This window comes from Choloepus didactylus, chromosome Y, assembly GCF_015220235.1.
Source record: "Choloepus didactylus isolate mChoDid1 chromosome Y, mChoDid1.pri, whole genome shotgun sequence".
Classification (NCBI taxonomy): domain Eukaryota; kingdom Metazoa; phylum Chordata; class Mammalia; order Pilosa; family Megalonychidae; genus Choloepus; species Choloepus didactylus.
Window position 1 is genome coordinate 46739298 of NC_051335.1, and position 108440 is coordinate 46847737.

General features: G+C 41.4%; 1 pseudogene; it reads right to left on the bottom strand.

The window, feature by feature from the left end:
- Positions 1-21908: 21908 nt before the first annotated feature.
- On the bottom strand, positions 21909-65175 carry LOC119524127 (annotated as a pseudogene).
- Between the last annotated feature and the right edge of the window lie 43265 nt (positions 65176-108440).

Here is a 108440-nt window from a genome sequence, read left to right on the forward strand (position 1 = left end):
CTGTCCCGGCCCGCGGGACGATCAACGGAGGCTCTGATACCTGCGAGGAAGAATGGTATGGGACAAGAGACACGAAGAATGACAGCAAGACAGGTTTCTGATCAAGCTGCAAAATTTTATTGAGGAGGCTGAGCATATATGCTCTAGGGTAGGATGGGGGTGGCTAGTAAGGACGGGTGGCGATCTAGGATTGGCTGCTGCTGTTGCTAGGGTGGAAGGCAAACGTGGGGGGATTGGCGGTTGCTGTTGCTGGGGGTCTGGGATTGGTTTCTGCTGTTGCTGGGGTGGATGGCCAATGGGCAGCTACTGTTTAGGCGTGAACTAGCTACTGCTTAGGTGGGAACTACTGTTACTTCCTTGAAGAAGGCTGATTATAGCTTAGGCTGTTCTTGCATCAGCCCTGGCGGCCATGTTGCATGTTACCGGTATCGCTGAAGGTGAATATTATATAGTTACCTTAATTGTCCCCAACAGCAGTGAGTACACTTTCTCTAACTAACCAGCAGGTGGCGTCCACGAGCCACCTGTTCTCCACAAGCCAGTTCTCCCCTGCTTAGCCTTTTTGATGAGTGGGGGAGTGAGTCTTGTGGGGTCCAATTGGTGTACCAAGCTTGCGTGTGTAGTTGGTGTTGCCTGCCCTGTATATGGGGTGTGTTTCTGGGCAGTCAGGGAGGGGGGGTGGCTCTAACAATCAAATCTCCCTGGTGATCCTAGAGTTTTAAAGCTGCTGCAATAGTCGAATCCTTCAGTTCAGTCCTGCCACAGTTTGTCTCTGCCACTGACCCACAAGTCCTTGGTATTGGCGTATGGCTCCTGAGACTTGCAAGTGGGCCCCTCTTCCAGGCTGTACACCCCCTGGTCCTCTGTTGAGGGATGACTGTGCTATGTCACAGGTGAGTGCCGTCCCCCCAGGGCAGTTCTGGGCTGCTGGGCTGTGTAGGGAGGCTCCCAGTCTGCTGAAATGATGGCTCATTGGGGCTTTGTTAATTCACACTGCTCTACCTTCCCAACTCTGGGACAATCAGCTGAGGTTGCAGGGAAGGCTAATGTCCACGCCCAGTTTTGTGGTGTGTGCCTGTTATTTGAAGCACTTCCGTCACACTGGGTTGTCTGGGGCAGCTCTGGGCTATGGGGCTGGCAATGGGCAGGAGTGTTTCCTGTCCACCAGGATGATGGCTGTGAGCGGACACCCCCCTTTTCTTGGGAAGTTGTGGTGTTTAGTGAATTTTCTGAGCCACTGGATTATTGCGTTTTGTCTCAGAGCTCTCTTAGTTCTGCTCTTGACTTGACCTGCCCAAATTGCCAGTCTTTGAAGCTTTCTGTATTGGGCTTCTTAGAGTAATTGTTTTAGAAAAAGAAAAAAGGATTAAAAAAAAAAAAAAAAGGGCCCTCCTCAGAGATCTAATGGGTTATTGAAATGCTAAGAGACAAAGCAACCAGGGCCATTAAGGAAAGGTCCACAGGGCAGAGAGATCAGCTTTTCTTTGGGATTTGCATATGCGCCTCAGGGCCTGAGCTCGGGCCTGAGCTCTGCCCTTCCCCCTTCTATGTTCACCAGAACTCCAAAAATCCTCCACTTTTATTTTGGAGTTTTTCGTGTTGTTTTTTTTTCTATGCCTGTCTCCTCTCTGCTGGGCTGGCTGCTCTCAGATTCTCTGGTGTCTGGTCTCCGTCTATCTATGGTTGGAGTTTGGATCAGTAGAATGAGTTTCCGATAAGGGCTGCCACTGCAGTTCTCCCTTCTCCTTCCCAGAGCTGACAGCCCCTCCTCCCACGGGACTGAGCCTGGCAGGGAGGGGCGCGGGTCCCCTGGCCACAAAAACTTACAGATTTCGCTGATCTCAGCAGTTCCACGTTTTCATGAGTGTTGTATGAAGTATGCCCAAAGTCAGATTGCTCTGTGGTGTCCAGTCCATGCAGTTCCTGGCTTTCTACCTACTTTCCTGGAGGAGTAACTAAAACATACAGCTCACCAGTCTGCCATCTTGTCCCGCCTCCAGATGCTACTGTTTTATTGTTGTTTATTTGCAGTTGAGTTTTATGAGTTGACTGTTGGGGACAATTAAGGTAGCATATATAATATTCACCTTCGGTGATACCTGGTAACATGCAACATGGCCGCCAGGGCTGATGCAAGAACAGCCTAAGCTATAATCAGCCTTCTTCAAGGAAGTAACAGTAGTTCCCACCTAAGCAGTAGCTAGTTCGCACCTAAACAGTAGCTGCCCATTGGCCATCCACCCCAGCAACAGCAGCAACCAATCCTAGATCGCCACCCGTCCTTACTAGCCACCCCCATCCTACTCTAGAGCATATATGGCTCAGCCCTCTCAATAAAATTTGCAGCTTGATCAGAAACCTGTCTGCTGTCATTCTTACGTGTCTCTTGTCCCGTACCATTCTTCCTTCGGCAGGGCTGGAGCCTCGGTTGATCGTGTAAAAGACCTATACAAAGAAAACTACATAACTCTACTAAAAGAAATAGAAGGGGGACCTTAAAAGATGGAAAAATATTCCATGTTCATGGATAGGAAGACTAAATGTCATTAAGATGTCAATTCTACCCAAACTCATCTACAGATTCAATGCATTCCAATCAAAATTCCAACAACCTACTTTGCAGACTTGGAAAAAGCTAGTTATCAAATTTATTTGGAAAGGGAAGATGCCTCGAATTGCTAAAGACACTCTAAAAAAGAAAACGAAGTGGGAGGACTTACACTCCCTGACTTTGAAGCTTATTATAAAGCCACAGTTGCCAAAACAGCATGGTACTGGCACAAAGACAGACATATAGATCAATGGAATCGAATTGAGAATTCGAGATAGACCCTCAGATCTATGGCCGACTGATCTTTGATAAGGCCCCCAAAGTCACTGAACTGAGTCATAATGGTCTTTTCAACAAATGGGGCTGGGAGAGTTGGATATCCATATCCAAAAGAATGAAAGAGGACCCCTACCTCACCCCCCTACACAAAAATTAACTCACAATGGACCAAAGATCTCAATATAAAAGAAAGTACCATAAAACTCCTAGAAGATAATGTAGGAAAACATCTTCAAGACCTTGTATTAGGCGGCCACTTCCTAGACTTTACACCCAAAGCACAAGCAACAAAAGAGAAAATAGATAAATGGGAACTCCTCAAGCTTAGAAGTTTCTGCACCTCAAAGGAATTTCTCAAAAAGGTAAAGAGGCAGCCAACTCAATGGGAAAAAATTTTTGGAAACCATGTATCTGACAAAAGACTGATATCTTGCATATATAAAGAAATCCTACAACTCAATGACAATAGTACAGTCGGCCCAATTATAAAATGGGCAAAAGATATGCAAAGACAGTTCTCTGAAGAGGATATACAAATGGCCAAGAAACACATGAAAAAATGTTCAGCTTCACTAGCTATTAGAGAGATGCAAATTAAGACCACAATGAGATACCATCTAACACCGATTAGAATGGCTGCCATTAAACAAACAGGAAACTACAAATGCTGGAGGGGATGTGGAGAAATTGGAACTCTTATTCACTGTTGGTGGGACTGTATAATGGTTCAGCCACTCTGGAAGTCAGTCTGGCAGTTCCTTAGAAAACTAGATATAGAGTTACCATTCGATCCAGCGATTGCACTTCTCGGTATATACCCGGAAGATCGGAAAGCAGTGACACGAACAGATATCAGCACGCCAATGTTCATAGCAGCATTATTCACAATTGCCACAAGATGGAAACCACCCAAATGTCCTTCAGCAGATGAGTGGATAAATAAAATTTGGTATCTACACACGATGGAATACTACGCGGCAGTAAGAAGGAACGATCTTGTGAAACATATGACAACATGGATGAACCTTGAAGACATAATGCTAAGCGAAATAACAAAAAGAGAAATATTATATGCTACCACTAATGTGAACTTTGAAAAATGTAAAACAAATGGCTTATAATGTAGAATGTAGGGGAACTAGCAATAGAGAGCAATTAGGGAAGGGGGAACAATAATCCAAGAAGAACAGATAAGCTATTTAACGTTCTGGGGATGCCCAGAAATGACTATGGTCTGTTAATTTCTGATGGATATAGTAGGAGCAAGTTCACAGAAATGTTGCTATATTAGGTAACTTCTTGGGGTAAAGTAGGAACATGTTGGAAGTTAAGCAGTTATCTTAGGTTAGTTGTCTTTTTCTTACTCCCTTGTTATGGTCTCTTTGAAATGTTCTTTTATTGTATGTTTGTTTCTTCTTAACTTTTTTTTTTTCATACAGTTGATTAAAAAAAGAAGGGAAAGTTAAAAAAAAAAAAAAAACAAGGAAAAAAAAAGATGCAGTGCCCCCTTGAGGAGCCTGTGGAGAATGCAGGGGTATTCGCCTACCCCACCTCCATGGTTGCTAACATGACCACAGACATAGGGGACTGGTGGTTTGATGGGTTGAGCCCTCTACCACAGGTTTTACCCTTGGGAAGACGGTTGCTGCAAAGGAGAGGCTTGGCCTCCCTATGGTTGTGCCTAAGAGCCTCCTCCCGAATGCCTCTTGTTGCTCAGATGTGGCCTTGTCTCTCTAGCTAAGCCAACTTGAAAGGTGAAATCACTGCCCTCCCCCCTACGTGGGATCAGACACCCAGGGGAGTGAATATCCCTGGCAACGTGGAATATGACTCCCGGGGAGGAATGTAGACCTGGCATCGTGGGACGGAGAACATCTTCTTGACCAAAAGGGGGATGTGAAAGGAAATGAAATAAGCTTCAGTGGCAGAGAGAATCCAAAAGGAGCCGAGAGGTCACTCTGGTGGCACTCTTACACACACTTTAGACAACCCTTTTTAGGTTCTAAAGAATTGGGGTAGCTGGTGGTGGATACCTGAAACTATCAAACTACAACCCAGAACCCATGAATCTCGAAGACAGTTCTATAAAAATGTAGCTTATGAGGGGTGAGAATGGGATTGGGAAAGCCATAAGGACCACACTCCACTTTGTCTAGTTTATGGATGGATGAGTAGAAAAATAGGGGAAGGAAACAAACAGACAAAGGTACCCAGTGTTCTTTTTTACTTCATTTGCTCTTTTTCACTCTAATTATTATTCTTGTTATTCTTGTGTGTGTGCTAATGAAGGTGTCAGGGATTGATTTGGGTGATGAATGTACAACTATGTAATGGTACTGTGAACAATCGAAAGTACGATTTGTTTTGTGTGACTGCGTGGTATATGAATATATCTCAATAAAATGAAGATTAAAAAAAAGTAATTTGAATAGCAAGGGTTATATGTAGGCATGTTTGCAAATGTACAAAGGAGGAAGAAGGGGATGTATTGATCTGTATTCGGATTTATTCTGCAACCTAGGTATGTTGAGAATAGTGCAACAGTATCCTCATCTGTAAAATTTATAATACGGCCACTATTTTGTGATATCAAATAAGATGATTATAAATATCTGAAAATTAAATACTATTCTGAAATTTAAAAAAAAATAATAGAGGGGCATATAGGGAAAGAATGTACCTATTGCAAACTAATTACAGTTAGTAGTATTTTAACGTTTTTTCATCAACAGTAACAAATGTACTATACCAATACTATGAGTCAACAATGGAGGGGGGTAGTTAGGGGTATGGGAGGTTTTGAGTTTCCTTTTTTTCTCTGTATGTCTTTTCTGGAGTAATGAAAATGTTCCAAAATTTGAAAAAGAATTGATTGTGGTGATGGATGCACAGCTGTGTGGTGGGACCAGGGGCAAATGATTGTTTGATTGTACACTTTGGATCTTTGGATAATTGTATGGTATGTGAACAGTATCAATAAATAAAAAATTTTAAAATTAAAAAAAAGCTTATGGAATGAATATATGAATGAATATCCAGCCTTTACCATACCTATAACATGGTTGATGTTTTCTTATGTTTCTCAAGCTGCATCTGTGCAGTAGGTTAAATATATATATATATATTGCTGAGAAGGTCATTTTGGAGCTGGAAGTCTTCTGGCATGTTTATAGAATCTGATGACCTAAGATTCTTTTGCTTTAACTTTACAGTTTGTGGCATTTCTTTCTTGAGTACAAGTCCCACTGAATCTAGGAGCCTTGATGTATAAGTGTCTTTGTTCATCCCTATCAGAATGTTTATTTTTAAAAAGCTATTTTTTTCATTAACTTGAATTTTTACGTAATAACGTGTAGAGATGTAGTTAGTCACTGCAAAGCATATTATTAAAGTAAAGCATCAGCAAAAATGGCTGAGTAATAATGTCTAAAAATTCTCTACTCCATAAAAGCAATGAGGAAAACTGGCAAAAATTGTCAGAATAAATTTTTTCAGAACTAGAAATTAAGCAAAGACTTGCAGCAATCTAGGAAACATTCATTCAAGAAAAATAGCTGAATCCCCATACAAGCAGTGAACTTTGGGACATTTTATCTTGCCATATTCCCATCTCTTGTTCTCCAGCTCCTCAGCAGCTTTGGAAATAAATGGCCTGTAATCAGAGTGAAAACCAGCAGCCTGGAAGCCACTGGAGGAGGCAGAACAGGCTTGGAGCTCCTTCACACCTCATTCCCAGAGAATTGTTGTGCTCTCAGCTGTCTAGTGGTTCACCAGAAGATCCTACTTGCAAGGCTGTATTTATCTGACCTGTTTCAGAACTCTCCTGAGTGCAAAAAGCCTTTCTTCAGGGGCTTTTATCGAAAATAGTCAGACACAATTGATTAACTTTATCACTGTCTGAGATGGTAGATAACCATTGGGGCTAATAATTTGCTGACCAAAAATTGTAAAAGGAAAAGCCGGGGAAAGAGATGTCTATAGGGGCTTTGAAAAGCTTGGGCATATTCCTGAGAATTTAGAAGGATGCATACAGCATGCTTAGGAAGGAGCTGAGCTCTTACTTCTGGCTGACTTTGTGCTCTGTACAAGCAGAAACTGCAAGCTAAGGCAGTGTTTTCAAGTGCCTGGCTGAGTGTTGAAGGCTTTCTCTGACATACACACAAAGCCCCTTTACAAAGACTGGGAGACATTTTCATTCCAGGCATTTAGGAAAATCTTTGTCCAATTATTAGCTGACAACTAAGCCAAACAAGCAGAGATTTCAGTTGCTACACACAACAAAGAAGACAGACTTTACATAATTAGTTCACTATGCAAACAGAAAATTCACTAAGCAAACAAACAATAACAACTACAACAAATAGGAACAACAACCCTGGGGAGAATGAAGAACCCAATTTCTAGAGTTTTCACATTATATTATTTAAAATGGGTAGTTTTTAATAAAAAATATAGACATGCAAAGAAACAGGAAGGTATGGCCCATACACAGGTAAAAGAGGAATTAAGAGAAACATTTCATGATGTAGCTTAGACATTGTACATACTAGACAAAAACTTTAAATCTTTAATATATTCAAAGACCTAAAGGAAACCATTTCTAAAGAACTACAGGAAAGTATGAGAATAATGTCTCACCAAATAGAGAATGTCAATAAAGAGAAAAAAATCATAAAAAAGAATCAAATAGAAATTCTAGAGGTGAAAAGAACAATACCGGAAATGAAAAACTCATAGAGGGGCTCAACAGCAGATTTGAGTGGACAACAAAGAATTATTGAACTTGAAGATAGGCCAATTGAAATAATCTAGTCTGAGGAACAGAAAAAAAAAATGAAGGAAAATGAGCCGAGCCTTGGAGAACTTGATAAAACTTGATGGAACACCATCAAGTGTACCAACATACACATAATGGGAGTCCCAGAAGAAGAGTAGAGACAGAATGGGCAGAAAGAATATTTGAAGAAGTAATGGCAGGAAATTTCCCAGATATGGTGGAAAACATTCATCTACACATCCAGGAAGCTCAGTGAACTCCAGGTAGGATAAATCCAAGGAGATCCACACTTAGATACATCATAATTGAACTGTCGAAAGCCAAAACAAAGAGAGAATCTTGAAAGCAGCAAGAGAGAAGCAACTTATCACATGCATGGGATCCTCAATAAGATTATCAGCTTATTTTCATCAGAAGCCATGGAGATCAGAAGACAATGAGATGGTATATTTCAAGTGCTGAAACAAAAAGACTGCCAACCAAAAGTTCTATATTCAGCAAAACTACTCTTCACAAATGGAGAAATTAAGACATTCTGAAATAATCAAAAACTGAGAGAATTCGTTGCTACTAGACCTGTCCTACAAAAGATACTAAAGGGAATCCTTCAGGCTGAAATGAAAGAACACTAGACAGTACCTCAAATTCACATGAAAAAATAACAAGCGCAGGTAAAAGTAACTACATACATAAATATAAAATACACTATACATGTATGTTTGTTTGTAACTCTTTTTTCCTCCTATCTCATTTAAAAGACAACTGCACAATGTGATAATTATTATTAAAGTAAAATGGAACAGGGTGAAGCCTGTTGTCCATCAGAACTTGTAGGAGCTAATTCTTAGTTCACCAAACTGCAGTATTTATAGCTCTTTGAACAGGCTGCAAAAGGGCAGGGAGCTCATATTAGGCTGATGTCTGTTTAAAAAATTTTTTAATTCAGTTTTATTGAGATATATTCGTATACCATACAATCATCCATGGAGTACAATCAGCTGTTCACAATGCCATCATATAGTTGTGCTTCATCACTCCAATCAATTTTTGAACATTTTCCTTATACAAAAAGAATAAAAATAAGAATAAAAAATAAAAGTGAAAAAGAACACCCAATCATTCCACCCCCCATCCCACCCTATTTTTCATTTAGTTTTTGTCCCCATCCATACACTGCATAAAGGGAGTGTGAGCCACAAGGTTTTCACAATCACACTGTTACACCATGTAAGCTACGTAGTTATGCAATCGTTCTCAAGAATCAAGGCTACTGGGTTGCAGTTGACAGTTTCAGGTGTTTCCTTGTAGCTATTCCAATACACTAAACCTAAAAAGGGATATCTATATAGTGCATGAGAATGCCCTCCAGAGTGACCTCTTGACTCCATTTGAAATCTCTCAGCCACTGTGTTTCAAATTAAGGAAAGACAAATGATAGTTTATGTAAAATAGAAAAAAGATGCTATTGACATCCCAGTCTTGTACCTCTCTCTCCATTCATCGTTTTTTTCAGCTTGCCCACCCCCCCTTCCCCCTTCTTTTGTTCTTGGTTTAACAATCCGAGTACCCATGGAAAGAGCTTTGCTCAATGCAGAGAGAGTGAGGCTGGTCTAGATGTTGGAACACCTTACTAAAAGCACATCAAACAGCAGACCACCCCATACTGCTAATGGGAACATGAGAGCAATGGGTTCAGCCACATAATAAAATGAAGGAAAAAAAAGATTGCTGCTAGTCAGAACAGATTGTGTTGGAAATGACATTTCTCTTCTGTGCCTCAGCCACTTCCCAGATTGCTTCTTTGCGTCTCTAGCTCTCCTTGTGTAGGACCTATTCCTCTTTTATCCCAGGCTCTCTTGTATATAATCTCTCCATGTTGCTGCTCTTTTGATTCTGTTAATCCCATATTCTATTCTGGTTTTCATTTAATTCATACGTGCAGCTTCGACTCGGGGCTGGCTGTGCCCCAGCACACTGAATTCTGGGAGTTTACCTCCTAAGAGGAGATAAGGAAGAATAGAGACTGTAATTACCTTCTTGCTGAGCTAGCAAGTCCTAACAAGGAGGTGAAGAGCAAGACTAAAATTCTTTGACTACTGTTTTTGTCAGAGCCATTCTAAATGAAGCAGGGCAGCTATCACAGGCTTTAAGGGGCTGTCCTAATTCGACCTGATAGCTGGTCAGTGACTCACCGAGACAGGGTTGGCAATAGAGAAATGTTTTTTGGTCAAGTACTAAAAATAGACATGAGGCTTATATGCATACATAATGTACATTCAGCCAATTCCACCACCCTTGCTTACCCCACCAGGGCAGTACCAGAGAGATTCCCTCTCTTCCGCATTCTTCTCAAGCTACTTTTTCTTCACTTGATGTCATTTTCACCTTATTTCTTCCTCCTGTGAGGGGTAGAGGGTAGGGGTAGGGAGGTACACAGTGTGATGTACTCTGCCTGGGTCCACCACCTCCTGGGATGGCCTGACCTGGTTGATCATTTTTAGCCTGGTATTTCCTGGGCATGGGCCAGGGGACTGAGGCCAGCAGCCAAGAGACAAAGACAGCACAGACTCCCCAGCAGATTCAGCAGTGATGAGTTTTCACTGGGGAATGAAGTGGCTGTCTCATTTGTAACTCTTGAGGGTTGCAATACTGCAGAGACTGTAACTTTAATAATTAAAATGTATTGAGCAGTAAGGCTACTTAAATCCCTGAAAGATTGGAATTCTGTAATATGTTTCAAGAAAGGCAGTATACTCGGGTAGCTGTGTTTTAAAAAGTGCTTCTGCAAATTATAGCTTCAGCTTCCAGCAAAATATTTTGAGCAGGTGGACCTATTTTCATGATCAGATAAGACTCATTTATATTTAGGGACGTTTATTCTTTGAAAACAGTATGCTCCTGCCTTGGAAGACAAATCAAACAAAACAATTTGTCCTTTCAAGTGAGTTAAACACATCCCATGATGCCATTTGCACAGGAAACTATTCCCATAAGGTTCTTAGGGACTTCTTTAGGAGAGTCTGTGGCAGCTACTTAGCCACAAAGGGCCCCTATTCTCTCTCAGCTCCCCTCCCCATAGGCACTGGGGGAGCCTGCAGAGCTGAGAGGAGAAGGCGTATTCTGGGTGGCTTAGCTTAGAACTTTTTCTCATAAAATAGCACCATAAACTGAAACATACTATCAGTTTTATTTTTCTGATTACAGGTTAATATAGGCTTTTGTGAACTGGCTTGGAAGTCATTTACAATCTAGAATATTCTTTCTCTCAGAAAATTATTCGCAAAGAACTTTTGAAATATAACACCTTCATAAGTCAGTATTGACTCTTTCAGCAGATCCTCTCTCCATTGGTAGGTGCAAAAGGGAATTTAACTCATCCCACGTTACATGATCATAACTTCTGAAAGTGTGGCCTGTGAACTAATGAGGTGTAATTTTATTAGGTTACCTGATTTTGAGAGGTAACTGTAGTCATTTGTGAATCCCAAGAACAGGTTTATTTATTCTTAGTCTTAAGATCCTTCTTATTGAAAGCTATTTGGAAATAAAATGCAAGTAAAAGCAATGTGAAAACATGTTATTCCAGCTAAAATATTACCATTTTCACAGTTGTATTCTTTCAGACTTGTCAGAGCCACTTCCAAGCCACTGGCTACCAGAAAGCTCAGAATACCATCTTCACAATATCCCTCTGACATGGGCAGGAGGCAGGTGTGCAGGTATTATTGTATCACCTTGATATGCTCACGCTAGGAAAAGCTAGATAAGTGGCTGTTTACAGAGAAGGCCACATGCAAAGCATGGTTCTGAAGTAACGTGGCCAAATAATTATTCAGAGTTGGGTGCCAAATGTGACCATGAGAAAAGGAAAGTCAAAAGAGATGGTCAAGAAGAAACCCTTCTACTAAGGATTTTAAGGCCTTGTGAGTGTCTTTTGTTCCTCAAGGAAAGGATCACTTCCATTACTATTCAAGCAGATGACCTTTCCCCCTCAGAGCAAAGGTAATAGCCAGTAAACCAAAGAAGCAACCCCTCCCCACCCCCATTACATTTCGCTTAAGTTTCTTTCCTTGTCTTTCATTTTTATACAAGTATGAAAACCAGATTACTATTTTCACTGTACCTAGAAGAATTTCCAGATACAGATGAGCTGGTATGGATATTAGGGAAGCAACATCTCCTAAAAACAGGTGAGTTTGGGTAGTGTTTGTCCTTGAGAATCCAAATAAGGTGGGTGCCTGAAGTTACTGACCTATACTCTTTTTCCTCCCTGTGGTTATCAGAGCGTTGTTGTCTTGATCAGTGTTAGGCTATCAGAGTTAGATTTACCTTACAGCCTGTGGAATTTATGCCTCAAGCCCCTTTTGGCAAGGGCTCCTTCTGAGTTTTTGAGGGTTCTTAGCAGTGTATTCACATGGATATAACTTTTTGTACAATTTGCAAAAGGAAGATTTTTTTAATTCTTTTTCTTTAAGAGGAACCCCCAAACTCTGTAAGCCTCAGGTTTCAAAACATGTGAACCGACTCTTGGTGTCACTAACCAATATCTAGTCTTTGGTGTCTGGACTACATGTCTCTGATCCTCTCACATCCTTTTTTGTCTAGATAAAAAGACTACCACCCAGGGAACTTTTAAATAGCCCATGGCTGTTGGAAACAATATTGGACACTGAGAAGTCTTGTGTTTTATACTTTTTACTGACTGTGGCACTGTCTGAGTTTATTCTGGCTGTGTATAGAGCTTTTACCTCGATGGAAAGGAGGCTTGAAACTTTTTCCTTACCCTCACCTACTTATAGATGGGGAAAGACCTTTTAACCTAAAACTGCTAATTAGCCAGCGCCGAGATAAAGCCTGAGCTCAGATCAAGAGGCCTCTCTGAAGTATCAGTCTACAGAGAAATCCTCTTCAGAGGCCCTAGCACCGCTTAAGGAACAGGAAGAAGCTGATCAAAGGGGCAAGAGAGGAAGTTGAGCATTTTCTAGCCCCTCCCATGTTTGGCTTCATTATTTTGATGTAGAATTGTGAACAGTAGAGAGAGCCCAGGACTGGCAATTAGGAGACCTTTTGTATTTGCTCTTCTCCTACCTCAGAAAAGTCACTTTATTTTGCTGGATCTTAACTTTCTACACCAGTAAGTAAAATGAAGGGATTGGAGATTCTCTCTTCTAGTTTTGCATTCCACGATAAAATGAATCCCCAGGTTTCCAAATATGCCTACATTTAAATGTTTAGTTGGGAAGTGCCTTCCAAAGTGAAATTATTATTAAAATGTGTACCCAACTCCCCCCAGCCTTTTTAGCATATAGGCAAGCTTGAAGGGGTAAAGAATGTCAGAGGGAGTGAATGGTGTGAACATTTGAGAGGAAGGGTATATAATAACAGCTCACGTTTATCACAGGCTTACTGCATGCCAGACACCATCAACACATTACATACATCACTTACTGAATACTTACAACAACTCTATGAAATAGGTACTATTATTTTCCCCATTTTACAGATGAAGAAACTGAAACCCAGGGAGGTTAAGTGATAAAGTCACGCAGATGGTTAGTAGTAGAGCCAGGGTTCAAACCCAAGCAGAGTATAACTCTAGAACTCTAACTGTTCACCGTTATATATCTGCTTCCCAATGTGGGATGGGCACTAAGCATATGAAGAGGAGGGAAAATTCAAACAGCTTGACTTTCTGGTTTGTTCAGAGGAAAGACAGGAGAGAAAATAGAAACTATTGGCTATAATTTAAAATTGCCCTTTCTTCTTTTGTTGTGTAATAACTATAAGTTCAAAACAGAGTACAAATATGGTGTGTTGTTGAGAAGGGGGAGAGAGAAGACTAAGAAAGAACCACATTAAAGTACAGATGGAAGTGTTTTAGTGATATTGTGACTATCACATTAAATTTATGTCATAAAATATAAGAAAGCTTGCTTTGAAAAAGACACAAAAATATTTGTGATGTTATACATCCATTTAGATTATAGATACTGGTTACACAAGACAATATAGATAAATTTCTTATGCATGTAATTTGCTTAGAAAGAGGATTTACTTTTAAGTTAATCTAATTCTCTCTCTCTCTCACATACACACACAAACACATAGACATGCACACAACTGCACACACTGTACTTTTAGATAACTGACAATGGGTACTGATAAGAGATCAATCAAACATCATTATTCAGGGATTGGGATTGCCTTGTTAGTGGTTTATCCATGAGCCTTGCTTTTCCTGTTTTCTTTTGTCTGTAGCCCTGTATTAATATTAGTACCTGCATTGGAACTCAGTGAGCAGGAGACAGGAACCATCCAGCATCATTGTACCAGTAGGTAGCTCAAGTCAAAACATAGGTAGGGGGAAATATCAAAATTATTTGGCTAAAATGAGATTGGGTTTCCTTTGAATTTCCAGATCCCTACAACCATGGAATTGACTGGGTATTTTAGAATGAGTTGATTTGCTGCTGGCCTCAAAATCAAAGGCAGATATTTTTAGATGGGATCTGGTCATTTAATTTTAATTTCACATTTAATTACAGAAAAATCTAAGCTGTTGTCTGATATCAGTGCTCGTCTGTGGTTTACATACCGAAGGAAATTTTCACCTATTGTTAGGTATATCATTTATTGTACTGTTCTTCCTTTCTTGTAGATGGCTTATTTGGGGTATCAGTGATTTTTCAGTAACCTCAAATTTAATAGCTCATATTGGCAAAGAATTCAATCTAGGGGAGTAGGTGAGCTTTATACTTTATCCAAAAAGTTTTATTGCTGAAGTACCTCCTTATGTATGATTTCATGTTGTTATCTTGCAATGCCAGGCTATTTTTGAGCCCCTATCTGAGTGTTTAGGCACTGATGGTATTACTTTTGTTATTTTTAAAAGCAAGGAAAAAAAACAGATAAACTTTTCTTTTTATTAGAGAAGTTATAGGTTTACAGAAAATAGAGTTCCCATATACCACCCAACACACATGCAGTTTTCCCTATTTTTAACACTTTGCATTAAAGTAGTACCTTTGTTATAATTGATGAAACAATATTATGATACTTGTACTATTAATTATAGCCCATAGTGTATATTAGGGTTCACTGTGTGGTACAATCCTATGGTTTGTCATTATGATTTTATTCTAGCAACATATATACAACCTAAAATTTCCCTTTTTAACCACATTCAAATATATAATTCCATGCTATTAATTACATTCACAGTGTTGTGCTACCATTACCACCATCTACTACCTAATGTTTCTGTTACCCCATTAGGCATTAATGCCCCATTCCTTACCCCTATTTCAGCCCCAGATAAGCTGTACTTTAGCATCTGACTCTATGACTTTGCTTATTCTAATTATTTCATATAGTGAGATCATACAGTATTTGTCTTTTTGTATATGGCTTATTTCACTCAACATGATGTCTTCAAGGTTTATCCATGTTGTTGCATGTTTCAGAACTTTATTCCTTTTTACAGCTGAATAATATTCTATTGTATTATATACCACATTTTGTTTATCCATTCATCTGCTGATGGACACTTGGGTTGCGTCCATCTTTTGGTAAATGTGAATAATGCCGTTATGAATGTTGGTGTGCAAATATCTGCTTGAGTCTCTGCTGTCAATTCTTTTGGGTTTATACCTAGAAGTGGAATTTCTGGGCCATTTGGTAATACTATACTTAACTTTCTGAGGCACCGCCAAACTTTTTTCCTACCAACAGTAAATGAGTGTTCCTATTTCTCCGAATCCTCTCCAGTACTTGTAATTATTCATTTTTGTAATAGTAGTCATTTAGTGGGTGTGAAAAGGTATATCTCATTGTGGTTTTGATTTGCATTTTCCAAACAGCTAATGATGTTGAACATCTCTTCTTTGTGCTTTTTGGCCATTTGTATATCTTTGGAGAAATGTTTATTCAAGCCTTCTTCCCATGTTTTAATTGGATTCTTTGTCTTTATGTTGTCAAGTTATAGAATTTCTTTATATATTCTGGATAGTAAACCCTTATCGGACATGTGGTTTCCAAATATTTTCTCCCATTCTGTAGCTTGTCTTTTTTTTTTTTTAATTCAGTTTTATTGAAATATATTCACAAACCATACAGTCATCCATGGTATACAATCAACTGTTCACAGTATGATCATATAGTTATGCGTTCATCACCTCAATCTATTTCTGAACATTTTCCTTACATCAGAAATAATCAGAATAAGAATAAAAAATAAAAGTGAAAAGAGAATACCCAAACCATCCCCCCATCCCACCCTATTTGTCATTTAGTTTTTACTCCCATTTTTCTACTGATTTTTTTTCAATTTTTTAACTTTGTTTATCAAAAAATTAAAAACAAACAGGCAAACAACAACCAAAAAAAAACCCACAACATTTCAAACAAAGCAATGGATTAAGGAAAACAAATAACCTAAAATAACTACTTTGCTTCCAATATGTTCCTACCATACCCCAAGAAAATTAATAACCATGTCCAAACAGAGGAGTAGAAAAACAAATAATCTAAAATAACTACATTGCTTCCAACATGTTCCTACCATACCCCAAGAAAATTAACAACCCCTAAGAAAACAAAGGAATAAGAGAAAAAAAAAACTAAAATAACTCTATTGCTTCCAACATGATCTTACTACATCCAAGAAAGTTTACAAACCATAATCATTCCTGAGCATTCCCATAACATTGAGATTACCCTCCATAGTTTATCTGTTCTTATTAGATTATCATTCCCCCTCCACTAATTGGTATCTCTAGGTCCCCTACATTCTACAGTATAAAACATTGTACATTTTCCACAGAATTCACATTAGTGGTAACATACAATATGTCCTTTTTGTGCCTGGCTTATTTTGCTCAGCATTATGTCTTTTTTTTTTCTTTTAAATCTTCATTTCATTGAGATATATTCATATACCACGCAGTCATACAAAACAAATCGTACTTTCGATTGTTCACAGTACCATTACATAGTTGTACGTTCATCACCCAAATCAATCCCTGACACCTTCATTAGCACACACACAAGAATAACAAGAATAATAATTAGAGTGAAAAAGAGCAATTGAAGTAAAAAAGAACACTGGGTGCCTTTGTCTGTTTGTTTCCTTCCCCTATTTTTCTACTCATCCATCCATAAACTAGACAAAGTGGAGTGTGGTCCTTATGGCTTTCCCAATCCCCTTGTCACCCCTCATAAGCTACATTTTTATACAACTGTCTTCGAGATTCATGGGTTCTGGGTTGTAGTTTGATAGTTTCAGGTATCCACCACCAGCTACCCCCAATTCTTTAGAACCTAAAAAGGGTTGTCTAAAGTGTGCGTAAGAGTGCCCACCAGAGTGACCTCTCGGCTCCTTTTGGATTCTCTCTGCCACTGAAGCTTATTCATTTCCTTTCACATCCCCCTTTGGTCAAGAAGATGTTCTCCGTCCCACGATGCCAGGTTTACATTCCTCCCCGGGAGTCATATTCCACGTTGCCAGGGAGATTCACTCCCCTGGGTGTCTGATCCCACGTAGGGGGGAGGGCAGTGATTTCACCTTTCAAGTTGGCTTAGCTAGAGAGACAGGGCCACATCTGAGCAACAAAGAGGCATTCGGGAGGAGGCTCTTAGGCACAACCATAGGGAGGCCTAGCCTCTCCTTTGCAGCAACCGTCTTCTCAAGGGTAAAACCTGTGGTAGAGGGCTCAACCCATCAAACCACCAGTCCCCTATGTCTGTGGTCATGTTAGCAACCATGGAGGTGGGGTAGGCGAATACCCCTGCATTCTGCACAGGCTCCTCAAAGGGGCACTGCATCTTTTTTTTTTCCTTTTTTTTTTTTTTTTAACTTTCCCTTCTTTTTTTTTTTTATCATTTTATTGAGATATATTCACATACCACGCAGTCATACAAAACAAATCGTACTTTTGATTGTTTACAGTACCATTACATAGTTGTACATTCATCACCTAAATCAATCCCTGACACCTTCATTAGCACACACACAAAAATAACAAGAATAATAATTAGAGTGAAAAAGAGCAATTGAAGTAAAAAAGAACACTGGGTACCTTTGTCTGTTTGTTTCCTTCCCCTATTTTTCTACTCATCCATCCATAAAATAGACAAAGTGCAGTGTGGTCCTTATGGCTTTCCCAATCCCATTGTCACCCCTCATAAGCTACATTTTTATACAACTGTCTTCGAGATTCATGGGTTCTGGGTTGTAGTTTGATAGTTTCAGGTATCCACCACCAGCTACCCCCAATTCTTTAGAACCTAAAAAGGGTTGTCTAAAGTGTGCATAGAGTGCCCACCAGAGTGATCTCTCGGCTCGTTTTGGAATCTCTCTGCCACTGAAGCTTATTTCATTTCCTTTCACATCCCCCTTTTGGTCAAGAAGATGTTCTCCGTCCCACGATGCCGGGTCTACATTCCTCCCCGGGAGTCATATTCCACGTTGCCAGGGAGATTCACTCCCCTGGGTGTCTGATCCCACGTAGGGGGAAGGGCAGTGATTTCACCTTTCAATTTGGCTTAGCCAGAGAGAGAGGGCCACATCTGAGCAAAAAGGGGCATTCAGGAGGAGACTCTTAGGCACAAATATAGGGAGGCCTAGCCTCTCCTTTACAGCAACCGTCTTCTGAAGGGTAAAACTTATGGTAGAGGGCTCAACCCATCAATCCACCAGTCCCCTATGTCTCTGGTGATGTTAGCAACCATGGAGGTGGGGTAGGTGAATACCCCTGCATTCTCCACAGGCTCCTCAAGGGGGCACTACATCTTTTTTTTTTTTTCCTTGTTTTTCTTTTTCTTTTTTTTTTTTTTAACTTTCCCTTCTTTTTTAAATCAACTGTATGAAAAAACAAGTTAAAAAGAAAACAAACATACAATAAAAGAACATTTCAAAGAGACCATAACAAGGGGGTAAGAAAAAGACAACTAACCTAAGATAACTGCTTAACTTCCAACATGTTCCTACTTTACCCCAAAAAAGTTACATAATATAGCAACATTTCTGTGAACTTGTTCCTACTATATCCATCAGAAATTAACAGACCATAGTCATTTCTGGGCATCACCAGAACGTTAAATAGCTTATCTGTTCTTCTTGGATTATTGTTCCCCCTTCCTTAATTGCTCTCTACTGCTAGTTCCCCTACATTCTACATTATAAACCATTTGTTTTACATTTTTCAAAGTTCACATTAGTGGTAGCATATAATATTTCTCTTTTTGTGCCTGGCTTATTTCGCTTAGCATTATGTCCTCAAGGTTCATCCATGGTGTCATATGTTTCACGAGATCGTTCCTTCTTACTGCCGCGTAGTATTCCATCGTGTGTATATACCACATTTTATTTATCCACTCATCTGTTGAAGGACGTTTGGGTTGTTTCCATCTTTTGGCAATTGTGAATAATGCTGCTATGAACATTGGCGTGAAGATATCTGTTCGTGTTACTGCTTTCTGATATTCCGGGTATATACCGAGAAGTGCAATCGCTGGATCGAATGGTAACTCTATATCTAGTTTTCTAAGGAACTGCCAGACTGACTTCCAGAGTGGCTGAACCATTATACAGTCCCACCAACAGTGAATAAGAGTTCCAATTTCTCCACATCCCCTCCAGCATTTGTAGTTTCCTGTTTGTTTAATGGCAGCCATTCTAATCGGTGTTAGATGGTATCTCATTGTGGTCTTAATTTGCATCTCTCTAATAGCTAGTGAAGCTGAACATTTTTTCATGTGTTTCTTGGCCATTTGTATATCCTCTTCAGAGAACTGTCTTTGCATATCTTTTGCCCATTTTATAATTGGGCCGACTGTACTATTGTCATTGAGTTGTAGGATTTCTTTATATATGCAAGATATCAGTCTTTTGTCAGATACATGGTTTCCAAAAATTTTTTCCCATTGAGTTGGCTGCCTCTTTACCTTTTTGAGAAATTCCTTTGAGGTGCAGAAACTTCTAAGCTTGAGGAGTTCCCATTTATCTATTTTCTCTTTTGTTGCTTGTGCTTTGGGTGTAAAGTCTAGGAAGTGGCCACCTAATACAAGGTCTTGAAGATGTTTTCCTACATTATCTTCTAGGAGTTTTATGGTACTTTCTTTTATATTGAGATCTTTGGTCCATTTTGAGTTGATTTTTGTGTAGGGGGTGAGGTAGGGGTCTTCTTTCATTCTTTTGGATATGGATATCTAACTCTCCCAGCCCCATTTGTTGAAAAGACCATTATGACTCAGTTCAGTGACTTTGGGGGGCCTTATCAAAGATCAGTCGGCCATAGATCTGAGGGTCTATCTCCGAATTCTCAATTCGATTCCATTGATCTATATGTCTATCTTTGTGTCAGTACCATGCTGTTTTGGCAACTGTGGCTTTATAATATGTAGCTTGTCTTTTTGCTTTCAGGATGAAATCCTTTGATGCACAAAAGTTTTTAATTTTGGTGAAGTCCCATTTATCCAATTTTTCTTTCAGTGCTTTTGGTGTGCAGTCTAAGAAACCATCGCCTGACACAAAGTCCCTGTGCTTTTTTCTAGATGTTTTTTAGTTTTGCTTCTTATATTTAGGTCTTTGATCTATTTTGTGTTAATTTTGTATATGGTGTGAGGGAGGGGTCCACCTTCATCCTTTCACATGTGGATATCCAGTTTTCCCAGCACCATTTGATGAGGACACTATTCTTTCCCCACTGAATGGACTTGGCTTGGTGCCATTGTCAAAAATTAATTGGTCAAAGGGAAGAGATGTCTATTTGGTGCAGGGTCTATATTTTCTAAACAGTATAACCCTACAGTCGGTTTGTTCAGACACCACAATTACGTGGAACTTTGAATAGGAAGTGAGATATGGTGGGTTAGTATAGGTTAGAGTGAAATAGTGACACATCCCAAAGTAATTTGGGCAGAGAATAAAAAATATATTTACAGCCTCCCCTCCCCCGCCCCGAGGATCTTGGGGAAGGTGCAGAAATGTTGGACTTCCTCACCTGGACTGGTGTTGATGTTGTCACAAACATTAGAACTGGTGGTTTGATGTGTAAGCCCTCGAACATGGGACTTGCCCTTATGAAGCTCGTTACTGCAAAGGAGAGGCTAAACTTGCATATAATTGTGCCTAAGAGTCTTCCCCTGTGTACCTCTTTGTTGCTCAGATGTGGCCCTCTCTCTCTCTCTAACTGAGCCAACTCAGCAGGTGAACTCACTGCCCTCCCCGCTACATGGGACCCGACTACCAGGGGTGTAAATCTCCCTGGCAATGCAGGATATGACTCCCAGGGATGAATCTGGACCCGGCATCGTGAGATTGAAAATATCTTCTTGACCAAAAGAGGGATGCAAAATGAGACAAAATACTTTCAGTGGCTGAGAGATTTCAAATGGAGTCAAGAGGTCACTCTGGTGGACTATATATATAACACCTCTTAGGTTTTAATGTATTGAAATAGCTAGAAGTGAATACCTGAAACTACCAAACTCCAACCCAGTAGTCTGGACTCCTGGAGACAATTATATGATAATGTAGATTACAAGGGGTGACAGTGTGATTGTGAAAACCTTGTGGATCACACTCCCTTTATCTAGTGTATGGATGGGTGAGTTGAAAAATGGGAATAAAAACTAGGTAACAAATAGGGTGAGATGAGGGGGGATGGTTTGGGTGTTCTTTTTTTACTTTTATTTTTTATTCTTATTCTGATTCTTTCTGATGTAAGGAAAATGTTCAGAAATAGATTGTGGTGATGAATGCATAACTATATGATCGTACTGTGAGCAGTTGATTGTATACCATGGATGATTGTATGGTATGTGACTATGTTTCAATAAAACTGAATTAAAAAAAAATAATAATTGGTCATAGAGGTGAGGGTTTATTTCTAAACTCTCAATTTGATTCCACAGGTCTGTATGTCTGTCCTTGTACCAGTACTATACTGTTTTGATTACTGTAGCTTTGTAATAAGTTTTAAAATCAGGAAGTGTGAGTCCTCAGATTTCATTCTTCTTTTTCACGATAGTTGGACTATTTGGGGCCCCTTACCCTTCCATATACATTTTTTTTTTTTTTTACAAATTTTCAGTCAAGGTTTATTACAGGTCTTTTTCTATTGAACACGTGGTTTTTGTAAGTATGAGAAGCTCTAGCTTCTGCTAAGATTTCATTTCTTCTTCCCAGAGGTTTTTTTGTGTTCATATACTTCTGTTTTGCTAGTTATGCTCTTTTTCTGTGATGAGGTATTAGAAACAATTGCACTAGAATGTCTACTGGTAGACAGTTTGCTGCTTGCTTTAGTAATCTTTAAGGTAGTTGATGGTGTTGGGAGGATCTTTGCAGGTATATATGTATTTAAAGATATTTTTCTTCTCACTATCGGACTGGAAATCAAAGTGGTAGAGGAAATTTCAGGGGTCTTCCATGGAACTTCACTTGATGGAGAAGCAATGGAAGCAAGAAATTCATCCACCTGCTTTAAAAGCAGATCATTTTGAAGAGTTTCTAGAGGGCAAATAGATGGCATCATGGAATACAATTCAAAGTCTACAGGATTCTGTTTCTATTCCACAGTAGTTCTTGGTGTTCTCAGGTAATTAGCATTTTCAGATACAACTTCATTTGTAGCCGTCTTCCTAGATCTTGGGAGTGGAGACTTCCTGTGTGTATGAATTGGCTCTGATACCCTAGGTTTGAACAAAATCACAGCTTGAACAACCTCATCTTTTTTTAGATATACATTTGATGATTGGTTTTTCCTTTTCTGCAAAGAAAGCTGTTGGAATTTTGTTTGGGATTGCCATGAATCTGTAAATTTCTTTGGGTAGAATTAACATCTTAAAAATATCTATCATGTTGAGGAAGTTTGCTTCCATACTTATTTTTCTAAGTGTTTTTATCAAGAAGGGGTGCTGGATTTTGTCAAATACCTTTTCTGCCTCAATTGAGATGATCATGTGTTTTTCCCCTTTGGTGTATTATATTATTTGATTTTCTTATGTTGAACCACCCTTACATACCTGGGATAAATCCTCTTTTACCATGGTGTATAATTCTTTTAATGTGCTGTTGGATTCCGTTTGCTATTATTTTGTTGAGGATTTTTGCATTATCTTCATAAGGGATATTGGTCTGTAATTTTTTTTTTCTTGTGGTATTTTTATCTGGCTTTGGTATTAGGGTGATGTTGGCTTCATAGGGTGACTTAGGGAGTGTTCTCTCCTCTTCAGTTTTTTGGAAGAGTCTGAACAGTATTGTTTTTAATTCTTTTAGGAATGTTTGGTAAAATTCACCAGTGAAGACTTCTGGTCTCGGGCTGTTCGTTGTTGGGAGGTTTTTGTTACTGATTCAATCTCTTGTTATTGGACTGTTGAGATCTTCCATTCTTCTTCAGTCAGTGTAGGTAGTTTGCATGTTGCTATGAGCTTGTCCATTTCATCTAATATATTGTTGGCATGCAGCTGTTGATAGTATCTTCTTAAAATCTTTTTTATTTCTTTGGAGTTGGTAGTAATGTCCCCACCCATTCATTTCTGATTTTAGTTATTTACATCCTCTCTCTTTTTTTCTTTGTCAGTCTAGCCATAGGTTTGTTGACTTTATTGTTATTTTCAAAGAATCGACTTTGGTTTCATTGATTCTCTCTACTGTTTTTTATTTTCTCTTTCATTTATCTCTGCTTTAATCTTTATTTTCTTCCTTTTTCTCACTTTGAGTTTAGTTTGCTCTTCTTTTCCTAGGTCCTCCAGTTGTGAGTTTCCATATCTCTGATTTGAGATTTCTTCTTTTTTAATGTAAGCATTTAGAAGTATAAATTTCCCCCTCAGCACTGCCTTTGCTGCATCCCATAAGTTTTGTATGTTGTGTTTTCATTTGCCTCAAGATATTTTATAATTTCATTTGCATTTTCTACTTTGACCCATTGTTTGCTTAAGAGGGTATTGTTCAAATGTATGACACTTGTACAAAGAGTTAATAACAGTGGTATATGGAAAAAAATTACCTGTTGTAAGCTATGGACTCTAGTTAACAGTAATACCTTAATATTCTTTCTTCAGCAGTAACAGGTGTACCACACCAATACTAGAGGTCAATAATAGGGGGCAATAAGGGATATGGGGTGCTTTCGGTTTTCTTTTTGTGTGTCTATTTGTTATTTTTCTCTTTGGAGCTATGAAAATGGTCTAAAATTGGGTGTGATGATGACTGCACAACTTAGTGATGATACTATGAGACATTGATTGTATGTATACTTTGGATGGAATACATGGTATGTGAATATACCTCAATGGGATCTGCAGATTAAAAAAAGAGTGGATTGTTTAATTTCCACACATTTGTGGATTTTCCAGTTCTCTATCTGTTACTGATTTCTGGCTTCATTCTGTTGTGGTCAAAGAAGAAACATTGTATGATTTCAGTAGTTTTGAATTTATTGAGACTAGTTTTGAGACCCAACATATGGTGTATGCTGGAGGATGCTCCGTAAGCACTAGAGAAGAATGTGTTTTCTGCTGCCATTGAGTGAATTGTTCTATATGTGTCTGTTAGGTCTAGTTGGTTTAAAGTATCATTCAAGTTCTATTTCCTTGTTGATCGTCTGTCTAAATGTTCTATCCGTTGCTTAAAGTGATGCATTGAAGTCTCCTACTATTAATGTAGAACCATATATTTCACCCTTCAAATCTGTCAATATTTGCTTTGTATATTTTGTGGCTCTGCTATTAAGGGCATCTATGTTTATCAGTGTTATAATTGCTGATCTGGGAATGTCTTAATTTCTTCCTCACTTTTGAAAGACAGTCTTTCCAGATATAAAATTCTTCGTTGGTGTGCCAATTTGGATGTATTATGTCCCCCAAAACACCATGTTCTTTGATGCAATCTTGTAGGGGCATATGTATTTAGTCTTGATTGGGTTGGAACCCTTTGATTATTTCCATGGAGATGTGACTAGTAACACCTTTGATTAGTGTGTGACCTGTTGATGAGATTGTTTCCATGGAGATGTGGCCCTGCCCATTCAGCTTGGGTCTTGATTTAATTACTGGAGCCCTATAAAAGCTCAGAAACAGAAGGACTTCAGAGAAGCTGCAGCTTAGAGAAACATTTTGAAGACAGTCATTGAAAGCTGACGCTGACATTTTGGAGAACAGCATTTTGGAACGCAACCTTGGAGCAACCAGATGCCAGCCACATGTCTTCCCAGCTAACAGAGGTTTTCTGGATGCCAATGGCCTTTCTCCAGTGAGGGTACCCTATTGTTGATGCCTTACCTTGGACACTTTATGGCCTTAAGACTATAACTTTGTAACCAAATAAACCCTCTTTATAAAAGCCAATCCATTGCTGATGTTTTTGCAAAAGAGCAGCATTAGCAAACTGGAACAGTTGGCAATTGTTTTCTTTCAGTATTTTAAATATTTCATCCCATTGCCTTCTTGCCTCCATGGTTTCTGATGAGTAATCTATACCTAATCTTTTTGGGACTCCCTTGTAGATAACATGCTACTTTTCCCTTGCAGGTTTCAGAACTCTCTCTTTATCCTTGGCTTTAGGCAGTCTGACTGCTATGTCTCTGAGCATTGTCCTCTTTAAGTTCATCCTGTTTGGAGTTCACTGGGCTGCTTGAATGTGCATATTCATGTCTTTGGTTAAATTTGGAAAGTTTTCTGCTATTTCTTTGAATATTCCTTCTTCTTTCTGTGTTTCCTCTCCTTCTGGGACTCCCATATGCATACATTGGTATGCTTGGTGTTTTCCCACAGGTCTCTTAGGCTCTGTTCACTTTTTAAAATTCTTTTCTCTTTCTGCTCTTCAGCTTGAATCATTTCAATTGTCTTGTCTTTGAGTTCATTGATTCTTTCTTCTGCTTGCTCCAAGCTCCTGTTAAAAGCCTCTGGGGGAAAAAAAGCCTCTGTGGGATTTTTTATTTCAGTTGCTGTGATCTTCAACTCCAGTATTTCTGTCTGGTTCCTTTATAAAATTTATTTCTTTTTATTGCAATTTTCATGTTGTTCATTCATTGTTTTCCTGATATCGTTTAGTTCTTTCTCTGTATTTTTCTTTATCTCCTTGAACATATTGAGGATCATTTTTTAAAATCTTTGTCTGGTATGCGTTCTCCAAAATGTCAGTGTCAGCTATCAACGACCATCTTCAAAATGTTTCTCTTCAATGATTGTTTCTGCTTTTTTATCTTGTCCTTTTGATTGAACCATCATTTTCTCTTTATCTTGTAATCTTTTGTTACATACTGTGCATTTTAGTATTTGAAAGTATTAACTTAGGGAATTAGGATCTGAGTTGTCTGTTCCTTAAGTTTGTATCTAGCTAATGATATGCCAGAGATTTCCTTGAGTGCTGGGAGCTAACAAATACAAACAAACCAATGCAAAAAACTCCATTCACAGTCTTTGCAAATCAAGAGTATCAGTTCTAGGTGAATGTGAAGTGCAGGATCCTCTCCATCTTTACTGAGCCTGTGCCTTGTCCTGGGCTTATGCTTGCTTGTGGCCTTAGAAATTCTCCCATTTACAGTAATTGGAATGCCCTCTCTACTTGTTCTGGTTTGATAATGCTGCTGTTATGCAAAATACCAGAAATGGAGTGGCTGTTATAAAGGGAATTTATTTGGTTACGAACTTACAGTTCTGAGGCCATAACAGTATCCAAACTGAGGCATCAACAAGAGGATATCTTTACTGAAGGAAGGCTGATGGCATCCAGAACATCTCTGTCAGCTGGGAAGGCACATGGGTGGCATCTGCTGTTCCTTTGCTCCTAGGTTGTGTTTCATAATGACTTTCTCCTAAATATCTCTGGGTCTCTCTTAGCTTCTCCAGGGCAAATTCTGGGTTTCATCTCTTAGCTTAGCATCTCCAAATGTCCTTCTGTCCACATTTCCAACCATCTCTAAGTGTCAGCAAGCATCTGGGTCTTTGTTGACTCTTAGCTTCTCTCTTAAAGATTCCAGTGAACTAATCGAGACCCACCCTGAATGGGCAGGGCCACACTTCCATGGAAATAATCCAATCAAGAGTACTTCCATGGAAATAATCCAATCAAGAGTGTCACCCAAAGTTGGGTGAGTAGCATCTGTATCGAAACACTCAATCAAAAGTTTCCACCCAATTCAAAAGACTAATAAATCATCCCCCCCCAAGATTGCATTAAAGAACATGGCTTTTGGGGGGACATAATACCCAAACCGCCACACTACTCCTTATGAAATAGGCTTTCTCCCCATCCAGGGTGCTCTATTGTATGACATAAGTCTGGTAATCTTTTGCCACAGGAGGCTTTAACTTATTGTTTCTTACACTGCTTTAGGTGTCCACAAGGTGCTTCTGCCCTCAGGGCAAGTTCTGACAGGCTGAACTCAGGATGAATTTCCTTGTTTGGTCTTTCAGGCTGCCACCTGATAGACTGGCACTGACATACAGTGACCCCAGTATGCACATAGGGATTACTCTGCACCCTCTGGAACAGAGCTGGGGACTTATAATGGGAGTGTGGGCTGGCTCCACACCATGGATGGGGTGGGGGAATGGCCAACAAGGATGCCATATAGCATTTCCCACCATTTTTTTTACATTTTAAAATGCAATTTTATTGAGATATTCACCTTACATACAGTCCTTCAAAGTGTACAATCAGCTGTTCACAGTATCATCATGTATTTGTGCATTCATCACCACAACCAATCTTTGAACATTTTCACTACACCATAAGATAAAATAAAAATTAAAATAAAAAAGAACATCCAAAACATTCCATTCCCCTCCTACCCCCATTGTTGATTTACTTTTTTTAATTAAATTCAGTTTTATTGAGATATATTCACATACCATACACTCATCTATAGTGTACAATCAACTTCAACAGTACCATCATATAGTTACGCCTTCATCACCCCAATATATTTTTTACCGCTTTCCTTACACCAGAAAGAATCAGAATAAGAATAAGAAATAAAAGTAAAAAAAGAACACTCAAATCATTCCCCCCATCCCACCCTATTTTTCATTCAGTCTTTGTCCCCATTCTTCTACTCATCCATCCATACACTGGATAAAGGGAGTGCAATCCACAAGGTTTTCACTATCACACTGTCACCCCTTGTAAGCTACACTGTTTTACAATCATCTTCAAGAGTCAAGGCTACTGGACTTGAGTTTGATAATTTCAAGTATTCACTTCTAGCTATTCCAGTACAGTGCAGTCTAAAAAGTGTCATCTATATAGTGCATAAGAATGTCCACCAGAGTGACCTCTTGACACCATTTGGAATCTCTCAGCCACTGAAGCTTTATTTCGTTTCATTTCACATCCCCCTTTTGGTCAAGAAGATGTTCTCAATCCCACGATGCTGGGTCTGGATTCATCCCTGGGAGTCATATCCCACTTTGCCAGGGAGATTTACACCCCTTGGAGTCAGGTCCCATGTAGCGGGGAGGGCAGCAAGATCACCCGCCAAGGTCCTATCATTGTTTTTTAATTCAGTTTTATTGAGGTATATTCACATACCATACAGTCATCCATGGTGTACAATCAACTATTCACACTACCATACTATAGTTGTGCATTCATCACCCCAGTCTATTTTTGAACATTTTCCTTACACCAGAAAAAATCAGAATAATAATAACAAATAAAAATAAAAATAAAAAAAGAACACCAGAATCACCCTCCCCATCTAACCTCCCCATCCAACCCTATTTTTCGTTTAGGTTTTATCCCCATTTTTCTACTCATTCATCCATACACTGGATAAAGGGAGTGCAATCCACAGGGTTTTCACAATCACTCTGTCACTCTTGTAAGCTACATTGTTATACAATCATCTTCAAGAGTCAAGGCTACTGGGTTGGAGTCTGATAGTTTCAGGTATTTACTTCTAGCTATTTCAATATATTAAAACCTAAAAAGTGTTATCTATATAGTGCGTAAGAATGCCCACCAGAGTGACCTCTCGACTCCATTTGGAATCTCTCAGCCACTGAAGCTTTATTTCATTTCATTTCACATCCCCATTTCAGTCAAGAAGATGTTCTCAATCCCACAAAGCTGAGTTGAGATTCATCCTTGGGAGCCATATCCTGCATTGCCAGGGAGATTTACATCCCTGGGAGTCGGGTCCCACGTAGTGGGGAAGGCAGCGAGGTCACCTGCTGAGGTCCCACCATTTTTAAAGCTGCATTTTTTTTTATTCAACACTTGCCCAAATACTGAAATCACTTAACTGTTTTCTGGAGTTTTGAAGAAAATGACTCTGCCAGTTTTTGCTATCTGTGTAAAGATTCTGGGGGGGGGAGGGGAATGGCACCCTGGAGTGTCTTATGCTGCCATCTTCATCCACAATCCAAATAAAGTTTTAATTTGGGTGATATCTATTATATGCAGTCCACTACTTTGTGGAGTTACTTTATTAAAAACCATTGTGCTTTAAAGAGAAGAGATTAAATCTTTGATTCTTTTTGCTACGATGTGAATGGACTTTACCACTGGGAGATGAATTATAGTAGATTTCCTTGGGACTAATTATAAGCTGTTAGAATACCAACTGCTATCTAGAAACATTATAGTTCAATAAGTTAAGTGATTGCTTAATGGGGATCCATCTAAGAGAGAACATATAAAACTGCTGCTGGTTATGCCACTCACTGAGAAGTATAGACATAAAGATCTTAGCCTTTCCACTCAGGTCCAGGCTACTCTGTTTCGCTAATGTCTAACACATCATTTTTTTCTTCATTTTTTTTCCTTTGTTGGAGAAGTTGTGGGTTTACAGACAATCATGCATAAAATACAGGATTCCCATATACCACCCTACCACCAACACCTTGCATTGATATGGAACATTTATTGCAATTGATTTTTTTATTGAAATTGTTCATATACCATAGAATTATCCAAAGATCCAAAGTGCTCAATCAGTTGCCCACGGTATCAACATACAGCTGTGCATCTGTCACCACAATTTTTTTTTGAATTTTTGGAACGTTTCATTACTCCAGAAAAGAAAGAAAGACAAAAAAAGGAAACTCAAATCCTCCCATACCCCTAACCACTACCCTCCATTATTGACTCATATTATTGGTATGGTAATTTGTTACTGCTGATGAAATAACATTAAAATGCTACTAGGGGAGGCGGGGCAAGATGGCAGACTGGTGAGCTGTATGTTTTAGTTACTCCTCCAGGAAAGTAGGTAAAAAGCCAGGAACTGCGTGGACTGGACACCACAGAGCAATCTGTCTTTGGGCATACTTCATACAACACTCATGAAAACGTGGAACTGCTGAGATCAGCGAAATCTGTAAGTTTTTGCGGCCAGGGGACCCGCGCCCCTCCCTGCCAGGCTCAGTCCCGGGGGAGGAGGGGCTGTCAGCTCCAGGAAGGAGAAGGGAGAATTGCAGTGGCTGCTCTTATCGGAAACTCATTCTACTGATTCAAACTCCAACCATAGATAGACTGAGGCCAGACACCAGAGACTCTGAGAGCAGCCAGCCCAGCAGAGAGGAGACGGGCATAGAAGGAAAACAACACGAGAAGCTCCAAAGTAAAAGCAGAGGATTTTTGGAGTTCTGGTGAACACAGAAAGGGGAAGGGCGGAGATCAGGCCTTGAGGCGCATATGCAAATCCCGAAGCAAGGCTGATCTCTCTGCCCTGTGCACCTTTCCTTAATGGCTCTGGTTGCTTTGTCTATTAGCATTTCAATAACCCATTAGATCTCTGAGGAGGGCCGGTTTTTTTTTTTTTTTTTTTTTAAATCCTTTTTGCTTTTTCTAAAACAATTACTCTAAGAAGCTCAATACAGAAAGCTTCAAAGAATTGAAATTTGGGCACGTCAAGTCAAGAGCAGAACTAAGAGAGCTCTGAGACAAAAGGCAATAATCCAGTGGCTGAGAAAATTCACTAAACAACACAACTTCCCAAGAAAAGGGGGGTGTCCGCTCACAGCCACCATCCTGGTGGACAGGAAACACTCCTGCCCATCGCCAGCCCCATAGCCCAGAGCTGCCCCAGACAACCCAGTGTGACGGAAGTGCTTCAAATAACAGGCACACACCGCAAAACTGGGCGTGGACGTTAGCCTTCCCTGCAACCTCAGCTGAATGTCCCAGAGCTGGGAAGGGGGAGCAGTGTGAATTAACAGAGCCCCATTCAGCCATCATTTGAGCAGACTGGGAGCCTCCCAACACAGCCCAGCAGCCCAGAACTGCCCTGGGGGGACGGCACTCACCTGTGACATAGCACAGTCATCCCTCAACAGAGGACCCGGGGTGCACAGCCTGGAAGAGGGGCCCACTTGCAAGTCTCAGGAGCCATACGCCAATACCAAAGACTTGTGGGTCAGTGGCAGAGACAAACTGTGGCAGGACTGAACTGAAGGATTAGACTATTGCAGTAGCTTTAAAACTCTAGGATCATCAGGGAGATTTGATTGTTAGGGCCACCCCCCCTCCCCGACTGCCCAGAAACACGCCCCACATACAGGGCAGGCAACACCAACTACACACGCAAGCTTGGGACACCAATTGGGCCCCACAAGACTCACTCTCCCACTCACCAAAAAGGCTAAGCAGGGGAGATCTGGCTTGTGGAGAACAGGTGGCTCGTGGACGCCACCTGCTGGTTAGTTAGAGAAAGTGTACTCCACGAAGCTGTAGATCTGATAAATTAGAGATAAGGACTTCAACTGGTCTACAAACCCTAAAAGAACCCTATCAAGGTCAGCAAATGCCACGAGGCCAAAAACAACAGAAAATTATAAAGCATATGGAAAAACCAGACGATATGGATAACCCAAGCCCAAGCACCCAAATCAAAAGACCAGAAGAGACACAGCACCTAGAGCAGCTACTCAAAGAACTAAAGATGAACAATGAGACCATAGTATGGGAGACAAAGGAAATCAAGAAGACCCTAGAAGAGCATAAAGAAGACATTGCAAGACTAAATAAAAAAACGGATGATCTTATAGAAATTAAAGAAACTGTTGACCAAATTAAAAAGATTCTGGACAATCATAGTACAAGACTAGAGGAAGTTGAACAACGAATCAGTGACCTCGAAGATGACAGAATGGAAAATGAAAGCATAAAAGAAGGAATGGGGAAAATGATTGAAAAAATGGAAACGGACCTCAGGGATATGATAGATAATATGAAACATCTGAATATAAGACTCATTGGTGCCCTAGAAGGGGAAGAAAAGGGTAAAGGTCTAGGAAGAGTATTCAAAGAAATTGTTGGGGAAAACTTCCCAAATCCTCTAAACAACATAAATACACAAATCATAAATGCTCAACGAACCCAAAATAGAATAAATCCAAATAAACCCACTCCAAGACATATACTGATCACACTGTCAAACACAGAAGAGAAGGAGTAAGTTCTGAAAGCAGCAAGAGAAAAGCAATTCACCACATACAAAGGAAACAGCATAAGACTAAGTAGTGACTACTCAGCAGCCACCATGGAGGTGAGAAGGCAGTGGCACGATATATTTAAAATTCTGAGTGAGAAAAATTTCCAGCCAAGAATACTTTATCCAGCTAAGCTCTCCTTCAAATTTGAGGGAGAGCTTAAATTTTTCACAGACAAACAAATGCTGAGAGAATTTGCTAACAAGAGACCTGCCCTACTGGAGATACTAAAGGGAGCCCTACAGACCGAGAAACAAAGAAAGGACAGAGAGACTTGGAGAAAGGTTCAGTACTAAAGAGATTCGGTATGGGTACGATAAAGGATATTAATAGACAGAGGGGAAAAATATGACAAACATAAACCAAAGGATAAGATGGCTGATTCAAGAAATACCTTCATGGTTATAACGTTGAATGTAAATGGATTAAACTCCCCAATTAAAAGATATAGATTCGCAGAATGGATCAAAAAAAATGAACCATCAAAATGTTGCATACAAGAGACACATCTTAGACACAGGGACACAAAGAAACTGAAAGTGAAAGGATGGAAAAAAATATTTCATGCAAGCTACAGCCAAAAGAATGCAGGTGTAGCAATATTAATCTCAGATAAAATAGACTTCAAATGCAGGAATGTTTTGAGAGACAAAGAAGACCACTACATACTAATAAAAGGGGCAATTCAGCAAGAAGAAATAACAATTGTAAATGTCTATGCACCCAATCAAGGTGCCACAAAATACATGAGAGAAACACTGGCAAAACTAAAGGAAGCAATTGATGTTTCCACAATAATTGTGGGAGCCTTCAACACATCACTCTCTCCTATAGATAGATCAACCAGACAGAAGACCAATAAGGAAATTGAAAACCTAAACAATCTGATAAATGAATTAGATTTAACAGACATCTACAGGACATTACATCCCAAATCACCAGGATACACATACTTTTCTAGTGCTCACGGAACTTTCTCCAGAATAGATCATATGCTGGGACATAAAACAAGCCTCAATAAATTTAAAAAGTTGAAATTATTCAAAGCAAATTCTCTGACCACAATGGAATACAATTAGAAGTCAATTACCATCAGAGACTTAGAAAATTCACAAATACCTGGAGGTTAAACAACACACTCCTAAACAATCAGTGGGTTAAAGAAGAAATAGCAAGAGAAATTGCTAAATATATAGAGATGAATGAAAATCAGAACATAACATACCAAAACCTATGGGATGCAGCAAAAGCAGTGCTGAGGGGGAAATTTATAGCACTAAATGCATATATTAAAAAGGAAGAAGGAGCCAAAATCAAAGAACTAATGGATCAACTGAAGAAGCTAGAAAATGAACAGCAAACCAATCCTAAACCAAGTAGAAGAAAAGAAATAACAAGGATTAAAGCAGAAATAAATGACATAGAGAACAAAAAAAAAATAGGATAAATATCACCAAAAGTTGGTTCTTTGAGAAGATCAACAAGATTGACAAGCCCCTAGCTAGACTGACAAAATAAAAAAGAGAGAAGACCCATATAAACAAAATAATGAATGAAAAAGGTGACATAACTGCAGATCCTGAAGAAATTAAAAAAATTATAAGAGGATACTCTGAACAACTGTATGGCAACAAACTGGATAATGTAGAGGAAATGGACAATTTCCTGGAAACATATGAACAACCTAGACGGACCAGAGAAGAAATAGAAGACCTCAACCAACCCATCACAAACAAAGAGATCCAATCAGTCATCAAAAATCTTCCCACAAATAAATGCTCAGGGCCAGATGGCTTCACGGGGAATTCTACCAAACTTTCCAGAAAGAACTGACACCAATCTTATTCAAACTCTTTTAAAACATTGAAGGAAATGGAACACTACCTAACTCATTTTATGAAGCTAACATCAATCTAATACCAAAACCAGGCAAAGATGCTACAAAAAAGGAAAACTGCCAGCCAATCTCCCTAATGAATATAGATGCAAAAATCCTCAACAAAATACTTGCAAATCGAATCCAAAGACACATTAAAAAAATCATACACCATGACCAAGTGGGGTTCATTCCAGGCATGGAAGGATGGTTCAACATAAGAAAATCAATCAATGTATTACAACACATTAACAAGTCAAAAGGGAAAAATCTAATGATCATCTCAATAGATGCTGAAAAAGCATTTGATAAAATCCAACATCCCTTTTTGATAAAAACACTTCAAAAGGCAGGAATTGAAGGAAACTTCCTCAACATGATAAAGAGCATATATGAAAAACCCACAGCCAGCATAGTACTCAATGGTGAGAGACTAAAAGCCTTCCCTCTAAAATCAGGAAAAAGACAAGGATGCCCGCTGTCACCACTGTTATTCAACATTGTGCTGGAAGTGCTAGCTAGGGCAATCCGGCAAGACAAAGAAATAAAAGGCATCGAAATTGGAAAAGAAGAAGTAAAACTGTCATTGTTTGCAGATGATATGATCTTATATCTAGAAAACCCTGAGAAATCGACGATACAGCTACTAGAGCTAATAAACAAATTTAGCAAAGTAGCGGGATACAAGATTAATGCACGTAAGTCAGTAATGTTTCTATATGCTAGAAATGAACAAACTGAAGAGACACTCAAGAAAAAGATACCATTTTCAATAGCAACTAAAAAAATCAAGTACCTAGGAATAAACTTAACCAAAGATGTAAAAGATCTATACAAAGAAAACTACATAACTCTACTAAAAGAAATAGAAGGGGACCTTAAAAGATGGAAAAATATTCCATGTTCATGTATAGGAAGACTAAATGTCATTAAGATGTCAATTCTACCCAAACTCATCTACAGATTCAATGCAATCCCAATCAAAATTCCAACAAACTACTTTGTAGACTTGGAAAAGCTACTTATCAAATTTATTTGGAAAGGGAAGATGCCTCGAATTGCTAAAGACACTCTAAAAAAGAAAAACGAAGTGGGAGGACTTACACTCCCTGACTTGGAAGCTTATTATAAAGCCACAGTTGCCAAAACAGCATGGTACTGGCACAAAGATAGACATATAGATCAATGGAATCAAATTGAGAATTCAGAGATAGACCCTCAGATCTGTGGCCGACTGATCTTTGATAAGGCCCCCAAAGTCACTGAACTGAGTCATAATGGTCGTTTCAACAAATGGGGCTGGGAGAGTTGGATATCCATATCCAAAAGAATGAAAGAGGACCCCTACCTCACCCCCTACACAAAAATTAACTCAAAATGGACCAAAGATCTCAATATAAAAGAAAGTACCATAAAACTCCTAGAAGATAATGTAGGAAAACATCTTCAAGACCTTGTATTAGGTGGCCACTTCCTAGACTTTACACCCAAAGCACAAGCAACAAAAGAGAAAATAGATAAATGGGAACTCCTCAAGCTTAGAAGTTTCTGCACCTCAAAGGAATTTCTCAAAAAGGTAAAGAGGCAGCCAACTCAATGGGAAAAAATTTTTGGAAACCATGTATCTGACAAAAGACTGATATCTTGCATATACAAAGAAATCTTACAACTCAATGACAATAGTACAGACAGCCCAATTATAAAATGGGCAAAAGATATGAAAAGATAGTTCTCTGAAGAGGAAATACAAATGGCCAAGAAACACATGAAAAAATGTTTAGCTTCACTAGCTATTAGAGAGATGCAAATTAAGACCACAATGAGATACCATCTAACACCGGTTAGAGTGGCTGCCATTAAACAAACAGGAAACTACAAATGCTGGAGGGGATGTGGAGAAATTGGAACTCTTATTCACTGTTGGTGGGACTGTATAATGGTTCAGCCACTCTGGAAGTCAGTCTGGCAGTTCCTTAGAAAACTAGATATAGAGCTACCATTCGATCCAGCGATTGCACTTCTCGGTATATACCCGGAAGATCGGAAAGCAGTGACACGAACAGATATCTGCATGCCAATGTTCATAGCAGCATTATTCACAATTACCAAGAGATGGAAACAACCCAAATGTCCTTCAACAGATGAGTAGATAAATAAAATGTGGTATATACACACGATGGAATACTACGCGGCAGTAAGAAGGAACGATCTCGTGAAACATATGACAACATGGATGAACCATGAAGACATAATGCTGAGCGAAATAAGCCAGGCACAGAAAGAGAAATATTATATGCTACCACTAATGTGAACTTTGAAAAATGTAAAACAAAAGGTTTATAATGTAGAATGTAGGGGAACTAGCAATAGAGAACAATTAAGGAAGGGGGAACAATAATCCAAGAAGAACAGATAAGCTATTTAACGTTCTGGGGATGCCCAGGAATGACTATGGTCTGTTAATTTCTGATGGATATAGTAGGAACAAGTTCACAGAAATGTTGCTATATTAGGTAACTTTCTGGGGGTAAAGTAGGAACATGTTGGAAGTTAAGCAGTTATCTTAGGTTAGTTGTCTTTTTCTTACTCCCTTGTTATGGTTTCTTTGAAATGTTCTTTTATTGTATGTTTATTTTCTTTTTAATTTTTTTTTCATAGTTGATTTAAAAAAGAAGGGAAAGTTAAAAAAAAAAAGAAAAAGAAAAACAAGGGGAAAAAAAGATGTAGTGCCCCCTTGAGGAGCCTGTGGAGAATGCAGGGGTATTCGCCTACCCCAACTTCATGGTTGCTAACATGACCACAGACATAGGGGACTGGTGGTTTGATGGGTTGAGCCCTCTACCATAAGTTTTACCCTTGGGAAGACGGTTGCTGCAAAGGAGAGGCTAGGCCTCCCTATGGTTGTGCCTAAGAGCCTCCTCCTGAATGCCTCTTTGTTGCTCAGATGTGGCCCTCTCTCTCTGGCTAAGCCAACTTGAAAGGTGAAATCACTGCCCTCCCCCCTACATGGGATCAGACACCCAGGGGAGTGAATCTCCCTTGCAACGTGGAATATGACTCCCGGGGAGGAATGTAGACCCGGCATCATGGGACGGAGAACATCTTCTTGACCAAAAGGGGGATGTGAAAGGAAATGAAATAAGCTTCAGTGGCAGAGAGATTCCAAAACGAGCCGAGCGATCACTCTGGTGGGCACTCTTACGCACACTTTAGACAACCCTTTTTAGGTTCTAAAGAATTGGGGTAGCTGGTGGTGGATACCTGAAACTATCAAACTACAACCCAGAACCCATGAATCTCGAAGACAGTTGTATAAAAATGTAGCTTATGAGGGGTGACAATGGGATTGGGAAAGCCATAAGGACCAAACTCCACTTTGTCTAGTTTATGGATGGATGTGTAGAAAAGTAGGGGAAGGAAACAAACAGTCAAAGGTACCCAGTGTTCTTTTTTACTTCAATTGCTCTTTTTCACTCTAATTATTATTCTTGTTATTTTTGTGTGTGTGCTAATGAAGGTGTCAGGGATTGATTTAGGTGATGAATGTACAACTATGTAATGGTACTGTAAACAATCGAAAGTACAATTTGTTTTGTATGACTGCGTGGTATGTGAATATATCTCAATAAAAAGATGATTAAAAAAAAAAACAAACATCGCAGCTGTTGTCATTGTCCGAACTGCAAGATGGATCAGAATGTCTCTTTTCCCGACAATCATGAGTCACTTCAGTCTGACATAAGGGAAAATAAAAGTTAGAGTAGCATGGATGTTGGTATAGCTCTTCTTCCAGGAAATCTAGAATTAAGTTTTTCTAGGTCTTAACTCTGTAGAAAACCAGAGAAATAACACTAGGGTTATTTTTCTTGGAACTAACTTTCATAGGCACTAATAAAAAAATGATTTTAGTTGCCTAAAGGGACAGATAGAAGATACCAATTATAATTTCTTTCTTACTTTAGCTTCATTGATTTGGCACTTCTGGGAAATGAGGAATTTCATAAAAAGTTGATTTTCCAGATAACAAAAATTTATTCATCAAGGTACCAAAGCAGTTTCTGTGTGTGTGCATGTATGGTACATTTTTTTTTTATTAGAGAAGTTGTGGGTTTACAAAACAATCATGCATAAAATACAGGATTCCCAAGACAGCTTTTTAACCATAGTGATTTTTGATGGAACAATTTATAGAAAGCATTACCTGCATCCTTGCATTCTTCAACCAAGGATACAGAACATCACTGACCTTTTTTTCCTAATGTCTCGGTGGCATCATCATAAACATGAATGATAAGATGAAATCTAGTGATACATTCCAGGTCTATGAAGATGTGCAGAACTGGCTGTTCTTGCTCCCAGTGGCCGTAATCCATTCATCTCTGCTTCTACCCTCTGTCACATGTTGGCTTTTGATACAAGTGCACAACTGAACCCAATGCTGCTGCCTCATTTTACAGACTCTAAAGAACTCGGCCTGGCCTACTGTGTTAACTGCTGAGATTCATGATAGTTCTTTGCTCTTCAAAAGCGTTTAAAGGCTATTTCTGGGATCTCAGCTGTATTGGATAGCTGAGCTTCCCAAAAGCTTGCCTTCCAAGTAAATGTAACATTACTTTGTAATGATTTGAATCCAAAACGAAGTGCAAGATCTATCAGCTAAATAACATTTTCACAAAATGTGACCTACTTATTAAAAAGACTTGGGGCAAAAAACAAGCATTTATTGACAACTTTCCATAGATTGTGCAGGCACAGTACCAGGTGCTTAGCACACATCATTATTTCTAACCCTCACAGCAATTTGGCATTCTTATGACCATTTTACAGATGGGTAAACTGAGGCTCAGAAAGGTTTAGTGACATGGCCAAGGTCCCATACATAGCAAGTGATGAGACAGCATCAAGCCCAAGTGTCAAAGCCCATGGTATGCCACCTTTAGCATGTCCCCTCAAGGCTGTGCTTTGTTTTGTTCTGTCTGGTGAATGTATCCACTGTCATCAAAAATTTAATACTATAATTAATACTGAAGATACTGCATGCTCCCCTGTCAGCTAGCCGTGCACCATTTACTCCTAACACGTTTCTTAAATGTAGGTTTGGAAAGTTTTGAAATATAAATGTCTACTTTTAAGTGCCTAATAATCTGGCAAATTGACTTGGATTGGAAGAGTGTGTGCAGTTTGGAACTGTGTTTGCCAGCTGGAAACCTCGCCAAGAAAATGTATAGAGCCGCGGCCCCCTGTTTCTTTTCCTGTGGCTATACAACTGAATAAATCTGCATAGAGAAATGCTAGGGTGTCATGAGTTGAAACTAGCACTGAAAGACATATAAGATGACGGAATTTGGCATTTAGCTTGCTTCCTTCTTGAAACCAGAAGTCCTGGCTGCACAACACAACAACCAGGCATTGTATATCATTGTAGGCCATTTGCTTGCTAATAATTATATAAAGCAGCACATTACTATATGCCCTGCCCCATTATTTGAAGTGCTCCCAAAACATTGGATCATTTTACCTTTACACTAAATGGATGATGACAGTGTTTGATTATTATCCCCATTACTATCCCATTTTCCTCAGGTAAGGCATTTGAGCTCTGGAGAACTTGCCCAAGGTCATACAACCAGTAAGTAATGGAGCTGGAATTGAACACCAGGCAGCTCTAAAATCTTTACCACTAGGCTGTACTGTCTCTTGGAGACATGTGCTTGTCCTTATTTACCATCAAGAACACAGAAAGAAAATGTAGGGTCTTGCAGCTATGAAGAGGCAACTCTGCAGAGTCCAGATTATCAGGCATAATTGAGATGGAGGGCATCATGTGTCTATCAAAAATGAATGGATGCCTTTCTGAGCTGAGAGTTTGCCTCTGATTGGCCCATCGGAACCTGGCCTCTGTCTGTGCTTTGTACTTGCCAGAAAGAGATGACTTATGAAAGAACGTTCCTTCTGTAGAACAGGGCAACCACTATGTAGGTGTATGGGGGTGGGGGGCAGGAAGATAGAAAGAGAAGCTGGAACTTATATGAGCTGTTCTACAGAAATGATGCTGAACTAGATCCAACACTTGAGAAACTTCTTGTACATTTGGGGATCTGCCAATACTGCAAGCAGACACAGTACAGCAGCAGGTTTTTCTTTAGATTAAACAGGCTTTCAAATGCACGATATTGGTTTCATGAATAAAAAATACGGTTTAAGCACCCACACAACTTCTGCAATTACAGTAAATAAAGATTATTTTAAATAATTTAATGATATTTACTTTTATGTTGCTCTGATTTTGTCTCCTCATCTTCTTCCCTGGTAGAGAAATGTGAAAGAATTTCAAATCAGAATTAAGGTCAGCACTTTCAATGAAAATTCATTCATGTTTACGTTCATTAGAGAGATACCAATATTCTAACTTGTTTATATTAGTATTTTAAATCACATTATAAAGAACAGTGATTGGTTAGACTTATCTATACAATCTCAACTTCTTGTTGAACATGACTTTGCTATGCATTCACCCATCTGCTCACTCATCCAACATTTACTTACTTGCTGTGCACTGAAGTAGGTGTTAGTTTTCATAATTATTTGCAGATTTACTGTTCATTCTGACATAGAAGCTTTTAATCAGATAGGCTTAATCAGTTCTAACTCATTGATTAACTGGATCAAAGAGTTTTGAAGAAAAAAATCTAAATTTAACCTAGTAATTATGACATCTAACATCTATTGGGCACTGTTCTGAGCCCTACCCATGCGTTTTCTTGTTTAATCCTCAAAAACAACCCTTCAAGGTAGGAATTGCTTCTATCCCCATTTTATAGCTAAGGAACTAAGGTTAATATCTTGTCCAAGAAGCAGAGGCAGTATTTGAATCTGTCTAGCCTACTATAATCTGTCAGAATATGGGTCTCTAGCCACTACATAAAAGATCATTTCCAAAGCAGGATAAAATGCTACAAATCAAATAATCATCATCCAAATTCAAAGTTTTACTCATCATATTTTAAAAGGTTTTGTTTACAAAGGGTGAGCTTCCGAATTATTAAGCAAGGAGCCTAGATGTTTCTCCAAAGCCAGGGGTAGGGTCTAGCCAAAAGTTGGGTTGTCGAAGTTCCTAACTCTCAGGGCTACACCAGTCTCCTTGCTCCATGGAAGGAACATACGTTTTGTCTTTCTCTCTTAGCAAAGGCCAGTCGCAGGTACACTCAGGGCAAGCCGTGACTCTAGACCACACTTTCAATTTTTAAAAATATATCTATATAGGAGTCAGCTGCAACAACCATATGAAATCAATTTCTCAAGGAGTACTAACGTGCCCCACTTTAAGGAAACCTGATGTACAGAGATCCAAACTTATTTAAAAGTTAACTAAGGGAACAATTATTAACTTTACTCAGTAGGTCTTTGCAAATACATTGAGCTGCAAAAAAAGATGTATACGCAACTTACGAGGAACACATCTTTGCCTGAAAAGCAAGGTATCTTTATTCATTCCTTCGACAATATATATATATATATATATATATATATATAATCGTTGTGTGCCTATACTATACACAGAAACGAATAGACAGAAAAACAGACAATTGCCCTAAAGTGGAGAAGAAATGCAGGGGGCTTGTTATCAAATAGTATGACCACCTAAACCCAACTGGGGTGTGAGAGAGGAAAGGAGGAAGGGTGGAAAGTGTCCTGAAGGACCTCACCAGAAGCTAGGATATTGGATGGAGAAGTAGGAGCTAGCAAGGCCAGAAGGGCAGAGGAAGGGAATAGTATTTCAGAGAGAAAAGAGTATATGTCAAGTCCAAAAGATAAGAGAATGAGGGGCATTTAAGGAGGGCAGTTTGGAGGACAGGAGTTGCAGTTGTCAAGGCAACAGATGATAACTTGGACTGAGAAAATGACGGGGTGGGGTGGCAATGGGATGAAAGGAAGTGGGTGGGGGTTGAGAGATACTTAGAGGGTAAAAAACCCACAGGACTTTTTTGACTGATTAGAGGAGGGGCATGAGGGAGAAAGAGGAGTCAAGGTCCCAGGCTTGGGAAACTGAGAAGAGACACATTGGGAAAGGAGGTTTGCAGGGGAGATGAGTTCAGTTTGGGATATGCTGAGTCTGAGTTGCCAATGGGAAATTCAAGGAGGCAAATTGTAAGCAGGGTTCTAGAGCTCAGAAGAAAGAGCTAGACTAAAGATACATATTTGGCTGTTCAGACCACATTTTACATTTTATCCCTCACTACCAATGTCCTTCCCTAACTCCCCTCTATATTCTATGGTCATTCAATATTTATTACGTCTTGCTAGGTGCCAGGCACTGAGCTACGTGTAGAATTCTACTGATGCAAAGAAAGTAAGACAAAACAAATAATGGAACAATGGGGGAAAAAAACCATAAAACTAGTTCAGCTCGTTTTTATAATAAATTAATATTTTAGGTTTTGATTTGTTTGGGACTGATTGTTATAATCCCTGATTGCTCACAGTGCAATGAGGCAAAATGAACAAGGTTTGGAACATAAATAATGCTTTGATTTAATTCAGAAACTATGACAGATAAAATCATTTATCCATCCACATTATTTATTCAGTGAGCTGCCTTCTTCCTCATAAATACATTAGGCAGTCTCAGACTGAAGCAAATCCAAGCTACCGCCAACAGATAGTTTTATTGCAGGTGACAAAAAAGTCTCTAAGCTGAGAAAGAGAGCCTGATTCATTTCAGCCTTGCGAATTTTTCTCTTTTTTTGAGTGACCATTTTTTGAAAGATATTGAGTTTATATATATAATCGACTTTTTATAGTCATTTTCCAAGGTAAGTATAATACTAAGGGGGAATAAAAGATGGTTATTGTGGAAAACAAAGAAAAAGTTTCTTGCAGACAGACAGAATGCAAGAATGAGCTCCTGCTGGTTTTAGATGCCAAGCTGGTTTTCCCCGCGACGCAAACTCTGAAAATGTATTAGCTAAAAAAAACAATATAATAAAGATATGTACTTTTCGAAAAAAGTTTACATGCTTTAAAGAAAGAGTATTCAACTCCCACTACAGAAAGAAAGCATGAAGCCATTAAATAAGGATATCAAAAAGAAAAAAATGAAATGAAACAAAATAAAATGTACTTTCAGTGACTAGTGACTTGAGTGGGCCTTGGGCAGTCCCCTTGGAATCCCACTCCTCAACCCGAAGTCCCAAACACTGAAGGAATCCCCCTCGGAGGGGCTGAGCTTTCAAGTCCTTGTTGATTAAACAAGAAGCCTTAACCCAGAGGGAAGGGATAATCCCATTTTCTGAATACCTCTTATGTTCTACAATTTTTTTTCATGTAATCTTCACAATCAACCCTTCGAAATAAGTAGGTATCATCACCCCCATTTTACAGACAAGGAAACTGAGGCTCAGAGTGGTTAAGGTCACACAGTCAGTAAATGGAACCTGAAATCTGAGGACTGTCTTACCATAAAACCCTTGCTCTTCACCTGCTTTAAAACATCAACTAGTCTATTTTTATTCTTATAGCTGTTGGTTTTTATCTCCTTATTGTTTTGTGCTTTATACTCATTTTTTTCAGCATCATCTTAGTTGATATTGTTCATTTAAGGCAATGTTTCTAGTTTTATTGATGAGTGTCCTTTTACATTTAATAGCTATTAACTATATAACTTCCATCGGCCTGGCCTAGTTAGTTACTTGCTAGACTTTTTAATCTTGCAACCACTTTGAACTTGCTACCTCCGATCCATGCCGGGGATGAGATGTGTTTTTATGCTTGTTAGCTCCAGCTCAAGCCTTCTCTGAATTTCAAAGCCGTTTCTCTATATAAAGAAGTCCCTGGATCTACTCAAAGTCAGATCAGAGAGACTGAATTTGGTGCCATGTTAACCCATTCAACTAACTTAGGGCCCCAAAGGCCAAATAACCCTCACATGAGATGCCCCAAATGCAGCTCAAGGGAACTGAAGCAGAGTAGGTTAACAACATTAGGAGAATAATTATTTTTCCCATAGACCTAGAAATGAAATGGATGTTTCACAGTTAAAAATAATCCACAAGACTGAGTAGTAAAATAAAGACAAAAATACATAAATAATAAAGGGGATAAGGGGTATGGGATGTTATGGGTGCTCTTTTTATTTTTATTTTTTTCTTTACTTTAGCATAATGAAAATGTTCTAAAATCGATTGTGGCAATGAATGCAAAACTATATAATGATACTGTGAGCCACTGACTGTACACTTTGGATAGATTATGTGGTGTGTGAATATATCTCAATAAAATTGCATTTAAAAGATAATCTACAAGATTAAAGCTAGAAAGGAGAGGCTAGGCCTCCCTATACTTGTGCCTAAGAGCCTCCTCCTGAATGCCTTTTTGTTGCTCAGATGTGGCCCTGTCTCTCTAGCTAAGCCAACTTGAAAGGTGAAATCACTGCCCTCCCCCCTATGTGGGATCAGACACCGAAGGAGTGAATCTCCCTGGCAATGTGGAATATGACTCCCAGGGAGGAATATAGACCTGGCATCGTGGGATGGAGAACATCTTCTTGACCAAAAGGGGGAAATGAAAAGAAATGAAATAAGCTTCAGTGGCAGAGAGATTCCAAAAGGAGCCGAGAGGTCACTCTGGTGGGCACTCTTAAGCACAATTTAGACAACCTCTTTTAGGTTCTAATGAATTGGGGTAGCTGGCGGTAGATACCTGAAACTATCAAACTACAACCCAGAACCCATGTATCTTGAAGACAATTGTATAAAAATGTAGCTTATGAGGGGTGACAATGGGATTGGGAAAGCCATAAGGACCACACTCCCCTTTGTCTAGTTTATGGGTGGATGAGTAGAAAAATAGGGGAAGGAAACAAACAGACAAAGGTACCCAGTGTTCTTTTTTACTTCAATTGCTCTTTTTCACTCTAATTATTATTCTTGTTATTTTTGTGTGTGTGCTAATGAAGGTGTCAGAGATTGATTTAGGTGATGAATGTACAACTATGTAATGGTACTGTGAACAATCGAATGTATGATTGTTTTGTATGACTGCGTGGTATGTGAATATATCTCAATAAAATGAAGATTTAAAAAAAAGATTAAAGCTAGAAAATGGAGTCTGTAACAGTTAATTATCAACAAAATTATTCTGTTTACCTGCACCTATTTAGAAAAGGCAATTTATTCTATTTGCTAAGCCATTCACTTACAAGGAGCTTATAAGAATCACGCAATAGTTTTCCCAGATAAGTAGTAAAATATATGTGCGTGTGTATATATACCAGTTTCAAATGTTTTCCTTAACCTGCTGAAAAAAAAAAGATGAGTTTGATGCTTAATATCTCAAGGCTGGTAAAATTTCCAGACTTATTTGCAAAGCTGAACTTCAGTCCCGAGATTTCTGTCATCCTGTACTACAGCTATTACTACTACTTATAATCTCAGCCATGAATCTTGCCTTGTGCAGTATAATTTAAACACGATCAAATATGCCTAAATAAAATGTCAATTTATCAGAATTGAAGAGAAAATCCAGTATGTACATCATAGAAACAATGTAAAAAAATAGCAAGAAAAGAAGAGATAGAAAAGGTGAATGTAAGATATTTTACCATGTTTGGGGGTAAACAGCAGTGTTGTAGCTCTCATCAAATTTTCTGATCCAGGCACCACAAACTGCACTGGCCTCACATGTTTATCTGTCTGGTTCCTGAAACCAGCCTGCTGGCTCTCGAATATACTGTGAATGTTTTCAAGCTTCAGTTGTACAGACTGCATTTGGACCTGGAGGTTGCAGAAAAATTCTATGAAACATTTTCTGAGATGAGGCCATTACAAATCCTCTTATACTTCTCAGACTCATGCCGTCAAAAAAAATTAGAGTTGAAAAGATAATGGAGAAATTCAGGAAAGTAAGGTAAAAACAGATGAATGTATGATCTCCACACCATTTTAAAACCACTGGAAATAAAGATCTCAACCACAACAACATGAAAAAGAATTTCTCAGGCAGTCAAGAAATTGGACCCCACCTAAAGTGATTAACCCATCATGTGCTGGAAGGGAGAATGGCCAGAAGAGAAGGCATTTTACTCTTTCCTGCTTGGTCTGATAAGGTCAACAAATCATAAAAACAATCCAATGAATGGCACTGTCATTGTAGTTGAAGTTTAAGCCTGCAGGACATTCTCTTTATACTCCTCCTTGGTGTAACAGGATAACAGATCCTTCTGCCCCAGTAGATGTTGGGAGGCAGCTAGGGTTAAGCTTGGTTGCTTCCAGAGAATCATTTGGTCACTACGACAGCCATGTTTCTGATTTGCTGTGGCATCCTCTATGATCTGCAGCTAAGCATGGGTTGAGAGACCATTCCATCCTCAGACTCACGTTTTCTCCGCAAATAGCATAACAAAGACTCTTCTGTACAATGTGGAGGGAGTCCTACGTGTCATCTACAAGAAGGCAGTACTGAACTAACCATCAATCTTCACCCTGCTTTAGCCTGCTCCCCTTTCCCCAAGAAGACTCCGATTCTTTCTCTATCCCTTCATTCCCAAACTGCATGGGAAAGCCAGATCTGTGTCCACAGAGCATCTGTTGGTGCTCACTGCAGCACAAAAAAAAAATGTTTGGGGTGGAGCACTCTTGACCTGCTCCCAGCTTTGGGCCTTTCTCCAAGGATGCGCAAGAAAACATGTGTGAGAGCTCCCCAAAAGTGAAAGGAGTTTAAAGATGATGGAGCCAGAGCTCAGAGAGGAAATTGCTCTTCTTTATATAACAAGCATAGGCCTTTGGAGTTTTTGATGCTTAACAGTATCTCCACAATTATCACTGACCCTTTAGTGGACTGTGTAACTACACATTAGTTAGCTGGGAGGTAGTATAACTCTTACCCACAACGATTGCAAAGTCTGATTAATTTGTTTATTTGTGGGGTGGGATTGGGGGGCCTCCTACCCTGAGTTCAGGAGACAAAATTACATCAAATTCATATTGCAGGGTTTCGGGATCGTAATTTATAAAGGGCAGAGCCATTTCAAGAAAATTTTTGATGTCCTGGAGGGCTTTGTGAGCATCTTCTTTAGACTGAAACTTGTTTATTTCCTGATGAGCTAGAAGACATTCCCCTTCATCACAGCACTAAAAAGCCTGGTGAAAAAATCAAGAAAAATCCTTGCATGGATAAAGAGGAAATATATTTGTCTATTAAGAGTGCCTTGGTTTTTGAGAACTGGAATTGCTTTCAGAGCTTTTGAAAAATAAAGATAACTGGGCTGTAAATAGTTGATTGTACACCATGGATGATTGCATGGTATGTGAATATATCTCAATAAAACTAAAGTTTTTTAAAAAAAGATATCTGCGTTCTGCCCTCAGAAAATCCAATTCAGTAGCTCAGGGCTATAAGCCTGGCATTTACGTTTTTCTGGGGCTCCATAGATATTTCTCATTCATAGCTAAGGTCGGAACCACTGCATTCATTTCGCTAACACGAAATTTATTCCGCCGCAGGAGTCTGACCATTGTCTCAACACCTTGGTTGCATTTTATTTTCCCAAAATCAATAACAGAAATATGAAACTCCCAGCAACACATGAAGTATAAAAGAAATCCTTAAGGATTGCTGAGGACAAGAATAAAGGTTTCCTTGCCAGAGAAGATACACAGTCTACAACGTTTATGTTCAAATAATGACATGCATAATTGATACCCCTATTTTACATTCCACTGCTAAGACTCTATCTGCAGGGTAACCTTATTATTCATCTCCTACTCATGAAAGGGGTCAGACCCACAAGTCAGAGAGGAGTATTTTCCAGTCACTGTTAAATCTCTATTACTCTACTATGAAATGTGGGAAGAGTTTCAGGCTTTAGAAAAATGCCTCCGGGACTTTTTAAAGTGTTCGGAGTGCAAATCACTGATCACCAGAACAGAGGATTCAGAGACACATCCAAGGTAGAAAGGAACCAGTCACCACCACAATCTCGAAATTCAGAACAGATGCCCAGATTCTTCCAATATCAAACCTGCCACAAAGGCTACATAAGTAGATTAAATAACCATAATCAAATTTGGTCCTTTGGGCCTCTTACAAATTGTAATTCCAAAGCTATCCCAGATCCCAACCCCATAACCACCAAGAAGATAAAAGGTGAACTGTGAGGTATAAGGACAAGGCATATTGGACCGAGAAGACCCAGGCAAAAAATTTACATCCCTTTTACAAAGATGGTCCATTTCCCATGACACTACCTGCTGTAGGAGTTTATGAATTTTGAGGGTTCGGCTGAGCTGTAACCGTTTTGTTTTGATCTCATTAACTAAAATATCAGAAAGGTAACGTAGCTCATTGCATCGCTGGCAGATTAAATCCAGTGCATAATGGTGATTTGCTGAGAGCCTGTGTCCATGTAATATCACAAACTGGGCCTTAGCTATCAGATCCTGGTTTTAAGAAAGAAGGAAAATAATGACTGCATGATCTCTGTTTATACAGGGGAAAAAAAGAAGAAAATGGTTCAGAAGCAAATTGGTTCAGCCGAGGACATATATTGCCCAAAATGTGATTCAATGTCATACTGCTGTTCTGCAAGCTACTTTACAGCTACAATAATTAGCTCCAGCCAGTGATGTCATCAGAAGCTCACACATTTCTGATTACAGAAAAAGAAAATTGACCATCCCACCCAGAATGTGGTTGAGATTTGCTTCTCCTGAAATGTACAGATTTAGAGCAGAACTACATGTATCAAAACACAACAGCCAAATGAAAACTAATGTATTTCATATCATCCTGGCCTCAGAAATCTCATTAGAGTCGTCACCCACCTGACTACATGCTTAAAGTGATTATCACAGGGTTTCCGTATCAAAAGGGACCTTTTGATACGGTCAGTTTAGGGACTGACACATAATAGGAGCCCAGGAAATGTCTGTCAAGGTAAACTGAAGAAAATGGAAGCCCAGAATAAGGAAGTGACTACCCTTTCTTCCTAGCGAGAAAACCAGAATTAAAATCAAAGCTCCTTAGTTTCCAGGCCAGTTTGCCTTCTCTTTTTACTATACCATGGGGATTTGTACATTGTCTCACCATCACAGAGATCTACAAGAATAATTCCAGAATTGGTCACTGCAATAGTTACCTCTCAATTTTTGGTCTTAGATACAGTGGTACGCCCATAAACCTATTGTTGAAAGCACACAAGACAGGAAGGCAAAGCTAGAGTTTCATAAGCATTAAAGCCCCAAGTCCAAGCTTTAAGGTTAGCAGAGAACTTACTATACCCCATAAACTGTGTTAAGAGCTTTACATACACCATCTAAATGAATCCTCACAATTGCTCTGTAAAGGAAGTTGTTTTACCCCCCAATTTATAGATGAGGATGTTGAGGCTTAGAAAATTTCATTGATTTACCAAGATCACGTACCTAGTAAGAATAAGTATGTCTGTCTATACATGTCTATGTTTCATTCAAGTGCGTTATGCACCTGCTGGGCATTTAAGGAATTATGTTCTTACATGTTTTCTATCATTTTCATTATGATTATTGGTGAGGACCAAATATTATTTTTGATGGACATTTTTTTAGCTTCCTTCAAATGATTTATGCTCACGTTCCTACTGATGGACTCAAAACAGTGGAAATCACTATCTCGGAGAAACTGCCATTACAACTACAAGATGATACCTCTGCAGTGCCACCCCTGGCCTACAACGAACAGAACAGAATATGGACCAATAATATGGTGCTAATGATTCAGAATGTTGCTATTAATCATAGTAAGTGTTTATCCTAAGTCCCACCAAAACATAACTATTAACTGTCATCAATATAGCAAACACCTAAAAAAGTAGTCTTACCTGAGAATTTTCATCTAAGCTTTCCAAAATTTATATTTTTTGTTTTACTTGAGACACATTCCCTGTTACGTCAGCCAGCTCTGCTTGTTGATTTAAGAGATGTTCAATTTCAGTCACAAGCTAAAGAAAGGGGATAAACAGTTTCCAAAAACATACAAGTTACTAAGGATTTTCCCTTTATAATGAAGTTTTGTAGGGAATGCTATTAAATAACAATGTCAACATGGAAAAATTGCACATATGAAAAATGTTTTCAGTTGTGTTATTAAAAAAATAAGATATCCTCTGTGGTGGTTTGAAGTTGTGTATGCCCCAGAAAAACATGCTCTTAAACATAATCCATTCCTGTGGTGTGAACCCATTGTAAGTAGGACCTTTGGATGAGGCTACTTCAGTTAAGGTGTGACCCACTTCAATTATGGTGAATCTTATTACTGGGGTCCTTTATAAGTGGAATGAAATTCAAACAGAGAGAAAGCCACAGAGGCAGCAACCAGAAGCTGAAATCAATGGAACCCAGAAGAGAAGGGAGAGACTGGGTGCTGCCACCACATGGCAAGCTAAGGACCAAAGATGGTGGGCAGCCAGCCCCAGAACACCAGTCTTCAGATGATGCCTTGATGATGACTTGATTTGGACTTTTTTCCTAACCTCAAAACTGTGAGCAAATAAATTCTCCTTGTTTAATCTGACCTACTTCATGGTATTTGCTTGAGCAACCCAGGAAATTAAAACTTCATCCCTTAAAATTGAACCCCTAGATAGTGGGAATTCATGATTTCTAAAAGATCAATTTGTATGTGTATACGCACATACATGTGGGTATGAATTTGTATGCATGTATACATGTAATTGTACATATGCATAAATATTCCCTAACTCTATGCTAAATAGTACTGGAAGCAAAGATCATCCAGTAGCCATAAGCACACCTGGCATCCAGATGCTGATCTTTAATACCATTTCCCAGGAAAAGAAACCAATTGTCCTTGGAGAAATGGCTAATTCCAATCTGGGGCAGAGGAGGTACAAGACTACTTGGAATCTCTCCTTATGCCAGAAAGTAAGGAAGTGATTTCAAAACTGTGGGGACACATCTCAAGGACGCAGCAGCCAGTTTGAAACACCAAAATAATTAAGAACAGAAATGAATTATTAATCACTAAAAAACAGAATCTAGGAATCCAACAGACAGATAAATAATGGTGAAAAGGGGAGGCTCTTGCTCACAGTAGAACGCAAATCTGGAAGGAATGCTTGAGGTGGAAAATCATCATTTTGCAACCATCATGATAAAGTTTGGTTCCAGCAAAAATCATCAATTGACATGAAATTGATGAGGAAATTTTGATGAGGGGCATGATAGTTACATGACCTTATACTTTCTCCCCTCAGATTTCCTATTAGTTACAGGAAGAAAAGAATATCTCTACAGTGGAGAAATTCAACAACACCCTGACAGGGTGATTCAAATCAGGATCAGCAAGGAGGGGCTTAAATAAAAAATGTGTAAATAATTAAAAAATAATAATAATAATGCAGGAGAAAATAATGGAAGAGCCATAATGGATTTGTTTCCATTTTGCCATGAAGAAAGCTAAATGGATATGGTTTATGGTAAATAAAAATACACTGTGCCAAAAAAATTGGCATACCAATGGTAGATAACATAAAAGTACTACTTCAATGTTACATTTACTGAATTTGATAACCGTAGCATGGTTATGTAAGAGAATATTAGGCATACCGAAGTATTTATTGGGAAAGGGCCCACATATGCAACTGACTCTCAAATGAAAAATATCTGCCAGAAAAAATAAACATGTGTGTGTGTCTGTAAGGGGGGGAGGGAGGAAGGGAGAACAAGTGATAAAGCAAATGGGGCAAAATATTATTGATAAATTAAGTTAGGTAAAAGTGTCTGGGTGTTTCTTTCTACTCTGCTTGTTTGCCACTTTTCTGTAAGTTTGAAATTATTTCCAAATAAAAAAAAATTTTAAGTTAACCTTCTAAACAGAACTTGTCTGTATATCAGTATGAGACACTATGAATGAGATTACAACCCAAGACAAACAACCATATAGATAAGAAGCCAGCAATGACTTGGAGAAACCGCATGTAACTACAGGACAAGAATTAAGTATGAATGCAAAATTAAGATAGAAATAGATGAATAATGGGTATATGCATGGAAAGTACCATTTTTATGCCTGTTGTGGGGGTGGCGTATGGGACAAACATAAAAGACCTGGAAGGATCAAGAGCAACTTGACCAATTTTTCCTTTAAGGAAGGCTTCAAGGAGAATACGGCATTTCAAAAGAGGAGAGAATGCCATGTGCCTCCCAAACTCAATGTTGCTACAACAAATGAAACCCCATGCAAGTAAGCCTCTTATGGACAGAAAACAAGCTGAGCCCAAGGAGGAGAGAAAAATTGAGTTTTTCTTGGATCCTTGGTAAAATTCCTTGAAAGACAATGGAAGGAGCTTGGACATGACTTCAGAAGAAATGGGAGAAACTAAAATAATTTTACGTCCCTTGACCATACATGATGGGTTTCCCAGGAGAGTTCAACTGTAACATACTTTTAATCTTTTAAAAGTGTTAACTAAACACGATTTTATGTCATCTGTGAGGCTTTTCCTAGAAGTAAATTCAAGGATCATAAACAAAGTTTTGTTAAATCATAATAAATACGGTCAGCATAGGTGAATGGCATTTAAAAACCAATAAGTATTAACTAGTATTATTTCATTGGAAAGCTATCTCATAGTCCAAAAGCAGTTTATAGCTTAAATAGCTGGGAATAATAAACATCAAGGCAGATGGCAACAATGACCCTGTCATATACCTCGGTACTTGAGCACTTTCCTACAGGAAATGAGTGAGCTATAGATGTAGTGGTTTTCATCATTCTAAGTCAAGGTTCACGCATAGTTGCCTCTTTTTTTCCCTCTCCATAGAGATAAATGGGCATTTTGCAAATGTATGCCTGATGATCAAGGAGTAAGAACCTCCAGTATAATGAAAAGAAGCTAAGTATAATATGTCAATGTTAATTTAGCGAATGTTTCAAAGAATTATATCTCACAGTAATGACAACAAAAGCAACAACTCCATTTGTTGGTTGCCTACTAGGTACCAGGCACTATATGAAGCACTCTAGCTTATTTTACACAATTCTGATAACTTCATGAGGTAGATAATATCCCTATTTCACAGATGAGGAGACTGTGGCACCTCAGGGTAAAGTGACTTGCCCCAGTCACATGGCTAGTAAATGACAGAGCTGTCATTTGAATCATATTCTCTCTGACAACAAAGCCCATGCCCTTTTATTGCATTGCACTGGGAAAACAACTGTAAGGGCCTGCTAATTTATTCACCTTAGCATGTTGGAAGAACGTAACATTTATACACACAAGTGAACGTATTTATTTATATAAAGAAATATAACTTACTTCTTGAAAATCCTGCTCAAACTTCCATAGTTGCAGATACTGCTCCATTTTTAGTTGGTGTTTTTCGAAAATCCATCGAAGGCTATTTCCGTATCATGTACTTGAGTCAGTAATCTTAACAAAGAAAAGTCAAAGAAGTCCTTTAAAACATGGATTTGTTTTGTAAATATGTAGATAAACCTGGTCTGGCCATTAAGAATTATAGGCAAAGTTCCAGCCCGTGACACCTGGTTCAGGTAGAGGCCAACAGTGACCAAAGGTTCACGTCCACAAGCAAAATCATCTCTGAGACAACTTAGGAAGGAGTTCCCAGAAGTCTAGACGTCCAGGAATACTTTCATGTTTAAAAACTTGCCCCCAAAATGTATAATTCCCTTTCAAAAGGCAACTCTTGGTTTCTTCTTTTGCCCCTGTGCACATGCCCAGGACCCGCAAGGGCAGCTGAAGAGGTAACAGAAGAACTGATAACAGAAGACGACATGAGGAGAAACTATAGAGGGGTATATGTTGCCCTACCATCCGAAGCTGTCAACATTGTGTCCAATGACTGCACAAAAAAATTAGAAGAAAATACTATCTTGCCTTAATAATCAAGAGCTTGCTCACCAAGATTTAGAAAGAATTTGGCTCTGTGGGACATTATACTGGGCACAGACATTTCTGAGGAAATTCTAAACTGCCTCCCTGGTCCTTTCTGAACATACATTTTGTCTTGGGTATGGGCATGTGGCCCTAGGAATTCCCCTGTTCACATGGTTCCAAATGTCCCCTCTTCCCTAGGAAATAGTTCCTTCATGGTCCCAGGCACTGTTCCTTATGCCCTACAGCCAGCAATCCCTTACCCTAGGCACCACAACTTGACTGCTCTCCCACATAGGTCTATAGGAGAGCTCTGCATGGTACATTTTAGGATAGCAAGTCCCTCAGGCCACCACCAGACAATACTGGGCCAGATATATATGCTCCCAGCATGTGCACAAGAGTTATTCTGCTCCATCTAGAACTGGGACCAGGGACCCACACTGAGAGTATGAACCAGTTCCTTGCTGAGTTGGTGAGTAGATGGGAGAGGATCCAGCTGGGGTACCATGCTTTTAAGTTGTCTTTTTCTTGATTTGGTATTTGCCCAGTTACCACAGTCCGTAAATCATTTCATTGAGATTTGAGAAAGATGTGTCTGCCAGTTCTTGCTGGTTGTTCAAAGGTTCTGTGTGGGTGGAGCCCTGAAGCTTCTCACTCTGCCAGGATGGGGCCTCACTCTCACTGCACATTTTTGATAGTTTTTTTATATAAAAATATCCTTATTCGATTTATAACTTATGATAATAAGGCCCTTGTACCAGTTTGTATATATTATGTCCCCCAGAAAAAGCCATGTTCTTTGATGTAATCTTGTTGGGGCAGACTCATTAGCGTTGACTAAGTTGGAACCTTTGGATTAGGTTGTTTCCATGGAGATGTGACCCACCCAGTTGCAGATGATAATTCTGATAAGATAATTTTCATGGAGGTGTGGCCCTGCCCATTCAGCCTGGGCCTTGATTACTTTACTAGAGCCCTATATAAGAGCACAGACAGAAGGATCTTGCTGGCTGCAGCTGAGTCAGATATTTCAACGGCGGCCCTTGAAAGATGACACTGACATTTTGGAGAACGCCATTTTGAAACGCAGCCTGAAAGCAAGCAGACTCCAGCCACATGCCTTCCCAGCTAACAGAGGTTTTCTGGATGCCAATGGCCTTTCTCCAGTGAAGGTACCCGATTGTTGATGCCTTACCTTGGACACTTCATGGCCTTAAGACTGTAACTGTCTAACCAAATAAACCCCCTTTTATAAAAGCCAATCCATCTCTGGTATTTTGCACTCTGGCAGCATTAACAAACCAGAACAGCCCTAAAAATGAATTTCCCAAACTAATGTATTTGGCTGTTATCTTTCACTATTTCTATTTCACATTAATTTTTAGCTGTTAAATCATTAAATTGATTCTTATTGTTGTCTCTTGTCCTTTTTTGTTCTTTGGTTTTCAGCTTTAATTAAACATCAGAGAATTTACTATATCAGGAATGAGTTACATGGCAATATTTCAAAACAAACTTCTTATATCTGCACATCACATGCACATTTTGATTAAATTTTTATTTTTTTTACTGAAAGGCTTCAGTAACTACAAATACTTCATAATCATTGAGTCTCCCACCCTACATTCATATAATCATGTCATCTCATCATGCTAATTTTATACTATTTTCATGGACTTGTAATGGATGGTTAGTAGAATATTTGGAAAATTCTTTATTTGTTAATGACCATGTATCTCTACTTAGTACCACAATGTAAATTGCTTCATTTATCAATGTATTTCAACAATTAAAACATTTTTAGCCCTCTTTTTTTAAAAAATAGGCAACTCTAAATCTAAAAGGGAGTACTTACTTATTAATAGTTTGCCAGTCACCACTTATTTGCTGATTATGTTCAATTCTTGGTCAGACAATTTCTTCAGGGTCAGGCACTTCCAGATTTGTCAGCAGAATTTTTCCTTCTTTGGTTACGGCTGTAATATCATCCTGTACAAATGCACAACAGGATGCATCAGCCTCTTAGTAATCTGCATCAATGACCTGAAGAGGTAGGAACATACATCTATGGCCAGGAGAATAGAAACAGAAGTTCTAGAATGACCTTTGCTTTCAAAACCATCTGAAAAACTAAAGAATACCTCAGTACCACAGAGCCCACAAGCTGCTTCTTGAGATGGTTGCTGTAGTCACTATTTTCATGAGATCCTTATGGGCATAAGTACTATGTGCTACACTTGTAGCCTCCTTCTCTTAAGGGTAGAAAGTTCTAGTCTATTCCATTCGATTCTGCTAATATTTTTAATAGACACAATTAAACCAGCAGCAGCACAGCACAATAAAGACCACCACTTTAGAAAGGATGCAGTTACAAATAAGATGTAGTGTATATTCAGATAGTTAGATGCCTTTTCTACTAATCCTTATTACCACTCACTGCCTTTCCCAATTCTTATTTTATACCACATCTGGCAATAATTAATTGATCATAAAGTACATACTTCTACTCAAAAGGTCTTAACCTTGGAAAGTGATCTAAGGACACAGACCTCCTTCAGATATCTAAGAGGGCCCCAAAATTCCAGAGATCTGAGAACTCCCCAAAAGGGATAAGTAAAAATTTGGATGTGCATGTGTTTTTCTGGGAACAGTTCCCCTGGCACCTCTACGAAGAGAATGGACATTAGGAGCTAATGTTTATGAAGACCTGACTATGTGCCAAGCACTGTACATACATCACATACTTTACTTCATTTCATTCTCCCAACAACCCTATCCTGTGTGCATGAATCATCATCATTGTGATTTGAAGCTGTGTATACACCAGAAAAGATCATGTCCTTAAAGCTAATCTAGTCCTGTGGGTGTAAACCTACTGTGGGTGGGACTTTTTGAATAGGTTATTTCAGCTGAGGAGTGCCCTGGGCGGGATGAAACAGAGAGAAAGAGAAGAAGCTAAGAGAGAAAGCCACAGAAACAGAGAGGAAGCCATTGAAGCCAGAAGCTGGAAGCAACAAAACCCAGAAGAGAAGGGAGACCAATAGATGCCATGTGCCCTGCCATGTGACAGAAGAGTCCAGGTATCATCTGATGATGGTTTGATTTGGACATTTTCACAGCCTTGGAACTGTAAGCTTGTAAGCTAATAAATCCCCACTGTTAAAAGCCGGTCCATTTCTGGTTTATTGCATTTCAGCAGCTTTAGCGAACTAAAACAACCATCATCACCATCATCACCATCATCACAATGAACCTCGTTGTACTGATAAGGAAACTGAAGCACAAAGAGTCTAAGCATATTGTCCAACATCACACAGCTTCTGAGTGCCAGTGCTTTCTTTCCCTGGACAGTTTTGCTTTTAGACTGTGATTCAGTTTCCCTTCTCTTCTTAGATATAAAACTGTTACCTCTACATAGAGCTTAAATCTCTGTCAGTGTCCCCAGGATGCCTATTGTCATATAAAGGAAATGAGTAATATATGGATGCCTGGTGCTTACTCAGATAGTAGTTAAATTTTGGGGGGAAAGAGAATCCAAAAGGACTTGTTGATTGTATGAAATGTGCCTCAGAATCCTTCACAACCTAACACTCCAGACAGAACAGGGTAGGAGAGGAATATCAGCTTGCCATCCCTGGTCTATTGTAGACAACATTGAGAACTACTACTTTGTGGAAAAGAGTTGTCATCAGCTGAGCAATGTTTGCCATGTTCACAATAGTAGTTATTGGCAGGGCTGAGCCAAGAAGCCAGGCCTCCTAACTCCTTATCAAGTTCTTCTCCCATTTCACACCGTACCTGTGGTGGAGGTCAAAGGAGAACACCTATCTGATTGTTGATTCTCTTCTTCCTTTCCAAATGAGAAGGCCTTTGCATGAGATAGAGAGTACAAGGTAACAGATCTCTTATTCTGGCCCATTTATAAACTATTGTATTTAAAAATGAATGGCTCCACAAGACAATGCACTATTTAGGAAGGGGACCCTTAGAACCAACATATCCATACTCCTCTCATAAAGAATTCTTGTTTTTTAATAGTTTGTTTCATAATATATAAATATGTCATTTGTCTCTCTACACAGCAATCAATGAGAAACACACTAAAACCTCACTACAAAAATAAGGACCATGGCAAACTTGTTTATCCACACTGTGATGGTTAGGTTCACGTGTCAACTTGGCCAGGTGATGGTGCCCAGGCGTCTGGTCAAGCAAGCACTGGCCTAACCATTACTGCAAGGACATTTGTGGCTGATGAATAAAGCAGAAGGCTGGTTTATTAAATCGTCAGTCAACTGGCTGCAGCTGTGACCGATTACATCAACGAAGGGCATGCCTTCTGCAATGTGAGAATTCAGTCAGCTGGATTTAACCCAATCAGTTGAAGACTTTTAAGGAGAAGAAAGAGAACTTTCACTTCTTCTTCCGCCAGCCAGCCTCTCCTGGGGAGTTCATCGAAGACCTTCATCGGAGTTGCCAGTGCGCTGCCTGCACTATGGAATTTGGAGTCATGCATCCTGCCCTACGGAATTTGGACTCGTCCATCCCCACAGTTGTGTGAGACACTTTTACAAAATCTCACAATATTTACAGATATCTCCTGTTGGTTCTGCTTCCCTAGAGAACCCTAACTAATACACACACTATCAGACATACCTTCAACAGGTGATACCTTTTAGCATGAACTGCAAGGATTTCTTCTATTGAAGAAATATCATCTGGTAGTTCTGTCTCAGCCAATTTGGTTCCAAAGGACTGTAACATCTGTGCCATTTCCTTCACTGTGAGGGCAAAGTTTTCTATAGCCTGAAAAGAGCCAGTGACGGTTTTAATTTTAGGGTAACTCTTCCAAGGCATCAAAACCTAGATCAGAAATTGTGTTTACTTTGATTGAGGTATGACAGCAAATACTGCCCTATGAACTCCTCTCTAGTAAGGAAATTTGGCATTGCCCTTGGAAATCAACTCTATGATAGCATCTAAGCCTCTAAGAAACTAAAAAACAAGGTTAAGAGTCTTCCTGAATATCATTTTATCTAAATTTCTGTGTTAATACTCGGACACTGATAAAAACTATTCCTTAGAGTTGCCATAGTCTGATTGATTTATTTCATGTCCTTAAAATTTGCAGTGTTTTCCTTATTTTACTAAACTCTGCAATTGGTAAACCTGTTTTATAAAAACTTTATTTTGGACGAGAGATGAGGGCATCAAAGTTGACTTACAGGTTACTGAAGGCTAGACACTGCTATTTTTGCTAAAGCACCTTCGTATAAATGGATAGAACTGTTGTATGAGGAACAGGCATGAGAAATATCGAATTCTGATGTAAACATCATTATTTCCCTCTGTGGTGTTCTCCTTTCTCTAGGATTTGGAGTCAAGATTCTGGAACCAAAGACGCATAGCTGTGAGGTATAGGGCCCTCCCCTATTTGGAAATATCTAGAACCAAAGGACTCTTTGCTCCAAATCTCACTGCCTCAGGAACCTCACTGGGCTGATGCAAATAAACATACTGCTAACATTTATTGAGGGCTAACCATATGCCAAGTGCTATGCCAAACATTTTCCACTGATTTCATTTAATCATCCCAAGGGCCTTATGAGGTAAGTGTTATTAGTCCAATTTTACAGTTGGGAAAACTAAGACCCAAAGTGGTTATGTATCTTGTCCAAAGTCCTACAGCTAAAAATCAGGTGTGCTGGGATTTGAATGCAAACTCTTTTTGTTTCTTCAAGTTACTACAGGGCTACAGGAAGGGGTGGGGTAGAGCAAGAGCTCCTTATTCCCTAGGCCTCTCCTTCAGCTGTCATCCTCAGTGATTCTTCATCCTTTCTAGAGATTTCCTACAGAACAAAATCCAGATGTTAAGTTGAATGTGTGTTTGAAAAATAGGAGCCCCAGAAATGTTTTTCCCCCCCTGAAAGAGGAAGAAAAGTCTAGAACTAAATGTAAAGGCTGAAAGAGAACTATAGGCTCTACAGTAAGGGCAGAAGCAACATACATTTCTGAAGATGATCCATTCACTGTGGCAGTACTGCAAGGTGCTGCCTAACTCAGGGGTTAATTACTTGTCATCAATGTATGTCAGCAAATCACTAACCGAGATCAGCATAACCACCTATATAAATAAGCAAAAAGATACCGTTAACTGCTCTCCGTGGCATCTTGCCATTCAAGTGTACAATGCACTTCAGCATATATTTAGCAGAAAATTATATTGCATAGATGGTTCTAAAAGTTCTCTCCTGGATCACCTCCCTCCGCCTACATAGGTACTGCTTTCTTCAGGTAATAACAGCTTGCATTTACCAAACACTTTCTCTGTAAAGTAAAATTAATCTCCATAGAAACCCAAATATCTATCTGTCCTTCCTTGAAAAGTTTACCTGGTTCACAGCCAAGCTTCTGAAGGAAGCAAAAGGACATTACATAGTATCTTAGAATTTATCAGGAGGGACTAATCTTTGCAAAAGTATCCAAATGTATATGTGCTCTATTCCTGACCCTCAAAACGTATAAAAATATCTTTCGAAAAAGAACATGGTACTCTGAACTAGCTCAGGATGTTGGTTCACAGGAGTTCAAATACATAAAACACACACCCGCTTTTACTAAAAAGAAAATTTCCTGATTGAGGTTTTTGGGGATACACACACACACAAACACACATACACAGAGACACACATGTATAATATCAATGATACATATTTTTTCTTTAAAAGGAATTGCTTTTAGACATTTCAAATTCACATTTTTGAAAGATTTTTGTTTTCCTTTACATGCTGGGTGAGCACATGCAAAACATCAGCAGGATGGTACAAAGTCTTAAAGGGACGAAACATTTTCATAATATCCTTTTACCAGTAATTTGAGCATGAAATCCTCCTGACTAAATCGAAAGCCAATGTCTGTGAAAGTTCGGTGAAGAAAACTGGTAGGATGCAGTACCAAAACCAAGTGCAAATTCCCAGGGAAGGAAAAAAAAAGAAAAAAGAATTGTCAAAACACGTATTCAACTGAGCACATATCAGAAAGTAAGTAATTAAGGAAACAAAATTTAAAGTCATAAAGGACATGAAAAGGCCAACACTTTAAAAATGGATATTGATAAAATCTAAAAACATGGAAATAGAAATAAGAGTAATGTGGTCATCAGGTCAGATCTTGCAATGCTCCTGGCATGGAATTTTCTCACACTGGACAAGTCGATCCCAAGTTATGAATAATTATATCCTAAAGCTTCATTTTAAAGTTGGTTATTTGAACTCAACTTGCATTTATTTCCTGTAAAAACAGTTAAATTCGGGAGGGAAGCTCCTAGGATATCCCTAATAGACACAATGGAGCTGACACATGGTAAGCTTACACTAAACAACAGAAGAAAATTAAAATTATATATTTTTTATATTTTTATTTTTTATATTTTGATTTTCATCCATGCTTCTAGAACAATGCTGGCACACGGTTAAGTGGTTGAGAAAAACAGAAGTCTTAGAATCAAGGGAAAAGATTCTAAAGCTTATCTCAGGATGACCCCAGTAAAATGTGTATCTATGTATCTTTCTATCATTACATTTCTATCCATCCATCTAGCTGTCCATCCATCCGTTTACCAATCCATTTTCTGAACACTTGAGCACAAGCCTTGTTTTGTTTTGTTTTCTTAAAAAAAAAAACTCTGCGTGAGAAAGGAAATAGCATTGGTTTTAGCTTCTTATAAGTGTTATTTTTGGAGTTCTACATTTGACTGCTTAAAGGCCCCTGAGTAAAATGAAAATGCCACCTTTCTACATAGGGCTCAGAGCCAGCACTTCCTGGTTTTTCAATGGAACAGGCATATGGAATCAGCTTCTCTCACCTTCCCTCCTACCCCCACATTGCCCAGGTATATGGTCTTACAGCATTAAAACCACAAAAGGCACAAACCCAACACATCATTTCACTTTGAAAGTCTGGAAGTTGACCTTGTTTAATATTCTGTTGCACAGTATCTAAGGAAGGCAATTCCTATCTCCCAGATACACTTTCCAGTTATTCTTTTAAAATGTTTTAAAATGTTTTACCCAACATAAAAGTTTGATTACGTAACATAAAACAATTTCTATTCCTGTAGTTTTATTTTGTTTTTAATCTTTAGGGCATAGAAAGTCAGTAGCAATAGGAGGGATCCTTGACCGAACACCTATGACATATGGACCAGCCTTGTCCTATATTTATATATATATTTGTATTTATATTATATATATACTTATATATATATATATATATATATATATATACACACACACACACACACATACATACACATACATATATACTTATTTTATATATCCTATTTAGCTTTTGTAACTTTGCAGAGCCTTGTCATATATTTATACATATTTGTATTTATATTACATATATACTTATATTTGCAGAGAGATAAGTATTGTCATTTTACAGAGTGATCTGGAGCACAGAGAGGTGCAGGAATTTGCCCAAGATTCTCCCTGGTAAGCAGTGGGACCCAGTCTATCTGGCTCATGAGGACAAACTCTGCCCAGGTTACTACAGCCCCTAACACTGCATAAACTGAATGTGCCCTCGGACTTGCTGTCTAGCATTTAGGAATGACTTGACTTCCATATCTGCAAAATGGAACAATTCCTATCAGTCCAAACAAATAATGGAAACAATTTGGCATCCTGGCACGCGCTGCATGGAAACCACTATAAGGCACTATCATGGCAGAATTTAATGTTGAGGTCCTGACACGTGTATGACTTTGATAAGGTCTTGAACCATCTCTTCAGAATGTGCTGAGAAAAATCTCATGACCTCAAGCTATGGAGAAGACTTTCCAGTAGTTTGAGCCACTACTGTACTCTTCCGCTTAGAAACCCACTCTTAAAGAATGCAGAACATTCTCAACAGGTCAACGTGCCACTTGTCAGGGGCAGCACAGTCCCAGGAAACTCCTTTCTTTATGGTTTGCCCTTCTTGCCATGTATCTATCTACTCCCATCCCCTCCCTCTCACTCTGCCACAGTCATCACAATTGCCACCAAACAACAAGTTTGATCCTCTCTTTGGACTTTAAATCCACTGGACCATCCTCTTAGGTGCTACCCATCATAGCCTCCAGGAACAGACCAACTCCAGGGACTTTCCAAGATCAAACCATTCTGTCACCAGCTGACATTCCAATCTTCCACTGTGGTCAAGCCCTACCCATGTAAGTCCAGAAGCAGTCTCCCACTATAGTTCTGAGCTTTGGACTTGAGACAATTTCATTTCAAGATATCTGTCTCTAGGAGCCACATAGAGACATTCATTTAAGAGGAAAATGGAGGATAGAACCAAGGAAAGGTAACAGAAACAAATGACCTTATTTAAGATCACAACAAATGGCATCTCCTCTATAAGGTATTCCTCATCATACAGAAGTTCTTTCGTAATAGTTATTTAGGAACATATCCTACCCTCTTTACCAGAGCTCCTTCAGTCCAGTGGCCATTCCATATTCACCAGTGTAACCTATTTTGTTTCTAGCACAGTGTTTTGCATACAAGGAATAGTCAACAAATATCTATTCAATTTATATCTGTGTGCTGTATTTATCTGTATGTATATGAATGTGTCTGTATGCATGAAACTAAGTTCAGCACTGAGCGAAACCTCTAGGTACATAACAGAATCAGAAAATTTCTGGAAGCTTAAGTAAGTTACTTTTGATAATAGAAGTTTTAATGTCAGTTACACACAACACTGCAAAGCACATATACAGGTATTTTTTGTGCACTATAAATTGTTAAAAGTCTGAAGCTATTATTCTCATAATATAAAGTCACATGCAGAGCTGAAGATATAATTTTGTCAAAATAAAAAGATTCGTAAATCCAAGTATAATTTTTAAAACGTCATTCTGAGCTAACAGCTTTATTAGAAACCAAACAGTTCCACTGTCATTCGACTACAATAAAATTCCTCCTGGTTTATTTACCTTATATTACTTTTTTTAAAAATTAAGAGATGTTGTAGGTTTACAGAAAAATCATGCAGAAAGTATAGAGTTCCTATATACTGCCACCACCACCCCTTATACTACTTCTGATTCAAAGTGTCATTCATTCTTTGACCAATTTTTACTTTCTTCTTTCTTTTTTCTGTGTTTTCTGGATTTTTTTTAATGACCAAGTATTACATGTTAAATCATAAACTCAATAAAAGCTATCTTAAGTTTTGAAAGAAAATGACTGGCAATTAAAGTCTCATGGATGACCATTTAGTTATTAAATGAGCTAGTGTTATTCACCTTTCTCCAAAGTACATGGAAAAACTGCTTTAGAAATTTGCTAAATGTACTAAACTGCTGATTTAGTACATTAATGAATCAATGAAGGGAAAATTTTAGTTAGAAGAGTGAAATGTATCTGAGGGGAGAAATTTCTAAATTCTAGTTTAAATCCCAAAAAGTTGTCAACAGATTAGAATTAGGCATCTTTAAAGTTTGACTTTGGAGAAGTATTGAAATCTCAAAGATTTAAAATCATTACATATTTTCATTTTAAATTCACTTGTATGGCAACACCCAGGAAGTGCTGCCTTTTCAAATGCTGATGAAATCCTCTCAGACAGGTCCCTATCAGATCAAGGTGAAGGAAAAGATTCATCCTTTTGTTCGATATTATTTTAAACCCTGATTTAAAGCTCTTTTGCCAAACAATTCAAAATTGTTCGTACGCTCTTAAACAAATAGCATGCAATTACGGTGCTTCCTCATAAACCTGAACACATTTGGATTTTGAAATTACATTCTACCTCATCACTTCTTTAAATTACCCTATTGTCAACATCCAAGTAATCCCGTCAATGCAATCCATGCAAACACAGCTCTTCATTCTCTCAGTCCATCCTAAAAAGCCCCATTCAGCAGTTTGTTCTATAGCACCATGCTGCAGCAACCCTGCATTTGAATTTTGGAATAAGCTTTCCAGGACTGCAGGAAGAACCCTTACCGCATTCCTTCTGAACCTCATCCTGCCTCTCGAGGGATTTGCTTCTGCCATCTCGCCTATACACAATTACACTCTTCTTCTCCAATTGTCAATGCAACATTGATGAAATATGAGCTGCTTCTTGGGTATTTAAAAACAGTAGCCAAAAGCCTCAATCAAACAAAGCTACCGTAGCTGCTTCTATTACCACCAGCATGGCAGTGCTGCAAAAAACACTATCCCTGAGTAGCCAGCTGACGGTTCCTTCCCTGCTGCCCATTGTAATTCAGAGCTGATGCATTCCCCCCAATTAGTTAGCCTGACTGAATCTTGCAGATTAGCTGGTGCTGGAATGCTCAAGATCAAGCATGTCCTAAGAGGGGTGGAAGGAAAAAAATATGACTCCTCTACCAGCTCTGAGCAGCCTTGGTGGAACTGGCCCTCTCCTCTGTGCAGTCTGATTTTTAAGGTGGAATGCTAAGAATCTTTGTGAAGGTAGTATTCTGACATCTTGTACTCGTGTCCCATTCTGGTCTGTGGCTTAAATTTCCATTCCGCTTTAAAATTAAATTATCGTCTAGGTTTTGGTCATGTGAAAGATTACAGTCTGTGAAATTTTGTCCCGATGATAATCTAGAAAGACCATAACATGCAAACTTTCTAAGATGAATAGGCTTCTCTCCCAAATTAACATTTCTCCAAATTTCATAACTGAAACTCAATCTTGTCTCCTTTCATTAATTATGAAATATAACCTAATTCATATTGTATTTTAGAAATTACAAAGTAAGGTTCTCAAACTGAATTGGATATAATTATTTCACAGATGCCGATTTAAAAGAGTATACTTGTCCATGTGACTGCAAGTTGTACCACAAATCCCTTCTCAATGCCAACTTTGACTTGTAAAAATTAGCTTGTATTCAGTATTGACCTGCACTGAAAACCATGCCCAAGGGCTATCAGTGGTTGAGAGAAGAACTAATGTGCTCTTGAGTATGGGCAGAGAAACTATCACAAGCAGAATCATTTAAAATTTTAAAAAGGGATAGCACCAAAAACAAACTGTATCCCCACTCCTCCCCATCACCCTCAGTTTGAGGATAAAGGGATCCTGGGCTCTGATCTCTTTTACCAAGGATGGTTCATTCTTAACCATGGAGAATATCCCTAAGAAAAACAGAAAGAAATGCATCATTCTCCAAGAAACAAAGCATAACCCTTCTATTGACCCCAAATTGGTAGGACTGAAATCTAATCTAATATTTCTCTGTTCCAAGCAACCTATTTGATTAATAAAAATAAAACCCTACCGAAAAACTGATGCCACGTGCCAAACAGGCACTCAAAAAAATTAATTTAAGAAAGAGCCCAGAGTTGGTCAAAAGAAAAAAGCTAGGCAATAAAAAGTGTTTTATTGTAACCAGTGCTCTATTTAGTACAAAAGAATCGATTGTTGGCATAAATTGGAGTCAGCTCATCAAGCCCAAAGACTGACCCTAAAAGGTAGGGGCAAGGTAAATAGCTTTTACTTCACTTAGCCCCATTGATAGGGCCCAATAACAGACAGCGAGCAAATTTACTCCCTCCAAAGGAATTTTACCTTTTTCTAAAAAACATTGGATGTTTTGGTCTATCCATGATCCATTTAGAAAATGATCGAAATCAGCAAGTGAAAAGGGTACCCATTGGAATGCATGAAATTTCAATACTTGCCCTGCTTCTTTTTGTTACTTAGCTATGTAACCCTGGATAGTCACATAACCTTTCCAAAGTATGTTTATCAACCTAATTTCCTCATCTATAAGACAAGTAAAATGGTACTTACTTGCAGTACTTCATCAGGAACTAAAGAGAATCAACATTATTTAAGAAATATGAATGCTTTTGAAAAAGCAAAAGTATATTTTGCAAAGTCAAGGTTTCGCTATTTTATTTTGGTAGCTTGCATGAATCTACTAACTCTTCTCTCCACTGTCAATGCTGAAACACCTCTGTTAAACGAACAAACAAAAACCCACTTTGCTGACTTGCCCAAGATGAGGAATAATTCATACTGGGTACTAAAAAAATTGATCATCTCATTCAATTTACCACAGGAGTTCTAGTTTAATTTTTAAGCTTATTGTCAAGATAGCATAGCAAAACAACAAAGAAACAAACAAACTAAAAAAACATTGGCTCAGATGTACAACAACCTAGACTTTTGCCTTGCCTTGGCAACTCAATCACAGTGTGGCAAACATTACCCAACCAACCAACTTGTTCTGGTGGAAGTGACCTCGTGACCTCCTGAAGTCAGACATGAGACAAGGTAAAAATTTTAGGTGGTCAATGACGCTGAGTCTCAAAGAAAAAACCTGATTCCTAGCTACACTGGTCTGCCTGATAGAGGAAGTTGGCCAAATGGTATTTCTATAGCCGGTTCCAATCTTACCAACTCAGAAGGACTCTGGGTTCCTCATTTCCCACCTCTTCAATGAAAGGCAAGTGTTTTAGACAATGTACTCTATACTGGTGACCCTAATAATGTAAAAGACCATTTTGGCTTTGGGTGGGATTTTCTAGTATTCTCTCTGGGCCTTGGGAAACTGAGGACTAGATTCCAGAATGAGAGATGTGTCATTTTGCAGGTAACTCACTTCCCCTTCTCTTATCTTGGGAGAGATGGGAAGAGAGGAGGAAACTAGAAAGATAAACAACACAATGTTAAAAGTGCTTATTTCTGGGTGCTTGACTACTGATGATTAAAAAAAAAATGTGGAGGCGGGGCAAGATGGCGGACTGGTGAGCTGTACGTTTTAGTTACTACTCCAGGAAAGTAGGTAGAAAGACAGAAACTGCGTGGACTGGACACCACAGAGCAATCTGACTTTGGGCATACTTCATACAACACTCATGAAAACGTGGAACTGCTGAGATCAGCGAAATCTGTAAGTTTTTGCAGCCAGGGGACCCGCGCCCCTCCCTGCCAGGCTCAGTCCCGTGGGAGGAGGGGCTGTCAGCTCCGGGAAGGAGAACGGAGAACTGCAGTGGCAGCCCTTATCGGAAACTCATTCTACTGATCCAAAATCCAACCATAGATAGACTGAGACCAGACACCAGAGAATCTGAGAGCAGCCAGCCCAGCAGAGAGGAGACAGGCAGAGAGAAAAAAAAACAACACGAAAAACTCCAAAATAAAAGCAGAGGATTTTTGGAGTTCTGGTGAACACAGAAAGGGGAAGGGCGGAGCTCAGGCCTTGAGGCGCATATGCAAATCCCGAAGAAAAGCTGATCTCTCTGCCCTGTGGACCTTTCCTTAATGGCCCTGGTTGCTTTGTCTCTTAGCATTTCAATAACCCATTAGATCTCTGAGGAGGGCCCTTTTTTTTTTTTTAATCCTTTTCTCTTTTTCTAAAACAATTACTCTAAGAAGCCCAATACAGAAAGCTTCAAAGACCTGCAATTTGGGCAGGTCAAGTCAAGAGCAAAACTAGGAGAGCTCTGAGACAAAAGGCAATAATCCAGTGGCTGAGAAAATTCACTAAACACCACAACTTCCCAAGAAAAGGGGGGTGTCCGCTCACAGCCATCATCCTGGTGGACAGGAAACACTCCTACCCATGCCAGCCCCATAGCCCAGAGCTGCCCCAGACAACCCAGTGTGATGGAACTGCTTCAAAACCACAAAACTAGGCATGGACATTAGCCTTCCCTGCAACCTCAGCTGGTTGTCTCAGAGTTTGGAAGGTAGAGCAGTGTGAATTAACAAAGCCCCATTCAGCCATCATTTCAGCAGACTGGGAGCCTCCCTACACAGCCCAGCAGCCCAGAACTGCCCTGGGGGGACGGCACTCACCTGTGACATAGCACAGTCATCCCTCAACAAAGGACCAGGGGGTGCACGGCCTGGAAGAGGGGCCCACTTGCAAGTCTCAGGAGCCATACGCCAATACCAAGGACTTGTGGGTCAGGGGCAGAGACAAACTGTGGCAGGACTGAACTGAAGGATTAGACTATTGCAGCAGCTTTAAAACTCTAGGATCACCAGGGAGATTTGATTGTTAGAGCCACCCCCCCTCCCTGACTGCCCAGAAACACGCCCCATATACAGGGCAGGCAACACCAACTACACACGCAAGCTTGGTACACCAATTGGACCCCACAAGACTCACTCCCCCACTCACCAAAAAGGCTAAGCAGGGGAGAACTGGCTTGTGGAGAACAGGTGGCTCGTGGACACCACCTGCTGGTTAGTTAGAGAAAGTGTACTCCACGAAGCTGTAGACCTGATAAAGTACAGATAAGGACTTCAATTGGTCTACAAATCCTAAAAGAACCCTATCAACTTCAGCAAATGCCACGAGGCCAAAAACAACAGAAAATTATAAAGCATATGAAAAAACCAGACGATATGGATAACCCAAGCCCAAGCACCCAAATCAAAAGATCCGAAGAGACACAGCACCTAGAGCAGCTACTCAAAGAACTAAAGATGAACAATGAGACCATAGTACAGGAGACAAAGGAAATCAAGAAGACCCTAGAAGAGCATAAAGAAGATATTGCAAGACTAAATAAAAAAATGGAAGATCTTATGGAAATTAAAGAAACTGTTGACCAAATTAAAAAGATTCTGGACACTCATAGTACAAGACTAGAGGAAGTTGAACAACGAATCAGTGACCTGGAAGATGACAGAATGGAAAATGAAAGCATAAAAGAAAGAATGGGGAAAAAGATTGAAAAAATCAAAATGGACCTCAGGGATATGATAGATTATATGAAACGTCCAAATATAAGACTCATTGGTGTCCCAGAAGGGGAATAAAAGGGTAAAGGTCTAGGAAGAGTACTCAAAGAAATTGTTGGGGAAAACTTCCCAAATCTTCTAAACAACATAAATACACAAATCATAAATGCTCAGCGAACCCCAAATAGAATAAATCCAAATAAACCGACTCCGAGACATATACTGATCACACTGTCAAACACAGAAGAGAAGGAGCAAGTTCTGAAAGCAGCAAGAGAAAAGCAATTCACCACATACAAAGGAAGCAGCATAACACTAAGTAGTGACGACTCAGCGGCCACCATGGAGGTGAGAAGGCAGTGGCACGATATATTTAAAATTCTGAGTGAGAAAAATTTCCAGCCAAGAATACTTTATCCAGCAAAGCTCTCCTTCAAATTTGAGGGAGAGCTTAAATTTTTCACAGACAAACAAATGCTGAGAGAATTTGCTAACAAGAGACATGCCCTACTGGAGATACTAAACGGAGCCCTACAGACAGAGAAACAAAGAAGGGACAGAGAGACCTGGAGAAAGGTTCAGTACTAAAGAGATTCGGTATGGGTACAATAAAGGATATTAATAGAGAGAGGGGAAAAACATGACAAACATAAACCAAAGGATAAGATGGCTGATTCAAGAAATGCCTTCACGGTTATAACGTTGAATGTAAATGGATTAAACTCCCCAGTTAAAAGATATAGATTCGCAGAATGGATCAAAAAAAATGAACCATCAATATGTTGCATACAAGAGACTCATCTTAGACACAGGGACACAAAGAAACTGAAAGTGAAAGGATGGAAAAAATATTTCATGCAAGCCACAGCCAAAAGAAAGCAGGTGTAGCAATATTAATCTCAGATAAAATAGACTTCAAATGCAGGGATGTTTTGAGAGACAAAGAAGGCCACTACATACTAATAAAGGGGGCAATTCAGCAAGAAGAAATAACAATTGTAAATGTCTATGCACCCAACCAAGGTGCCACAAAATACATGAGAGAAACACTGGCATAACTAAAGGAAGGAATTGATGTTTCCACAATAATTGTTGGAGACTTCAACACATCACTCTCTCCTATAGGTAGATCAACCAGACAGAAGACCAGTAAGGAAATTGAAAACCTAAACAATCTGATAAATGAATTAGATTTAACAGACATATACAGGACATTACATCCCAAATCACCAGGATACACATACTTTTCTAGTGCTCTTGGAACTTTCTCCAGAATAGATCATATGGTGGGACATAAAACAAGCCTCAGTAAGTTTAAAAAGATTGAAATTATTCAAAGCACATTCTCTGACCACAATGGAATACAATTAGAAGTCAATAACCATCGGAGACTTAGAAAATTCACAAATACCTGGAGGTTAAACAACACACTCCTAAACAATCAGTGGGTTAAAGAAGAAATAGCAAGAGAAATTGCTAAATATATAGAGACGAATGAAAATGAGAACACAACATACCAAAACCTATGGGATGCAGCAAAAGCAGTGCTAAGGGGGAAATTTATAGCACTAAACGCATATATTAAAAAGGAAGAAAGAGCCAAAATCAAAGAACTAATGGATCAACTGAAGAAGCTAGAAAATGAACAGCAAACCAATCCTAAACCAAGTACAAGAAAAGAAATAACAAGGATTCAAGCAGAAATAAATGACATAGAGAACAAAAAAACAATAGAGAGGATAAATATCACCAAAAGTTGGTTCTTTGAGAAGATCAACAAGATTGACAAGCCCCTCGCTAGACTGACAAAATCAAAAAGAGAGAAGACCCATATAAACAAAATAATGAATGAAAAAGGTGACATAACTGCAGATCCTGAAGAAATTAAAAAAATTATAAGAGGATACTATGAACAACTGTATGGCAACAAACTGGATAATGTAGAGGAAATGGACAATTTCCTGGAAACATATGAACAACCTAGACTGACCAGAGAAGAAATAGAAGACCTCAACCAACCCATCACAAGCAAAGAGATCCAATCAGTCATCAAAAATCTTCCCACAAATAAATGCCCAGGGCCAGATGGCTTCACAGGGGAATTCTACCAAACTTTCCAGAAAGAACTGACACCAATCTTACTCAAACTCTCTCAAAACATTGAAGAAAATGGAACACTACCTAACTCATTTTATGAAGCTAACATCAATCTAATACCAAAACCAGGCAAAGATGCTACAAAAAAGGAAAACTACCGGCCAATCTCCCTAATGAATATAGATGCAAAAATCCTCAACAAAATACTTGCAAATCGAATCCAAAGACACATTAAAAAAATCATACACCGTGACCAAGTGGGGTTTATTCCAGGCATGCAAGGATGGTTCAACATAAGAAAATCAATCAATGTATTACAACACATTAACAAGTCAAAAGGGAAAAAACAATTGATCATCTCAATAGATGCTGAAAAAGCATTTGAGAAAATCCAACATCCCTTTTTGATAAAAACACTTCAAAAGGTAGGAATTGAAGGAAACTTCCTCAACATGATAAAGAGCATATATAAAAAACCCATAGCCAGCATAGTACTCAATGGTGAGAGACTAAAAGCCTTCCCTCTAAGATCAGGAACAAGACAAGGATGCCCGCTGTCACCACTGTTATTCAACATTGTGCTGGAAGTGCTAGCCAGGGCAATCCGGCAAGACAAAGAAATAAAAGGCATCCAAATTGGAAAAGAAGAAGTAAAACTGTCATTGTTTGCCCATGATATGATCTTATATCTAGAAAACCCTGAGAAATCAACGATATACATACTAGAGCTAATAAACAAATTTAGCAAAGTAGTGGGATACAGGATTAATGCACATAAGTCAGTAATGTTTCTATATGCTAGAAATGAACAAACTGAAGAGACGCTGAAGAAAAAGATACCATTTTCAATAGCAACTAAAAAAATCAAGTACCTAGGAATAAACTTAACCAAAGATGTAAAAGACCTATACAAAGAAAACTACATAACTCTACTAAAAGAAATAGAAGGGGACCTTAAAAGATGGAAAAATATTCCATGTTCATGGATAGGAAGGCAAAATGTCATTAAGATGTCAATTCTACCCAAACTCATCTACAGATTCAATGCAATCCCAATCAAAATTCCAACAACCTACTTTGCAGACTTGGAAAAGCTAGTTATCAACTTTATTTGGAAAGGGAAGATGCCTCGAATTGCTAAAGACACTCTAAAAAAGAAAAATGAAGTTGGAGGACTTACTCCCTGACTTTGAAGCTTATTATAAAGCCACAGTTGCCAAAACAGCATGGTACTGGCACAAAGATAGACATATATATCAATGGAATTGAATTGAGAATTCAGAGATAGACCCTCAGATCTATGGCCTACTGATCTTTGATAAGGCCCCCAAAGTCACTGAACTGAGTCATAATGGTCTTTTCAACAAATGGGGCTGGGAGAGTTGGATATCCATATCCAAAAGAATGAAAGAGGACCCCTACCTCACCCCCTACACAAAAATTAACTGTAAATGGATGAAAGATCTCATTATAAAAGAAAGTACCATAAAACTGGAAGATATTGTAGGAAAACATCTTCAAAACCTTGTATTAGGCGGCCACTTCCTAGACTTTACACCCAAAGCACAAGCAACAAAACAGAAAATACATAAATGGGAACTCCTCAAGCTTAGAAGTTTCTGCACCTCAAAGGAATTTCTCAAAAAGGTAAAGAGGCAGCCAACTCAATGGGAAAAAATTTTTGGAAACCATGTATCTGACAAAAGACTGATATCTTGCATATATAAAGAAATCCTACAACTCAATGACAATAGTACAGACAGCCCAATTATAAAATGGGCAAAAGATATGAAAAGACAGTTCTCTGAAGAGGAAATACAAATGGCCAAGAAACACATGAAAAAATGTTCAGCTTCACTAGCTTTTAGAGAGATGCAAATGAAGACCACAATGAGATACTATCTAACAACGGTTAGAATGGCTGCCATTAAAGAAACAGGAAACTACAAATGCTGGAGGGGATGTGGAGAAATTGGAACTCTTATTCATTGTTGGTGGGACTGTATAATGGTTCAGCCACTCTGGAAGTCAGTCTGGCAGTTCCTTAGAAAATTAGATATAGTTACCATTCGATCCAGCGATTGCACTTCTCAGTATATACCCGGAAGGTCGGAAAGCAGTGACACGAACAGATATGTGCACGCCAATGTTCATAGCAGCATTATTCACAATTGCCAAGAGATGGAAACAACCCAAATGTCCTTCAACAGATGAGTGGATAAATAAAATGTGGTATATACACACGATGGAATACTACGCGGCAGTAAGAAGGAACGATCTCGTGAAACATATGACAACATGGATGAACCTTGAAGACATAATGCTGAGTGAAATGAGCCAGGCACAAAAAGAGAAATATTATATGCTACCACTAATGTGAACTTTGAAAAATGTAAAACAAATGGTTTATAATGTAGAATGTAGGGGAACTATCAATAGAGAGCAATTAAGGAAGGGGGAACAATAATCCAAGAAGAACAGATAAGCTATTTAACATTCTGGGGATGCCCAGGAATGACTATGGTCTGTTAATTTCTGATGGATATAGTAGGAACAAATTCACAGAAATGTTGCTATATTAGGTAACTTTCTTGGGGTAAAGTAGGAACATGTTGGAAGTTAAGCAGTTATCTTAGGTTAGTTGTCTTTTTCTTACCCCCTTGTTATGGTCTCTTTGAAATGTTCTTTTATTGTATGTTTGTTTTCTTTTTAACTTTTTTTTCATACAGTTGATTTGAAAAAGAAGGGAAAGTTAAAAAAAAAAAAAAAAGAAAGGAAAACAAGGAAAAAAAAGATGTAGTGCCCCCTTGAGGAGCCTGTGGAGAATGCAGGGGTATTCGCCTAACCCACCTTCATGGTTGTTAACATGACCGCAGACATAGGGGACTGGTGGTTTGATGGGTTGAGCCTTCTACCATAGGTTTTACCCTTGGGAAGACAGTTGCTGCAAAGGAGAGGCTAGGCCTCCCTATGGTTGTTTTCATTGCACCCCATAAGTTTTGTTTTCATTGCACCCCATAAGTTTTGGTATGTTATATTTTTGTGTAGTTACTCTCAAAGTGTTTTCTAGTTTATTTGTAATTTCTTCTTTCACCCATTGGTTATTCTGGTGGTTGTTATTTAATTCCCACTTTTTGTGAATTTATCAAAAGTCCTTCAGTTTTTTATTTCTAATTTGATATCATTGTGCTTGGAGAACATAATTTGTATGAGTGTATGTGAGGAATTAATTTACTATACTTGCTGCAACAAGTTATCACTAATGAAATGTCTTAAAACAATGCAAATTTACATTCAGTTCTGTAGATCAGAAATGTCACAGGTCTCACAAGTCTAAAATTAAGGTGTCATCATGGCTGCATTTCATTTTGAAAGCTCTAGGGGAGAATCTGTTTGTTTGCCTTTTCCAGGTTTTGAGGTGGCCCATATATGGCTCATGGTCCCCCCAACCCACCCCTGCATCTTGTAAGCTAGCAATACCACAACTCTCGGACTCTTCACTACTCACGTCTCTGTCTGACCACAGCTGGATTTTAAGCATTCAGATGATTAAACTGTTCCAAACTCCATAATCCAGGAAAATCTCTCCATCTTAAGGTACTTAGCCTTACAACTTTTGCCAAAGTTCCTTTCTTATGTGTAAGGTAGTATATTCACAGGTTCTAAGGATTTGGACTTGGAGAACATTGGGGTCCATTATTTTGCCCACCACAACTGTCAGGATTAGGACTGCCTTTTTATCATAAAATGATCTCTATCTTTGGGGAAGTCTACACACCCCATCAACTCATTTTTTTATTAAGATTTATTCACATACCAAACAATCATCCAAAGTACACAATCTATTGATCATATTACCACCATATAGTTGTTCACCCACCACCCTGATCAATCTTTTTTTTAACATTTTCCTTGTACCAGAAAAAGTGAAAGCAAGAATAAAAGAAAACGAGAGTAAAAATAGAACACCCAAACTGTCCCCCCATTCTTCCTTTATTTATTTATTTTTTTGCCCCCATTTTTCTACTCATCCATCCATGCACTGGACAAAGGGGAGTATTATCCACATGGCTTTCCCACTCACATTGTCACCCTTCATAAGCTGTATTGTTATATAATCATCTTCAAGATTCATGGGTTCTGGGTTGTAGTTTGATAGTTTCAGGTATTTACTCCTAGCTATTCCAATTCATTAGAACCTAAAAAGGGTTATCTATATTGTGCATAAGAGTGCCCACCAGAGTGACCTCTCGGCTCCTTTTGGAGTCTCTCAGTCACTAAAACTTATTTCATTTAATATCCCCTTTTGGTCAAGAAGATGTTCTCCATCCCATGATGCTGGGTCTAGATTCCTCCCAGGAATTAGACTTGTAAGATATAATAAAGAGAAAGGATAGTCCTGTCTCTTGCAAAGACATACAGACATACCTCATTTTATGGAGCTTAGATTTATTGCAATTCACACATACTGCATTTTTTTAAAAATTGAAGGTTTGTGGCAACCCTGCATCCAGCAAGTCTATCAGCATCATTTTCCCAACAGCATGTGCTCACTTCGTGTCGCTGTATCACCTTTTGGTAACTCTTGCAATATTTCAAACTTTTTCATTATTGTTTTATCTGTTACGGTGATTTGTGATCAGTGATCTTTGATGTTACTATTGTAATTGTTTAGGGGTGCCACAAACAATGCCCCTATAAGATGGCAAACTTAATCGTTAAATTTTGAGTGTTCTGACTGCTCCAATGAGCAGTTTTCCCTTCTCTCTCCCTCTCCTTGGGCCTCCCTGTTCCTGGAGACAAAATATCAAAATTAGGCCATTTAATAACCCTACGATGACCTCTAAGTGTTCAGGTGAGTCACAGGTCTCTCACTTTAAATCAAAATATAGAAATGATTAGGCTTAATGAGGAACACAGGTCAACAGCCAAGAAAAGCCAAAAGCTAGTCCTCCTGCACCAAACAGATAGCCAAATTTTGAATGCAAAGGCAAAGTTTTTGAAGTAAATTAAAAGTGCTACTCCAGTGAACATAAATGGTAAGAAAGTGAAACATCCTTTTTGCTGATATTGAGAAAGTTTTAGTAGTTTGGATAGAAGAGCAAATGAGCCACAGCATTCCCTTAAGCTAAAACCTAATCCAGAGCAAGGCTCCCTCTCTCTTCAATTCTAGGAAGGCTAAGAGATGTAAGGAAGTTGCAGAAGAAAAGTTTGAAGCTAGCAGAAGTTGGTTCATGAGGTTTAAGAATAGAAGCCATCTTCATAAATTTAAAGTGCAAGGTGAAACAGCAAGTTATCCAGAAGATCTAAGTAAGATAAGTGATGATGGTTTCTACTCTAAACATCAGATTTTCAATGTAGATGAACCAGCCTTCTATTGGATGAAGATGCCATCTAGGACGTTCACAGTAGAGAGGAGAAAATGCCCGGCTTCAAAGCTTCAAAGGATGGCTACTTAGGGGCTAATTCAACTGGTGACTTGAAGTTGAAGTCAGCGCTCATTTACCATTCTGAAAATCCTAGGGCCTTTAAGAATTATGTATCTCAGCAAAGTAAATTGAAAACCTTCTGGAAGGATTCACCATTCTGGGTGACATAAAAAACATTCATGATTCATTTGAGGAAGTCAAAATATCAGCATTTACAGGAATTTGGAAGAAGTGGATTCCAAACCTAATGGATGTGTTTGAGGAGTTCAAGACTTCAGTGGAGGAAGTAACTGTTGATGTCAAATAGCAAGAGAACTAGAGTTAGAAGTGTAGCCTGAAGATATGACTGAATTGCTGCAATTGCATGATAAAACTTGAACAGATGAGCAAATGGTTTCTTGAGATGGAATCTACTCCTGGTGAAGAAGCTGTGAATGGTCTAAAAATGAAAACAAAGGATTTAGAATATTACATAAGTTTAGCTGATAAAGCAGTGGCAGGGTTTGAGAAGATTGACTCCAATTGTGAAAGAAGTTCTACTGTGTGTAAAATGCTATCAAAGACCATCACATGCTGCAGAGAAATCTTTGTTGAAAGGAAGAATTAATCAATGCAGCAAACTTCATTCTTGCTTATTTTGAGAAATTGCCACAGCCACCCCTGCCTTCAGCAACCATCACTCTGATCAGTCAGCAGCCATCAACACTGAGACAAGACCCTCCACCGGCAAAATGATTATAACTTGCTGAAAGATCAAATAATGGTTAGCCTTCTTTTAGCAATAAAAGATTTTTAAATTAAGGTATGTACATTTTTCAGACATAATGCTATTGCACACTTCATAGACTACAGTATAGTATAAGCATAGCTTTTATGTCCACTGGGAAACCAAAAAATTTTGTGACTCACATTATCGTGATAGTCACTTTATTGCTGTGGTCTGGAATTGAACCTGCAATATCTCTAAGATATGGCTGCAAAATAAGAAAAAATATGATAATGCTGCTTATTTTAAAGAATAGTATGAGGGTTATTTTCTGTGTAATATATTGATTTCAGACAGCTTTTCATGCAAAATATATTTCCCCTTAGACTTACATGTTTGGGATTTCTTTCCAGTGTTCAATGCAAATGAAAGCAAACAAAGATATATGTTTTCACTTAGCCCCTTTTTGGACACTGAAAGCATCACGTGCTATATTCTCTTCCACATTTTGTTCCTTTCATAAAATTGTATGTACCCTGGACTTTGCATGTCTCGAGAGAGAAACCGTCTTCCTCTGTCCTTTTCATTTTTTTAACAACTGTTTAGGATTCCCAGATGTGTGGAGAGACGTTGGGTAGGGCCATGCATTAGGTGTCCCTTCTCACTAAACACTTTGTTTTTCCTCTCCACTTTAAAAAAAAGACAAACTATGAGATAGTGAATAACCTCATACGTAAGATATTGTTTGTGTGTTTTGGGGTTCATCTATATTGCAAATGTGGAGCTAGAGATGATTAGTTGTATATATTGTAACATGGCCATACAATAGAATAAATACCCTTTCCCCTCATAAAAGTATTGTTTATCTCTCTGCAGCATTAATGGAGATAGCCAATTTCCTCTTGTTAGTGAGTCAAATGAGCTGCTGATCAGTTGAAGGTCATTTTTCCATTTCTGGTGTTGAAGAAAATTGCACCAGACCATATTAAGCAGGCACTATATTCAAAGCTCTTGCCGTAGGGAACAGAGACCAGAACTAAGTCTGAACTCAGCTCCACTGAAGCAGAGTATGTAAGGGTGAGTGAACTTGTGTAAAAGTACTGGAGGCATTTGGGGGAGGTCATGCAATGGGATGGTTCAATCACATGGTGCTATCTGCCTAGTTTACTTTGAAGGCTGATGGAAGAGGTTCCAACTTGATTCTGTAAAGGCCAGGGTGAGAGGGAGGTCAGGGGCCTAGCCTCAGGAAGAAGCCTAAAGTTTAGTCAAGCTGGGGGCATATTAAGGCTATTTATGTCAATGGTGGGAGAAACATTGTGAATATATTCATATATATTCAACCACACACATGTTCAGACACAGAGAGACCAAGAGGAAAGTTTTGTGAGTATAAAGACCAAAGTAATGATTCTGGTTGTAATGATTGTGGTTGTTTCAGAGGACAGCTTTCAGGAGATAAACACCCTCAGCTTTCACATGAGGTGTTTCTGTGATCTGATTTTTTTTTACCTCATCCATGAATTATGTTTTGTAAGTATGAAAAGATGAAGAGATGTTATTTTTGTAAAACACTTTAGTAATAAATTATGGCTTACACAGGAACATTAGACAAAAAAAAAATCCATTTCTATATTTTCCAGTGGAAATACACCAGAATCAGTGTTGACAAAATGGGGTCTATACAGCCAGTTTTTGTCTGTCACTCCCTATAAGTCATGGGTATACAGGTGAGGACTGGTTATATAGAGCTATATTGTGTAACAATTTTAAAAGGTGAGCTTTAAATGATACACAAAAGACAAAAGCTCAGTGGAAAAGAATGAAAACTGAAAAAAAAGTCTCAAGTAATTTAAAGGAAATGCGTATAGGTGATATACAGAGTTTTGTAACATCCAGTTCAAATGTCTTATATGAATGGCCATCCAACTTTGAGTCAATGACATACTTATAACTTGTTGCAGAAGAAAAGGAATGGAAAGAAAAAAGGAAAATTGTGAAGGCAGGTGATGCCTAAGTGATCATGTTACATGTGCTTACACTTTTTCTGTTTTTTCTGTTTTCTTCTTTACTAAAAATAAGTCTCAAATAACAAGATTTCTCAGGTTTAAAAAATGCAGTAATTTCTGGTATTCCAAACATCCTCAGGGGTGAGAGACTTCCAACATAGATTTATGGCATGGGGACAATGGTATAACATTAGATGTTGTATTAGGCTGGGTTCCTTTCTGGCCATATTCTGAGATGTGGGCTTTTGGCATCCTTGAACACCCTGGAACTGTGTTCTTCTTTGACTCTCCCCTGAATTGCAGAATGGGAAGTAAAGGTCAGGAAAGGCCAAGACACCTAAGATTGCTTTGGATTTCAAAACTTGCCAGCCCAAACACATACAGATGCACAGTTGCACTCATGCCACCGTGTGTCTTCCTTTCTAAGCTTGGGGCCAGATGTCTGGAAATTGACATGGGGCCAGTGGCAAGACGGGGCATGAACAGGATGGCCACCAGCTGTCCCGCTGGTCGAGGCATCCATCCCATTTAACAAAAACGTCATGTGACCTTGCCAACCTGAAAGTCTGGAATGGCCAAGACTTCTAAGCTCATTTTGGGTTTCTGTCCTTGCAAAACCAAGCACGTGGGGATTCACAGGTGCTATCACTTCACTTTGAGACTTCCCTTACAAGATGTATTGGGTGGGTATCTCAAGATTTACATGGCTGACCCACTGGTAAAGGCAATGATCCCACGGATAGCAGAAGAGACTCTGTGACTATGAGAGCCTGGCCCGATGCTTGGGAGTCTTGTCCTGCCTTTTCAGAGGACCCGAACCCTTCACTCCCTATGTCATTTGCTTCCCCTCTGTGTCTGTCTCCTTGAGACCTCACAATCAAGCTGATCTTTCAGGAAGCTCTCAGTATGCCCCAGTGACAGTGTTCCTCATGGGTTGGTGGGCGTAGGTGTAGGCAGGCTCATGTGAGGGTGTGTGGGGGCAGGTGAACTGCTCTTTGGGTGATGGTTTTAGAGGCGTCTGGGCACATTTCTGCATCCAGACACCTTTCTGTGCCTTAGGATTCAGCCTACCTGCAGTGCCACAGAGAGCTGTCCACATGGTAGGGGCCTCGCTGGGGTACCATCTTGCTTGCTAGGAAGGAAGCAAGACACCTATGGGTTGTAGGTCTCCTGTGGGGGGGTGGGGGAAACTGAAGATTGGCGTGCACGCTGTTGAAAGGTGGCCAAGCTGAGGAGCCCCTTGGCTGTAGTGAGTTGGACAATAGTGGCTGTTTTTTCATTTTCAAAGGGCAGAGGGAGAGGCCCAGTGATAAGGGAGCGTTTCATATTTGGTGCACTACTGCCATCAAGCGGATGTTGTTTAACAATCCCTGTACCTTGCTGGGGAGACCATGGAATGCAGTCAAGTCAGTGTCCTGAGCAGGATGGAGGACTGAGGCCTGCCTGGTGTTGATCTCCCATGAAACCTAGGAGATATGTTGGCTGTAGGTCTCCTCCTGTCATAGAAGCTCAGAGCCAGGCAGCGGGAGAAGGCAACGACATCCAGCTGTTCTGGCTGATGGGACACAGGAAGCCAGTGCTCAGGGTCTGGTGGCCGCCATGTTGGGGTGGAACTTGCTGAAGCAGCTTCCAAGGAGACAGGGCAAAGTGTTCTGGCACTGTATACTGCTGAAGATGCCCTTAGAAGGACACGGTGGCTTAGCTAATGGAGAACCTGGGTCCCACCATAGAAGACATCCCCTCAACCTGCAGTGGAAAGCGCAGGGCCGTGTAGGAGGCGGGACCTTCCCGTTTCAGTGTCCAGCTTAGGAAGAAGTAGCCATGTGGTCAGCAGGTGCCAGGAGGACCATCCTCTGTGAATCCCAGGGATATGTGGGCAGGGATCCGTGTCCAGTGCTCTTTGCATGTTTCTGTGGGGACTCGTCCGGTCAAGGTATCCATCCCATGAAGCAAAATAGGCAGGCGACCTTGCCAATCCAAAGGTCAGGAAGGGCCAAGATGTCTAAGCTTACTTTGGGTATCCAGCCTGTCCAAACTAAGCATGTGGGGACTCACGGGTGCCCTCACGCCTCGTTGTGACTTTCTTTACAAGCTCTATTGGTTGAGATATCTCGAGATTTACATGGCTGCCCACTGCTAAAAGTGAGGCTCCTGCAGGCAGCAGAATAGGTCGTGTGACTATGAGAGCTTGCCCTGATGCTCAGGAGCCTTGTCCTGCCTTTTCAGAGGACCCGCACCCTTCACTCTGTGTCATTTGCTGCCCATCTGTGTCTGGCTTCTTGAGACATCACAATTGAGCTGTATTTTCTGGAAGCTCTCAGCATTCCCCAGTGACAGAGTTCCTCATGGTTTGGAGGGTGTGGACATCTGGGGTCTCGTGTGGGTGTGTGGGGGCAGATGAACTGCTCTTTGGGTGAGGGCTGTAGAGGTGTCTGGGCACATTTCTGCATCCAGACTCCTGTCTGTACTTTAGGGTCCAGCCCAACTGCAATGCCAGGGAGAGCAGTCCACCTGGTAGGGGCCTCACTGGGGCGCCATCCCACTTGCTGCGGAGGTGAAAGAGACACCCACGGGTGTAGATCCCATCAGTGTGGGGGGAGCTGTGGTTGGGGAATTAAAGACGGGCAAGTAGACCATAGGAAGGTGGCCAAGCTGAGGAGCCCCTTGGCTGTAGTGAGGTTGGACACTGGTTCCCATTTTTTCATTTTCAAAGGGCGGAGGGAGAGGCACAGGGAGAAGGCATTTTTTCATATCTGGTGCAGTACTGCCATCAAGCGGATGCTTTTTAACAATCCTTGTGTCTTGCTGGGGAGGCCACGGAATGCAGTCAAGTCAGGGTCCCAGGCAGGACACAGGACTGAGGCCTCCACTGTGTCAATCTCCCATGAAACCTAGGAGATATTTTGGCCATAGGGCTCCTCCTGTCGAAGATGTTTCAGGTCCAGGCACCCAGAGAAGGGAAGGGCAGCAAGCTCTCCAGGCTGGGGGAAAACAGGAAGCCAATGCTCAGTGTCTGGTGGCCGCCATGTTGGGGCGGGACTTGCTAAAGCAGCTTCCAAGGAGACAGAGCAAAGTGCTCTTGTGTTCTTACTGCTGCAGATTCCCTTAGAAAGACAGGGCAGCTTAGCTAATGGAGACTCTGGACCACACAGCAGAAGACATCCCCTGAACTCGCAGTAGAAGGCCTGGGGCCATGTAGGAGGTGGGACCTTCACGTGTCAGTGTCCAGCTTAGGGAGAGGTAGTCGAGGGGACAGCAGGTGTCAGTCGACAGTGTGGCCATCCTGGCCCAGAAGGGAAAGGCCCTCAGCAGAAGGAACCAGTGTGGAAGAGTCCGATGCCTGGGCCTAAGAAATGGCACATGCAAACCCCCTTGGGTGGCGGGAAACCTTGGTGCAAAGAGCTATTCTCAGGGTTCTGGCAGTCAATGCCAAGTGTGGCAGATGTCACTGATCTAGGTCACCATCCACAAAATGATGCTGGGGGGGGCATGGAGGGAATGGGAGGTACACCTTCTCCATCTTCCAGGTCACCTCTGTCTTTCCAGGTCTCCAGCCCACATGTGATATCACTTTGGTAATCTGTAAAGGGTTCTAGAGAGCCTCCCTATGGGCAGGTGGCTTGAAACACCAGAGTCCCACCTCGTTGTCTGGGTGACCCCCTCAAGCCCTGCCCTTGAATCGCAGCTTGCAAAGACACTCTTCCTGAAAACAGAGCAGCTATGTGACACTGCAGATGCCTTCCCAAGAGGGTGGCATGTCTAATATAGATGGAGCCCGAGGGCTGCGAGGATGATGTCGCTGTCACCCTCAAATCATGGGATTACAGAGGATGCCGTGGATATGGCCCGAGGCTCCAGCCAAGATGTGGTCGTTGTTGATGAAGTGAAGGCAGGTGGGATCCTGAATATCATAGGACCTGTGACGGATTTTCCTGGATGCAAGAAGACCACACAGGGCCCAACCAAGTTTCAGGACAACGCACATCTGTGGGCCTTTCTTCTGTTGGCCAAGGTGTAATGGATCCAGAGTGTTGCTTGAAGCGAGGTGATACCCGTGGCAGTCGTTGGATGTTTTGGAGTCTTGCAAGGGTGGCTCCTCCTTGTGCTAGGAGGCCTCTGTGCAGGGATCAGAACTGAAGCAAAAGTGTCACAAATACCTTGTTCAAACGGAGACTCTAGATTGCAGGTCTGCGTGCAAGGGTCCTCTCTAATCCCTGTTAAGAGTTCAGGCACATTGAAGGACCTGCTTGATGATGGGCATCATCCTAGGCGGAAGCTTCTGCTTGTCATAAGAGACGGTGTGGGCCAAGATGACAGAGTGAGCGAGCAGTGGGGGACACAACACTTCCTTGTCCGGTTGGTCCTCTACTCATTTTGTTGTTTGCCGTTGGCCTCAGGAGCACACTGTAAGTCTACGGGTAGAGGTGCAGTCAGAACTGCCACCCGAGGTGCTGGTCTGTGGTTTGGAGGAATGTCTCTTGCAGTACAGCTTGGGGAAAGTGTTTGCAAATTCAAAGGATGGAGCCTTTGGGCTGCGTTGAGTGGCAGCACCGAGCAGAAGAAGTGCTTTGCCTCTGGAGCAGCATACTCTCTCCATGGGGGTGTCCTTTCTTGCTTGCTAGCATCACCAAATTGGGAAAGACCAAAGTGGCCCTCCAGTGCTGGGTGCTATGATGGGCTTTTCTTCAACCCTTGGGAAGGCTTCTCACCCTACCTTTTGGGGAGATCTGAGTCCTTGGCAAATGGTGGTTCCAGGTTGGGAGTAAGAAAATTGAAAAATTCTGGAACTGTTGAAATTCCGTGAGGCCCATCCTCTGTGAGGCCCAGGGTATGTGTGCAGGGATCCATGTCCAGTGCTCTCTTCCTGTTTCTGTGGGGGCTCCTCCAGTCTGGGCATCCATCCCATGGAGCAAAATAGGCGACCTTGCCAACCCAAAGGTCAGGAAGGGCCAAGACATCTAAGCTCACTTTGAGTTTCCAGCCTTCCCAAACCAAACACGTGGGGACTCACAGGTGCCCTCATTCCACTTTGTCACTTCCTTTACAATCTGTTTTGGGTGAGGTATCTTGAGATTTACATGGCTGCCCCACTGGTCAAGGCAACGACCCCATGGGTAGCAGAAAACATCCCGTGACTATGAGAGACTGGCCCGATGCTGGGGAGCCTTGTCCTGCCTTTTCAGAGGACCCACACCCTTCACTCCCTGTGTCATTTCCTTCCCCTCTGACTCCTTGAGGCCTCACAATCTAGCTGACCTTTCAGGAATCTCAGCATGCCCCAGTGACAGTGGTCCTCATGGGTTCGTTCGTGTGGACGAGGTGGGGCTCTTGTGTGGGTCTGTGGGGGTGGGGTAACTGCTCTTTGGGTGAGGGTTGTCCAGGCCTCTGGACGCATTTATGCATCCAGACTCCTTTCTGTACCCTAGGATACCACCCACATGCCGTGCCTGGGAGAGAGGTTCACCTACTAGGAGCCTTGTTGGGGTGCCATCTGCTTGCAGGGAATGAGGCCAAGCAGACACCCAAAGGTGTAGGTCTTGTGTGTTGTGGGGGGTGGTCTGGGGAACTGAAGATGGGAACTCAGGCTCTTGACTGGTGGGGAAGCTGGGGAGCCACTTGGTTTTATAGAGGTTGGACACTGGTTGCCCTTTTTTCGTTTCCAAAGGGCGGAGGGAGACATCCAAGGAGGAGGCAGTATTTCATATCTCGTGCAATACTGCCATCTAGCTGGTGATGTTTCAAAATCCCTGTACCTTGCTGGGGAGGCCATGAAATGGAGTTAAGTCAGGGTCCCAGGCAGGACACAGGACTGAGGCCTGCACGGTGTCGGTCTCCTGTGAAACCTAGGAGATATACTGGCCATAGTCCTCCTTCTGTCGCAAAACCTCCAGGGCCGGACAATGGGAGAACGCAAGGACAGCCAGCTGTCCAGGCTGGTAGGACACAGAAAGCCAATGCTCAGGGTCTGGTGGCTGCCATGTTGGGCTGGGACTTGCTGAAGCAGCTTCCAAGGAGCCAGGACAAAGTCCTCTGGCCCAATATACTGCTGAAGATTCCCTTACAAGGACAGGGTGGCTTAGCTAAGGGAGATCCTGGGCCCCACAACAGAGGACGTCCCCTGAACCCACAGTGGAAAGCCTGGGCCGTGTAGGAGGCAGGACCTTCACGTTTCACTATCCAGCTTAGGGAGACAGGGTGGCCATCCTGGCCCAGAGGGAAAGGCCCTCACCAGAAGGAGCCAGTGGGGAAGGGCCTGATACCTGGGCCTAAGAAATGGCACATGCAAAGCAACCTTGGGCGGATGGAACCCTTCCTGCAAAGGCCTGTTCTCGGTGTTCCAGGTGTCAATGTCAAGTGGGGCAGATGCCCCTGATCTGGGACACCAGGGCCTGGAGGGCAATGGGTAGTTATGCCCTCTCATTGTTCCAGGTCACCTCTGTCTCTCCAGGTCTCCAGACCACACCTGATATAACTTTGGTAATCTGTGAGGGATTCTGGAGAGCCTCCCAGTGGGCATGTGGCTTGAAACAGTTCTGCAGGCTTGCCTCCTTATCTGGATGTCCTCCCCTGAAGCCCTGCCCTTGAACCACAGCTGGAAGAGACCCTCTCTTCCTGAAAACCCAGCAGCCAAGTGACATTGCAGATGTGTTTCCAAGAGGGGAGCATGGCTAATACAGATGGAGGCTGAAGGCTGGGAGGATGATGTCACTGTTGCCCTGAAGACACGTGAAACACAGACCTGGCTCCAGGGATTGCAGAGGATGCTGTAGATATGGATGGAGGCTCTGGCCAGGGTATGTGTATTGTCAGTGAGGTGAAGGCAGGTGGGCTCCAGAATACTGTGGGCCCTGTGACTCAGACTTTCCTGAATGCAAGGAATACCACATGAGGCCCAACCAAGTTTCAGAACATTGCATCTCCATGGGCCTTCCTTGTCTCATCCAGAAGCAAAGGATCAGGATGGTCTCTTAACATGAGGCAATGCCCTTGGCTACTCCTTGAGTGTTTCGGCCTCCTGGGTGAGCAGATCCTACTTGTGCTAAGAGGATACGAAGGCCTCTGTGCAGAGATTGGAGCAGACGCAAATGTGTTGTGAGTACTTGGCCAAATGGAGATTCTAATTTGCAGGTCTGCATGAAGGGACCCTCTCGAATCCTGGATCTGAGTGCAGGAAACCTTGAAGGACCAGCTCGACATGGAGGGTGTGGACCTAGGTGATACCTTCCGCATGTCAGGAGATGGATGGCTTGGATCAAAGTGACAAAGAAGCAGCCCTGGACTCTTGCCCCTTTCTTTGCTGGTCGGCTCATGGCTCTTTCCTTCCTTTCCTGTGGGCCTCAGAAGTATACCCGAGTCTAGGAGGACAGGTAGTGTCAGACCATCTGAAACCTTAGACATATGTCTGTGATTTGGAGGACAAGTATCTTGCAGATGGTTCGGGGAAACCAACGGTGAAATTCCAAGGACGGGGCCATTGGGATGCACTGACTGGTACCTCTGAGGTGGCAGAGAAGTGCTGTCCCACTGGAGCACTGGACCCTCACCATGGGGGTGTCTTCTGCCTCCCTTGGTAGCATTGCTAAATCGGGAAAGACCGAAGGAGGTCCCAGCGGTGGCTGGAGGGATGGCTTGTTTTTCGACTGTTGGACAGGCTTTTCACCCTGCTCTCAGAAGAGATCTGAGTGCTTTGGAAATACTGGTGCCATGATGGGCAGTGGAAAAATAAAAAATGTCCTCATGTTGAATTTCCATGAATCCAAGGGATATGTGTGCAGGGATCCATGTCCAGTGCTTTCTGCCTGTGTCCATGGGGAACTCTGCTTAAGAGACCTTCCCCTTGTGCCTGTGCAAGCACTCCCTTCCTGTTGGGCCTAGGTGTATACCCAGAGAATAGAGCAGCAGGACTTCCATCAACCTGTTACTTGCCTCACCCTCTAGGCTGGAGAACAAGGGGAGGGGCCTGTTGTGCTTTTGTCTTTGCGTGTCTCCACAGGGATTCAGGAACCATTTTCAAAAACACACCCAAAACACACTTCGGTCCTGAGTTTGGAGAGATCCACTGTGCTGTGGTCAGACCTAAGAAGACCAAGTGAAGGGAAGCAGATTTTGGTTGATGGTTCCAAATATGGTTCACCTGGGACCCGTGGCAGGTTAGGGGCACAGCATCATTCTGTTGGTTCCTCCAAGGATGCCTTCTTGGTGTCAGATCCATTGTCCGTGGGTCTGGTTTCCTCTGTCTACCAATTCTTGTGTTTGCTTTCAATCCCTTTCTGGCCATATGCTAAGGGTGGGCAGTTGCAGTCCTGAATGCCATGGAACTGTTCTTTCCCTACTCTCCTGGGACTTGCGGAAAGGAAAGCAAAGGTCAAAGAAGGCTAAGACATCTAAGGTCGCATTGGGTTTCCAAACTTGCCAACCAAAATGTAGGGACTCACAGGTACACTCATGCCACTTTGTGTCATCCTTTCCAAGTTCAATGGGGCCAAGGGTCTGGAGATTGATATTAGACAAGTGGCAAGATGGGGCATGAACCAGATGGCCACCAGCTGTCCCACTGGTCGAGGCATCAATACCATGGGTGGCAGAAAAGGCAGTGCAACCCTGAGTGCCACGCCTGGTGCTCAATTCCTTATCCTGCCCTTTCACAGACACCTCACCCTTTGCTCTCTGTGTGTGTTGGCTGCCCCTCTTTGTGTGGCTCCTTGAGACCTCACAGTCAAACTGACCTTTCAAGGACCTGTCAGCATGCCTCAGTGACCCTGGTCCCAAGGCATTGGGGGCGGGTTTTTGGAGGTGGGCTTCGGGTGTGTGGGTTTATGGGTGATGCTCTTTTGGGAGGCTGGTAGAGTGCCCAGGCCCACTTGTGCATCCAGAGTCCTTGCTGGGCTACAGGATCCAAGCCACCTGCAGTGCCAGGGAGAAAGGCAAGGATTGGTTGAGGGCCAGAAGATATGGACCTTGCTGGAGCACCATCCTGTTTGCTGGAGAGAAGGCTGAACACCCAGTGGGTGTAGGCTGTGTGTGTGTGTGTGTGTGTGTGTGTATGTGTGTGTGTGGTGTGTGCGCACGCACCGCTGGGGAGGAGGCTGAACACCCATGGGTGTAGGCTGTGTGGTGCGTGTGTGTGGTGTGTGTGTGGTGTGTGTGTGTGTGTGTGTGTGTGTTGAAAGATAGCCAGCTGAGAAGCCCCTAGGCTGTATTGGGGTTGGACACTGGTTGCCGTTTTTTCATTTTCAAAGGGTGGAGGGAGAGGCCCAGTGATAAGGGAGTTTTTCATATCTGGTTCAACACTGCCATCAGCGGGTGTTGTTTAACAATCCCAGTACCTTGCTGGAGAGGCCATGGAATGCAGTCAACTCAGGGTCCAGGGCAGGACACATGACTGAGGCCTGCACAGGCTCGATCTCCCATGAACATAGGAGATAAGTTGGCCTTAGGCTTCCTCTAGTTGCAGAATCTCCAGAGAAGGGCAGTGGGTGAAGGCAAGGACTGCCAGCTGCCCAGGCCAGTGAGACACAGGAAGCCAATGCTCAGGGCCTTTGTGGCCGCCATGTTGGGGCAGGATTTGCTGAAAGCCCACAGCAAAGGGCTCTGGGGGTATTTTTCAGCCCCACCTTATCCTAGGAGGATAAGGTGGCTCAGCTAAGGGAGGCTCAGGTCCCTGGGAGCCTCTCTGGGCCACCGTGAGCCCCAGCAGAGACCCTCCCCTGCACAGGGCTGTGGAAAGCAGCCCTGGGCCATGTCGGAGGTGGCCCCTTCATGATTCCTTGTCAAGCTCAGGGAGAATTGGCACTGCCACAGCAGATGCCAGGAAGGCCTGAGGAATTGGGACAGAGTTGCCAGCCAAGTAAGTGGGAAGCAGCCCTCATCTGGAGGAGGCAATGGGGAAGGACACAAAGCCTGGGATGAAGAAATGGAACTTCTAGGCCCATCCCAGGAGGTCAGGTGCATTCATTCAAAGGCCTGTCCTCAGTGCTCCAGGACCCAACCCCAAGTGTGGTAGGGGACAGGGCAGCTTAATTGGTAGACATGTAGGTCCTCAGTCACCATCTGCAAGATGACTTCAAGGCCTGGAGGACAATGGGAAGGAATGTCCTTTCCTTCTTTAAGTTCATCTCTGCCTCTCCAGGTCTCAAGCCCACACTGGATACAGCCTTGGTCATCCATGAGGGGTTCTGGAGAGCCTCCTGAAGGGCACTTGGGTTTGAGATGTTTCTGCGTGACCACTCTCCTTGTCTGGTTAACACCACTCACTTCTGCATGCTAGTTAAAGCACACACAAACACAGCCATTCTCACACAGACACACAAACACATGCTCAGCCGGAGCTCCAGACCCAACAAGTATGTCTGCCCTGACCAGGAAGTAGGTTTACCATCATGGAGTCCCAGGCATTTCTTGTGCACCTTTTGACAACCTTTTGTCACTGCCACTGGGGGCTGAACCTCTGGGATCCTCTTCCTCTCCATTGGTCCAACCTGCCTCACCATGTTCTTCTGCTCAGCTCTGTGCTGTGTCTTTGATCCTGGGTTGAGGGGGATGTCTCAAAGTCCAAGTCTCCACCTGTTTCATTCACAGCACAGGTGGAGGAGGCCAAGGCAGTGGGGGTGGGGGACTAGAACCCACCCTGTTATAGATGGTTTGAAAAGTTGAGTATAGTGGGAGGAACCTGTGGTCATGACTTCCTCTGGGGAGCCATGATCAAAGCTTTTAATTCCCATGATCTCAGTTCCCACCACCGAGGTTCCCACCACCGAAGGCTGTTGGTGCCCTGTCTTCTGGAAAACAGAGCAGCTGTGCGACATTGCAAATGCCTTACCAAATAGGAGGACCTGGCTATTATGGGTGCAGCCAGAGTATTAGGAGGATGGTGTTTCTGACACCCCTCGAGTTAGTGGCAGACAGACCTGGCTCCAGGGATTGCAGAGGATGCTGTGGATATGACTTGAGGTTCCACCCAAGTTATGGTCATTCTTGGTGACATGAAGGCAGGTGGAGTCCTGAATACCATAGGACCTGTGACAGATTTTCCTAGATGTGAGAAGACCACACAAGGCCCAACCAAGTTTTAGGACATCACACATACATGGGCCTTTCTTGTGGCAGACAAGGAGTAATGCATCAAGAGCATTTCTTTTTTTTTTTTTTTTTTTTTTTTTGAGTAAGAGCATTTATTGAAGTGAGGTGATGCCCGTGGAAGTCCTAGGGTGTTTTGGAGTCTTGGGTGGGTGGCTCCTCCTTGTGCTAGGAGGCCTCTGTGCAGGGATAGGAACTGAAGGAAAAGTGTCATGAATATCTTGGCCAAACAGAGACTCTAGATTGCAGGTCTGTGTGCATGGCTCCTGTGCTGGTTTGAATGTATTATGTCCCCCAGAAAAAGCCATATTCTTTGATGCAATCTTGTGGGGCAGACATAATAGTGGGGATTAAGTTGGAATGTTTGGATTAGGTTGTTTGCATGGAGATGCGCCCCACCCAACTGTAGATGATAACTGATGGGATATTTCCGTGGAGGCGTGGCCCCACCCATTCAAGGTGGGCCTTGATCACTGGAGCCATGTAAATGTGCTGACTCAGGGAGATGGAACTCAGTGCAGCTGTGAGTGATGTTTTGAAGAGGAACAAGCTTGCTAGAGAGGAACATCCTGGGAGAAAGGCATTTTGAAACCAGAACTTTGGAAGCAGACGCCAGCCACATGCCTTCCCAGCTAACAGAGGTTTTCCGGATGCCATCGGACATCCTCCAGTGAAGGTACCCGATTACTGATGTGTTACCTTGGACACTTTATGGTCTTAAGACTGTAAACTGTGTGGCCAAATAACCCCCCCTTTTATAAAAGCCAATCCATCTCTGTGTTTTGCATTCTGTAGCATTAGCAAACTAGAACAGCTCCTCTCTGATCCCTGTTAAGAGTTCAGGCGCAACGAAGGACCTGCTTGACACAATGAGCATTCATCTTAGGCAGAAGCTTCTGCTTGTCTGAAGGGACGGTGTAGGCCAAGGTGACAGAGAGAGTGGTGGGGGACACAGCGCTTCCTTGCCAGTTGGTCCTTTACTCATTTCTTCCTTTCCTGTGGGCCGCAGGAGCACACTGGGAGTCTAGGGGTACAGGTCAAGTCAGACCTTCTAAACCCGGGATGTGGGTCTGTGGTTTGGAGGAAAGTCTCTTGCAGTATGTCTTGGGAAAACCAATTGCAAAATTCAAAGGACTGGGTCTTTGGGCTCTGTTGACTGGCAGCACCAAGCAGAAGAAGTGATTTCCCACCCGAGCAGTGTACTCTCACTATGGCGGTGTCCTTCTTCTTGGTTGGTAGCATTACCAAATCGGGAAAGACCAAAGTGGCCCTCCAGGGGTGGCTGGTAGAATGGGTTTTTCTTCACCTGTTTGACAGGCTTCTTACCCTACCTTTGGAGCAGATCTGAGTCCTTGGCAAATGCTGGTCCCAGGTTGGGGAGTGAAAAATCGAAGAACTTCCTAAACTGTTGAAATTCCATAATGCCCATTCTCTTTGAGTCCCAGGGGTATGTGGACAGGGATCCGGGTCCAGTGCTCTCTGCCTGTTTCTGCGGGGGCTCCTCTGATCACAGCGTGCATTCCATGTAGCAAAAAAGTCAGGCAACCTTTCCAACCCAAATGTCTGGAAAAACAAAGACATCTAAGCTCACTTTGGGTTTCAGCCTTGCCAAACCAAGCATGTGGGATTCACAGGTGCTGTCACTACACTTTGTGACTTCCTTTACAAGATGTATTGGGTGAGGTATACTGAGATTTACATGGCTGCCCCATTGGTCAAGGTAACAATCTCATGGGTAGCAGAAAAAATCCTGTGACTATGAGAGCCTGGCCCAATGCTTGGGAGCCTTGCCCTGCCTTTTCAGAAGACCTGCACCCTTCACTGTGGCATTTGCATCCCCTCTGTGTCTGGCTCCTTGAAACCTCACAATCAAGCTGACCTTTTGGGAAGCTGTCAGCATGCCCCAATGAGAGTGTTCTTCCTGGGTTGGGGGACATGGGTGCAGGGGGGCTCATGTGTGGATGTGTGGGGGCGGGCAAAGTGGTCTTTGTGTGAGGGTTGTAGAGGTTGTCTGGACACATTTCTCCATCCAGGCTCCTTTCTGTGCCTTAGGATCCAGCCGACCTGCAGCGCCAGGAGAGTGGTCTACATAGTAGGGGCCTTGCTGGGGCAACATCATGCTTGTTGGGAAGGAGGCAAAATAGACACCCACGGGTGTAGGTCCCCTGTGTATGCGGGGGCCAGGATGAGGAACCGAAGATGGGCACTAGCTTGACCAGCTGGCTATTGAAACATGCCCAAGCTGAGGAGCCCCTTGGCTGTAGTGAGGTTGGACAGGGGTAACCATTCTTTCATTTTCAAAGGGCAGAGGGAGATGCTCATTGATAAGGGAGGTTAGCAAATCTGGTGCAATATTGCCATCAAGTGGATGTTGTTTTAACAATCCCTGTACCTTCCTTGGGAGGCCATGGAATGCAGACAAGTCAGGGTCCCAGGCAGGACACACGACTGAGGCCTGCATGGTGTTGATCTCCCATGAAACCTAGGAGATATAGGCCTCCTTCTGTTGCAGAAGCTCCAGAGATGGCCAGTGGGAGAAGGCAAGGACAGCCAGCTATCCAGGCCGATGGGACACAGGAAGCCAATGCTCAGGGTCTGGTGGCTGCCATGTTGGGGCGGGACTTGTTGAAGCAGCTTCCAAGGAGCCAGGGCAAAGTGCTCTGGCCCTGTTTACTGCCACACATTCCTTCAGAAGGACAAGGTGGCTTAGCTAAAGGAAACCCTGGGCCCGACAACAGTAGACATCCTCTGAACCTGCAGTTGAAAGCCCAGGGCTGTGTAGGAGGTGGGACCTTCATGTTTCACTGTCCAGCTTAGGGAGAAGTAGCCTTGGGGCCAGATGACAGGGTGGCCATCCTGGCCCAGAGGGAGAGGCCCTCACCAGAAAGAGCCAGTGGGGAAGGGCCCGATGCCTGGGCCTAAGAAATGGCACATGCAAAGCCACCTTGGGCAGATGGAACCCTTCTTGCAAAGACCCCTGTTCTCGGTGTTCAAGGTGTCCATGTCAGCTGGGGCAGATGTCACTGATCTGGGTCACCATCCACAAAATGATGCTAGGACTTGTAGGGCAATGGGAAATTATGCCCTCTCTTTCTTCCAGGTCACCTCTGTCTCTCCAGGTCTCCAGCCTCACCTCATCTGGAGAGCCTTCCAATGGGCATGTGGATTGAAACACATCTACAGGCCTGCCTCCTTGTCTGTGTGTCCTCCCCACAAGCCCTGTCCTTGAATCACAGCTGGTAGAGACCCTCTCTTCCTGAAAACACAGAAGCCAAGTGACATTGCAAAGGTTTTCCCAAGAGGGGAGCATGGCTAATACAGATGGAGGCCAAGGGCTGGGACGATGACATTGCTGTTGCCTTGAAGACATGTGGGACACAGACCTGGCTCCAGGGATTGCAGAGGATGCTGTAGATATGGACAGAGGCTCCAGCCAAGGTATGGATTTTGTCGGTGAGGTGAAGGCAGGTGAGCTTCAGAATACCATGGGCCCTGTGAGTCAGACTTTCCTGAATGCAAGGAATACCAAACGAGGCCCAACCAAGTTTCAGAACATTGCCTCTCCATGGGCCTTCCTTGTCTCAGTCCAGGAGCAAAGGATTGGCATGGTCTCTTAATATTAGGTGATGCCCTTGGCTACTCCTTGAGTGTTTCAGCATCTTGGGTGGGTGGCTCCTACTTGTGCTAGGAGGATATGAAGACCTCTGTGCAGAGATTGGAATAGAGGTAAAGGTGTCATGAGTACTTGGCCAAATAGAGATTCTAATTTGCAGGTCTGCATGAAGGGGCCCTCTCTAATCCTGGGTCTGAGTGCAGGAACCCTCGAAGGACCAGCTTGATGTGAACGGTGTTGACCTAGATGAAACTTTCTGCATATCAGAAGAAACCGATGGCTTGGGTCAAGGTGACAAAGAAGTAGTGGTGGACCCTTGCCCCTTTTTTTTGCCAATAAGTCCATGGCTCTTTCCTCCTTTCCATGGGCCTCAGAAGTATACCCGAGTCTAGGAGGACAGGTAGTGTCAGACCGTCTGAAACCCCTAAACCTATATCTGTGATTTGGAGGACAAATATCATGCAGGATGGCTTGGGAAAACCAGTGGCAAAATCCAAGGGATGGGGACATTGGGATGCACTCACTGGTACTGCCGAGGTCACAGAGAAGTGCTGTCCCACCAGAGCATTGGACTCTCACCATGAGGGTGTCTTCTGCCTCCCTCAGTAGCATCACCAAATGGGAAAGACCGAAGGATGCTCCAGCAGTGGCTGGAGGTATGGATTGTTCTTCAACTGTTGGACAGAGTTTGCACCCTGCTCTCAGAGGAGATCTGAGTCCTTTGGAAATACTGGTCCATGATGGGCAGTGAAGAGAGAAAAAAAATTTCCTTAAGTGTTGAATTTCCATGAGGACCATTGTCCATGAATCCAAGGGATATGTTCACAGGGGATCCATGTCCAGGACACTCTGCCTGTGTCTGCAGGGACTTTGGCATAAGAGACCTTCCTCTCATGCCTATGGCAAGCACTCTTTCCCATTGGGCCTAGGTGTATACCCAGAGAATAGAGGCAGCAGGACTCCATCAACCTGTGACTCTCCCTCACCCTCTAGGCTGGAGAACCAGTGGCGGGGCCTGTTGTGCATTTGCCTCTGCATGTCTCCATAGGGATTCAGGAACCGTTTTCAATAATGCACCAAAAAGCACTTCCACCTGACTTTGGAGAGATCCACTGTGCTGTGGTCAGACCTAAGAAGACCGAGTGAAGGGAAGCAGGTTTTGGTTGATGGTTTCCCAATGCAGTGCACCTGGAAGCCCATGGCACTTGGAGGCAGTGTTGTTCCACTGGTTCCTCCAAGGACTCCTTATTGGTGTCAGATCTGTTGTCCTGAGTCTGGTTTCCTCTGTCTACCAATTCTTGCATTTGTTTTCCCTCCCTTTATGGCCATATGCTAATGGTGGGCAGTTGCAATCCTGGAATACCATGGAACCATTCTTTTTATACTCTCCTGGAACTTGCAGAAAGGAAAGCAAAAGTCAAAGAAGGCTAAGGTGCCTAAGGTCACATTGCATTCCAAGCTTGCCAACCCAAAACACGTAGGGACTCACAGGTACACTTTTTGTGTTCCTTTCCAAGTTCAATGGAGCCAAGTATCTGGAGATTGATACCAGACAAGTGGCAAGATGGGGCATGAACAGGATGGCCACCAGCTGTCCTGCTGGTCGAGGCATCCATACTATGGCTGCAGACAAGGCAGTGTGACATGAGTACCAAGCCTGGTGTGCAAGTTCTTTATCCTGCCCTTTCACAGACACCTCACTCTTCACTCCCTGTGTGTTGGCTGCCCCTCTTTGTGTGGCTCCTTGAGACCTCACAGTCAAGCTGGCCTTTCAAGGAGCTGTCAGCATGCCTCAGTTACTCTGGTCCCAAGGTGTTGGTGGGTGGGTTTTTAGGGGTAATCTCGTGTCTGTGGGGCTATGGGTGATGCTCTTTGGGGAGGCTGGTAGAGTGTCCAGGCCCCAATTGTGCATCCAGACTCCTTGCTGTGCTACAGGACCCAAGGCACCTGCAGTGCCAGGGAGAAAGGCAAGGATTGGTTGAGGGCCTGAGTCTATGGCCTTGCTGGGGCACCATCCCGCTTGGTGGGAAGTAATCTGAACAGACACCAATGGGTGTAGGTCCTCTGCGTGTGTGTCGCTGTGGAATTGAAGATGGGCATGCAGCCTATTGAAAGGTGGCCAAGCCAAGGAGCACCTTAGCTGTAGTGTGGTTGGACACTGATAGCCGTTTTTTTGTTTTCAAAGGGTGGAGGGAGAGGCCCAGTGAGCCATGAGTTTTTCATATCTGGTTTCAACACTGCATCAAGCGGATGTTGTTTAAAAATCCCTGTACTTTCCTGGGGTGGCCATGGAATGCAATCAAGTCAGTGTCCCGGGTGGGACACAGGACTGAGGCTTGCACGGTGCCTCTCTGTGATACCTAGGAGATATGTTGGACATACACTTCCTTCTGTCACAGAAGCTCCAGAATTGGGCAATGGTAGAATGCAAGGACAGCCAAGCTGTCCAGGCCGGTGGAACACAGGAAGCCAATGTTCAGGTTCTGGTGGCCGCCATGTTGGGGCGGAACTTGCTGAAGCAGCTTCCAAGGAAACAAAGCAAAGTGTTCTGGCACTGTATACTGCTGAACATTCCCTTAGAAGGACAGGGTGGCTTAGCTAAGGGAGACTGTGGGCCCCACAACAGAAGACATCCCCTGAACCCTCAATGGAAAGCCGGGGGGCCTTGTGGGAGGGGTGACCTTCACGTTTCACTGTCCAGCTTAGAGAAAAGTAACCATGGGGCCAGCAGGGTACCAGGTGGGCCAGACAACAGGGTGGCCATTGTTTCCCCTGAAGGGAAAGGCCCTCACCAGAAGGAGCTAGTGAGGAAGAGCCTGACACATAGGCCCATGAAATGGCACATGGAAAGCCACCTTGGGCCATTGGAACCCTTGGTGCAAAGACTTGTTCTCAGTGTTCCCTGAGTCCATGCAATTGGGGCAGACATCACTGATCTGGGCCACCATCCACAAAATGATGCCAGGACCTGGAGGGCAATGGGAAGGTATGCTCTCTCCTTCCAAGTCACCTCTGTCTCTCCAGGTGTCCAGCCCACACCTGATATAGCTTTGGTAATCTCTGGCAGGTTCTGGAGAGCCTTATGGGCACATGGCTTGATACACTTCCACAGGCCTCTCTCCTTGCCTTGGTGACTCCCCAAACCCTGCCCTTGAATTGTTGCCAGCAGAGACCCTCTCTTCCTGAAAACAGGAGCCCCATGACATTGAAGAATGTCTTCCCAAGAGGGGGGCATAGATAATGCAGATGGAGGCCAAGGGCTTGGTGGATGATGTCACTGTTGCCCTCAAGTCATGTGGGACACAGATCTGGCAAGAGGGATTGTAGAGGATGCTGTGGATATGGCCTGAGGCTCTGGCCAGGGTATGGATATCATCGGTGATGTGAAGGCAGGTAGGCTGCAGAACACCATGTTCCCTGTGGGTCAGACTTTACTGGATGCAAGGAAGACCAAACGAGGCCCAGCCAAGGTTCAGAACATTGCATCTCCATTGGCCTTCCTTGTCTCAGTCCAGGAGTAAAGGTTTGGGAGAGTCTCTCAACATGAGGCGATGCCCTTGGCTACTCCTTGGGTGTTTTTGGCATCTTATGTGGGTGGCTCCTACTTTTGCTAGGGGGATATGAAGGTTTCTGTGCAGAGATTGGGGACTGAGGCAAAATGTCATGAATACCTTGGCAAAATGGAAACTCTAGTTTGCAAGTCTGCATGAAGAGGTCCTCTCTAATCCCAGATCTGAGTGTAGGAACCTTCAAAGGACCAGCTCAACATGGAAGGTGTTGACCTAGGCAAAACCTTCAACGTGTCTGAAGAGACAGTGTAGGTCAAGGTGACAAAGAAGCAGCAGTGGACCCTTGCCCCTTTCTTTGCTGGTTGGTCCCTGGCCCCCTGGACCTTTCTTTCCTTCCCATGGGCCTCAGAAGCATACCCGAGTCTAGAGGGACAGGTAGTGTCAGACCATCTGAAACCCTAGAAATGTCTGTGGTCTGGATGACATATATCTTGCAGGATGGCTTGGGAAAACCAATGGTGAATTCAAAGGATGGGGCCATTGGGGTGCATTGACTGACACCACTGAGGTTGCAGGGAAGTGCTGTCCACCCAAGCATTAGACTCTCGCCATGGGGGTGTCATCTGCCTCCCTTGTTTGCATCACCAAATCGGTAAATACAAAAGGATATTCCAGCGGTGGCTGGTGGGATGGCTTGTTCTTCAGATGTCGAACTGGATTTTCGTCCTTCTCTCGGAGCAAGGTCTGTGTCCTTTGGAATGCTGGTCCCATGATGGTGAGTGAAAAAAGTAAAAAATTTCCTATAATATTTAATTTCCATGAGGACCATCCTCCAGGAGTCCAAGGGGTATGTGTGCAGGGATCCATGTCCAGCCTTCTCTGCCTGTGTCTGCGGGGACTTCAGTGAAATAAGACATTTCCCTGGTGCCTATGCAAGCACACCCTTCCCTTGGGCCTAGTTCTACACCCTGAGGACAGAGAAGCAGGACGTCCATCAACCTGTGACTTGCCTGTCCCTCATAGGCTAGAGAACAGAGGAGAGACCTGTTGTGTATTTGTCTCTGCATGTCTCAGTAAGGATTCAGAACCAATTTCATAATGCACCACCACCTCACTTCGGTCCTTAGTTTGTTGAGATCCACTGTGCTGTGGTCAGACCTAAGAAGACAGAGGAAAGGAAAGCAGGTTTTGGTTGATGGTTCCCAGTACAGAGCACCTGGGGCCTGAGGTGGGTTGGGGGCACTGCGTCGTTCCATGGTGTGCCGGTTTGAATGTATTGTGTCCCCCAAATGTCATTATCTTTGTAGTTTTGTGGGGCAGAAGTTTTTGGTGCTGGTTGGATTTGCTTGGAATGTGCCCCACCACCAGCTGTGGAGAGATGATTCTGATGAGACGTTCCCATGGAGGTGTGGCCCCGCCATTCAGGGTGGGCCTTGATCAGTGGAGCTATATAAATGAGCTGACTCAGAGAGAGGGAACTAACCCAGTGCAGCTGGGAGTGATGTTTTGAGGAGGAGCAAGCTTCCTAGAGAGGAACGTCCTGGGAGAAAGCCGTTCCGAGGCCGGAGAATTTGGGAGCGGACGCCAGCTGCCTTCCTAGCTAGCAGAGGTTTTCTGGACGCCATTGGCCATCCTCCGGTGAAGGTACCCGATTGCTGAGGTGTTACCTTGGATGCTTTGTGGCCTTAAGACTGTCACTGTGTAGTGAAATAAACCCCTGTTTTATAAAAAGCCTATCCATCCTGGTGTTTTTGCATCCTGCAGCATTAGCAAACTAGAACACATGGGTTCCTCCAAGGGTGCCTTCTTGGTGTCAGATCTGTTGTCTTTGGGTCTGGTTTCTGCTGTCTACCTATTCTTTTTTTTTATTATTATTAAATTCAGTTTTATTGAAATACATTCACACACCATGCAATCATCCATGATATACAAGCCCACTGTCCACAGTATGATAACATAGTTATGTGTTCATCACCACAATCTATCTCTGAACATTTTCCTTACATCAGAAAGAACCAGAACAAGAATAAAAAATAAAAGTGAAAAAAAGAACACCCCAAATCATCCCCCCATCCCCACCCCGTTTGTCCTTTAGTTTTTATCCCCATTCCTCCACTCATCCATACACTAGATAAGGGGGGGGGGTGTGATCCACAAGGTCTTCACAATCACACTGTCACCCTTGTAATCTGCATTATTATATAATTGTCTTCAGGAGTCCAGACTGCTGGGTTGGAGTTTGATAGTTTCAGGTATTTACTTCTAGCTATTCCCATACATTAAAGCCTAAGAGGTGTTATCTATATAGTGCATAAGAATGTCCACCAGAGTGACCTCTCGACTCCATTTGGAATCTCTCAGCCACTGAAACTATTTCATCTCATTTTGCATCCCCGTTTGGTCAAGAAGATACTCTCAGTCCCACAAGGCCGGGTCCACATCATCCCCGGGGGTCATACTCTGCGTTGCCAGGGAGATTTACACCCCTGGGAGTCGGGGTCCCACGTAGTGGGGAGGGCAGTGAGTTCACCTGTTGAGATGGCTCAGTTAGAGAGAGAGAGGGCCACATCTGAGCAACAAAGAGGTACTCAGGGGGAGACTCTTAGGCACCATTACATACAACTTTAGACTCTCCTTTGTGGTAATGAGCTTCATAAGGGCACGTCCCATGCTCGAGGGCTCAGCACATCAAACCGCCAGTCCCAATGTTTGTGACAACATCAGCACCAGTCCAGGTGAGGATGTCCAACACATCCGCACCTTCCCCCAGATCCTCGGGGCTGGGGAGGGGGAGGCTGTAAATATATTTTCTATTATCTGCCCAAATTACTCTAGAATGTGTTGCTATTTCACTCCAGCCTATACTAACCTACTGTATCTCACTTCCTATTCAAAGTTCCATGCAATTGTGGTGTTTGAACAAATCGACTGTAGAGTTTGTACCGTTTAGAAAATTTAGATCCTGTACCAAATAGATATCTATTCCCTTGGTCTCATATGAAAGTTGAAGTTTTAAACACAATCAGTTTCAACCTTTATCCTTTGGCCTGGCTTGCCCTGGTCTTAACCAGACCTGCTTCATTCATATCACTAATTGAAGTCTGGGCTCTTTTTCAGCTTTTTTTTTGACAGTGGCTGTATGCACTAATACTGACATTCATATCTGCCGAGCTCTAGCTCTGAGTTTCAGGTGTCTCAGAGATATGCATTGTTCCAGAGACCAATCAGGTTATACGCTAGGGGATCAGCATCTCAAAGTTTAGAGATAGGCCTTACAATTCAGGGATAGAGTTGACTGCTGTAAGAGCTTACAATCTAGTGTCCCAGTGCTTTTGATCAGCAGTACAACAACCATAACAATTTGGCATACAGGACAAGAAACTCGCATCAACTGAATACTGAACCAACTAGCCTAAGCGAACAGGAGAGTGTCTGCCAACTATGCTCCATTAGAGACTGTAAAACAATACAAACATTTTCAAATTGCCCCTATTGAGTCTCCTTCATCAAAATATGCCAACAGAGTTTACCATTCCCAGTGGAAAATTTGCATGGAGGACGAACAGGAGAGTGTCTGCCAACTATGCTCCATTACCGACTGTAAAAACAATACAAACATTTTCAAATGCCCCTATTGAGTCTCCTTCATCAAAATATGCCAACAGAGTTTACCATTCCCAGTGGAAAATTTGCATGGAGGACAGTATCCTCATATATGGCTGGTGGCAACAAAATTTGGCATAACTTCTACTGAAATCAACATGCATTCGTTTGCTAAATCTTGAGTAGTAAGAACAACAGGTATAATAACTAAAGCATAATGTACATATGATTAGTACAAACCTCCAAGCTCCCAGGATTAACTGAATTAAAGTATTTCAAAAGTCATGCTTCTAAAGCCAAGGGATTTTTTCTAGAGTAAAATGAATTTTCATGTTTAAATATAGTTCAGGAGTATTTAAACTTACTGGAATATGCCCAATATTGCAGGTAAAAATCTCATCACTGTAACATTTAAAGCTTTTGAGTACCCATGGACACAGTGGCTTACCAGATGTTCATGGAAGTTCTGTGGGAATCCCATTTTTAAAAATGAAGCCTATACAACATGATAAAGAGCATATACTGAAAAACCCACAGCCAGCATAGTACTCAATGGTGAGAGACTGAAAGCCTTCCCTCTAAGATCAGGAAACAAGACAAGGATGCCCGCTGTCACCCACTGTTATTCAACATTGTGCTGGAAGTGCTAGCCAGGGCAATCTGGCAAGATAAAGAAATAAAAGGCATCCAAATTGGAAAAGAAGAAGTAAAACTGTCATTGTTTGCAGATTATATGATCTTATATCTAGAAAACCCTGAGAAATCGACGATACAGCTACTAGAGCTAATAAACAAATTTAGCAAAGTAGCGGGATACAAGGTTAATGCACATAAGTCAGTAATGTTTCTATATGCTAGAAATGAACAACTGAAGAGACACTCAAGAAAAAGATACCATTTTCAATAGCAATTAAAAAAATCAAGTACCTAGGAATAAACTTAACCAAAAGATGTAAAAGACCTATACAAAGAAAGAACTACATAACTCTACTAAAAGAAATAGAAGGGGACCTTAAAAGACTGGAAAAATATTCCATGTTCATGGATAGGAAGGCTAATGTCATTAAGATGTGAATTCTACCCAAACTCATCTACAGATTCAATGCAATCCCAATCAAAAATTCCAACAACCTACTTTGCAGACTTGGAAAAGCTAGTTATCAAATTTATTGGAAAGGGGAAGATGCCTCGAATTGCTAAAGACACTCTAAAAAAGAAAACGAAGTGGGAGGACTTACACTCCCTGACTTGGAAGCTTATTATAAAGCCACAGTTGCCAAAACAGCATGGTAATGGCACAAAGATAGACATATAGATCATGGAATCGAATTGAGAATTCGGATAGACCCTCAGATCTATGGCCGACTGATCTTTGATAAGGCCCCCAAAAGTCACTGAACTGAGCCATAATGGTCTTTTCAACAAATGGGGCTGGGAGAGTGTGGATATCCATATCCAAAAGAATGAAAGAGGACCCCTACCCTCACCCCCTACACAAAAATTAACTCAAAATGGACCAAAGATCTCAATATAAAAGAAAGTACCCATAAAACTCCTAGAAGATAATGTAGGAAAACATCTTCAAGACCTCGTATTAGGCGGCCACTTCCTAGACTTTACACCCAAAGCACAAGCAACAAAAGAGAAAATAGATAAATGGGAACTCCTCAAGCTTAGAAGTTTCTGCACCCTCAAAGGGAATTTCTCAAAAAGGTAAAGAGGCAGCCAACTCAATGGGAAAAAAATTTTTGGAACCATGTATCTGACAAAAGACTGATATCTTGCATATACAAAGAAATCTACAACCTCAATGACCAATAGTACAGACAGCCCAATTATAAAATGGGCAAAAGATATGAAAGACAGTTCTCTGAAGAGGAAATACAAATGGCCAAGAAACACATGAAAAATGTTCAGCTTCACTAGCTATTAGAGAGATGCAAATTAAAACCACAATGAGATACCATCTAACACCGTTAGAATGGCTGCCATTAAACAAACAGGAAACTACACATGCTGGAGGGATGTGGAGAAATTGGAACTCTTATTCATTTTGGTGGGACTGTATAATGGTTCAGCCACTCTGGAAGTCAGTCTGGCAGTTCCTTAGAAAACTAGATATAGAGCTACCATTCGATCCAGCAATTGCACTTCTCGGTATATACCCGGAAGATCGGAAAGCAGTGACACGAACAGATATCTGCACGCCAATGTTCATAGCAGCATTATTCACAATTGCCAAGAGATGGAAACAACCAAAATGTCCTTCAACAGATGAGTGGATAAAGAAAATTGGTATATACACACGATGAATACTACACGGCAGTAGGAAGGACGATCTTGTGAAAATATGACAACATGGATGAACCTTGAAGACATAATGCTGAGCGAAATAAGCCAGGCACAAAAGAGTAATATTATATGCTACCACTAATGTGAACTTTGAAAATGTAAACAAATGGTTTATAATGTCGAATGTAGTGGAACTAGCAGTAGAGAGCAATTAAGGAAGGGGGAACAATAATCCAAGTAGAACAGATAAGCTATTTAACGTTTCTGGGAATGCCCAGGAATGACTATGGTCTGTTAATTCTGATGGATAATAGTAGGAACAAGTTCACAGAAATGTTGCTATATTATGTAACTTTCTTGGGGTAAAGTAGGAACATGTTGGAAGTTAAGCAGTTATCTTAGGTTAGTTGTCTTTTTCTTACTCCCTTGTTATGGTCTCTTTGAAATGTTCTTTTATTGTATGTTTGTTTCTTTTAACTTTTTTTTCATACACTTGATTTAAAAAAGAAGGAAGTTAAAAAAAAAAAGAAAGAAAGAAAGAAAAACAAGGAAAAAAAAAGATGTAGTGCCCCCTGAGGAGCCTGTGGCGAATGCAGGGGTATTCGCCTACCCACCTCAATGGTTGCTAACATGACACCAGACATAGGGGACTGGTGGTTTGATGGGCTGAGCCCTCTACCATAAGTTTTACCCTTGGGAAGACGGTTGCTGCAAAGGAGAGGCTAGGGGTCCCTTATTTGTGCCTCAGAGTCTCCTCCTGAATGCCTCTTTGTTGCTCAGATGTGGCCCTATCTCTCTGGCTAAGCCAACTTGAAAGGTGAAATCACTGCCCTCCCCCTACGTGGGATCAGACACCCAGGGGAGTGAATCTCCCTGGCAACATGGAATATGACTCCCGGGGAGGAATGTAGACCCGGCATCGTGGGACGGGAGAACATCTTCTTGACCAAAAGGGTGATGTGAAGGAAATGAATAAGCTTCAGTGGCCAGAGAGATCCAAAAGGAGCCGAGAGGTCACTCTGGTGGGCACTCTTACGCACACTTTAGACAACCCTTTTTAGGTTCTAAAGAATTGGGGGTAGCTGGTGGTGGATACCTGAAACTATCAAACTACAACCCAGAACCCATGAATCTTGAAGACAGTTGTATAAAAATGTAGCTTATGAGGGGTGACAATGGATTGGGAAAGCCATAAGGACCACACTCCACTTTGTCTAGTTTATGGATGGATGTGTAGAAAAATAGGGGAAGGAAACAAACAGACAAAGGTACCCAGTGTTCTTTTTTACTTTCAATTGCTCTTTTTCACTCTAATTATTATTCTTGTTATTTTTGTGTGTGTGCTAATGACAGGTGTCAGGGATTGATTTAGGTGATGAATGTACAACTATGTAATGGTACTGTAAACAATCGAAAGTACGATTTGTTTTGTATGACTGCGTGGTATGTGAATATATCTCAATAAATGATGATAAAAAAATGAGCCTATAGTCACTTCTCTAGGGCAGCTGGTAATTAGCCAGTAACTATATGAAACAGCTTTTTTGGATTTCCAGTCAACCAGTCACACATTGTGTGACTAGTCCAGGTGAGATTGCAGCACAACCTGTAGGTTTCCCCAGCCAAGCATCTGGCACCCCTCCCTGCCCAGACCTGGTGGAATGTTGTACAGCTGGCTCCCTAAGGGAAAGAAAACAATCAGTTGGGAGCAAGAACCGGGGCTCAACCAGCCTCAACTGCAGAATTAATTAACTAATTAACTTTTGGAGTTGGGGGTGTTCAGGGTGCTGGAGAAGGGCTGGGTCTGGGAAGGCGAGACATAGAAGTGGGCCCCAATTCCCATGGCTCCAAAGAGGCTTGGTTTTTTTTTCTACATTTTGTACCTTTTGTTGCTCTCTGACTCCTATCTTTTTATACTTCTATAGCCCCTGGCCAAGGTGGAATTAAAGCTGCTGGAGATCCAGTTGAAAGATGTACTAGCCTAAAGTGCAGCTCTTTAAATTATACTGAGACTGACAAAACATGGTGGCTGGGGAAAGGCTGTAAAAGGGATTTTTTTTATTTCCTTTTTTTTTTCTATTTAAAGTATCTATTCTAAGTAGCTCTTACACACAACCTCAGATATTTGCAGCTGGCATGGGGGGCATGGTCCAGCTCAAGTGGTAGCCCTCCTCCAAGGAAACACAGACACAAGGGGCCTGGAAATCGAAACCAGCTTCAGTCAGTGATGCCCCTGACAGGACAGAGTCTGTGGAGAACTAAAGGCACTGCACCTCTTTACACTGGTGGGGAGCTGTGGGTTGACAAGTGCCATCTGCTGGATAGGACAAAAAAAGGCACAGAGTCTAGAGGCCTTACAGGAGGGTCTCATTTTCAGGAAAACTCCATGTACTCTTCCTGAGACATGGGCCACTCTGGACTCGGAAAACCTGATTGGGATTGACTATATCTGAGGAGACCCTCTCACAAAAAGGCTACATAGAGGCAGGGCAAGAAACAAAAACAAGAGGTGAAAAATTCTAACCAACCAAATAGAAGCTAAGTGAGAGGTCTAGAATAAGTTGAAGTGAACACCAAAGGATGGAAAACAAAGCCAACTAGCAAGAAAACCTTGGATAAAAGAGTGAAAATGAGCTCCAGAATAAATTAATCAAGAAAATTAGATGCCTAGACAGGTTAAGATAACAAGCCATACTAGGAAACATGAAACTGTGGACCAGGCAAAGGAAGAAACTAATAGTTCAACTGAGGTACAGGAGTTGAGACAACTAATTAAAGATGTTCAAGCAGATATCTTAAATCAAAAATCAATGAAATGAAATGAGGAAAGAAATGGCAAGAGAGATGAGGATATAAAGAAGACACTGGATGACCATAAAGAAGAATTTGTAAGCTTGAAAAAGCAAATGGCAGAACTTATGGGAATGTAAGGCACAATAGAAGAGATGAAAACACAATGAAGGTTGTGCCAATTTGGGTGTATTCTGTCCCCCAAAATGCCATTATCTTTGATGTAGTCTTGTGTGCGCAGATGTATCTGTTGATTGGATTATAATTCTGTGTTTCCATGGAGATGCGCCCCACCCAGCTGTGGGTGATGACTCTGGTTGGATGGTTTCCATGGAGGTGTTGCCCCACCCATTCAGGGTGGGTCTGGGTTGGATCACTGGAGCCATATGGATGAACTGGCAGATAGAGGGAACTCAGTGCTACTGAGAATGACATTTTGAAGAGGAGCTACAGCCAAGAGGGACACTTTGAAGAATGCACAGAAGCTGAGAGAATAGCTGCAGATGAGACAGTTTGAAGATGGCCATTGAAAGCAGACTCTTGCTCCAGAGAAGCTATGAGAGAACAAACACCCCAAGAGCAACTAAGTGTGACATTTTTGAGGAACTGAAGCCTAGAGAGGAATGTCCTGGGAGAAAGCCATTTTGAACCCAGAACTTTGGAGTGGATGCTAGCCACATGCCTTCCCAGTTAGCAGGGGTTTTCCAGATACCATTGGCCATCCTCCAGTGAAGGCACCCAGTTGTTGATGACTGGCCTTTAACACTTTATGGCCTTGGGACTGTGACTTTGTGACCAAATGAGCCCCATTTATGGAAGCCAATCCATTTCTGGTGTTTTGCATTCTGGCGGCAGTAGCAAACTAGAACAGAGGGATACAACAGAGATTTGAAGAGGCAGAACAAAGGATCAGTGAGCTGTAAGACAAGACATTTGAATTCACACAAAAGAACAGATAGAGAAAAGAATGGAAAAATATGATCAGGGTCTTAGGGAACTGAATGACAACATGAAGCACATGAATATACATGTTAATGGGTGTCCCAGAAGGAGAAGAGAAAGGAAAGGGACCAGAAAGAATAATAAAAGCAATATTCACTGAAAATTTCCCAACTGTTATGTAGGACAGAAAATTACAGATTCAAGAAGTACAGCATACCCCAAACAGAATAGCTCCCGATAGACCTACTCTAAGACACTTACTATCAGATTGTCCAATGTCAAAGACGAAGAGAAAATTCTGAAAGCAGCAAGAGAAAAGCAATCCATCACATACAAAAGAAGCTTGGTAAGACTACAGAGTTCTCCACAGAAATCACTGAGGCGAGAATATATCATACATAACATATTTAAGATACTGAAACAGAAAAACTGCCAAACAAGTATTCTATATCCAGGAATACTGTCCTTCAAAAATGGAGAGATTAAAATTTTTCAGACAAAAGACACTCAGAGAGTTTGTGAATAAGAGACCTGTGCTACAAGAAATACTAAAGGGAGGACTACAGGCTGATAGGAAAAGACAAGAGAGAGAGGTTTGGAGAAGAGTGTAGACATGAAGATTATCAGGAAGCATATAAAGAGAGAGAGAAATATGATATGACACTTTAAACCCAAAAGACAAAATAGTAGAAGAAAGTACTGCCATTACAGTAATAACACTAAATGTTAATGGATTAAACTCCCCAATAAAAAGACATAGACTGGCAGAATGGTTTCAAAAACAGGACCCGTTTATATGTTGTGTCTTAGACACAAGGCAAAATAAGCTGAAAGTGAAATGA